Raw genomic sequence first — 134,946 nt, 5'->3', positions numbered from 1 at the left:
TAATGAAAAGGTGATTAAAATCTGTAATTCAATAGTTTTATTTTGTCTGAGACCAACAGTGTTCACTCTGGGATGTATGAGTTACTACCAAGTTGCAGAGCTTCCCTCACAACGACTCTAAAATAAAACTGTTCCTCTGGCACCATCTGCTGGACAGCAAATACCCAAGTAAAACCCACAAAAGGCAAGTAAAACACAGGAAATGTATTGAAAATATTTATGATAAAAGCAAGAAAGACCTATTTAATAAAAGTAATAATAATAATAATAATAAGAAGAAGAAGATGGCCCCGCCCCTCCCTGAGCCTGGTTCTGCTGGAGGTTTCTTCCTGTTAAAAGAGGTTTTTCCTTCCCACTGTCACCAAAGTGCTGCTCATAGGGGTCATATGATTGTTGGGTTTTTCTCTGTATGTATTATTGTGGGGTCAACCTTACAATATAAAGCGCCTTGAGACGACTGCTGTTGTGATTCAGTGCTGTATAAATAAAACTGAATGGATCTATTTGTCAGCAGAAGATGCTCCCCATAAAACGTGATTCACTACATTTGATTTAAGGCCAGCTCCATAAAATGAATATGAGATGCGACAATGCTGCACAGCTTGAATCTTACCTGAGCAGAGAAAAAACGCTGTACGAGTTCCTGACTGAACTCTGGTCAACCTGAAGCAGGCTGTTTTTCTTACGCTCCGACTGATCCTGAAACAGCCACATGTCTGAGTTTCAGCGCAGAAGCCAAACAACGTCGAAACAATGCTAACAAGATTTGAACTTGGTATTCTATTGTCATGCAAAAAGCTTTAGAAAACAGGCGAAAGGACATACCTTCTGATCAAAGTCAGCTGCATAATAGCCATCATTCAATCCAAATATGATCTCATTTGGATTTCTGGATCGAATCTGTGGACAAAGCAGGGCAGAAAAGGCTGATTGTACGGGGACAGAGTCTCAGAACAAAGGACGGCTGCATCTGGATGTGCATGAGACTGTGCTGTTTACCAACCTCCAATGCAGTCTGGATTTGAATAAATTGGAATAACATTGAGTTCTTCATCAGCATTTGAACTGCATTTACTATTTTGATGAAGGCTTTGAATGGGCCAAACTTTTCACGCAAAGAGCCAAACAGACAGCTAGATTCTGAAGCTCTAAATCACATTTTCACATGCAGACATTTCATATTACTACTGAATCAATGCAGCATGTGGCGCATTACACTAATGAGCAGCCTGCTACATAATCACTGGTTGTTTCCCTACCACTGACATATATGTGGCATGCACGGGAAAAGAGAATTGTATTGAAGACGATGAGGAAGAGAATTGCAATTTTCTTTGATTACTGTCAAAATATAAAGCACTAAGCATTTGTTACACTGATGGAAGTTATTTACAATCATGTAATGTAACGTATATACGCTCGGTGCATTTTTAGATGATTTAACTCTGAGTGAAAGAACATTTGGTGTAACCGAATAAAAGAGTGAACTGACGCAACGACAGACAGTCACAATAATCATTTTACCTAATGTTAGCAACTAGATGACATTACAGTAAAATAGGCACCAATAAATTTATTCTATATGACTGAAAGTAATTTAGAAAGTTTAATGTTTGGGGACTTGTATTTCTAACCACAGTTTGTTTCTACTGCGATTATTCACATTTAATAATGTGCATGCAGTACTTAAACTTATTAGACCACATAGAGAAAAATATTGAACATATTTTAGAAAGTTTAAACTAAAAGCATGTTGTTATTTATTAAGCAAATAAACTGAATTCATTTACTGTTACACCCAATCACACTGGACTTCTTTGATGATTTTTTAAAAATGGAAATAAATCACTGTAACTCAGCATCTTAATAAAAAATAAATAAATGTTTCTTTTCTTAAACAGTAAATTTGAAAATTATTTTATAACAATAGTAACTATATTTTAGCATTAGAAATATCATTTTGATTAAAGAGTTTGCTCATAAATGCCAATTTAAATGACAGAAACATTAAAAAAAATTATTTTGTAAATACTAAAACTGTTCATTCAGGCCAGCTGTGCCATAAATCTTACACCAACAATCAGTTTGTTAAGCACTGCATATAAGACCCCTTTAAATTGACAGAAAGATTTCCATTTAGTGAACTACTTAGTTTTCATGTTCAAATATTTAGAAATTAAAACTCAAACGCAGATCCAGAGTTAAATGTTCAACTCCAAATATGGCTCACCCCACATTCACTCGCTCACAGCAGTGAGCATCACCTCAGCCTTGCTACCTTTGAACTAGATTCATCCACTTGTATAAATTCCAAGTAGATGAAAAATATTTCATACACAGAACTGTGCAGCCGAGTCCAAGTGATCATTTTACACATAAACTTGCTAAGAGCACAGCAACAGCCCTGCTCATAACTACTGATATGTCATGAAGTAACGTAAACCACATGGACAGAACGGAAATGCATGCATCGCGCTCTTAGAAGGATTTAATTACACATTCAGCTATTCAACATTTAACACATGTGTCAGATCATATCCAACAAATCCTTTGTAAAGATCAAAACTGTACTATTAGATTTTTGCAGTAACAATTCACTTTTTCAAAAGCCACACAGAAAGCCTCAGGAAAAATTATATATTGTGTTGCTACTTTGTTGCTCTTGGGTGTGTTTGCTGACCTGCTGCCCCGTGTATCTGAGGCCGTCCAAATTAACCTTCCATTCGATGAGGAGCTGGTACTGTTCCTTCTGCCCTCCCCAGATTCTCACCACAAAGCAAGACACTGAGGTGTCCAGAAGGTCTGGGAGCATGCCAAAGTCCAGGCTCCGCCAAGTTGGATTCTAACAAAGATCCATAAACACACACATTTCAAAAGGAACAGCAGTCACATCTTAAATCTTTTCTACTTTCTGACTTTTTGTTTTTAATGGGAGGATAGGTTCAAGAGTTTGAAATAAAAATCTGAGAGCAAAATTTATGTTACCTCTTAAATCCATACAGTGATCCTTAACCACTGCAGAGTAACTGAATCATTCTGTTCTGCATTAACCTTAAAGTCTGATCCCCATTTCTGTTTGTAGTCTGTCCCTGAACGTTCAGAACGACAGCATGACCGCTGGTTCAGCGGCACACAACTGGAGTCATTTCCGCTGTTGTACGGCACTACGTTGCCTGGCGGAAGGATCGGGGTTCAAGAGTGGTATGTTAGTCACATGTCCGTCCGCCAGGCAACGTAGTGCCGTACGAAGTAGCGTGAAAAACAAACTTCAAAGTAGCGCTACGCATTCAGCGGGAGGCGTGGATGACGAGCGGCGATAAACTTGCGAAAAGCAAGTTATGCCCAACTCCACCGGTGGATTCTGACAGCGTGGAAAAGTGCGAAAACATCCACGATCACCAACGGATTTTGAAGGGCTGGACTGCTGCATGATGGAGAGGAGGACACTGCCACGGCCCTTCAGAGGATGTTCGACTCTGACACTGACAATGAGGATTTCTTTGGTTTTGAAAGTGACAACGAAGGAGAGAAGCGGAGAGTGGATGACGAAGCCATCCTGAGCCTGTTCGTTTCCGACATTGGAGGAGAGGACTTTGGTGGTTTTAGAGCGCAGGAAGAAGAGAAAGATGGTGAATGACTGACTTTTCTAATTTAACTATGTACCATTTCCCTTCATCATACAGAAAAATCTCTTTTTCCCTGGGTAACTTTCATGGACAGGCAGGAGAGGAAGGCCAAAAGCAGAAGTACAATCCACAGGTGAAGATAAGAACTAGCATTAGAAGCAGAGGGGAATGAAAACAGGAAGAGCAACAGGAAACAGTTCCTTATATGAGCGATGACAGGAAGGAGATGGAATAGCCGAGAACGCCAGCACAGATGTTAAATAAAACAGGAGGAAGTTGTGCTGGGAGACGACAGGAGTCATGACTCCTGAAGTGCATTACACTGTCTGTCTGCTGAAGGTACTGACGAGTACGCCTGGAAAGCAGCTTAGGTCAGCTCATGGCTCGGCAGCAAGCCCAAACAGTAATTGTAATTGGTTACGTCTGTAGTTTTGTGCATAGCTGTGTCTGCATCACAAATAAAAGTGGAAATTAAAAAAAAACAAAAAAAACAAAACCACACACAACGACAAGGTAATACGACACAGCACGGTCATTTGCACAGCTTAATGATGCATGCAGGCCAAAAGAAAAAGCTGTTTAAGAGAAACACGGATCAAATTTTATTCATGCCGACACACGCCTGATATTTTATTCAGCAAATCATGTTAAACAAGAGCTGGCTACATGTGTGACTGGCAAGAAGGGATCAGATAAATGCCAAGCTTAGCATTCATAAAATACAGCACTGCTTCGCTGCTCGTAATGAGTACATTCTCCAACAGCAGGCTACAGGAAATGACAACATACTGGACCTATCCCAGGACGCGGAGAGGAAGCGTCTGAGGGTTAGTTTACTCACCAGTGAGTCTCGTATGACTTCACTCTTGTAAAAATCTAAGAAACATGAAAGAATGTTGATTAATGCACAATAAACAGGAGGAACTAAACCCTGAACATGTTTTGCTGAAGCTCAGCTGGACACCAGTTACACAAATCTATCACATACAAATTTTGCACTGACTGCATGTTCCAAAATCAGAGGAACGGTACAGTGTTAGTGCCACTTTCAAATGCATTTGCCTGAGATACTAAACTACAACTTGCTGCAAGTACAAAATAAATATAAATATGCGCACTGCCCATTTAACTTTATTTAAAAGCCTCTTGATAAAAAAAAAAAAAATTGTACAGGATAAACATGATCAGTAGTGTGTGAGAGGACGTTAACACCGACCTCTAGAAATGCGGTCTCCTATACAAAGGTGGAGGGTGAAGTACGTGTCCAGCAGTGGAGAGCCATTCCTGTTGACAATGTTTCTGGCTGCGATGCTCCGAAGATGACGCAACCGTCTCTGTTTGCCAGGAGGAAATAGAGAGGGAGAGAGACAATGAGAAATAGTGACGATTATTGATAACAGAGTTCTGTAACCAGCTTAATTTGGCTCATGTGATTGGTCAAATCTATCCCACATATAAAACAGCTTAAAATAGCCGTCCTTTCTCATGCACAGAGGCAGCATAAGTAATGGAGGCGTTACTCATCTTCATTGTAACATTATGTCAGTCATCAGTTACTTTTTAAATCAATCCAGCAACACTTTAAGACTGGATTGTTTGAAGTTTTTGAAGTCAAGGACTTTGTTAGTGAACAGTCTTTTCAATCTACTAAAAATCTCATGTCTTGATCTAAAAGATTCCTGGGAAATCTTTTAGATCAAGCGCTTTTCGAGACCCTCAAAGCACTTTACAATTCCACTATTCATCCACACACTGGTGGAGGCAGCTACAGTTGTAGCCACAGCTGTCCGGGGGCAGAATGACAGAAGCGAGGCTGCCATATCGCGCCATCGGCCCCTCTGGACGGCACATCCTACAGTCTAACCTTTCCCTTGAATGGCCGGCCCACCTCCTTCCTGCAGCCATAGCGAGGACAAATCTAAGTCATGGGATTTCCCAAAAGATTAACGACTTCAAAAACAAACAAATGATTGTTCTCCAGGGGACTTTTAACCCTCTCCTTATTAATTTTATAATGTACATTTCTCAACAGGAAACATGGACCACATGGAAAACAAAAATAAAACAGCAAAATTATTCAAAACAGTTCAAACATCAGAGTCCTCTCAGACTACGCTCGAACAGAAGAGCACTGCAAAGTTGACCGCATGTTATAAAACGACCATACAAGTCTGATGGTGACACGTGGCTTGTAATCTGGGTGACTAGGTGGTCACAAGCCTTCTGTTATTCATGAGCATGCAGACATTATTTTGGAGCAGGACACCGGCCCTCGAGACCTGGAGTCGCCAACCCCTGTTTTACAGAGTGGACTGACCAAACTAAAGCAGATACGACAGGTAGCCCTGATAAGAAAACACACTTGAATGCCAGTTTATTAAGTACAGACAGTTAAAACTGATGCCAACTTTATGCAAGAGGCTTCCAACAAATCCCCACTCTCATACATTTAAAAATAAACGTAAGCTTTTTTCATATATGAACTGCAGCACTGAAAACTAAACCCAGACACGTATAGGTGAGAATGCAAATGTTCGAATAAGTGGGACAGGACAAATGGTCCTAAAAGCTCTTCTGATTGCCCAAGAAGTTTATGTAATGTGACATTTATGCATGAGAGGGTAGGGCAAATAAGTGTCAAGTTATTTCACAGCAAGCAAATTGGTATCATGTGTACTGCATAAACCAAACTCAGTATTTCCAGTCATCTGAAGTGGATTATCTCCTCTTATTAACTACACGCAAGGGACCTTTTGGTCACACACATAAAAAAGTGTGACCGAAAAGTTCCTAGAATCTACGTGCCATATAAATCTAAAATGACTTAACTAAATGCAATTTTCCCTTCAAAGTTTTCATGTCATGCACTACTGGACCAGTTTCTGGACTGCTGCTAATTTAAACTCCCAAGTACCAGTTTTGCCCATGTGTACCGAGTGGGATGCAAATGCATGTAAGGTGGATTCATGGACCTCAAACTCCCCTGAATTTATGTCATGGATCATAGCTGCTGATGAGAGCTGAATCTCAGGTTATGGCCCAGAGATAAAGCGACAGTTTTCACTTAGTCCACAGTAGTCAACCCCGAAAACAGTGCATCAGGTCAAAGTGCATGCTTGTTGTTTGCTTTTCACAATTATAGTACACACACACACACACACACACACACACACACTTACTTTGTGGAGTACTCAAAGTATTCAAAACTGCTCAGTTAAAACATGTATTATCTAGCCTGAGATTAGCACTGATTATAACCTGTAAAGTGAGTCAGTGTTTACTCAGTAAACAAGTAAACCAGTAAGGTCACAGAGTTTCAAACTCCCTTCTAAACTGGAAAGATTGGTGCACATTTAAGAATTTAAATGATGTCCCATTACAATTTCGCATTAGCGTACCAATAAAGTAAGCTTCACTCATGCCACCAATAGGTCGACTGTCCCACCAGGAAATAGAAGATTCTGGTGCTATGGAACTGTCAAAGATGACGACACTGATTCCGCTTCTAGGGGCGTCTGATCGTAGTGTGGTTTATCCTGTCTATGAGAGGCTACTGAGACAGAAGAAAGACCCTACACTGACATGACAATGTGTGGCCGGGCTGCTTTGACTGCACTGTATGGGAGGTCTTTGAGAGTGCTGACATTAATGATCACACTACACATGTGACTGATTATATTCATTTCTGTGTGGACTCTGTGGTCCCAACCAAAAGGATTAAATGATGCGAATGACAACCCTTGGGTGTCAAACAAGTTCAAAGACCTTATAAGACAAAAATGCTTTCAGGAGCTACAATGATACAGCCGGAAGGGACCTTTAGTACAGTTAAAAGACAGAAGGCACTTTGTCATCAAGAAAGCCCAGAGATGCATTACTCTAACAACCAATGCCCCACATAAGGATAGGGGATAGGCTTCGCTTGACCTGCATGGTCGAATCTGAAGATTTTTAGATCATCTCAGTCTTGTGATACTAAATATTTAAATTTGGAAAGTATCCATAATTGTTCCTGTTCCTAAATCTCCTAGACCTTCAGGTCCCAAAGACTTTAGACCTGACCTTGCATCACTGGTCTTGTACATGGGATCATAAACTTGGCATCAAAGAGACCGCTGCAATTTGCCTACCAACCCTGTATGAGGGTGATTTATTGAACTATTTTACGTATTGCACACACTACTTGTATTTGTGGCCATTTCCCCGCCTTTTAACTACGAGTTGGGTTAAAAAATTGATCTTTAATTGATGAAAATTGGTCTTTAAGTCTGACGTCATTAGCCGTTTCCAAGTCCAGATCTTATAAATGGGCTAAACTTCAGTCAGGAGAACAACTGAGATAATCCATCCACAATACCAGGTTAGTCATTACTATACTGCTGCATGGGCTGGAGTTACATCGTAAGGGTTTAAAAACTGAGCTTTAAAAGTAACAGTGGTAATAAAAACCGAGAGAGGCCAACAGTGATCACTGACTGTTTTAGGGGCTTGTTCAGATTAAATAGAACAAGATACAAAGCATTAAAACATGTTTAAAACACAACAGACTTATTAAACACAGAGTAGTTTGGACCCAGAAGCAGGATTCATCACATCATCACTTAAAAACCGGATTGTGATAAATAGCATGGAGGTATTCTATTGATATAGAGACGCCAAATCTCCGTATTATTTAAATAAAATACTCTGGGAATACTACAAACAAGAGGGTTAATCTCATGCACCGTCATCCTTCAGGAAGGTTAGCTGAGCAAACATACATGAAATCAGTGCAACCAAGAAAACCATGCAACACTGGACACACTTAGCTTGACAGAGCATATCACAACATGTTTAAAAAAAGTAATAATCCCAATATATCGTATTGTGAGTCAAGTATTGTGATGATATTGTATTGTGGGGTGTCTGGTGATTCCCACCTCTACTTTTAACAGTTTTACTGAGTATTTTAACAGATAAAAGGGAAACAGAATTTTCACTTCTGTCTTGTTTAGCTTTCGAGATCAAGGATTTCCCTGGTAGTTAAACCAGAGTAGGAACTTTACTTTCAGACAAACTGACAACTTCCACAGGCTCCCCTCAGGACTGTGTTTTCTCTCTTGTGTTGTTTATTTGGTACACCAATTCCTGCACAAACACTACTACCACTTCAGTGAATCTCCTACATGATGGAAAGGAACAGCAGGGACCAGATCCGGACAATTTCATTAAATGCTGTGAGGTCAGGCCTTGTTCTCAACGCAGCAAAGATTTCAGGGGGCAACAATCATCCCAGCACACTATCACCAAACAGCTGATCCAGTCTGTGACTGAATATCAGTACCTAGGGGTTATTCTTGACCACATGTAAAGAACTTTTCAAGGAAACTTGTATCTTTCAAAGCGGGCTCTAAAATGCTCCACATGTTCTACTGTGCTTTTACTGAAAGTGTTCTGACTTTCTTAATCTTTTGTTGGTTTGGAAATCCCTCTGAGGAACACTAAAAATCTGTAAGAAAGACAGTAACAGCATGAAGTGAATTGCATTACAGAGTTAGGAACGCATTTATAGTTATGGTGTTAGATGTTAGGCAAATACTGTTGTGGGTGACGAGAGGCATCCATTTGCCTCTTCTTTTAAAGTGAAACCATCTGGGTGGCGCTATTACCCCCTGTGCTTACAAAACACAGGCCAAACTGTAATTTATTCCTCACGGCACTTAATAGAGCATTTGTAGCAACAGATGTAGAGGGTACCAATAACAAGGTTGTTGGATCAATCCGCAGTTCATATTTTGAAATATACTGAACCCCAAGTTGTTCCCAATGCATCCATCAGGGTGTGTGTGAATGTTAAGAGTGCATAAAGCGTTTAGGTATAGATAAAAACAGGGTTTGGATGCATTTGATTGGGTGAATGAGGCTTGTAGCAGAAAGTGCTTTGAGTGCTCAAAGTGAGTGGAAAGGCACTATACAAGTACCAGTCCATTTACCAGTTCAATTTTTAAACATGGGAAACACATACGTTTCCTAGCTAGTTTGGACAAATCATCCTGTAAGGTCCAATGAAAGGGTCTTGATGTATTGTATGCTTTTATGCTGATGTGTTTGTTCTTTGTTGGTGTATGGAAATGCCACGTGGTTTCTGCAATCCAATTTTCTCATCATGACAAAGGTATTTATCCATCTAGGTCTCATGTGGTTAAAATGAATGTGCATATAGCCTGCATTAAGAGGTCATCATCAGGTTTTTTAATGAGATCACAGATAAACAAGAGGACCCATGTTAATTAAACAAATACAAAGGAAAAGTGTTTTAAATGAAATCTCTGATACTTTTTAGCAATTTATGGCCCAAACACAAAGCCAGTTGGTTTCCACTGTAATGCAGTAACTGCACACGATTAAGAGATAGAAAAACCCAACTATTTGCATGGCCAGAGTTCACAGATAAGCGTAAACAACAAATTGGTATACTGATTCTTTAAAGAGCAAGTAATGTGTGTATTTAGCTGCAGTTTAAGTAAAAGATTTTACTTACACACCACCCTCAAAAAACTGCATATCAGAGACTTGTGGTTTCCCAAAGTAAAAACAAAAACACCCAGTATACAGGATAAGATTGGAATATGTCGATAGTACTAAAATGAGGACATAGTTTGAATCATTCCAAATTGCATTATCAAAGTGTCCATCTAATCGATCCAGCACCTATCTGGGGGAGAAAAGAGTTACACTTAGTGGTGTAAATACATTATACTGTCTGTCATTTCACTGAGAAAAGAAAATCTAATGGTGCATCAGTGACACCCACGTTATGAATCCCAAGAATTTGCAAATGTCAATACACATTTGCGAGGTTTAACTACCATTAAGTAATAGTAGTAGTAGAAGATTTAAGTTTGAGGATTCATTTTATGCTGTAGGTTAACTCCATATTTTGGTTCCTAATGTTCAGTTTAGTGGTCTGAAGCAGGATAACAGTTGAAACAAGTCCAAGAGGTTCCTGCAGCACACAGACCTCTGGCTCACTGAAGCGAGGAAGTGTCATTTATCTCAACCCTAATAAAGATATTTGAAAACAACATGTTTTCTACTACAAATAATACCCAGCCAGTAAACACTGACGGAGATCTGTCGGTAGGAGACTTAGTTCCGGTTTAAGGTACGTAATCACAACGAGAGAAGCCTACATGTCAAATGAATGAAAGCACGGAATTTAAAAGTCTTCCACTTAATCCCCGGGGTTGAACGGACCAATAACGCATTCAGTCTTGAAATGCTTCAAATCACATTAAAGCAGCCGTACGAGAGCGTTTAGTGTCAAAATAATGACACGCTGTATGCTGATTTTACTTAGCTGTCACCTGCGTGCTGACATGACGCCAAGTTAAGTTACCATTAGCAGAAGCAGCTTTGTACATAAATATGTAGAAAAATAATGCGATATGGCAGTACCATGAAAAGGCTAGGCTCCAAAAGCCAAACTGCGACCTAACTGGTTTCGGCGTGTCTGGCGAGTCAGACACACTTCCATTTATTTCCAACGGGCTAGCTAACTGCAAGCTAGCAACTGCTAGCTAGCTAGCCTGCCAGGCCTGCTGTGGACCTCCGGGCAGCAGTTACAAACTAGTACATAACACAATATGGGAGCCCGGTCCAAGTTTTCCCGAGTTCACCTGAATGAGTGTGATGACAACGAAAGCTCATGGGATTTGCATTTACCTGCTGGGATGTGAGCTCCACATGTAGGGCTCGAGAGGCTGAAGCTCCAGAGTTGGTGACAGAGGCGGCGGGGATAGCAAGAACCCGACCGGTGATGGAGTTCATCCTCCTGTCGGCATCTAGCAGCAGCCCCTCATTCAATAAAGCATCCCATCTCAGACATTCACGACACTTGGCTAAAAGTTGACGAAGTTCCGGAAAACTAACAAAGACATGCAGACACGAGTGTTTCTGTGAGGAAAGCGCTACAACAGCTGTCAGCTAACCAACAGGACGTAAACAAACTCTCGGCTATTTCGCTACGTTCGGAAATCCGTCTACGGAGAGGAGGCGCGGAACTTCAGTTGCTGATTGGCTCAAACCAATATCCGTCGCGTAAAGGCGGTGCCTGGTCGTGAAAATTCGCGTTTCTATTGGCGGTATCATCTGTTTGTCTCCCTGGAGGGGACGAGCATCCGTTGAATTCTGTCAAAGCTGCAAAATATGAGGAAGTTGTATGGTACAGCGTGACATGCAGGTGACAGTTTAAACGGTAGCACTGATCTCATAATCTCTACTGGTACAAAGACAGCCAGCGATCAAAGCATTTAAAATGTATATGCAAACTGATATGAACTTTTTTCGCTAACTTTCAAATCACAGACAGTATAATACGAATACACAAATAGACAGGAACTAACTGCAGAATACGCGGGTAGCTTAGGCAATGTAAAACTTAAACACACATATTTAACATATTAGCAAATTAGTCGATGTTATATTTGTTAGGCCTCTCTTAACGTTGCATGCCAATTTAGATTCTGGTCTTGTGTTTTGCGTGTAACTCAGTAGTGTAAAGTTGAAATTCATCTTTAAGTACGATGACTTGTAAATCCACCACCTACATGTGAGCAGCACAGTCAGTTATTTCAGCTTCATTCACACTGACTGCAGAACATTAAGCAACCACTAGGGGGCTGTATCAGCCACATTAAATAGTTGCGCTTCTAAAGGGCCAGGAGACTGAAGGCTGCAGTCAGATAACGACCAAAAGTAGCTCCTATCTATCCACGTTGTCACCTTGACAAAAAACGTTAAAATGTAAAAGAACTTAGGGAAAATAAAAATGGACGTTCTCGATGGACTAGTCATACACTTGATGTGTTCTTATTGGTTTTTTAATAATGTTGAAGATGTTTTAATAAAGTCATATAAAAGAGAACCAGTAGCAAATAATAATAATAATAATTAACAAGGTTGTAATTCAGATAAATAGGAATACAAGGCATATAAAGTGAAATAATTGCATTTTGCACTGAGATGTGTTGCTCCTGTCATATTTTTTTTCCAGCTGATAAAAGGAGCCAGAGTACTTCCTGTCTTTATTAAGGCTTTCTGAGACTAAAGTCAAATTAACTAATGACCGCACTAAAAAAGGCCATAAGAACAAGTATAACTAACAGAAACTGAATAATGGAAAACCTTAAATGAACTTTGCGCACAGGCTTTATTCCTCAAACATTTTCAGTTTCACTTCTGAAAACAAGGCAACGACTCCATAAGCAGTAGATACAATGTTTATCATTCCGTTGTAGGTTTAACAATTTCAAAACATGACATACACAAGAGTGTATATGGTTAGTGCATAAAATGGAAAACATACAATTAACATTTACACGGTCACTTTTCATGTTGATCGTTTTTAAATGGGGTGGAATAATCCTCAAAAATATTCAGTTCAGTTTTATTTGCATAGCACCAGCAGATGTGGAAGCTAAAGTTTAAAATGGTCCCAGTGGTAATTAGCAGCAGTAGGAGCTGTAACCCTGAAATTGGAAGAGTGGCTCCAGAAAACTCCAGGTATAACATCAGAGGTGTCGGTCCAGAGGAACAGACAAAGTACGGCACAGAGCCCTAAACTCCCAGGTCTCTGGTAGAGAACGCGAGCTTGAGGATCACATCTATATCACCTGCAGGGAGGGATGAAAGGGAGGTTTTTTCCTCCCATAGAGGTAAATTGTGGTTTCAGAGGTATACTGTATGGCCCAGCTGGACTTTGAAAGTTTTTGCTGATAAGAGAATTGTGGATAATATTAAATACTCTCCAGCCAAATACTGTTCAAAACAAAGCATATATTTGGTGGGCGTGCTCCCTACACAGCACATACATAAGACTCAGATTTAGTAAAACATTGACATAAATGTGGGAAAGACTTCAAAGACACACCACACTTTTTTTCTGAAAACTTACAAAAGTTTAATTTAAACATCAGCAGAAAGATTATGCAACTCATCACACAGACAAGTCTCGCTGCTTATTGCTTGCAAATCCATTGCACAGGTATCACACTGCTCCATAGTAGTCATCACAATGCTCAAACCAGTGAAAATTGCATCTGTAAATTCAGCCAATTCTGTTACACTTTATTCCCATCGACATGACGCACGCTTGCTTATTTTAAATGATTCCCTGAAAGATTTTTTATAAAACTCACTGTAAACTGGAATCATCAAACATCAGGATTCCATCCATCCATCTTCACCCGCAAACATCAGGATTTTCACCCACAAAACCATTTTATCCTTTTCAACTACAGCTCAAAACCTTCCAAGACACTTAAGTTACAAGAAATCACGTAGTTTACACTGCATACATTAAATGTATCCACCCAGATAGAAACCCTGTCACCAGTATGAACATAAAAAAGAAAAAGAAATAAGCCAAGCAGAGCAGTGCCTGTCTTGGGGGGGGGGGAATCTTTGAGACTAAAACCTCAGAGGGTGATGTAAAACATCAAAAGTGCACCAGAAATATTTGTTGAGACAAATGCACTAAAATAGGCATTTCCTTGCTACAGAATTCAATTAACACTGTAAGGCTTTTCTACAGTCTTATGCGTTTGTGCATTCACCATACCTGGTAGAATTCCTTCACTTTCGGCCTTTAACCAGCAGGAATCACCACATGTCTGTGGACATCATATGTCTTTGGCTCGATTAATCTTTGGGCACTACCCAGTGATAAAGTGGTACCTTTCATTTGCATTGTTTGTGCGTTCAGCGTGTAGAGTTGTAAAGGAGCTCAGGAAGAAGTCCTGCAAGTTACCTTCTGGCTCCATCTAGTGGAGCTTAGCGACCACTGCCTGAAAGAAGCAGTTAAAACGTGACGCCCAAGTTTTAAAAGAAAACTGGGAGGGGAAAAAAAGGCACTGATGAGGCACTGTGGGCAACCAGACAAGAGCAGCTGGGAAAGGCCACCATTCATTAAACCTGCCATTGCCTGAGAAAGCACTATGCGTGTGTGTGAGATGGCGCAGTGAGCAAAGGTTTCTTCAGTAAACATGCAAAATGTGTCATCTGCAGTCCAGAGATAATCTAGGCACCCAGGTGCGATGACGAAGGTGACGAAACGAAGACGAGGCGAGGGGTTTGGAGATGCACAGTTCGGGCCATTAGCAGCGACCCGTCATCTTCCTAGTGGATGTGCAGGATGTCACTCTCTTTCAGACCAAAGCGGGTCTTGTACTTGTCAAAAAGGCACTGGAGGGACTTGATGTACATTGCATGGTAGAGATCCACCGCTTCCTCTGATGCATCCTCAATTTTTGGCACAGTGATTGGCTCCCCAACTATTAAAAAAGAAAAAGAACACAGGAGACAAACAGTTAAAACAAACAGTTGAGCAAATATTGACTGTGTCCTATGAACTGTTTGGTTGGTCACTGTCCTACAAAAACTTTAGTAACACAGCCATGTCGAGGTCAGAGAAAACTAATCTGTACCGTACAGTCAAAGCAAACACGAGACAAACTTGCCTATGGTAGTGATGGGCTTGGAAAAAGGCACAATGCCCCAGGAGCTTCCAAAGAAAAGGCACGGGGCAAAGCCCAACATCTTCTGTAACTTCTTTTGCAGAGACCTCCAGACGGTCCCCTCGTTGAAGATCACCTGCTTGTAGGCGTCGTTCTCGCCGAAGGAATAGACTGGAACCAGATCAGCCCTGAGGGAACAAAGCAAGTGACTCAACACACCTGCCCGACCGTGAAAAAGAACAACACATCTATGCGAAACATCTAGAACACATAAAAGGTCATTGAGACTTATTTGAGAAAAATGTCAGTTAATAAACAAATATTTGTTCACTGTCCTCTTGCTGAAGCTTTGCAGTTGTTGTTCACATGACCAGAAATGTGGTTTTATGGTTATATTATAATCCTATCTGTGAATCTCCTGGTTTTAAAAGCAGCAATAAGAACAGAGTTTGAAGCGTTGCACACGTGTGATAACCACCACGTTCCTTACATGTCTCTACTTTCCTGAACGGCCAGCTTCAGTTTACCAAATATTCAAAAATAGCCAACAGGTTTGGATTTATGGTGCAATGTGCACCATCAGGAATCGGTGCAAGGAACACGGACAGTTTGTAAAAAGCATTCAATGTCCCTGTGGGGAGGAGCAGCCACGTTTTTGTATAACAACTGTGGAAGGTGTTATGTGATCGGGAAATTTCTTAAATCCACCCTGATCTGTAACTAAGCTAGAGTCTGAAGGTTTGCAGGGGCCGTTTTTAGACCACAGAATCAGTCGTTTTTAGAGAGAGATTTTTTCCAGCTGTTTGTGAAAGATTCAATCTGGTTTTCCATCCAGTATTTTAGAAGAAACAATCAGAGCATCAATCCCTTTGACCAAAAATAAACAATAAATATATTTGTTAAAGCGGACACTTGTTTTGTGACGACACAACACATCATTCAGCTGGTTGCAACATCGTCTCTATTTCATAAGCACTGAAACAAAGCCTTAGAAGTTCCACAAAATCAATCCAAAGTGACCCAAATTCACATTTGAGGCTTACATCAGCTGCTGTGCTAGCCTAATTGTAACGAATAAAGGTCTGCATAACTGCGTGTCTTTTCCAGCGCGTTCTAAGCTTCTTTGGATAGGGTGCACCCACTGATATGATAATCCTCGGCTGTATTTGTGAAGGAATGGGCTTGTTTGGGCTGGTGAGACAAACCGAGGGCCCTTCACGCTGCAGTCTGTCTCATTAACGCATAGCCAAGGGGGGAGCTCAAACTGCCCAGCCCCTGAAAGTGAACTATATGTCACGAGGAGCTGAGCAGGGACAAGACTGCACATTCATAGAATGATTTAGCAGCTCTCTCTTTGCAAGCATGTGGCCTTTCTGGGTATAATAATCTAGGATTTTGTTATTCCCGTGAGGTGCCGCAGCTCAGGGAATGACATTTTCCCATTCAACAACATATTGTGCGGGTCAGTGAAAACCACACGTGCTCGTGTCTGAAAATGCGCAGCCGACTCACCCTTTCCGCAGCGCTAGCCTAACGAAGCCTTTACGATTCTTCAGGGTGACAGAATTCAAGCCGGGTGTGCACTGCAGAGACTCGGCTGCCCCTCCGACAACGATAATCACAGCATTTCCCGTCCCATTCTGTGACAACAGGTAGTCGATGGAGTTCCTGTTCACAGGGCAGATACCTGTGGGGGGGCAAAATGTAGGTAAACTGCTCATTACAACTCAGATTCACTGAGTTTTAAGTCTCTGTACGAGTTACACACCAGCCTTTTGTATGCTTTCTATACCATATTGTGCATTAGGCAAAATCCACCAATATGCAGAAGAAATGTTAAACATTCAAAAAAGAAAACAAGAACTTATTCCACATGTAAGGGGCAAAAATGAAGCCTGAAGAGCAAACAGGCCCTCCAAACAGATGAAGCTCAGAATCAGTCGATCGATGTCAACTGAAGCCGCAGCAGGACAAAGGTCAGCTCTCCCAGCGCTAGTTATCACTTATTTTGACATTTTAAGAATTCAAACAAGAATTTCTGGCTTCTTCAGTCAAATCTCACCTCCAGACATCAGATAGTCTCGCAGGATGGGAAAACGAAAGTTTCCTGCTAGGGTTGCAAGGGAAGGCTTGATGCCAGGGAATTTCTTAGAGAAGCCTGTGGCCTCCGTCCCAAAGTTGCAGAAACCACCAAAACAAAAGATGCCGTGGGGATGGTAGCCAAAGATGTAGTTCCGGCTGGGCAGCAGGTCGTGAGTTTTAATTAGCTGCAGGACAAAAAGGACAAAGAGTGGATAAACAGTGTGAGACCGATTCTCAGACGAGGACAAAAGTTTGATGAACATGGATTTATTTTTCTGCTTTTATCATGCATCAAACGGATAAGGTGCAAAAACTGAAACAGACTTTAGACGAAAACTAAAGCCACTGCATGATAAATGTGATTAAAGGTGGAACCCCCTCCCCTCAAAAAAATAAATAAATAAATACTGAAATGAGACCGATGTTCAGCGCCGTAATAGCAAGAATGCTAGCCTGAAATGGTGTGTTCAAGAATTTGTGATGTCTAATAGCTTACAAGGGTCAGATTCACCCTGGGCACCTTTATTCTAGACCACTGCGATGTGAACTAAATGGCATTTGGCTCGAGGTGCTCGAAGCTCAAAAAGAAAAATTAAAATTGAAGCATTCACCAGCAGCGCATGTTTCCAAAGATCACGGCCTGATTACTCAACAGTTTAGGAACTAGCTTCTCTTTTATCAAACTTTAATCACCAACCATATTTCTGTTCAGCAGAAGCATCCTGTAAAAAGAAGCTTATGACATCATCTGAACTGTAATATTTACTAGCTTTTTGTTTGTGAATGAAGGAAAAAAAACAAAACAAAAACAAAGATGGTTCAATTATACACAAAGCAATTCATGAATGAGAATCCAAGACAGTAAAGCAAAGTCCTGAAATATGAAGAACATAAATGGGTTCCAGTAACAATGTTAACAATATACGATCATAGCTGTATACTTTAGTGATTTTCAATATGGTAAATGGCCTGTATTTGTATAGTGCTTTACTCATCCAGTCATCCACCCATTCACACACTGCTGATGGCAGCTACATTGTAGCCACAGCCACCCTCGGGCGCACTGACAGGCGATAGTAAACATTATTGTAGGTATATTTTTTAACACTACATGTGAACATGGATGTGTAGACAGCCATTATTCATTGCACACACACACAGTATGATGTATACTGCTTTAGTAAAACTAGGACACTCTTATCAGCCAGACAGCACATACAATCATAAAATTAGGATCCAGTGTGCACCTGTTCAGGCTGACAGCAGTGATGTGTCAGCATTATCATCAAACCCATCATTGCACAATAAAGCTGTAAAGGTGAACATGGCCCATAAGAAAAGTGTGCTCTGATGTGCAGTGCAGACTTGGATCCATCACAATGTGTAAACAAAGCTCCATTAGTAGCTAGTCCAAAATAACAGTTGTGTAATCACATTAGCACAGGAGAACCCATTCAAGCTCTCCATGGCAGCGCAGGAGACCACCTGGCATATGTGGAGGATTACAGTGGGACTAGGGCAGCAAACACAGCACTTAACCCCTCGTACAGATCCAAGCAGAAGAAAAGAGAAGGAGGAAGAAGAGAGTCACTCGTTTCAAGAAGGAGCAGCAGTAATATAAAAGAGTACCTGATTCTAGTATTGAAGCAGACTTGCACATCTATCCGTGCAACACATTTCATAACAAGTCTCACTTCGGACTTCCTTCGGTCCTCACCTCAACTTCAGTGTTGGCTCGGACTTTGACCGGTTGTTTCCAACTCATAAATCATCAATACTCGCCCTGTGACTAACTCATGTGTTTGTAGATAATTTCAGGATATTTTGAAGTACAAAAAACAGTAAATCCCTCACTTTGACTGTGAATGTAACAGCTTCACATGAGCGAATAACTAATACAGTGGCTTCATCTGTGTTAAACATGAGGTGGTGACATCAATGAGAAAGGCCCAACTACAGTGAAGCATCTAGATGACAAAGAATGAATGCTTGGTTCATCACCCTGGATTTAGCGCTCTTTGTTCTCAAGATCTGACCGACTTCAACATATTTGTTTAATAAATAAATTAAATAAGTAAATATATATTGCTCCTGGATGTTAGAGAGTGGAATGTTGGCCCTGTATTTTTATGACTACTGTGTAATGTGTAAGAAGACAGCTATCCTCCCTTTAAGCATGCTTTAACCGTGACTTTTGACTTCTTGTGTGACAGTATAGTGAGGAACAGCTACTAAACATCTGTACCATCCAACACAAAGCCCTTTAGCCTGACCAAGGATTTTATTGTCCCCTACACTGCGGAGTACCTGATGAGAGAAAAGCTTAGCACTGCTTCTTAGACCTTCAACTGGGGCAAAGTCTGAAGCCAACATCATACCCTCATCTTAATCAACACAGGACAAGTAAGAGTACAGAGCAGATGGCTCAATGCAGCCCCGATAAGCCTATCTGTAATGTTAAACGTGCACAACTAAACACATTTCACACAGGAGCAGCTTCATCTGACATAAGGGAGATGTTTAGGACCCATTTCCTGGAGTCCTGGCACCACCGTCGCTCTGCAAAGCTCCAGATTTCCCTATATTACAGATGAGTGCGTCAGCAAGGGAGCATCACAAAGATGACACATTCACCCACCCTGACTGGAAAGTAGTCTCGGAAATACGTCCACACTGTCCAGTTCCTCACCCAGGAGGACCTCCTGCCACCTGAGGAGAAAGTTACACATGAGTCACTCAGAGCATGCGCACAAAAATAGAACTAACCGTAATTTTTCGTAACAATTCAACCTTAGTTTTTTTATTATACAGTTTATTAATCTGTCATTTAATTAGTTTTGCCCGGAAGTGCAGAGTGACGTCTTCAAATATTACCCAGTCAAAATAATCCGAACAACTGTCCTCTCATTAAGATGCTGAGAAATGAACCGAATATGCCTGAATAATAAGTTTCCGCACTACCCAAAATTCCCTTGAGCTCTACGTTTACATGTGCTGCCATGCTAGGGGTACAGTAAGGCTGTACACGGCAGAGCACTGTGTTGAGCTAAACCAGCATGCTAACATAAGCTAAGCCAGTAGTCTAACATGCTAATGTATAGCATTTTAGCATGCTAACATATAGCATGCTAACATAAGCTAAGCCAGTAGTCTAACATGCTGATGTATAGCATTTTAGCATGCTAACATATAGCATGCTAACATAAGCTAAGCTAGTAGTCTAACATGCTAATGTATAGCATTTTAGCATGCTATACTTTAGCTAACATGCCAATCTATAGCATGTTAGCTAAAGTACAAATTTTTAAAATGATGAAAAAGAAAAAGAAACTCTTTAGCCGGATTAAACTGTCATTTCAAAGAATTTGGCACCAACAGGTGGGCAATTCTTTGTCTAAGACTCAAGGTTATTATAGTTAACAAAAACTAAAAATTAAAACTAGATGTGGAAAAATGTAGTTAACCAAAATGAAAATAAAAACTAAACTTTTGAAAAAAAAAATTAACTAATGAAAACAATTTGTGAACTTGTAAAGCTTATTAAAGTAAAATAAAAGGCAGAGGAAATAGCATTAGTCTAAAGCTTTTCTATCACCGGATGCAGAAATCCTCATCAAACGTGCCTAAAATCTCAACATTGTCATTTCACAAATCTCATTTTGGTTACTTCAAATAAATGAAATCATAAAAATAAAATCAAGAATTATAAGCAATTATTTTAGTTAAACCGCCACACTAGTTCACAGTGCCAGAAAGTCTCTCATTAAGACCTATAGTCCGGTGCAGCCAAAACTCAAACCATTAGGTAACAGTTTTGTTTTGTTTTTAAATTGACATCTTTCGTGGCTTGCCTTGTTTTGGGGTGTTCCAGTCAAAAATAAGCCAGGCTATATAAATGGCAGCAATCAGCCAGCAGTCAGTGCAGAAGATGTAGATCAGTAATGCAGTGCAGGCAGCACCTGGGGGGAGACGGGGAAATAGTCACTAAAGTTAAACCTGAATTCATCACAAAGGGTTAAGGTAATCCATCATCAGGGTGTAATCACACGAAAGAAGGCCAACAAGCCATCAACGAGTGTGTGTTCACTTTAAAGACTGATCTGACCTCCTTTACTTGTGACACTAATAAGTCAACTCTCTCACTCACCCAAGGCTAAGAAGGAGATGACCCACTGCATCACAGAGATCACCTGCAGATGCTTCTCCATCTTGGATGTGCAGGGCCATAACCCTGAGGGGAGGTCCTGCAGAGCGGAGAGGATGCTGGAGCCAGTGCCTTGAGACAAAAACAAATCAATGGATCAGGTATAAAAACAGAAGGAAGAGATAAAGATCACGCAAAAAAAAAAAATCTAGTCAACATTTCCCAGAAGAAATTCTTGCCTAGAGTTGATTTGAGTTAAACAAAGCCAAAGGTGGACATCAATCAAAACAAAGAGTTAATGATTTACTCCAGAACGGATTGCACCGACCTGTCCTACATCAATAATACAGTACATTTCCAGCGAGTCCAAAACTACACAGCCTCAGCTACTCACCAGGCTGAAAGAGTGAACCCACGCAGCTACGTGTGAGAAAGAAGCGCAAAGCAACATTAAGAAGCAACTAACGTGAGTCGAGGCCGTGTCACAGCGAGCCAATAAGAAGCTCTCGCACTCCAGGAAAACGCTGTCCTCTAATCCCATCTGTCCTCACTGAAAATAACCTGGTACCGGGGCTCGGCTGGTAATGCCTGCAAACTATGATGCTATGAGTCCTTGAGACTATCACAGCTTAAATGTGTGGCAGAGAAGTTGGCTGGAATTCAGCAGTGATGGTTAAACCAGCCTGCTTAGAGCTAGATCAAACTGGTGGGTAAAAGCTGAAACCAAACAAACAGTGTGATCTCCTGGAGAACAGGGGGCACAACAGGGGGCCCACGTGCTTGGCTTTCAAGAGCCATCCTAGACCTAAACAGCTAGAATTATTGGACATGCAAGTAGTCGCCTCTAAATGCAAACAGCACAACGTTTTGTAATTAACACAATAACAGGCCCACATAGACACATCAGCTTGTGTTTGTATAGTTTCTAGTGTTCGTATAGTTTCTAGTGTTCATTTAAGCCAGGGGTGCCCAATCCCGGTCCTCGAGAGCTACCGTCCTGCAGCTTTTAGATGCATCCCTACTCCAACACAGCTGAATCAAATGGTTTGATCTCTACAGCATGCCATCATGTTTGGCAAAGGCCTGATAACAAGCCATTCATTTGATTCAGGTGTGTGGGAACAAGGATGCATCTAAAAGCTGCAGGACGGTAGCTCTCGAGGACCGGGATTGGGCACCCCTGATTTAAGCTATGAATCATATTTGATACACAGAAACCAAATGGCATGTTTGGATACAGTAACACAACAGGGAACCCCCCACTACCACTCCTCCACCCCCATTCCCACAATAACCCCACGAATTATAAGCAAGATGCATGCAGAAAGCATGCGATTATGAGAGGTATGGTCACTTACATCCGTGTGTCATTATTCCATCAACTTTGAGCTAACTTGCAGCTGTCACTGTGTGGTTTAGGTTAAAAGCCCGAGTTTAGTTCCTCTCAACCAAAGACCATTCAGAGTGGAAGCGTGTTATAAGTATTCACAGAACACAAATCAAACACAGTGATTAGCAAAATACATAATAGCAAAATTCTTAGACAGTATTTTGAGCTTCTCCCACTGTGTCCAGATGAACAGAATCAACCTTTGGAGATTGATTTACCAGGATGATTGAGCATAGCAATATCCTATTAATTTCATTTCTGTTATCATAGTAAGTATTAAACTCCCGTTTTGTTTTGCATGCATTAAAACAAAACTCCAGGCTTGTTTGCGTTCCTATTCGTTTCGCTCCTTCACGCCCTTGGGACACTTTTGAAGACCCCAAATAACCATCTTACCTTTGATGAATCCCGAGTATGCAGCAAGTATGGTTTTCATAGCTCAGTCTTCTTGTTGGCTGATCAAAGTGCCCGAAAAACCTTTGAAATTATTTTTTAAACAATAATAAAATAAGTTAAAACATCAGGAGCTCCGAGCTTACAGCTCCGCTGTCATGACTGCGTTTAACAGCAGCTGACTGAAGAGTCCAGCGGGCATTTAATCAGCGCGGGGAGGAGCAAGAAGCCAGGAGGTTCTGCGGAGGCAAGACTGCAGGTAACGTGGAGGAGCAGTGCTGCCGCTGAGCTGCTCTCTCTGTATTTATGAGGCCAGTCACGTGGGTCAGCGACCCGTTCAAAACATGTATTGACCATTCGTGCCACAGCTCTTCAGCATGCCTCATGGGACAGAGGAGCTGTGTACAAACATGTGTCCAGCTGTTTTATGGCCAGAAGCCAAGTAATAAACGGTCCCTTTCTCCTTATTTTAAAAAAAGTGTTTTGTTTTGGGGGTTTTTTTGTTGTTGTTTTTTTAGAAAGGAAGTCTGTTTTTAATCGAATTAAACTTTTATTCTTTATTATTATTATTTTTGTCTAAAATTATTTGTTCATAGCTATAAACCTTAAAATCATTAGTTTTACTATATTTAAGCTGCTTTTTAATTTTTAGTTATTTTAATAAAGCTGCTTACTTTATATCAGGGTCGTAGGTATTGACTGATGCCAAAAGCAACTCTTGCAAAAGAAGTTGCACCGGCCTTACATCATTCGAGAGATGTTGCACCCTCCGCATACAGAGTTCAATGTTCTGTCTCCAAATTGCCAAAGCTAAGTTACTCGCTTGTTTAAACGCAGTCGGCAACTATTTATAGCTGCGAATCATTTTCCTAAGATCTAAGATTTAACACATATGTAATCTATGTACAGTATTGTGCAAAAGTCTTGCGCTATATTCCTTTATATTTTGCTGGGAAAATGGGAAATATGTGCAACGATTTATTGACACGTGCAAACATACATTGAAATAAAATAGACAAGAAAACGTTCTAATAATTATATTGAACTTGAAAGTCAGTATTTGTTATGACTGAGTTCTTCAGCACAGCCTGAAGCTTATAGTTTCCTGTCGGAGACTCAAAGCTCTTCCGTCTCCGTTTCTTTGTCAAGATGATCCCACACTTGTTCAGTAATGAAGTCCAGGCCAATCCATGACTGACTTATCTAAGTTGTTCACCATGTGTAGACACAACACTGGTTCATCCCTTGAGTTAGATTCCTTTTTCTTGCTTGAACGATGCATAGGTCCGTGTTAAGGAGCTTAACAAAGGGAAAAAAACAGTGCGTGACTGAAAATGGATGAAAAGGCGGCTGATGTCCGAAAACATCAGCTTATATCTTGCTTTCAGAATCCTTGGAAGCAAGATTTAAAGACTTATATCACTTTTGACTTTTCCACAAATTTGTATTTATTCTTTTATTCTCGTGAACTGGAATGTGCTCTGTATCAATGCTGCAACCAAATCACCAACATCAGACCTTTAAAAAATAAACTGAACTGAACCTGCTGCACTGAAAAGTGCTCAATATGTCATGACATGACTCCAAACACGGGCAGCTGTGGGTTGCATTGTGTAACAGGTTACAGAGGCAGCCATCTGTCCAAGAAAGCGCTCAGGTAAATCCTCTGCACTTGGCACTGCAGAGATACTCACCAAGCCAGACCCAGCAGGACACATGACTAAAGTAAAGCTGCTGGCAAACAGCTGAAAATGTGAGCCCACCCGTGGAGAAGGTAAACCACCAAAATCACAGTGTAAAAATATCTACTGTTTACTATGTAATGGCATTTAGATGAAATAGCACAAGATACTTGAAGTTTAAATAGTAATATCGATGGGGGCATATTACCATATAGGACGCTGGATGTGTTGTTTTAGATCTTTAGCTTTGATTGTGCAGCAATTGAGCCTGAAGATTTCAATGAAGTCATGTCTGAGCTCATGATCCTGCTGAAGTCATGCTTTTTAATGTTTGCTCTTTGGCTTTACCTCTTTTGACTTCAACAAATTAAATATAATTTCCTGTCTGTTCCAGTAAAAAAGAAAAAAAATCTCTTGCACTTTGTATCTAATGTGCTTCATCCAAAAACTGATATCGCATATCTACAGGGACCCAGCCAAGAAATATAACAGCTTCTGGATTAATCAATTATATAGTCCTTGACATCAGGTCAGTGTTGAGAAATAATTCAGGGCAACAGCATCAGCAGCAGCAGGGCTGGAATAATCTGCTTTTAAAGTACAGTCTTTAGTATTGTTTATTCTTTCTTCAGTGCTGCCTCTGGCTGGCTTTTGATTGTGGTGTGAGGAGTTCGAGTGTTCAGCTCCAGTTTTTTCTGCTGTGGTGACAGTTAATTCTGAAATTATGCACCACCTGCAATAATCCATCCTGCTTACCCCGACTGTTGCAGAATTTCTTGTTCTCATATAATAATAATAATCTGTAGAACAGATATCCCGTTATCTACAGATATGACTTCCTCCCCTAATATAATAAGGTCTCATGTAAGCTCTCTGCTCTAAAGCAACTTTTCATTTCTTAAAATGCTGTAATTCATTTGGGACGATAGAGCCAATATTACGTTATATTTTAATGAGTATTTAGATCGTGACGCTTAAAAGCCACAAAGATAAGATGTGCCCTGTAGGATTCTGTACTTTGACCACTGTCTTCAAAAATAAGTCAATAATGTTGTTATCCTGACCTCACTCACACCCCACACCCACCTAACGGCAGCTTGAGACCAAACAAACATTGAAAGCATTGTCTACTGTACTGTATGAGTACAATCTACAACACACTAACAACATACTTAGCAGGCAAGGACTGTTTCCAAAGCACAAAACATGCCCCATTAAATTTTCATCACTTTACACTGATAAGACTAATAACAGGATCATCACGCCTGGTGGATTACTGGTGAATTCTGCTGTTTCGGCTTTTGTGAAACGTGAAACACTTTGTAAGATTTTTTTTTAAAAAATCCCACTGCAGAGATTTGCAACTGATGAATAATTATTTAAACCTCTTGTTTATTTGATGGGAGAGAGGAAATATGAGCTCATTTTGAGTTTATTGGCAGCAACATTTTCCCACAGACATGTTTGCCACTACGCTGCATCACATCTTCATTCAACACTAAACTTAAACTGCTCAGCAGTTCGAGGCCTTCCATGGGATACTGTTCGTTTAATACTATGCTTTGTGTTTTCAATAGTGGGCTGTTTGGAACCTAAAATAAGCCAGTTTAGCAACTACACTGCTTTAATATAGAGCCATTATGTTGTTATAAGTGTAAACGTGGTTTAGCATCATTACTGTCTTGATCCCTCATTTCTTTATTCATTGACGGAGAAATGCAGCATATAAGGCAAAAACAGTGTCTTTCGAATTCTTGCAAGCTTGAAAGTCAATATTTGATATGACTGCTTTTATTCTTCAGCACAGCCTGAACTCTCAGTGTTTATTGTCATTCTTTAAGCAGTCTTTGAGAATAGTTCTGCAGGGTTCTTGACAGACATCCCAAAACTTTTCTTCAGCTGTTGGCTGCCTTTTGTTCTGTTCTCTGTCAAGATGATCTTACACTACATCACAGTACAGGTACAGGATGTGGGGAGGCCAGTCGGTGACTATAGTGTTCTGTCCAGACAAGACAGAAATGAAAAACACTGATAGATCTCAGAAAGCCTGGAGAACTATTGCTCAAGAGCACTTTAGAAATTACAACAAGGTTGGATCCTTGCAAGCATAAAATAAAGAAACGAGGCATTACTCAAGACTTTTGCACAGTGCTGACAGCAGAGGTCTTGCTGACAGTATCAATGTCTGATGTGCGTTAATGCCTCCTGATAACAGATACAGGATTTTTAAATGGTACGCTGACATTAGTCTATAGACAAGCTCATAATTTCCAGCGAGAAATCTAAATTCTGATTCATGTTGTACTTTGTAGAGTTGGACACAAGACAAGGTTAAAAGGGACTCGCTATATTACGTGCAGACTGCTTTATTTAAAGATGATCTCTTTCTTATTCTCTACCCACATCTGCTCGTCCTTTAGTCAGCATTTTTGTCAGCTCATCACACACGTACACACATACAGTATATCTTGCCTGCTCTGTGTTGAAAGGAGCAGGGCATTGTCCAGTCTGTCAGTTATTTCATTTGGAAATATCAGAATTGTGCCATGTGATATAAAAGTCACCTGCCAAAGTTCACAGACACTCTTATCATTTGGGACTCAGATTAAAAAACCAGACACCCTTTAACCTGTGATTTCTAATAATACAATAAATCACACACACACACTCATATTTATTCTCACGTCTCACTTGGTAATAAAAATATAGATAAGAATTTTAAAACGATCATTAAGACTGTTCTCAATAGTACTGACGGCCTGAAAGGCAGACACTGAAGGAAGACGCTTGGATGATTCCTTGCCAACAATTAAAAGCAGCTCCAGGAGATGGTTGGGTTTTGAAAACCACAGCTCAGCCAGCCAAAGGCACCACATGTACAGCTCCTGTACCTAACAGTATAAGTAAAAACAACCATGATGGGTGAAATGCTTGGATTCAAAATCATAATCCTAAAAGTAACCAGTAACGGTGCGAGACTTACTTAACACTACTTTTACATCTCTGAAGACAAAAGAAGGAAATTCCCGCTGATTTTGTGCTGCCTGTATGGAGTGTACTGTTTAAAAAATGAAATGAATCCTGCAGTTTTTGCTTCCGTTCTTTTACAGTGTTGCCAGTATAATGTTGTAATCTGACTTCAACCTATGACTCTATTTGAGAAAGTTTCGGGCCTTGCACAAATCCCAACACCTCATATGCAACAACTGCAATGTTCACATGTAGCCCCAGAGGAAGGGCAACAGTCTAAATCCAAGGTTCCCAGAGCGAGGCCCGTGTGCCAGCTGTGGGCCCACGTTCATGTTTCGCTCCACAGTCATGCACCAGGTGAAAAAAGAACCAAGGGAGCAACTTTTCCTTTCTGGCAGTCATTGCAGAATAAATCATTTACAATTACAGGTGAGGTCAAGATGTCTTGGCTGTGTGGCCTCGGTTGGCTTCTTTGATAATCATGACTAAATAAACACAGAAAACTTTCCCTTTTTTCAGACTACATTAGACTTCACCGTGTAAGCATGAGTCAGCCTAACTGTCGTTTCAAAGAGAGATTGTTCTCAGACACTGAAGCTGAAAGAGCTACACATGAAATCTTTAATACATGAATATGTGAGATTACACAACTGCTTCTGAACTCTAAATATCCAAATGAACCGAACACATTATTAGAGTTTCATGATGAATTTTAATGCACTCGTAGAACATCTTTCATTTGATCTGAGATTTTAAAGACAGCCTTTCCAGCTTACATGTTTGGGCTTTATTGAGACAGGACATGTTTAAACACAGACCTCTGCAATAGCCTTGAGTCACATGGAGCTCCTGCTCAGCCCGGTGCGAGCGTACAAACAATCACTTTGTCTTTAGTTAAAGGATGAGCTGTGAGCAGGTGTACAGAATCTGCAGCACCAGAGCTTTACAAAGAGGCGTCCAATTCCACCCAGGCCTTGTTGCACTTTAGACAAAGTTCAGGTGTGTGTCTTTGTCTACTCCATAGTTGCCTTTGTGCTCCTCAAACAGATTGCTGAGTTCATCCATGTACAGCTGGTGGAGGGCATCAAGTTCCTCGGCAGTTGGCTTTGCTTTCTTCTCCACTTTGATTGGCCGCCCAACTGCAGAGATGTGACAAAGTGCTTTATGTACTTTGTTTAGTTACAGTATGTTTAAGATGTTTACTGAGCGTGCGGACTGCGTGCCAGCCAGTTACAAAGGACGGTGTGTTTGTTCTCACAGCGAATCTCCCTCTATATCTGATCGCCATTACTCACATGCACCGAAACTGAACTCAGTGACGTCAGTTACTTCTCACAAAGTTGAAAACTTATTGGGAAGTGCAAGGATGCTTTACTATATGTTTTTACCTGAGGGAAGATATCTATTAGGCCTTTAGAGTGTTAATATACACTGCTGCCCAAGTATCCATCCAGCTGCACGTAGTGATGGTGGAGTAAAGCTGCTTACTCACCTACTGTGTTGATAGGTTTTCTGTAGGGCATAAGGCCGAAGGAGTACTGGAAAATGCCTCGTGCATGGAAGAGAGGAAGAGAGACACCCATGATCTTTTGCAGGTTTTCCTGCAACCATCGAAGCCAGGTTCCCCTCGGGTTTTCCACCTGGTCATACACTTCATTCTCCCCAAAAGAGAAGACTGGTACCAGATGAGCTCTGGGAAAAAATGGTTGAGCTCTATTGGTTTCTTATTTCTAACTGATCTCATAGTAGAATATGCGCTTTCCCAGGAAATTCCATGCAAGTCACTTGAATAAGTTTCAGGAGTCAAGCTACAAAAAACCCCTAAAATGAATAGATTGACAATCTTTTTAATAAGCAAAACCATTTCAGAGGCGTAGATGGAGCAGAATTTTCCACATTGCCTCAGGGGTGGCTGATCTTACCCATACTCCATGGCCATTTTGATGAAGCCTTTTTTATGGGCCAAGAGTACATTGAAAGTGCCTGGGTGGGCATCAAGGGCCTCTGGTGCCCCTCCAACAGCTATCACAATAGCATTTCCACCTTTCTTTTTGCAGAGTGGATAAGTGGCACTCTCTTTGTCTGAAGGAATCAGGCCTGCAATGTTGTAACAGAAGGAAAAAATATTTAAAGTGTTCAAATACAATATGTTTATTTTAACATACATAAAAAAGAAGAATGGGAAATATGATTGAAATGTCAATAGCTCAAACCTCCACACATGATGTAGTCTCTGAAGAATGGAGCTCTGAACCAAAGAGGCAACATGAGCAGGTAGCTGGTGATGCCTGGAAACAGCTGTCTGAAGCCTGTCGAGTAGGTGCAGAAGTTGGTAAAGGCTCCTGCCACCAGCACACCATGGGGATGGAAGCCAAGGATGTAGTTATGCCTGGGATCTAAGTCAGCCGTCTTCACCAACTGAAGGGAGGGGAAAGATGATATTTGTAGATGTATACATAGTCAAGAGTGCATGCAGACATACTCGGGATGATAATGGCCACCAGAATCATGGTAAATCGTTTAATCCTCATCAGCCTAAGAGCTGTTTTGGACTTTGCGTTGCAGTTGCTTGGCTCTGGCTGCAGTCCAAACATGTGCCTCAATATCTCAGTTTCAACACAATGTCTTTGACCCTCTGAACCTTCCCTCATCTCCCCTGCCTGAGGCTTCAGGACTCGATTGGGTATGACTTTAACAGCCACACTGGCAGGATGAAGTACTGTATGTGAAACCTTTGAAATTGCCCGTATTTCTGCACAAAAAGCATCATAAATATATAAATATTATACAGTATATACTACAAGTAAATGGTATATTGCAAGTGTGGTTTCATAGATCTGGCCATATTTGACATGAATAGCAAGAAGGGGGACCTAAACTGCAAAAACCCCAAAACCCAACAACAGGAAAACGACAAACTTTCACTTAGGTTGAAAGCAAGACACAGGTACAGATAATCCAGACAACGAGGCGGGGCGAAGTAAGACTGAACACACAAAAAAACAGGAAATCAGTCATAGCTAAACTGGGAAATGCAGACACATACATTAACTTAACTTATGGGGTTGACACAAGGAGATATAACAGAAAACACTGAGCGAACACTATGTTTTAAAAAATATTCCAGACCATCCAAATCATTGAATTAAGTTTTCCGATAACTTCCATGGCTACAGGTGTGTAAAATCAATCATCTAGGCATGCAGACTGCTTCTACAAACATTCGTGAAAGAATAGGTCATGTGATGGGGTGGGCCAGGGTCACGCAGTGGTTTCCCCGAGTCAGAATTTTTAACTGGTATCTCCCTCGACTCAGAAAGTCACTGCAGGCTCTACCAGCTCCAGCTTTGTTGCCTCCCAAAGTTAACAATCCAGGATGGCAGCAGTGAGCATAAAAAGTAATAAAATTGTTGTTGTTTTGTTTTTGTTTGTTTTTTAAATTATTTATTTATGTATTTATCCTTAAGTTCTGTTATTGAAGTTTAAAATGAAATGGCCCACACATTTTTTCACACGTAGGCTGATGTGATGATCCACATGATCAATAGCAGATCAACGCGCCTCAGGGGACGAGCACCACTCAGGGTTTAATAACTTGGACTCACCACCATTTTTATAACCTAAGAAGCCTCTTGGATGAACCATCAAATCAAATCAAATCAAAATGTATTTATATAGCACATATAACCATGAATATCTTCCTGGAGGCGTCCAGCTGTTTTCTTTTTTCAAGCTATTTTTCATGTTTTGTTATCAGCTGTACCAACGACGCATTTCTTCTCTAAACTCTACATATAGGACATTTCCTTCCTTTACAAAGTGTGCAGGCTAGGCCCAGAAGCCCGTTCAACCAGAGTTCAACCAGAGACTAAAAATGACCAGAGGCTCCACTTGTATAATTCCTCCTCGTTCTGTTGAAGTTTAGCAACTGTTTCACAGCAATTTCATTGCTGGGTATTGCAAAAGATTTTCTGACTGCGATTGTTTTATTACATGTCTTCACATTCAAGCTTCCAGTAGACATTTTCTGCCCACTATTGCCTCCGTCGTCCAGATTTTATGCAATGCAGAGTTCAAGTTTCCACATCACAACTGTGTCTAATGCCAACTGGATCCCAGAGATACACACATGTTTTATCATGTTGCACAGGTGTTTTATTATCTATTAATCCTCATTTTTATGCCTTTTTTAGTCTGTTCACATCTACTGATGCTGTTTTGTTTTAAAAAAAAATAGTAATATTTTGGAATGCTAGAGGGCTTATGTAGCTTTATTAACTCCAGCCAAGAGTCCTAAAGAAAGTAAGTAAAAATACTGAAGGTGTCACTGGACCTACTTTACCTGAGAGCTGAGCTGGGACATGCTCTGGTCATGAAAAGGAGAGCTGATGCTGTTACATGACACTTTTGGCTGGTTGTCTGTTTATTTCAGATATTTTATATTGGGGTTAAAATGACCCTGATTGGTGTCATCATGTAAATAAAACACAAATAACATAACTGACATTACAAGATGTTTCAAATTCAGCTTGATGCAAGCAAACAACAGTTCCTTATCTTTTAAGTAGGGCCTAAAGTTAAAGCATGAATACATGCACCTCTAATTTCAGCGCAGCACTTGATGAAAGGAATCAGGGGATATCCTGCATGTACCAAATTTCATTACACAAAAATGAAGGAGAAATGGTAAAAACAGTGAAGAACAATTAATCATTGACTTGTCTGAGAGGTTCTGCAATATGCTCATGTGCCAGAAAATAACCAGGACCGTTTGAATAAAAAATACTGCACTTGCAGTGTTTTTCAGATATTAGGAGCACCTTCCCTTCATTTAGCTTTTAGCATTCTAGGCTCCCAGCACACTGTTAAAAAGGTCAAAATACAGTTGGCACTGCCCACAGCGCTACTCTACTGCCAACCAGGAGGTCAGAGATTCAGGTGTGATGTGTTAATAGTTACATGGAGAAAGTAGCCTCAAACAGAGATAAGGAGCACGTTGCAGAGGTTTGGCAGGTTCAAGTTTTCTAACCCTTCATGCACATAGAAGGTTTTACAGCATGAAAACAAAATATCTTCCTGAAACCTTTTAAACATAAATGTTACCTGTTTTTTCTTTTTAATGCTGGCTAACATAGATGTCTCCCGAACATAACTCTAGAATAAATATGGAAATATTCTGAGTTTCAAAAGTGATTTCAGAAGCGTGCCTAATGATTGCAGTGGATGTCTGCTGAGTCACTGAAAGACTTTTGCAATGCTTCAAATTTCCACTTCACAGCTGTGTTCTGCCAACTGGACCAGGGCTGTCTTCCAAAGTGTTTGTGGCTCACATCTTAAAGTACAGAAGATTTCAGCTGGGTTTTGAGGAGCTACCCTTTATTCACGTGAAAAAAGCACTTAATAAAATATAATACTAAAAGGTGAGCACAATGGGGGCCCATCGTGTTTCCAAAGGCGATAAGTGTCCAGGGTTGCTCACTTCAAGTTTATATAAAAGTTGAAATGAACATCTTGTACTTCCATATATTTGTCACTTGGCAGGAAGGTTAAAGAGATGTGCCAGTGTTTACACATGACAAAGGTCATCTTGCTATTTGCAAGGTAAAAGACTTCTGGTGTCACAGAAACACTGGATATTAGCAATATTTAATAAAAAACACTCTCTGATTATCAACAATAAAATCTCGAGGAAGATAAGCAGCTCTGTCTCAAACCTTTTTCTTGGGATTCTCCTTTAATGCTGGAGATGTTCTTTTTGTTGGAATTGGTGAATATAGACGGATGCTGAGTCTCTGAATTCATTCCCCAGCTCTTCTCCATTGGTTGGAGCTTCATTGAGCTGCTTATGCAGCTTATTTTGCTCTTTGGCAAGTAAATTATGAGCCACTGTGTTTGTGATCAATCCTCGCAAACTTAGTGATATTTCTCTGTAATGTTTGAAGCGACACAAGTGAAAAGCTCCATGATGTCGTTTGTTTAGTCCGCTAAAAATAAGCACTCCCTTCACTGATCTGTGCGTGAGATTCATACTCAACACTTTTCTTTTATCAGGCAATCATCTCAGAACCAGTTTCAGTCATTTGATACAGTTTTTCCAGTAATGTTTTCTCTTTATTATTTCTTAATGAATAAGGGTGCATTCACACAGATTTTAAAGCTTTCTCAGATTGTAATAGATCACATGAAGGTTGTGAGTAAACCTTATATAAGCAAGTCATGTTACTGGACCTTCGTGGAGCTGATTGTTGGTGTCCGTGCTGTGGAGACCTGCTGCAGGTGGCTCCCAAAGTTAAACATTAGCTCCAGTTCCACTGATGAGGCACTAAGTAAGCGAAGTGTCTATCGTAGTGTCACCAAGACCTGCTGTCGAGCCTTCATCGTTACATAATCTGTGTTTCTATCATTCCTGCCAAGATAGTTTTCAAAAGGATAAATATCTACTTTTCCCAAATTCCCAGGTGGACCTAGCTCCACACTGCATCTTCCGCTGCATTAGTGGAAAGGTATTCATAGATGTACCCTGGGGAAGTTTTGTGGGAAGACAATCATGGCAGATAAAGTCTGTGGGCTACACAGGAGTATCACCCCAAATCACTTGTGAGAAAGTGCTTTTCCATAACCACTGACAACTTCAGGACTTGGTAACTTGGTGGTGGCGTCAGGATTAAATGTGGTTTATCGTCATAAAGATGCAAAAATATGTTTTGTAGCCTGAAAATGACGCCATGTGTGCCTCTGTAATTGCCTTCAGATACATTTGAATTTGCGTCACTATCTCGTCTACATGCATTTTTGTCCTTTTAGAAACCAAGACACTCACATCAGCTGGTGAGCTTTCAGCCTGAGCTGGTGACGGTGTATTAGAAACGGTGGGCAAAGACACGCTAATGAAAGGAATTAGGAAACTTTAAATAACACATCTTCTCTCTACCCTCACACGGACTCCTTGTTTCGGGCCCAATGTGGCAGTCAGATGATGCTGGGCAGAATTCAGTTTGAACTAGATGGCACAAAACATTCTTGGTTTTTTTTCTTAGAAATTTTTTTCTAAGAAATTATTTAATATATGAAATTCAAAATATTCACACGAGGCCTCTAATGATATATATATATATATATATATATATATATATATATATATATATATATATATATATATATATATATATATATATATGATATGGTTCACATCTACTGGCTAAAGAAGCTGACTGCACTCCACGAGCACCTGGCAGCACAAATGAACCAGTTGCTAGTTAACGAGAGACACCCAGAATGGCTAACCGAAGGCCGGACAGTCCTGATCCTCAAGGACCCCAAGAAGGGACCGGTCCCCTCCAACTACCGACCAATAACCTGCCTCAGTACCACGTGGAAGCTCCTGTCAGGCATCATAGCGGCTAAGATGAACAGGCACATGGGTCAATACATGAGCGGGACACAGAAAGGAATTGGCAAGAATACCAGAGGCGCAAAACACCAGCTACTGATAGACAGAACAGTCAGCCGAGACTGCAAGACCAGACTGACCAACCTGTGCACTGCCTGGATTGATTACAAGAAGGCCTATGACTCAATGCCCCACAGCTGGATACTGGAATGCCTAGAATTGTACAAGATCAATGGGACCCTAAGAGCCTTCATCAGGAACTCAATGGGGATGTGGCGTACAACACTAGAGGCCAACTCCAAGCCCATAGCACAAGTCACCATCAAGTGCGGGATCTACCAAGGAGATGCTCTGTCCCCACTGCTGTTCTGCATAGGCCTGAACCCCCTCAGTGAGATCATTAACAAGACTGGCTACGGATACCGACTACAGAACGGAGCAGTTGTCAGCCACCTCCTGTACATGGACGACATCAAGCTGTATGCCAAGAGTGAACGAGACATCGATTCACTGATCCACACTACCAGGCTATACAGCAATGACATTGGGATGTCGTTTGGGCTGGAGAAGTGTAGTCGGATGGTAACAAAGAGAGGGAAGGTAGTCAGAACTGAGGGGATTGAACTACCAGACGGCAACATTGCAGACATAGAGGACAGTCACAAGTACCTGGGGATCCCGCAGGCGAATGGGAACCATGAAGAGGCCGCTAGAAAAGCTGCAACCACCAAGTACCTGCAGAGGGTCAGGCAAGTCCTGAGGAGTCAGCTGAATGGTAAGAACAAGATCCGGGCCATCAACACGTACGCCCTGCCCGTGATCAGGTACCCTGCTGGGGTAATAAGCTGGCCAAAGGAGGAGATAGAAGCCACTGACATAAAGACAAGAAAGCTCCTTACCATGCATGGAGGGTTTCACCCCAAGTCCAGCACCCTGAGGCTGTACGCTAAGTGGAAGGAAGGGGGCCGGGGACTGGTGAGTGTCAGCACCACAGTCCAGGATGAGACAACGAACATCCAAGAATACATTGGGAAGATGGCCCCAACTGACCGAGTGCTCAGTGAATACCTCAGGCAGCAGAAACCCAAGAAAGAGGAGGGAGACGAGGAACCATCATGGAAGGACAGGCCCCTGCACGGTATGTACCACCGGCAGATAGAGGAGGTGGCTGATATCCAGAAATCCTACCAGTGGCTGGACAAAGCTGGACTGAAAGACAGCACAGAGGCACTAATCATGGCAGCACAAGAACAAGCTCTGAGCACAAGATCCATAGAGGCTGGGGTCTATCACACCAGGCAAGACCCCAGGTGCAGGCTGTGTAAAGATGCCCCAGAGACAATCCAGCACATAACAGCAGGGTGCAAGATGCTAGCAAGGCAAGGCATACATGGAACGCCATAACCAAGTGGCCGGCATAGTGTACAGGAACATCTGTGCCGAGTATAACCTGGAAGTCCCGAGGTCAAAATGGGAGATGCCCCCAAGGGTGGTGGAGAATGACCGAGCTAAGATCCTGTGGGACTTCCAGATACAGACGGACAAAATGGTGGTGGCTAACCAACCGGACATAGTGGTGGTAGACAAACAGAAGAAGACGGCCGTAGTGATCGATGTAGCGGTTCCGAATGACAGCAATATCAGGAAGAAGGAACACGAGAAGCTGGAGAAATACCAAGGGCTCAGAGAAGAGCTCGAGAGGATGTGGAGGGTGAAGGTAACGGTGGTCCCCGTGGTAATCGGAGCACTAGGTGCGGTGACTCCCAAGCTAGGCGAGTGGCTCCAGCAGATCCCGGGAACAACATCGGAGATCTCTGTCCAGAAGAGCGCAGTCCTGGGAACAGCTAAGATACTGCGCAGGACCCTCAAGCTCCCAGGCCTCTGGTAGAGGACCCGAGCTTGAAGGATAAACCGCCGCAGGGGCGTGCTGGGTGTTTTATATATACATATGTGTGTGTGTGTGTGTGTGTGTGTGTGTGTGTGTGTGTGTGTGTGTGTGTGTGTGTGTGTGTGTGTGTGTGTGTGTGTGTATTACTTGTTATTATTATTATTGATGTGCAGACAAAGTTTTAGTGATTTTGTGTCCGATACTATTTGTTGTATTTATTATTAATATTCATGTCACTGTATTTAAAATTATTTTCAGTATTGTATTTTTTTGTTAAATGTATCACGATCATGTTTCTAATCCAAGGAGCCCCAAGTGTGACATATTTTATGGCCGACTGCACGTTGACATAGCTGACCTATAGATAAAGGACAAGCTTTCATATTGCTCGTCTATTGGACAATAATAGCCAATGACTTGAGCAAATATACTGGTCAGTTTCTATTGTGTTTTCATGCATAGCTTCGAGGGCTTCTTCACGTAAAGACAGATATGACCCACTTACAGCACTACAGATAGTTTCAAAATGAAACATCTACAATCACTTTCTGTTAAGATGTAAAGCTTTCTAGGAGGAAAATAAGTTGATCTTTATGATTATTTTTAGTAATCATAAGTTTTAGATTTCAGTGAAACATTTATTTAAAGTAATTTTAAGGAATCCACCCATAGAATAAAAACCCAAACAAATAAACTTCAGTATAAATGTTTTTTAGCAAGTCTTTATGAACACTTATACGGGGTTTGTGCTAAAACAACAACAGCTTCATTGTTGTTTCACGTTGTCTTATCAGCTCGGTCCAAAGTATCAGTCACATCCAGGGGCGAGCAGTCGATCCATGTAATGAAGCAGATGTTGTTAATAGAGTTTTTGTTCTCTGTGAATTTCACAGAAAAGGTCTTCTGCCGTTATTTGTCATGGTTAAAAAAATAAGCCAGGAGTCACTTCATAGTCGTGTAGACAAAATACTACTCATCCATGCTGTCACAAGAGGGCGTGATGTAACACAAGAGGGGAGCCTGTAACGCACAATCAGGGCTTGGCAACGCAGCGTTTATTTACAGCAGCTTCTCTCATGGATCGTGGGTTTTTCACCCACGTTTCAGTTTCATATTATTTTTTGATTCCTGCGTTTATTGAGTTTTAAGTTCTTTTGCATTTTACATTCTTTCCTAATAGCTCCTGTTTTCTGGTTGGCTTCATTACACTTATATTCTCAGGCCTTCTCAGTTTATTTTTTATTTTTTTACCTTTGACAATTTAGTTTTTGCTTGTGGTTCATATTTCATTCTTTGAGTTTCACTTCATACTTCTGTGTGCTCCTGTAGTTTGTCACGTCTCCATCTCTGTGTTAACCTTATATCAGATTACATCCTGTTTTATTTTGGTAGTCTTTTGTCCCTCATGTCTTGTCTCTTCTTTTTTTCCCTTTTTCTCCTTATCAAGTAAGTTTCACCGAGCTGTTCTTTCGTCCCCTAATTAGCCCCTTGTGTGTATATAGTCCTGTCTTTATTTTGTTATGTACGACTGTTCCCCCGCTTTGTGCTCTGGTGTTGGTCCCTGGGCTTTTGGTTTTATTTTTATGCTTTCAGTTTGTTTATCTTCTTTCAAAACAAACAAATATTTGAAATATTTTTATTGAGATGTGGATTTTTATTAGACTTTTTAGTATTGAATGAATACACTACCGGTCAAAAGTTTTGGAACACAATTTTTCCAATTTTTGTAATTGAAAGTTGTGCAGTTTAATGTCTCATTTAACTTGAAATGAAAGCCAAGTACAAATAAGCAACTGGAGTTAAAAAACAGAAATGACTTCTGACTCAAAGTAGCCTCCTTTAGCAGATATAACAGCTGAACACACCCGTGACATTCTTTCTACGACAGAAATCAAATATTCTTCAGAAAGTTTTTCCCATATTTGTTGCAGAAGTTCCCATAAATGTTGACCTTGTAAGTTGCTTTGCTTTCTCTCTTCTGTCCAGTTAATCCCAAACCAGCTCGATGGGGTTTGAGTCTGGAGACTGTGCTGCTGTTTTCAAGCTCACCATCTTGTTCTTTTTTCCTGAGGTAGTTCTGGCACAGCTTGGACTTGGAACCATCCTTTCATCTACTCGCCTGCAAAGATCCTGCTTGATGAACCAAAGATTTCAAATTTTGATTCATCCATCCATAATACCTTCCTCCAGTCTTCAGTAGTCCAGTGGCCGTGTTTCATGGCCCAGACAAGCCTCCTTGTCTTATTCTGATGTTTTAGCATTGTTCTGTCAAACCTGCAGCTTGAAGTCTTCTCTTCACAGTTGAAACTGAGACTTGCTTACTACGACTACTGTTGTCCCGTGAGCCCCTTATCACCCAAGCTGTTAACTCAGTCCTCTGATTCAGTTGTGTCTTTGGGTCTGCAGACCTCTACCTGTCAGATTTTGCTCCAGTTTCTTCTGATGTTTAGGGAAACTGTAGTCACCGACACCTGACTTTCATTGCAGTTTCTCTGTAGGACAGACCTATTTTTAAGTGTTATAAAGGTCTGTGTCTCTTCCATTGTTAGTCACCTTTTTCTCACCATTTTTGTAGCAACACACTACTTTCAGCAGTACAATACTGTTCAACTGATGCTCACGAGGGCCTGGTACCACAGTGTGTTCCAGCACGGCTTTCATGCAGACAGAAGAGGCTGTAAGTAATCCAGAAAAGTTGGAAACCTGTAGGAATTAGTAGCACCAGCTTTCGAGACTTGATCAACCTTCATTGCTGCAGAACAGCTTTAAATTATTAACACATGTTGTTCCTGAAAAAGGTATTTTTGTAGAATTCTGAAATGGACATGATTGTTCAGTTTTGGGTAACCTTACCTTTTTTTTTTATTTCTGGCTGTTCACCTCTTACCTTTTCATTGGACTTGAACGACTGGAATTGCAAAAAGGTTGAGGTGTTCTAAAACTTTTGACCAGTAGTGTATGCACATTTTTTAACTCATATATTTAGCTATGAGTGTCACTTATCACTGTATAACACTGTCACAGTACCTAATTACAACAGGAAACAGAGGAGTGTCCTCCATCTGTGGATCATTTGTTGCCAAGGACATAGATAAGAAGCATTCCTCATTGCAGGCTGGAGATTAGATCAGATGACCTGGCAGATGTTCTGATGTCCTACTCTCTTGCACAAGCGAATCCCTTGCACAAGCGAATCCTCCACATATTGATTTTCTGTCTCCTTATGGAAGCAATGTGCCTGCACAAAAAATAGATGACGCAAAAACAAGAAGTCTAAAGCTTTCTCTTACCTTGATGGGAAAGTAATCACGCATGTATTCCCAAACTTTGAGGCTGCACAGGAAGGGCGACCTGTTGCCTCCACGTGCAGGAGTGTCATAATCAAAGTACCACCAGACAGCATACAGCACGCTGATCAGCCAGTAGCGAGTGAACATCAGGTAAAAGAACAGGAAGATGCAGGTGGGTGCTGAGACGAGAAGGACATTCACTAACACAACAGACACTAAATGATTGGTAACTATATCAGAGTTAGCCATGATAGCGTATGCATAAATTGGACTCTGTTCAGGGGGGAGACCATCTCAGAGTCTTGAAGTCCTTTACAGATTTACAGATATGTATTAGAAGTGCCAATCTTGGTTTTATAACTGTATATTTGCTATCACTCTCATTTTTATTGCTTTCAGGACGCTTCGAATCAATATTTTTAATCTCTCTTGGCGAAAAAAGACAAATAGCATGAAGGCAAATAATCAAAGCTCGTGTTTAGCATGGACACTGAAATACTAGTTATCACAAACCTAGCTATGAATGACTTGTATCACCTGCTGCACCAGGGAGCTCATAAACTAGTTACAGAGATGGTGAAGTGGCTAAGAATACAAATGTAAACTTGAACAGAGCCATTGGGATAAAGTGTGGCAGCAAATATTAACAGGGTTCTGTGGCTGTGTCAAAAAATAAAAAAGCTTGGAAACCTGAATTAAGGAGCTCTGTTCTCCAGAACTACAAAAACAACAGGCGGATGAAATGACTTGGATGGATGCTCTTCTGTCTGGCTCCCTCTTCTGGCCATGCAGAACTACAGCTCACGTAAAACAAAGGTTCTCTCTGTTTTGCACTAATTGTGACTTTATCAAAAGCAGCTAAACAAGCATGTTTATGTTTCACAACAATAATATTAATGTGAAAATCTTCATTTATCCTTTTACTTCTTTAGCAGAGTCATTCTTGCATCCTTCCATCATCTACAGGTTTCCCAATTTAACTCACACAGAAAAGTCAACACTCACCCAGACCAAGGAAGGTGAAGACCCACTGCAGCACCATGGCAGTCTGCAGTCTCCTGTGGAGGGGTATAGCCATGGGGGCAAAATTAATTTTCATGATTTCCACAAGAGAAGAAATCCAAACTACGGCGCTGCAGTGGAGGCAAAGAGGAAGAGCGAGAGAAGGAGGTCCAAAGTCTGCTCCTGTCACCTCTCCACCAGCATTTCCTATTGACCGGCTTATCTCAAAAGCTTAGCAAAGACTTTGATTTGCCAGTCCATATCTATGCAATCTGACTTTTGAACAAGCAAGTAATGCACTACACAGAGATCCCCAGCAAAGAACAACAAGCCACAAAGCTGTGGACTTCCTGCAGAGCATTGAAGGCAATCACTGGCTAGCATGGCCATGCTGTATGCATATAAGTGTTTATATTTGTAAAGGCTCCATCTTTTTGTTAGAAAAAATTATACATTTCTTGTCACATGGGGTCTATGGGGTCAGCGCTGCATAAAAGCTTAAAAACTATTTCCAAAAGGTAAGGTAAATAGACATAGTCTGGACAACAGTAGCTAAGCTAAGTGAGCTAAACACACACTGAAATTAACAAAGGGATCATCAAAGGTGTGGATGGAGCATATAGATGATTCAGATTATGCATTGTGTCACAAAGCAACGCACTGATAGGACTGTAATCTATGCACATTATCTTTTTTCTAATGAGTTAGGCTGACATTTGCTGGATCAGTGGGTTTTATTGGCTTTCTTCTTTCTTCTATTTGATTACATCCTCATAAATTATTTATTATCTACCCTAATTACCTCATTAACACTTTGATCTCTCTTACTCAATCAGTTTTCACTTGCACCCACTAACAAACAATAATAGCAAATACAATAGGAATTAAAAATCAATGGTCATGTCTGTAAAGCTTAACAGCTGAACTGTATAAGGCTTCCGTTCAAACAATGTGTTTTTCTGATGTCTTAAACTAAAGTCCGGTTTGAGACAGGCCCTCGGGGCATGTAAGGAGTCGGCATTATTCATGTATTCTGCTGTTGTTGGCACAATCTGCAAATGACGATATGCTCTGTCACAGAGGAGACTTTGCATGAATCACTGGCCTATTTAATGAGTGCTGTGATGGCTTTATTTTAAAGAATATGAGAAAGAATCAATAAAAACCTTCCTTTATTTAAAATTCCCTTCAATACTGTCTGTTTTTTTATACTTTTATAATCATGCATAGAACTGCAGCATTACCTGACTTAATATTTACTGACATTCATGTAAATAATATTGAAAATATGCAATGAACCAAAGCATTTATTTGAAAATGAAATGATATCTAAAATAATAAAAATAAAAAGATGGATGACCCTCCTGTAGGTCAGGTGCGTAAAAACAAACCGTTCGTCAAGCTCAGCATGTTTATCAGCCCGGCACTAACAGGAAACTCACAATAGTCTCAATGGGAGCCGGTGTTTCAGTGTTTGTAGCTCCCCTCAGATATTCTGTTTATTAATAGGAGCCTGTCGACACACAAGGTAAATCCCTCTAATATGTTTATTTTTCTTTGAGGTGTATTGCAATTTGCGCTGCTTCGAAACGGTGGAAGAGCTTTTACAATGCAGGTTACACCGGAAGTCCTCTTTAGATTGTCTCTAACGTGACGTCTAAGTGCATCCTCGGCTAGTGTCTCTGGGATGCTGAGCGGGCAGGCGGGGCCGTGTTTGCTTGCAGAGCCCTGCCGTGGAGTGATGTAGCAGGACGCACGGACACAGAGGACACAGAGACGCGGAGAGGACGTCTGTTAGAAAAAGAAAAACCTCAAAACAAAGTCGTTCAGTTCTGCAGCTGTGTTCCCTGAAAGCGCGATGTGTTTCCACACGAAGCAAATTTAACGCCAAAGACAGCATCGCATCCCTCCGTGAAGCTCGGACATCTTGGTTCACTGACAGCACAGAGTGGACTAACGTCTCCCCCCTGTCCGAGCCGCGGGATACCGTGCTGTAGCGGAGCTGTGAGCTCGGCTCACCATGGCGTGGCCCTGCATCAGCAGGGCGTGCTGCATGGCCCGCTTCTGGAACCAGCTGGACAAGGCTGACATTGCGGTGCCTTTGGTCTTCTCCAAATACACGGACGTCTCCGAGATGCAGCACATCCAGCTGCAGCCGCAGCTACATCCTCCCCAGGCCCGAGTTGCTATAGAAACGCAGCCGTCTCGCGCAGAAAGCCGCGCCGTTCCGACTGCACGCGCGCCGCGAAGGTGCGTCTCCGAGGAGCGCGTGTGCAGCTCTGTGATGCGCGAGGACTTTAAGCACTGGAAAGTGCGTCCCGAACCGAGCTGTAAGCCCAAGAACCAGTACCACGAACCGGAAACACCGTTCAACAGTGAGACCCAGTACCAGAAGGACTTCAAGCCCTGGCCCATCCCGAAGAGGTACGATCACCCCTGGATACCCAAACCGCCTCCGAGCGCCTCCGCGGGAGAAGATCGCACACCGGCTAGGTCCAAGTACCCAAAAAAGCACGTGGTGGTGGCGGAGGCGGACAGCGGCGTTGAAAAAAGCGCTATAGCCGACAAGGTCCAGGAGAAGGACCTGCTCCAGGGCCAGGAGAGGAAAAAGCGCGTCAGCAAGAAGGAGGGGGAGAAGAAAGTGGTCCTGAAGGGGGATGGAGAGGGCAGAGGGAGGGCGGCGGACGCCGTGAACAAACAGATCAAAGAGGAGATTTCAGGCGGCAGCTCCTACAAGTAAGTTAATACAGTGCCTGTCACTGTGTGTGTGTGTGTGTGTGTGTGTGTGAGTGAGAGAGAGAGAGAGAGAGAGAGAGAGGGTGCTGAAGGCCTCAGAGCCCTGTGAAGGGTCAAAGGGGTCAAAGCTGACATTAAAGAAATATCATTGTCATAAAGTCAATTCAGAAAGACAGTTGTGATCACACTGCTAACTGCAAGAATATCTGTTAAGGAAGGGGTTCAGATGTTGTTATGGGTATAATAATGTTCACAAAGTGAAATTAGTTACAATTTAAAAGCTGATCTAATTGTGCATCCTTACTAATCATTATTTTTTAGCCAAGAGTTGTCCCATTTTCCTCAAGCATTCATATTTTTGTCTTTTAAAATGCAGACTTGCAAAAAAAAATTTAACTGAGCCTCAATATTTACCCAGTTCTGGGTCAAAGGTGAGGGAACCTTTCCATCCTTTACACCACCACAAACAAAACAAACAAAGAGAATAAAGAATCTAATGTATTATTTTTATATAGTCCATTATTAGCTGCACAGCTGGATACAAACCTGAAATCAAAGGGAAATGAGCAGGAGGCCTTTCCACAGAGGAAACCCTCCTGAATGGGTCTCTATGAGAAGCTTTGTTGAGGTTGCATTGCAGGTGTGATAATCATCAGAACACAGAGCTTAATTGGGGGTGACTAACAGAGAAGTTGTTTCACAGTGTAATTCAGTCAAAGCATGCAAATGCATTACACAGCGGTCAACTTGTATTTTCTCCACTGAAGGTAATTAAGCTGAGTGGAAAGGTCAAGGTGCAATTGTTGTCGAGCGCTGTTGTGTTTAGTTCTATGAGTCTAATCTCTGTACTGCTATGCAATGTTCCTGAGGGATGGTGATGATGGCGACTGGTGGGTAGATGAACATCAAGTCATGCACGTCTAAGCCACTGTACACATGCCTCAGCTGATACTCTATATATGTTATACTCAAGTCCTATGGAGGATACTGCTGTGCTATACGCCGATTTTGTAGAATATTCAACATTCTGTTCTTCGTGTTATCTTAAACACCTCTCACAGTATACTCCTAAATCGGGAGTCTTGGCTCAGAGCTGTCACGGGATGCAGGTTTGGGCTTTTAGAGGGAGCCTGGCTGAAGTGAGACTCTGCTGGCAGAGGTGAGTGGTGCTGTGTGTGATCACTGAGGGAGCCTTACAGCTGTTTGGTGCCTTGCTGGCGTGCCTGTGTTGTTAAGCATCAGCAGGGTACAGACCAGGGCTTTTCCCCCGCACGGCATGAAATGGCTGCACTGTGACAAGCAGAAGCCCAGTCGGCTCGCTGTCTTCCTCTGCCAGTAGAGACTCAAAGCAGGTCAGCTGTGGGTTAATGCCACAGATTGTATGCACACACACACACACACACACACACACACACACACACACACACACACACACACACACACACACACACACACACACACACACAGTGTTTGCACAAAAACACTGAAAGAAATTTGCTTCAAATTATGTTTTCAAGTTCTTGATATGTTTTTAAGCAGGCCTTTAACACATGGCAATGTGGCTGAACAAATACAATCCTTTATAACTGCTTTATAACTACAGTTTTCCTGAATGTAAAACTGAATTTTAACCTTCAAAATTCACTATGGACATCTCTGTTCTTATATGATGTCAGACAGATATGTAGCTACACTTGGAATTGTCCTTTGCATTTACTTGACAGAGTAACAGACTGTTTAACTTTCAAAATTTAATGCCATGGTGGGTATCCAGTTCATAAAAACTCCTAAAATGCATAGTGAAGAGCTCCATCTTCTTTTATGTTATTTAAAAAAAATTGCTTGGCTGAATACATCACAAAGCTGTTTCCTGTCTCTTGCAAAAATACTTCCTCCAGAGTTAAATATGTGACTTTAAATCAAGAACTGAATTACTGAGTTGTGCTCGTATTACATGTGTGAGAACAACATGGTATCCATTACATCTTTCAAGCTTTCCCAAATGATTTTGTTAACTTGCTGATATCCCAGAGGATGAATCCTCAGGCTTCTTCCTCCTCTCACCCCTGACCACTTGAGCCTCGTTCTTCTGTTAAGTCTTCCTGTCATTATTATGGAAATTTATTTATTTTTTTACAGTGGGTCCAAAACAAAGGACGTTTTCTGTGAATTAGCAAAAACTTCCTGTTTTATAATGACTTGTCAGAACTTCTCCTGTAATTTTACATATTTATTCATTTTCACAGTTTAAGCCCAGGGAGTCGTAGTAACAGATTTCTTTCATTTACTAGAATAGCATTTCTGTGTTGTGCAGAAAAACTGAGACATACTGCTGGAATTGTACTTCGTTTTCTAATGCTAAGATATCTCAGGGAAAACATGTGTACTGTATTTTTCGGACCATAAGGCGCACCAGATTATAAGCATTAGCGTTCATCCTCCAGCTTCACTGTGTTTATGCTAACATAGCTGTGTAGCTAGCAATCATGTTGCACATCATTATATACCAGCTAGCCCAACTTCAGTAACCCTACAAAAGTCACTGCTGTTTAGTTTCCTGTCTTCATTTATGTTGGAAGTGATAGCAGAGCTGTACGTTTGAATTTGTTCAGAAATCTCTCATTCAGAACATGCTATATCATGTTTAGGTGGAAGCTAGCGAGCTAACTTCCTGCTAACTTCTAACTCTGTTAAATGTAATAAATCCTGTTTTCATGGATGCCTGGATGTTAAACTTAATTGTTACACCTGCTAAAGCAGCAACGCTGATCATTTTATTAAAGATGAAAGAATTTAGACATTTTTTAACTCTCAGTGATGCTGCAGTGTTCGTTTGACTTTGGGACCTGAAACAGACGGAGTTTAGGACCCAGATTCCTCCGAGAGGCTCCTGACTACAGCAGCCGTAATGCTCCAACAATCCATCAAGCGGCGCGGCTTCCTAGCTTACCAAAGTCGGAATAAAACATTTTTGACAGATTTTTGAGCGCCGTGTAGCACATAAAATCGGTTCGAGGTCAGTAAACACAACCAGAATTCATACATAAGGCGCACTGATGATTTTTGAGAAAATTAAAGGATTTTAAGTGCGCCTTATAGTGCAGAAAATACGGTAGTTAAACTTCTTTACACTAATAGAAAAGGAGTTTCACACAAAGCAGACGGTATGTGGCTCATAAGGTTAAAGGAGTTTGACATCCCTCTTATAGTTGTCATGGTGATGTTGTACTCACCATCCCAATCAGACCCTGGTGGACAGATATGAAAGGTAAAATCAAGCACTAATACCTGAATTATGTTTCTGTGGTGACTCCATGTGGAGTCTTCATTGGAGCCTACACAAGTGGCTGATGTCAGCATTTATAACTGTGCTGGTTGTGTTACATTTATGGGGAGGTGCATGTCAGATTACAGCGTAGGGTTTCAGAAGGATTTGGAGTTACGCGTACCTACAGCGTGGATTTAACACAGAAGTATAAATCCACTGTAATGCTGGATCTGCGTTAGTGTTTATTTCAATCAGCTGACTTCATCGCTAATGTCACCTTACACTCTTCATTTCAGTAGTAGAAATTCAGAGAAGTGAGCCTTAGCAAAAAAACAGCATCAGTAGGATGAAATGTTTTAGCTGCTTTCCATAATTATTTGCTCTCAAGTCTGACCAAACAGACAATTAAGCCATCAAAACATGCTGGTGTTGTTTTGTACTAAACCTCAATTGGACAAGTCAATACAACAGAGTTAGAGAATATAAAGTTAGCACGAGCCTTAGATACAGGATAAGCAATACAAAGAATCATCTGTTACTCTTTTAGTATTCTTGTTTTATTAGAAGACACTAACATCAGTTAACATCTGCAATCGTCACTTTGGCTAATCATGTGTAAAGTCAGCCCTCCCTATCACCGCGGGCCAGTGAAACACGAAGCCCTCAGCTCTTTTCTGATGTGGGCACTTGCCATTTCTTTGAACCTTTATTTTTACCAGACAGCGTGCCGAACACAAAGACGCTCTTTCTGCAGTGCACCTGGGAAAATGCTCAAGGCTTCTGCAGTTCTTTTCATTGGAAACAGTTTTTCCTTTTCTTGCCCCGACTTGGTGCAGCATTTTCAACCAAAGCCCATCCCACCGTCATTTCAACGCCAACTCGTCGCATTATGTGTAAAATGTCATTTTATGCATGAAAATAAGTCTCGGGCAGTGGCTGCTGTCAGACTCTTTGTTATTGTGTGGTTAGTGTTTGCAAAAACTGTAAAAGACAAAGCCTGCTCTTCATGCTGACAGCATTGTTTGTTGCATTGTGCAACTGTGTCGACTAACAAAAGACATCCAAAGAGCAGATCAGGCAGAGCTGTCGAGAAGATGAACGCCGATGCGGTTTCATCGCTGAGAGTGAGGCAGGTAGAGCAGGTTCATCGAGTTCAGAAAAGATGAGAAGACGACTGAGGAAGTACATTTTTAATTTGAATTTACGCCACGTTACTGTCATTCAACGCATTTATTAACGCAGTGCCCTTCTTTTGCATGTCCTCTCTCCTGTTTCTCACCTGGGCAAATAAAAACCTTGTTTTCTAAGACAGTAATGTTCAGACTTAAAGACAGTTTATCTCTCATGTCACGTCCACAGAACAACCAAAATGCAACTGATTTTCTTCTGAACTGCTGCATTCTTTAGCGGTGACAGATTTCCAAGTATTGTTGCCCAAATGTAATCCTAAACTGTCAGTTCAGAGTGCTGCCCACTAAAGCTGGGTGTCTTATATAACCACTCTAATCTGATTTTTTCATATCTGATTACAGCGAATGTACAAGGAAATATCCCCAGATTTGATTCTGAGTATGAATGAATTATGTAAGTTAGCATTGCAGTTAGCCCTAACCCTGAACCAAACACTGATTACATTAAAAACTGAAACCAGCCTTTAGCCAAAAACTTGCAACATTAGTTTAGTGCATCACTTTGTGAAGATTTAAAACTGCGCCTGTGTGATTGATGATTGCGATGTACAGTTTCAACTGGACCCCTGAGAAGCTACGGCTGTAAGATTGAGAGGGAGCCAACTGGTCCCAGAGGACGTAGGATGCGTTAACTTACAGCCGCCGTTGCACTCACTGACACACCAAGAAACACGGTGAGGAAGTGGAGCTGTGGTGCGTGGGAAGGTCAATTTCCCTGGATTACTCTGGCAGAAAGCAGCCAGGTCTTGATGTATGGCCAGTGCTGCTGTAAAATCAGGAGTCAGGATGTCCATCAGTGACAACTGCACATAAATTAGGCTTAGCAGTCTCAGTGGGCAAATGTACTTACAGCTTACAGAACAAGGTGGAGCAAAGGTCCACAACATGCTGCATCAATACAGGGAAGTTTTCCTTACGTATGCTATTAACATGTACAGCACTTTGTGAAACTCTGGTTTTATGTTAAAGTGCTTTAGAAATAAAGTTGGTATGGTATGGTATGGTAAGTTAAAGGTTAACACATGGGTTGCTGGAGATTTATTTTCTACTAATTTAGTAATTAATTACTCAACTGTAATAACCTCTGGGCATGTTAGGATTCATTGTGATTTGAGTGGACAGATGCATAGAGCAGTTCTTCTCCCATTTTCAGAGGAAGCAGTGAAACAGCATCCTCAGGATTTCAGATTTCAATAGAAGATCCAAACCCTCATCTTCCCCCTGCTCACCTCATTCTACTCCTCCATCCAAACCTTCAGTCTTTGTACATATAAACCATTATTCTTGGCCTTGGCCTGTGTCCTGTTCTCTCTGGCCTGCCAGTAACACCTCATCATGCTTTTTTAATATAGCTGAGCACTGTTTGATTCCACGGTGCAGAAATTTGCAGCCGTTTGTTTGAAAGCATTTTCTGATGACTCTCCCGCTGGGAGAGGTCGGAATTGTGCTCTCCACATACGGGCAGATTTGCATGAAGCTCAGCAGTACTGTACCCTGGCGCGGTTCCACCACGGTCGGTGCCAGCGTTTGGCCGTTGTGACGAGGGCTTTCTCCGCACATCCTCTCAGTCACGGCGGGTCAGCAGAGTGAGCCCTCCAGAGCAGCTTTACTTCTGTTGTCTCTGTATGCTTGGATATTTGTCTACAGAGAGGCAACCTGTGCATGCATGCTTCCATGCATTCCTCCAACACCCTCACAGCGTGTAGCTTGGCTGTGTGCACTTGAAAAGCTGATTGCTTGACAAGTTGGCCATAACAAGTAGAGGAGTGACCCTTCTTCCGTTCTGGAGTTCACCAGGAACAGAAAAAGCATGAAGAAACATCGTGAATCAGAAATACAGCATGAAAAGCACAGACAGTGACTGTGGTGGACACTTGTTGTTGTTTTTAACTCTCCGTTTCACTTCAGCTCTTCTCCAGGGCTGCTGACGCACCAACAACAGCACAAGCAACAGTAACCACAGACGTACCACAAACTTGCCTCCACCAGGATACAGGAACTCTCTGTAGGTGCATGGGCCGTCTGCAGTCGGTGTGGTAATGAACTACCAACCAAGAGCTGTGTTCAGCCACAAAGAACCACAAAAAGCCCTTTAATAAATTATACCTGTATTTATTATTTAAACCACTTTCCGAGCAGAAGCTGCAGGTTCTCCTGTGGTTCCAGCTGCCTTTTTTTGATTTTGAAAGTGTTGTTTGGATATCAAAAACCACTTGAAGGCATCATGTCGGCCTTGCAGGAGTTTCCTCACCACGTTTCCCCTTCTTCTCACAGGAGTCTCGCCATGAACATCACAAAATAAATGCACAGCTCTTCTTTTCTTCGTGTACTTGTGATTCTAGGCGGTCCAGCCTACGTACAGCAGTGCACAACCTTTAGTCACCAATAACTGAACTCACTTTCACCAGAAGGGGGTGTTTAAATTTGGATCTTTTATCGTCAGGTGCAGACTAGCTTTGACGTTAGTTAATAAAATCACAATTTCTATGAGATACGAGTTGACTTTTTAATCCACTGATGTCTGAAGATGAGAATCGAGTGGCTACATTTTTTTCCTCACGATTTCACCTGTAAATTTAAGTTATCTGTTGGAGTAAGGGGTTAGTGCTAAAAACTATTTTGCAAAGATTATTTTATTACAGTCACATGAATGCCCTAATGGCTTTTTTTAAATAGGAAAAACAAGCGTAACATGTTGACGATGTGTCACCTAACGTAAAATATTACACCTCGGGAGTGTTGGTATTATTGTAGGGTCTACCTCAGCGGTCTCCAACCTTTTTTGCGCCACGGACCGGTTTATGCCCGACAATATTTTCACGGACCGGCCTTTAAGGTGTCGCGGATAAATACAACAAAATAAAACTAGTACCGGTACCGAAAAAAAGAAGATTTATTCATAACACACGTGAAAAGACCCAGGAAAACCGAGTTATTGATAAAAACGATAACAAAATAACGCTGAAAACCGATAAAAACCCTGAAAACCAGACATTTCACACCTGAGCCTCAACTCTCACGGCCCGGTACCAAACGACTCACGGACCGGTACCGGACCGAGGCCCGGGGGTTGGGGACCGCTGGTCTACCTTACAATATAAAGCGCCTTGAGGCGACTGTTGTTGTGATTTGGTGCTATATAAATAAAATTGAACTGAATCTGCTGAGTCGCCCTCACTTAGATCCATTCAGTAAAGCTCACATAGAGCATTGTATATAAGCTGCTTTAGCCTCGCCACATGTGCTGCACACCTGCTTCACCTCAACTTCCCCCTGATTTAATCAGAGTCATATTTACTGTCATTAACACCTGCTCTGTACATAGATATGCTCTCCACTATTAAAAGATTTATATGAGGGGTGCTAAAACAGAGCCATTCTGCCATATATCAGGTATTGTTGCTCAGTAAAATGCAGACCAATAACTATGTCCAGAGGCGCTGAGCGCATATGAACATCACATTGCTATGTTTTCATGTTTTTTGTAAAAATATTTTTGTTTTGGTTTGTTTATAAATACAGAGTTTAGCTTCATGATATGACAGGAAAGTGTTTTGAACATTGTCTGTTTTTTTGTACCAAGTACACATCGACCTTGGAGACACAGGCTTTATTGTTACCCAGTCATATGCTGACTAGTAGCAGCGATGCTACAGTGCAGGCCGGTGTTTCACACTGTGAACCCTGTCTGCACTCACAATCTGTCTCTTTCTCCATCTTTCTGTCACATAAGCGCACGGCCTGTGAGGTCATGCGGGTGCTTTATATCCTTGGCCTTGGACATTGTTGTATAACCTGTCTTTGCATCGTGGCTCCTTGGGCCCCGTCGAGCACTGAGTGGACGTTGGTGGTTATGTAATGGCTCTGTGTGTGGCTTCCACCTCCTCTCTGCACCATGTGAAGAAAGGATATTTGTATTCAGCAGCCATGTCACTGTCACCAGCCTTTGTACAGTATAGCTTACTTTCATATTTCACAGTGTGACATTTCACTTTGGTTTTGTTTAATAGACTACATGTTAGTGTCTGACAGCTAGTTTAAGCTTAGATTAACAGGAGATTATGATAAACTCATGGAGAAGAGAAGTTGAAAATTAGTTTTAATTAAAAATATGTTAAATAATTTGTAGACTGTCACTTGTCTTTAATGATATTCTGCCAAGTGTCACAGTGTAACGGGACAGTTTTACAGTGTTTAACAGAAACACTGTTTCTGTCTGGAGTATAATTTATTTATCTGTGAAACTAATTTGCAGGTGATGTTTCTTATTTGTGCTTTAAGTAATTTTGGTTGTGACGTGGAGGACGTGCCTGGGGCTCGGTCTGTGACCCAGCACGTTCATTTGGTTTTTGATCTCTTTTGTTGTATTTTGAAGATGGTGTTAAGTTCTCGGCTCATTGTTTAGTTGCCTCAAGTTTAATCTAGTTATGTTTCACTTACGTCTCATGTGTTTCTTGTCTGTGATTTCAGGTTGTGAAGTTCATGTTGTCATGTCTGTGTCTCTTTATGTTTCCTGTTTTACTTTGAAGGTCCGTGTCTCGTGTCAGTGTTTCTGGTTTTGCTTCCCTTGTCTCGTCCTGCCTAATTACTCCCAGCTGTGCTCTCCTTCTGTGTCTCATTCCCCTCGTTATCCCTCAGTGTATTTAAGCCCTGTGTTTCTCTTTTCCAGTGTTGTGGTCTCCCTCATACCTGTCTTTGTGGGTAGCCTCTCTAGTTTATGTTTGTGGCCGCAAGTTTAGTTAAGTTCTCCTAGTGTCCAGCAATAAAGCTGCTGTTTTGAGTTTAAGTTTTACCTCTGCTTTTGGGTCCTTTCCTTCCTGCCTGCACACAGACCATGACAGGACGACTAATGATGGTTTCATTTTGCTGCTCTAAAAACAAGAGCTTTGTAATTAGTAGGGGTGCAACGATACACAAAATTCACGGTTCGGTTCGGTTCGATACTTTGGTGTCACGGTTCGATATTTTTTCGATACAAAAAAATGTTCATGCCTTTTTAATTTGTCATTTATTAAAATTATAAATATATATTTTAACTCAAAAGTACAGTTTTTAAATTTAATGTTGCTGAAACAAAAGTAATTTAAAAAATATATATATATCTCAGGGCTCTCAAAATTTCAAAATCCCTGGTAGCCCTTCGGGCAGGGACTCTTCAGTTTTTGGTAGCCCAAAATAAATGTAAGTAGCCCGAATAAAAAAAGAGAGCAATTTTTTGATTAATGTTTTGTTTCCTGTTTTGTTTCCTTTACAATATTATACATTAAAGTATAATATTGTAAAGGAAACAAAACATTAATCAAAAAATTGTTGAAAAACAAATTACAACATTGTATAAAAATTACAATCATCAACTCAAATACTTGGTTCTAATTGAACAGAAATTTCTATGAACTTGTAAGAACTGTGTAGGACATGAATCAGTCTGTGTCAGATCCTGAATTTGAAATTTCCACTGAAGTCACGGGTAAGAGGCAAGTGGAACCAAGATCGAGGCCCTTTGCTTTTTGAAGTTTGCAAAGACTGCTACATTGTGCCAGTGGTAGTTCACTCTTTGCAACATAGTAGCTGTTCTAAACAGATTTTTCAGGTTTATTTTTAGTATGTTATTTGCAATTGGTGTTTGTTCTGGGAAAGATATTGCAGACTGAGCAATAATGTGTTTCTTGCATTTCTCATGGGTTCTAATGGGGGCCTTTCTTAAAATGACTGGTCCCAGTAACAAAGGCGCTTGTCGACTCAGAAATCGAGAGAAAACCAACAACACACCCGGCAGAACATTATGTTATTTACACGGGTGCACATAAGTGGTCCGCATGTGCGCATTCGCTGTCAAAATAAAAGACGCGCACCAGATAAGAAGTTGCAGCGCGCGTTTGCGTCCATATAAAAAGCAGTTTTTGTCCACTAGAGTGGGATTTTCACGGCACATTCCGCACCACATCTCTGTGCGTTCATCATTTGTTTGAAGCCAGCTCACCTCCTGCAACCACTTTTCCGAGAATACGCGCTTCTTTTGTGGTTCGGACTCCTGACATTTGTTTGGAGGTGGAGGAACACCAAAGTAATTGCTTAAAGGAACTTCTTCGACATCTTTAAGAGTTTTAAACAAATGTCTGTCCTCCTCCAGAAAATCTTATGTATGCAAACACGCGTTGCAACTTCATATCTTGTGCGCGTTTTTTGGGGTTTTTTTGACAGCGAATGCGCACCTGCGGACCACTTATGTGCAGCCCTGGTTATTTAGCTCGTCATATTGCAGCCACAGAAATTATTTTGTCCATGAAACCATAAAGCTGCACTTTCTTTTTGCCTTATAGTCTGATTTGTCATAACTTTTCCGTTTTGTGGTAAGCTTTTCTTTGGCTGTCACTTCTTCACCCCGACCTGTCTTATTTGGCTCAGCAGAACTAAAATATATATCCTGCTGCTTTTACACACGGACTCACATAAGCTCAGCGATTCTCTGCGCGATCAACCTCTCACATGTTTAAGCTTGCTGCGGGAGATTTCACTTGTCATGTTTGCATAGTAAGCTAACGATTAATAAGACGATGTCAGAGGAATTGGTGCGCAAATTATCATCACTCACAGATCAGTGCTGTCGCTCTCTATACACAGTTCGCGCGATTGCAAAGTGAAAGCAAAAAACAAGCGCAAATTCAAACGCGATTTCAATATGTCACATATTGACAGTGGCTCACCGATGCCAATGACATAATTACCCAGCTACATTTCTGAAAGAATGCAAAAGCATTGACATATATTTTTCCTTCCTACAATAGCCCGACAGGCAGGGCAGAGATAGATTTTGGTAGCCCGACTGGAAAAATCGCTACCCCCGGGACGTCGGGCTAGCGATATTGCGAGCCCTGTATCTGATTGAGGAATCACTCATCTTTGGAAAAGAGAGTTTATTACAGAGAAATGTCTCTTTCCAAAATAAAAGCTATACTATCCGCTTCTTCTGGGCTATATTCTCAGCAGCATATTGTAGCGGGTCAGGGCTGTTCGGGGTTCTGTTTGTACAGTTATGTTTTGTTTATGTTGCCATAGTGACGGGTGACGCCCTCTCGCTGCGACGGTGTGTCCTTCCGGGGTCAGAGGGCGCCCTGTGTGTTGTTGTTGTTGTTGCTGTGCGGTTGCCGCGCTGAGCAGTTAGCTAGTGGCAGTGTTCTTCTGCAGATGTCAATAAACGGCTGTGCTCCCTGGCTAGCTCACGGGAAGCAAGACCAAACGACACCTCCGTCTCCTCCTTGTCTGAGCTCGCCACAATATTAAACATATCAGGTCCCCATAAGGAGAATCATGTGCTAACGGCTGTCTAAATGACTCGGGTAAAGTTTGTAGCATGCGTGCTTGTTGTTTTTGTCTGCTTCCACTTGTCTTTGCACTAGGATGATGTCGGCGTAAATGTGCAGTCACATTCATCGTGTTCCCACTAGTGCTGTCAGCGTTAATCTCGTTGAAATGACGTTAACGCCACAACACGGCAAATCTCCATTAACGAGCTACCCCTGCGTGGGGCTAGACAGCCAACACGTTAACGAGCTAACTGCGCTAACACACTAGTTCCCACCCATGTAATTGAGCATTGCGTGGCACATCCAACATACTGTTTTACCTTAGTCCATACCTTCAGGGTCATACGTCACATGAAAACCAAAATAATTCCAAACGCCAGATCTGAATGAGGGTGGGGGAGGTTCAATTTGCCATGTTGCAAGGAGAGCTTAACTTCTGTCTTGCTAGCTTGCCCTGCGCTCTTCCTTCTGACGATGCTGTCTGTGTTTAACGCTCAGTGGATCTGCGCTCGACAGTGCAGCCTAGGCGGAGTAGTCGAACGCAGATTCACTGAGCGCTCAACACAGACAGCATCGTCAGAAGGAAAGTTGATAAAATAAATTACAAATTTTGTATTGTTCGATACATATGCGTACCGAACCGAAAGCACTGTATCGAACGGTTCAATATCGATACGAGTATCGTTGCACCCCTAGTAATTAGCTACCTGATTTCAGCATTTTGCTGCAAAACACCACGTGACGAGCTTGAATCTTAAGAACATAAGCCAAAAAATAGTGAAATCCAAGTTTCATATGTTTTCATCCAGATTACTAAAACTTTTAAAATCATATTTGTTTAGAAATCTTTTTCAAAATACTTTTAAAAAATGTTTAAGTAGCTGAAGAGCAAACCTGTGTTCAAACAATAGACACTATGTGGACGAGAATACTGGGCTGCCTACAGATTGCGCCTACAGGAGCTGCTCAGCCATGGAAACCAAATGGCACGAGGCTCCTGGTGCACAGTTTTTATGCTGAGGTTATTTCCAGAGCAGGTTCGGCGCTGTCTGTGACGTTTCTGCATTATGTACCTCAGCACTCTGCGACCTCATGCTGTAACCTCACATGGTCTGAGTTGCTGTGGTTCCTAAACACTTCACTTTGCAGTAATATTGAGTATACAGCTGATGGTGGACTGTGGACCCTAAATCCAACGAGCTCTTTAGAATGACTCAGTCTTTCACTAACGTTTGTAAAAGCAAGCTTGGTGCATGCATGCATGGACTACTAATGTTAAAAGAACACAACGCGCTGCAGAGAAAAATACAGTGTGATTAAAACAGGAGCGATGGAGCTGTGCAAGGTGATGTAAAATAAATGCCTTTAATACACAGCTCATATCCAGACACTGTGTGGATCATGCTAGCCATACATTTTAAATGTCAGTGATACAGAGCACATGCTGCAGGCCAGCCTGCACTGAAGGAATGCCATACTGCTGACCTTCTTCAGAAATGCTGTGTGAGGAGGACTACAGGATATCACACCATCAAATTGTGGTGCAGACCTCCTCCCACCTGCACTACCCCTGACATTCTCTGCTCTTCAGTAGTAATGCACCACTCGTTACAGTTTTTCTCTACACAAGCATTGCTAAAGTTAGTAACAGCAAAACTATGCAGATTCTAATAGTGATGATCGTTAAACAACCACCACAATGGCACAAAGGTCCACACAAATGGGACTTTTCTTTCAGCTTTAGTTAAACACAGCTGCTCGGACTCATCATGAAATGATTTTGGTGAGATCATGTGTAAGGTCAGGATTACTCTGATCTCACACATTTTTTGCCATCCTGTGACAACATATCTCAGGACCTTCAGTTCATTTCTTTAAATTTGGCACAAATGCTCACTTTGACTCAAGGCTGAACCTTTCGATGGCCATTGTATTATAAAGATGCACAATAAGCACATAGAATAGAATACAAGAGAATCCGGTCTTTAGTGATGACGTGATGAATCCTGCTTCTGGGCCCAAACTACTCTGCGTTTAGTAAGGCTGTTGTGTTTTTGACATGTATTAATGTTTTGTATCTTGTTCTATTTAATCTCAACAAGCCCCTAAAATGTAATGTAATGTGATGTAACTCCAGCCCAGCCCCTGCAGCAGTATATTAATGACTAACCTGGTATTGTAGATGGATTATCTCAGTTGTTCTCCTGACTGAAGTTTGGTCCGTTTACAGCATCCTGCCATGTGATTGCATTTGTCTCTAACCATCGGGAACCCTCACGTTAACTTTTATCCAGTGGAAAATTGTTAGCGTTCATCCTCCAGCTTCACTGTGTTTATGTTATGCTAGGATAGCTGTGTAGCTAGCGCTCACGTAGCACATCATTATATAGCAGCTAGCCCAACTTCAGTAACCCTACAAACGTCACTGCTGTTTAGTTTTCTGTCTTCATTTATGTTGAAAGTGATAGCAGAGCTGTACGTTTGAATTTGTTTCAGAAATCCCTCAGTCAGATATATTTAGATGGAAGCTAGCGAGCTAACTTCCTGCTAACTTCCTGCTAACTTCTAACTCCATTAAATTTAATAAATCCTGTTTTCATGGATGCCTGGATGTTAAACTTAATTGTGACCCCTGGTAAAGCAGCAACACTGATGATTTTATTAAAGATGAAAGGATTTAGAGAGTTTTTCGACTCTCATAATGCTGCAGTGATCATTTGACTTTGGGACTTGGTTTGGAAGTCTTTGATCCTCGAGCAGGTGGCAAGGGGTGTGAGCTATAGTCCACCAAGAACATCATCACTCAGCTCTTCCTGTTCTCCAGATGGCTCAGCGCTCTGTGAAGGTTGACGGTAACGGCATCCTCTGTCGACCGATTTACCCTGTAAGCAAACGGGTGGGGGCTCTGGCCTTTGTAGTTGGTGAGGGCTTGGATGTCTCTCCACACCTTGCGGGGGCTGTTATCAGTGAGGAAGCCCTCTATCCTCGTCTTGGCCGCTTTGATGCCCTTCGTCAGGTTGGCTCTGGCCGAACTGTCTCTCAGCCTGAAGGCTAAGTTACGAGTTCTGATCAGAGCCTGTACTTCACTCATCATCCTGGGTTTTAGGTTGGTTTTAGTCGTTGACACACTCTCTACAGAGCGCTTAATGAAACAGTCCTGTAGCTGGAGGAGACCATCATCTTTAATGACCCGGGTGCTTGAAGGGTTTGTTTCCTGAGGGGGGGGTGTAGGCAGAGATGAGGAGCAGGGAGAGGTGGTCAGATTGTCCCAGGTAGGGGAAGGCGTATTTATAGGCATGCTTGATGTTACTGTACACATGGTCCAGTGTCCTGTCCTCCCTGGTTGGACACGTTAGCATGTTGGGGAAATTTGGGGAGTAGAGATCTCAAACATACCTTATTAATGTCCCCAACAACAGTTTGGACGTCCAGCAGGTGCTGTCTCTGCTATTTACTGATAATAAGTTGGAGGTGGTCGAGTGCTTTGATTCATTTGGTTAACAGTGTGCTCATACTCCGCATGTGGGCTTTGACCTTGTCCTCTAAAAGCACATTTGAACTCCACAGCTTAGATGCACAGGTCAATATTTATCATCCAACTTCCAATACTGAACAGTGCCATCTTACACTGTAGATCTTGCAGGATTAGTAAAAATGAGCACCAGCTTATTTTCTGTTTTTCTCCACAGAACTGAATTCAAAGCGTACAGAGACGTGAAGCCAGTAAAGATGATACGGGCCAAGTCCCAGTACCTGCCACCGGATGAAAAGACGAGCTTGGAAACCAGCTACAGCGCGACCTTCAAGGCCCAGTTCCCGCTGCAGCCTGCTGACAACAAGGCCGTGGAGAGGAGGAGGATACGCAGTTTGTACAGTGAGCCTTACATAGACCCCGGCAAACAGGTGAGAGCACACCTGCCAAACTTTAGTTCAAATAAATCTCGTGATAGAAATGAGACCTGTGATGTTGATGTGCAATCCTTACCATGATCATCTCATTGCACACCACTGAGGCATGTCAGCTCAGGATTCTCTTTTCCACTATCCACCATCCTTAGGTTGACAGGTATAGTCTCCCTCGCTCTAAATCCAAAAAGTCTGGAGCCACAGCAGCAGGCCAGAGCAAGCCAGCGAAGAAACCCAAAGATAAGCAGAGCACTGTGCTGAGGGGCTCCAAGAAGGCGACCTCAGAGAACCAGCCCGAGAACCGGCCTTCGGTGGGGGACAAGGAGAAAAGTAAAGAGATGAACAACAAACTGGCTGAGGCAAAAGAGTAAAAATCATTTAGCACTACTTCTCCTTTTCTTTCTTATTTTCGGGGAGAAACGAACACAGAGGCTGCAAAATTGATTCTCACATCGGTTCTCATCTGTCTCTCCTTCCTCCCCAAGCCTCTTTCTCATCCTCTTCCTCAGTGCTCTGTCACTACCTCCTGGCCACACTGTTACAGTAACATTAGAATAAGATGCTGCGCTGTGATCATGCCACGCCATTGCTCCTCCTGTATCACGCTATGCCTCATTGCTTCAGAGTGGGCGTGAGCATCCTCTCCCCTCTCTCAGCCTATTCACCCCCCCCACTCTGCTTGCCTCCATCTCCAGGTTGCCATGGCTACTGGCTGCCTGGCTAGCCAATCGCTGAATGCACAGGCCCAGCGACAAGCAATTCTGGCGGATGGCTTTGATCAGCCGAGCAGATTGCATTGTTGAATTTATCAAGGATTTGTTTCTTCCCTCCTTTGTGGGTTTTTTTTTGAGAAAAAATGAATCAGATTGGCACTTTGGACATGCACAAAAATGAGCAGCAACTCTGAAATCTTTGATAAATGTCCCGCTTGGTTTATCATGATGAGCATCTGATACCTGCTCTGTTATCTTTGCTGCTGTTCTCTGTTCACGTGCTCAGAGTCTGTGTTGAGCAATATCAGCTTTGCCAAATGTGATTCGTAATCAGTGTCTCTTTCTGAACTAAATTCTGTTGTACGGCTTTTTATAATTCATCTAAAGAAAAACACTTGAGCATTTTTCTCCGCTCGCGTGAGGCTCATTTCATTTCGTAACGCACCGTTCGTAGCCAACAAACCATCTAGGTCACACTAAACTGATCGTGCATTAAACACCAGTCAGTCTGCAGAGCACTCGAGTATTCCCCCTGAACTAGATAACATTGTCATGCAGGCATAAAGACATAAAGACGGGGAGTAGTGACGTCGGTTCTCAGAATCAGAGAGAGATGAGTTCAGTGAAACTGGGAGATGTTGTGCTTCTCATCGTTCTCGCCAAGTGCCGAGAGCTGTCAGTCTCACTGACCATAGTTCAGTGTAATCACCCCAACACTGTCTTTACTAACAGGTCTGGTCCCTGTGCTGTCTGATTTAGACTTCTTTGTAGAGCCTCTGATGTAACCTACATAAGTGGCCGACTTCATTTATGCTTGTGCTGCTGCGTTGTGTGTTAACCATGTGCCACGTGGTCGTGTCCTGGTGTTTTACATGCGGTGGCAGAAAGCAGAAGCAAAATAAAAGGCTGCTCTTTGTTCTCATTTGTTATTTTTGGGGCCAAACATATTTGTCCCCCGAGTTTTTCCACTTCTTTTCAAATTACCTCACCCCCAGTAGGTAGCCTGTAGTTTCTGTAATCTCCCCCCATGTGTCTGCTGACATTTGTGAGTCCTTATACTGATGCTATATGAGACTGTGATTGTTTATCTCTCACTGATAAATGTAAAAAAATTGCAGCGAAAAACATGTAGTTCCATTACTATGGAGGTCCACGTCAGTTACGCCGTAGGTTATGGTGTAGATTTCCTGCTGGAGCATAAATCCCCAGTGTGAAGGTGCATGTTGTGCATCTGCTTTTCTGCAGACTATAAACTGCAGCTGGCTGACAGCAGACATCTCATGCTGCACCTTAAAGGAGCGTTCTGTACGGCTGAGGCACAGATCTGAAAGAAAAAACAACCGTCTCACTGCATTTTTTTAAAGTTCCCGTAATCTGATTTTCTTTGTGCTTATAAATACTTTTTTCCTGATATTAGAGGCACAGCGATGTGTCTGCTGGATCCCATCGTTCATCGCTCTCTGTTTCTGAATCCCGCGTTTTACTTCAATCACTGAGTTTATTTATTAAAATGTTGATTCTCTTTGTCTTCAAAGTGAACATGGTAGTGCAGAGAAAATCGGATACCTTCAGCAAGATGCTGAACAAAAGAGAACACGAGGAAAGTTTCACACTGTTTGTCTGTGAAAAGTTGTGTGTATATAACTTATATTTACTACTAGTTTATAGCAGGGATACATGCTGGCTGAGTCCAATTCTGCACTTACTGTAAAGTATCAGCTGCTTCATCCTAGTGTACATAGAGACACATTGTTTTGCATTAGAAGACAGTCTTGTTATCTTTGTGCTCCACCCTACACACACCTCTGTTTTCATGCATCTTTCTCTCCATTCTGAACGATGGACAGTCCCTTCTCTGTTTGCTGTGGTGTCTGAGACAGCAGCAACTCTTACCATCACCGCTGCATCACATCTACACAAGCTGAGCACTCGCTCCATCAGGGATAAAGGCCTGACTCATTTAACATTTTGCAGCCTTTGGTTGGGGGTTTGTCATGTAACACGGGTGGGGGTGGGGGGGTGGAGTGGGGGGGGGGGGGGGGGGGGGGGGCTTGTAGGGGCAGTAAAATGTAAACAGTGCTTAGCACACCACACACCCGGTGCTATCTTTATGATTTTTAGGCAAATAAGGATAGAAAGTATGGTAAAGAAAGTGATGTCTTGGACAAAAAAAAGAAAAAAAAGTTGTGATGTGCTTGTGTTTCTATCTGCTTGCTCATATTTAATGAAACATTACAAATAAATGCAAACAAAAACCAAAAAAGCAGAAAAAGCAGTGTCTTCTTTGCTTCTTTTTGTTAAGAAGAACCATGAAAAATTACCGGTTGCAGGTATCTGTCAGTGTTTCTTCCTGTCCAAGTCTTTGTCTTTGTGACAAACAACATTTCTGAAAAAATATATCGAGATTTTTTTTAAATCCACATGGAAGAGAATTTTCTCTCACAACTTTCTTTCTATGCTTATCAAAGATTGCGCTGTGTTCTGGCACGAGCTCTGACATCGTTCCCCGCTCCTGCATGTTGCCGTCACGTGAGAACCGAAGAATATATTATTTTTGCATCGTGTCTCAATATATTCTTAGAACTCGTGCGATTTATGGAGCAACAAGCATGAGGGAGGATGTCCAGACACTTATTCCAGAACAAGATGTCATGTGCTTCGTAGTTTTTAGTGAATTTGCCAAAAAAATAAATAAAATTCCACAGACGTGTGCGCGATGTTGCATTTCACATTGTTCTCTCTCATACTTTAGCCCGGTGGCACGGGCATGCTATTTGAGGATGTCACATTTTGGATGATGCTGTGTCCAATATGTCCTGTGCTAACCAGTGACATTCTGGTTCATTTGAAGGGTTGTGCTAAAACAGTACCACTACATACAACTCTGCCAGCCAATCCGAGATATTGGCTGGGTGCAGACTCTAAAGCAACACCTGTGGGGCTGTGCACTTCCCAATCCCAGGTAATCAAGAGCAACAAGAAGACATAGACACAGAATTGCCACTCATTGTCATTCATACTTGCTCATGGAGTTGTCATTTACTTTTGTTTTCTATTACAGTGGCACACTTTTGTTTTTTTTCTGGTGAACCACCACATTATCTCTGGTCTACTCCCCTCTGTATTTCTCTTCCATATGGACACTAGAGTAAGGGGGGAGGTGGGTTAGAGGGGGACGTTTGCCTGCCTGCTGTCACATCCTACATTTAAGGTTCCTTAAGGTGGCTTTTCTTAAGGAGGCCTTGGGTTTTAGTCCAGTCGTGAGCGACTAGTCCCGATCGAGCTGCCGGAATGCACCCACTCCCCACGGTTAAATTGCATGACTGACTAGTTGAGTTAGCGGCTCAGGTATGACCCCAGTTATGTGCGAGGCAGGTCACTCATGCACTGTAGTCACATGCAAAACTGAAACAAATCCATCTCATGTGGACTTTTCTTTCTTTAAAGCATGCTGCCACTGTTTTCTGTTGGACCTGCAATCTGAGTTTGTGTTCAGTAATTTGGCCCAGGCTTTGCACTAGACTGTGACGAGCGTTAGCATGGGTGTGAGATGAGCGGTAAGTATGGATGGAATGAGGGAAGCGACACTGCTTTGATCAGTTATGACAGGAGCTCTAGGTGCATGCTTATGATCTAATTTGTGATTTGGATTTTTTCCATCGTCTACTGCATTTTGTAGCCTTTCTTTCAAAGAACACCCCGAGACCCTCATTGTACTCTTGGCATCCTGGAAATCGTGATAGCGCTGCGACTAAGCGAATGGGTCAAAGTGCAGGGTGGGCCATTTATATGGATACGGCGTAATAACATGGGAATGGTTGGTGATATTAAAGTCCTGTTTGTGGCACATTAGTATATGTGAGGGGGCAAACTCCTCAAGATGGGTGGTGACCATGGTGGCCATTTAGAAGTCGGCCATCTTGGATGCAACTTTTGTTTTTTCAATAGGAAGAGGGTCATGTGACACATCAGACTTATTGGTAATGTCACAAGAAAAACAATGGTGTGCTTGGTCATAACTTTATTCTTTCATGAGTTATTTACAAGTTTCTGACCACTTATAAAATGTGTCCCATGTGCTGCCCATTGTGTCGGATTGTCAGTGCAACCCTCTTCTCCCACTCTTCACACACTGATAGCAACACCGCAGGAGAAATGCCAGCACAGGCATCCAGTATCCGTAGTTTCAGGTGCTGCACATCTCGTATCTTCACACCATAGACAATTGCCTTCAGATGACCCCAAAGACAAAAGTCAATGGGCAGCACATTGAACACATTTTATAAGTGGTCAGAAACTTGTAAATAACTCATGAAAGAATAAAGTTACGTTGAAATCAAGCACACCATTGTTTTTCTTGTGACATTACCAATAAGTGTGATGTGTCACATGGCCCTCTTCCTATTGAAAAAACAAAAGTTGCATCCAAGATGGCCGACTTCTAAATGGTCACCATGGTCACCACCCATCTTGAGGAGTTTGCCCCCTCACATATACTAATGTGCCACAAACAGGACTTTAATATCACCAACCATTCCCATGTTATTACGCCGTATCCATATAAATGGCCCACCCTGTACTGATTGTAAAAAGTAACCTGTATTGATGCAAAGCAGCTTTCCCAACTTTTATTTATCCTTTGGTTTTTTATGTAATAAATTGTGGGAAGCAAAGAAAGAAGAAAGGAAGCCTGCGGTGTTGCTAAATCTTTCCCAGATATTCTCTGAAATGAGCGGTCACAGGGTGCTCAGCTCAGCCCATTACCTTCTTGTGCTTGGCCCTAGAGAAATGCTTCATCACGTGTCTCTTTCTGTCTCCTTCTCTGCCATCTTAACCATGTGCTGCCTCCTAGAGATGCTAAAGACGAGGTTCTCCGACCCAGTAATCATCATTCCCAGGATGCTGCTGGAGGAGAACCACAACCACCGCTGGATAGACCCGGACCTCGGAGAGGTGGCGGCGTCGTACGCTTTGCCCTAGATATGAACCAGACTGAGTAATTCTGCCAGGACTGAGGCAGATACATCTTTATGCAGAGACTGCTGCTCTGTACTGTAAATATCTAGTATTTAAGTTGGACTAGAAAGAAAGAGGTGAATCTCACCAAACAACAAAAAAATCTATTAATACAAATAAAAATACATTGCTATCCAGGAGGATTTCCACGTAATTGAGACACGCATGTTTGAAACAGCTTCAGAGGTTCCAGCTGTTTGACCCACGGCATTATTGCAAAGGTGCTACATTATTATTATTATTATCAATATTTTGGTTTGATGCATTTTGTTTTAGGTCAGTCTATTAGTATCAATACCACACCATAAAGTGCTCAACAGCTACAAAATACTGTACTGTATATTGATGGGTTTTAGTGTAAATAAATCAGCAGAACTTGCAGATGGGCTTTATTGCATTAGAAGGTCTGAAGTAAAGAAGTATGCAGCATGTAAGCAAGGACACTTGAATCTGAAATGAGGCCCTGGGACCACGAGGCTGCAGCAGATAATAAAGGCACAAAGTTGAATTAATAAATGAATTTCAAAGTGAAAAAACAAACATATTTGTGTCTGTGAAGGTTCTCAGTCATCCAGGTCATCATAGTCAAAGGAGCTTGCAAAGAAAAGCGTCTGGACTTCTTTAAGTTGCTTGAAGACGTTTCACCTCTCATCCGAGAAGCTTCTTCAGGAAAAAAGAAGGAACACACACATGTAAAGGAAGCACTCAAAACGTGCAGCTATCCTAAATGGGCGTTCTTAAAGTCAGCAAAGAGGCACAGAAAAGAAGACCAGACACCAGCGAGGGAGGATAAGAAGGACAGACGCAACAACGTTGTCATCCCCTATGTAGCCGGTGTATCAGAGAAACTCAGGAGAGTTTTCTCCAAGCATGACATCCCGGTGCATTTCAGACCCAGCAACACACTCAGACAGAAACTGGTTCACCCGAAAGACAAAACGCCAAAACACAAACTTAACAATGTGGTGCAGCGAGGAATGCCCAGACCTCTACATTGGAGAGACCAAACAGCCACTTCACAAGCGCATGGCACAACACAGAAGAGCCACCTCCACAGGACAAGACTCAGCATCCATCTGCATCTAAAGGTCAAAGGTCACTCTTTCGAGGTTGCCAATGTTCACATTTTGGACAGAGAGGACAGATGGTTTGAAAGAGGAGTGAAAGAAGCATCTATGTCCACTGTGAGCGACCATCTTTGAACAGAGGCGGGGTTTACGACACCAACTCTCTGCCATCTATAATCCAGTTTTGAGATCCCTTCCCAGACGCCTTAATGCCCACTCACACCCTGGGCCATCTGACCTCAGGAATTCGCATGATAAGGTGGGGCCAGGTTTCACAATGAGCTCACCTGAAACTCTGGCTGATTGGGACCCACACCCAGTTTCACACCTTGGCTCAGGCGATTAGAGGATCATCAGGGGGTCCTTTTGTCCCTCTGTGGGGGGAAACTCCCACTAGGTTTATATCTGGGACTCTCCACCATTTGACCTTAGAACTGAAGAAGCTTCTCGGATGAGAGGTGAAACGTCTTCAAGCAACTTAAAGAAGTCCAGACGCTTTTCTTTGCAAGCTCCTTTGACAAACATATTTGTGCAGATTTCAAAATCATAGTTTTTTGTTTTAATTCAACCTTTTTTTAAAACAGCAACATTTTATTATACAGCGCACACTTTACATTTTAATCTATACGTCAGTTAACAATAAACTTGGTTTTCTACTGATACTGAACTTGAGTGCAATGTGCAAGAAGCACACTTTAGACCCACTACTGCTGTTGTCTCTCCTAATTACACAGCTACATTTATAAAGACGCAGATTCATAAATCAGATGGAGGTGCAGGTGGTCTGATGGCACAGCTGTAAAGGCTGCTTCCTCTTATTTTTATCTGAAGTACGATATGAGACACACATATAGTTTATTTCCCTTTTCTCCTTAAAAGGCCAGCTGCTACCCATTTGTTCCTCTTAGCTTGATTTTGTTCACAGTTTGAGTCTTCCAACTGTTTTCTTACGTTGATGGATTTCTGTTGTGTTAAAGAGGAATATGATCATCAGGGTGTGATGATTAGAGTCTCTTAGGTTTGGTACCAGACTTCTGCTGAGGTTAGAAGATCAAGAAGACAACTGGCAGAACACACCTGAAAATCCCATGTGAGTGCTTGATGATACACTCTATCAAGAACTCAAAGATGTCTAAAACAGCCTCTTTTGTAAAGAGCCTTGAAGGTATTTGCTGTGTGTGGAAAATCAAAAGGTTTGCTGTGTTACCTCCACGGATTTTTCTTTTCTTCCTTTTTACTTGCTTTGAACGATATATTGTGCCTAAGTGCTGTACAAAGATACCTACACTGATGGTGTGCATAAGAAGATGTGCAAGAGGACAAAGTGGTCTAAAATTCCAATTACATTCAATTAAACCCGGAACTATCTGATCAAAGAATTAGATTAGACTGAACTAGATCTGACCGGGCATTAAATGCCAGCTTTTAGATCCTGTTTCAGTTTTTGTCTCTGTGCCACAGACAAACCTTGATACTCAGCGCTCCAGCGAACAACAGTTAAACAAACCGGGACTAGTTGTTCTCACACAGGTTGGTGTGTATCATTCCTGGGTGAAAATTTAGACCCTCACTAGACTTGACTCTTTTACTACACTGGTAAGTCTGCAAACACTAGATATCATTGCATCAACAAAGTGACACGTTCTGCACAAAAAAGCAGAACATGTCACTAACTCATATTTCATATGTGGTTTATTGTCTGTTACATAAGCAAGAGCGAGATAAGAAACAGATCAGGGAGGGAGGAGGACATTAAGCAGCTGGGTTGAGTTTTGGTAAACAGAAGCTGCTTCCTTGTTACAATTTATGTAGCTCCTCATTAGATTACCCTTCCCTCATTACTGCTCTTTGCTTTAAAGGAAATGGCTGCACGTATCAATACGCCTCTCCTCACAGGCACACAGATAAAGACAGAAAGTTGTCACACAGTAAAGCTGAGCTCCCCTTTCAGAGACTTGCACTGGTGCTGAGGTTCACCGGGATTTGTGTAATGTGTGCATTGATAGGCTGTTGTCTTAAGCAACCACTGGGGGAGGGGACGTAATGCTGTCAGTCTTAATCAGCAAGCCAGACATCCTGGTGACAGAAAGTGTGCTACGGCAGAGGCAGTCTCTCAATTTGTTTTCCAACTCAGAAAGGGTCATGCAAACGGGAATCAAACGCTGAAGATGATGACTGAACAAAGAGAAGGACAAAGATAAAATGAAGATGAGATTAATTAACAATGGGAAACAGATGAGGAAGAAGACACAGGTGAATATAATCAAGACAACCAAGCTCACAGGAAGTATTAACATGACACCAAAGAAAGCAGAGTTTCAAAGTAAAACAGGAAACATCCCAATAGACGTACTAAGCACAGAGAAGATTCTCACTAAACATGATAAAGAAGGAAAAACTAAAATATGAAATAGAATCAGAACAAAAAACATCCATTTTGTACCACTTATCAGGATCCAGACTGCAGGGGCAGCTGTCTACGCAGAGATGCCAAGACCTCCCTCTCCCCTCCCGCATCCTCAAGCTCTTCTAGTGAGACACAAATGGTCCAGTTGAGAGACTAAGGCTACGTTCACACTGCAGGCGAAAGCGCATCAAATCCGATTTTTTTGACCCTTTGCGACCCATCTATCCGATCATGGTCTGACAGTGTAAACGGCACAAATCCGATATTTTCACATCCAATCTGGGTCACTTTCGTATGTGGTCCTGAATCCGATACATATCCGATGTTTTAGAAAGCGACTGCTGTGTGAACGGTCATGTCGCATTAAATCCATCTTTTACGTCACCGACACAAGACAGATGTCAATTATCAGCGCCCGAGAAGACATCGTGAACGCTTCCTGGCCCTCCAGTGTAGATGTCAGTGAAACTGTTAGTAAGACAATGTGAACATTTTCTTTGTTCTGTATAATCTGCAGATTCTGACAGAAATCTGCAGCTATCCTTTGAAGCACCGCTCCTCTAAAACAGCAATAAGGATCATTATTAGGTTATCTACATTATTATGTAAATTTTATTTGTAGTGTGAACGAGCAGACAAAAAAATCGGATTTGATCAAAAAATCGGAATTGAGCATCAAGACCTGCAGTGTGAACGTAGCCATAATCTCTCCAGATTATAATCCAGCCCAGGTTCTCCTCCCAGCTGAGCATGCTCGGTGTACCTCAGCTAGGAGACCCAGACTTTTTTGAATGTGGATGAGGAGCAGCTCTTTTTGAATTTTCAAAAAAAGAAAACTCTGCTGAACTCATCTGCTCCCAATTAGAAGAAAAACACAATGTTCAACTGGTCATTGAAATTCCAGATTACTGAGTGTAAATGCATCATGCCTAGCAAGTAACTATAGGATATCCTTTGGTAACAGTTTCACTGTTGATTAACATAGTCTATAACTTTGCATTAAATTCTTTGACTAGAAACTGCAATTATGAAATACATGAAAAACATACTGGAGTAAATGTTTTTCACAACTGAAACAAACTGATGGAACTGACTGAGAATTAGATGTTGTATATCAAGTGAGAGGTATTTTCTAATAGTTCGCGGACAGCATAATTATATCTCTCACCTCTGAAGATTACAAAGCCATTACACTGGTCAGATGCCTGAGGGACGGTGTTAATGTGCTCTATGAAAATACAATCGGGATCAGGATGTTTAATTAGTAATGACCCGTGTGAGAGAAAGCACATTTACAGCCATAGATCATAAAGCAGAACCAATCACTGTTTCAGAGCCGCTGTTACGGGATGAACAGTGAGGCAGAGAGACTGGTGTAGGATGCAGGAGGAGGAAAACTGGAAGGACTGTGGAGACGTGGATCATGTTACAGCCATTACTGCCTCCCAGAATACAGACGCACAAAGTTGGAAAAGTAATTCACGGCACTGTCACACTCCTGACTGGTAAATTTAGAAAGCACTCAACAGACACAAGTTATTTGTGTTTAAAAACTGGGATAATTGACACTGTGTGTGTGTGTGTGTGTGTGTGTGTGTGTGTGTGTGTGTGTGTGTGTGTGTGTGCGTGTGTGTGTTGCTTCTAAATTATTAAACACCTGCACATTTGAAATATAGTGCTGTCCAGAGACTAACTGGAAACCATTACCGAAACACTCAGCAGAAGAGATGAAGCCCAGGAATGTGCTGTGTGTGATATAACTTCATCACGTGGTTTGTCTGAAAGGAAGAAATAGAAGCTCCTGAGCTGCAGCCATTCCTCTGCTTTGATCACTGCTGCTCTCGCTCCTTCTTGCTGCATCCGTCATTCCCCTCCATCCCTGCACAGAGCTGTTGCCATAGCGATGGGTTGCCAGGTTTCAGACTGTGAGGCTGAATGGGTTAATGAGAAGGCGGAGCATTTGCTGCACTCCAGATGGTAGTAAGCCCTCCTTCACCACAGGTCTCCAGGGACCTCCCATGAAAGAGAAAGCCGCTCCTCTTTTTAGTATTCACCCCCATCACTGCTGCATTTCTGACCCCGTGACAATGTCGGATTATGCAAAGTGTGAAAGAAAAGCTGGGCTCTCATCTTTGGCTCTTCTCTGCTGAGAAAGGCTCATATGAGATGTTTTCATTAACCACTGATCTGGGTGAAGGAGAAACTGACAGCACAACCTCCAGCCAACTGAATAAAAGCGGGACTGTAAATTTTTTGTTTTTTCTGAATCCACCACCTCACATCGTCCCCTGTAAACGCTCGTGTTTACTCTGAGTGCAGGAAGCCATCTTGGACTGTTTTTTTAATGAAGAACTGTGTTAACAGCACCCCCAAGTGTCTGAGTTTATACAGGATGTGTTTATTGTCTCACCACTTAGAGCACAAATTATGTGTCAGTAAACACAATAGATAACAGACAGCAAAAAATAGCATAAATAACATGATTTAAAGAGGCAGCTATGAACACGTTTGACTATAAGAATAGGATACAGAGACCAACACTTGCATAGTTACTTGGTATCTGATTCTCTGCAGTCATTAAATATGTCATGCATGAAATATTGATAGTTTCTACATTTGACATCCCTGTATACAACCACTCTATCGTTTGAATATCTTAATTATACAAAGAAGGTGCAGGTAGAATTTAAATTCAAACTGTACATAATAGTTTCATGTACACGATAAAGGGTGAATGGTGCAACAGTGACACATGGTGGCAGGTGTGGTGTAAAAGCAGCGACAGCACGTCTAATCTCTTCTAATTGTGTGCCTGTGGGTGCAGGGGCTGTCATTAGGTGTTATAGGCAAGGTAGGTGAACTTCTCCTCTTTGGGTTTGACGTTAAAATTGTAGTGTCCGATGCGGTTCCTCTGGCAGTAGAAGAGGCAGGCGAGGGAACAGATGAAGAAGAGCGACAAGCAAATTCCCAGAATGGAAAACCCAACTACATTTAGAGTGCTCAGCTCCTTATCCAAGGGCTCTGCAGGAATATATGAACCAAGGCTGAAGAAGTACAAACATGCAGACAAGCAGTATATGATGACAGAAATACCAAAACTTTACTCACTGGCTCTTAAAACAAACGTTTCCAGCTCCCTTACATAAAAATAATGTTTAAAAAAATGTTCCCCTCATGAGTGTGTCATGATAAAAGCAGCCAACCCTTTCCTAGCGATGGCTAGTTAAGAACATGGATAGATGGATAAATGTTTTCCATCAAGTTAGTTGAACTTTCCTCTCCACCACACTGATAATAGCGACAGCTGCACTACTGCCTTAATTCAACAGCTATAGACGGCCCATTTAAATGCTGAGATGAAGTGAGAGCCAGATTTATAATGGCCACTGAAGATTTAAATAGCTTTTCTACTTTTAAAACGGTCCGTGTTGAGTGGAAGCTGAAGTGTCATTACACTTCCAACTGAAGCACAAAAGAAGCATCCAGGTGAAATCAGCCGTGCTCCAACACTCTGGAGTGGAGTGTTTTCAAAGCAGATACTGTGTAAAAATACACACCTTCATCTGAATTCATCAGAGGCCCAGCTGAACCGAACCTTGTTCCAAGTGCATTTACAGATCGAGCTGTTCTCTGGTGACAGTCCTGCAACAAAACATGAGCCGAGTTTATGTTGCATCAACTGCTTTTAGTCTAAGCAGGGTCAAAGCTGCAGGGTTGCATGAAATGTATTGTGGAGTAGAAAGCACTCACTGGCACGCAGCTATTCGACTCAGTCTGCAGGCAGAGCTGAACCTTGCAGTGCACATAGATCACCTTCAGGTTGACAAAGGAGAAGATCTGCACGGACAGACGGGACGTGCTGGAGTTCCCGTTCATCATCACTTTGGTGAATGCATTCAGGGAACAGCTGTGGAGACACAGACAGTGGGGCTGACTGATGAACTTAACTGCACCTGATCAAAAACTATTATTAGAAAGCATCGTGCTAAATATATAGACAGCTGAATAATCTGCTGGTTCTCTTATTATCGCTTTGCAGAAGGCTTTAACACAGATTTAGCTACCGCACTGACTCATTGTCACTTTTGATGGCACTTTTTTTTTTCTTACATCCTGCTCAAAGATGAATTTCATTTGAATGGAGGGACCTTTAGCTGTGAATCAGAAAATGCCTTCTCGTCAACACTGCTGCATGTGGGAGATTTTGGGGGGGGAGGGTTCAGTAGATGATATCGTGACCACCACATTTTCCATGTCCCTGCCATACATCTAAGTACCAGGTGTTTGAAACTGATCACTAGAAAACAAATATTGTAAATATGAAGCTGGAGATTCTAAGTTTGCTCGTAGAAATGGAAAAAAAGGTGATGCGAACAGACACAGTAACAAAACTGGCCCACTGGCAACTATGCAGCTCATTAATTCATATAATTTAGTTCATTTGTTTCACAAATGCCTCCGCTGACACGTGTTTTGCAGTGAGACAATGGGAGTCAGATTTTCTTGTATCTGAATGGGGCTAGGCTAGCTAGCTTTACCCTTATATGTGCATCAGATTTACGTGGTAACTTACAACATAACCGCAACTTCATCTTAACTGTATGCCTATTTAACCCGACGTGCACCTCCCATAGAACGTAACTACACAATGGCTCAATGCATACTTGAATGTTGTGTTGCAGGGATTAAAAGAAGTTTCCAGACTTCCAGCAGAAGCAGAAGCTAAGCTAACCTCCTGCTGACTGTAGCTTTAGACAGTAACTAACAAAATGAGCAACACAATATGAATCCTTGTCTTGTTCTGTCTTTGTAATGATAAAAGAATGGAAGGGCCTGGTTTCAGGCCTTGTGAAAGACTTCCTTTTAGGGAGGGGAAGAAGTGTTTTTATGTGTCACCCCACAGAAGCTGGTCACATTTGCATCTTGTTTTAAAAAGTGTGAAGCCCCAAGTTAATCATATGCTGACTAATGAAGCTACCTACCTATCATTTCTATCATCCAGAACAAGTTTTCCTATCAACTTAAAACCACAGATGTTTATTCGTTGAGACAGAAACTGTCAGGAACTTAATTTGTAGAGTTTTGGCTTTTTAAATGACACATTTTTATATAACGTGTGTTACCAATGCACATGTTGGCCAAGTCAACCCCATCTGAGATCTTAACTCCAGATTAAAGTTGTCTGAGTTAACAATAATCATAGTGGTAACAGTATGAGTAAGCTAAAGAAAGCTGTAGCTGGGAAACAGACCTTTTCTCCAGGAAGACATGGCTGTAGGCGTCTACGGGGTTTGGGGTGGGAGTGCACCAGCACTTGCTGATGACTACTTTAATGTGATCTGAAGAGGTGTTGAGTCTGACCTCCACTACCACGGGCTGCTCACGGGACAGGCTGTAGTTGTAGGGCAGAGGCACTGCACTGTCCAACAGATGCACGCTCATCTGCAATGACCCCGATCCTGTGATTTTAATTATGTCATACCTGGATATGGATGGGAATGAATTGTAGGTATAATGAATACAATATAAACTATACAAAATATTAAAAATGAAATATTTATCAGTTTATGCTACTAATGCACAACATAACTGCATTCAGTGAAAGTGGGACATGAGAGTTTAAGTGAAGTAAATAAGCTAAACACCTATCAGACTTATGCTCAATAGGATTTTAGGAATGGCTATAGCCTGCGGTGGCAACACTGATGAGTGCTGAGCGGCTTTCAGCCTCAGTTAAGTCCATTTATATAACTAAATGGGAGCTCTACAGTATCAGCCTCTATCTTGGGATTCATTCTTGTTTAAACCTTCATACCAATGACAGCTGTTCATGAAACGCAGTTCAGGGTCCTGAATATACTAACAAAGAATTTATCCCAGTCTGTTGTTGCTTGTTACTGTCAGCTAATAAAGGCTGCTCGTGAAACTGCTGTGTAAATGCAGCAGCAGCAATCAAATCCCCGCTGTGCTGATATTCTGAACAGCAACACTGCCTCTCTGTGATATTGCTCAAGTAGGTACTTTTTGAATGTGTCAATATTCTGTTCTGGAGAAGTAGTTCTTTATCTCTCGATGCTGTTTCCTCTTGAGGCATTTGTCAGCTGTGTCAGTTATCAAGGGGTTACTGATTTGAAAAATAATAAAATATAATGAGTATTCGTGACAGTACTCATGGCACTTACCCCATGGGGCTAAGGTCTGCAGAAATAAGCATGCTCTTCATGTAGGTACACATGATTGGGACTTCCAGCTGTTTTCTGGGCACCTCTGTTGCTCCCGTTGGTGAAGTGTATGGATCCATAGTGTTAAGCAGGTTTACAGAGGCTATGTAGTGGGTTTCATTCTGAAATACCGACACGGCAGAAAGAGCAGAGTGTTGGTTTTCATACTTTTTTATACTTCGTACTTAGCTGAAGAAGATAATGGCAAGCTAGTATACAAAAAACAAGAGCACAGGGGATTCAGGAGGTTTCCCAAATGCAGAGGAGAAAAACTCACTTGCACAAGTTTAGTGTCGCACTCATTCCAGGCCACGGTCAGCTCCACGTGCGTGTCATTGCCGCCATTGATGCCACAGCCCACCGTGCCCAAGTAAAGTGCACTCTCCTGGATCATGGAGCTCAGAAGAAAATTCTTAGTGACAGTCACAGTGATGGCCGCAAGTCTGCAATGGACTGAGAGGGCTTCTTGGATAGAGTCGTCGGTGGCAGATCCCAGAGCAGTGGTACTTTTTGTTGAGCTGGTAGCAGTTGTTGTGGCAATTGTAGAGGCGGGGATGGCTGTTAGGGAAGTACTGGTTGTCGGGGTAGTGGTGGTGGAAGCTTGAGCAACAGTTGAGATTGTTGTGAAAACCATGTGACTTGTTGATATACTGTCTGTGGTTATTTCTGGAGTAGTAGTTGAAGTGGTTACAGCTGTCGTCAGGGGCGGTGCCGCTGTTTCTAAGGTTGTAGGTGCTGCACGAGACAATGCTCGCTGGTTACAAAGATATTCTGTTTTACATGTAATGTGTATAAATGAGTTTTTACAGCTACCTTGGCAGACCCGTCCAGGTCTCTCTGGGTCGTTGTCAGTAAACCCGAACAGGCAAACACATGTATAGGAGCCCCAGGTGTTGTTACATGTGGCCGACTGGGAACAATCATTTTCCCCCGAAGCACATTCATTAAAATCTACAGACACAGAAATAAAAAAATAGAGTCAGGTATTATGTTATTGGCTGATTATTTAGATGTTACTTTAATTACTTTGAATTTCCAAAATGTTGCTTTTGAGACACAAAAAGGTTTTGTTAATACTTTTAGTGCACTTAGGTCTTTTGAATGGTATGTACTAAAAAACATTGTGCAGTTAGAGCATTATGACTTTGTGCATCATTTGTGTTGTATTTCCATACAGCTGAGAAAATTAACATGAGGCAACAGCGACCAAGAAATATTGCCTTTTAAGTCAAAGCGTCAGTCGACATCCAGAATTTCTGGATTCCACAACGCAGCTTCATAGTTATTCTAACATATTGTGCCAAGAGAGAAAGTATGTGGAGCGCACGTGTCTGAAGCAAGACTGCAGAGAATCGGCAAACGTACAATAAAAACACAACACGTTCTGAAACGCTGACTCGGCCGTCCCGTTCAGTAAACACGTGAACAGGATGTTTCTGCTATAGTTCGGTGAGTTTTTTTTCAGGTCCATGAAATAATTTCAGTCATTTAATTATTTATTTATTTTCAAAAATCTAGATTTTAGTTTAGTTAAATGATTTCTTCATGTTGAGTTTCAGTTTTCAGTTAGTTTTAGTTAAGTTTGGTTCACATTAACAGACATGAAAATTGCAGCTGCCTTTCACTCGTTAATGGACATCCCAGAACAATAAAACTGCTGGCTATATTTTAATCAAAAGCTACCAAGAAAACTGTTTGGTACAAAGACTGTGAATGACTGCTGCAGGATGATTAAGGCCCCATTTCTACTTCTCACCTTAGCCTATACTGCAACTTCTCATGCACGTCTCCAGAGATGTAATCTCCTATAGTCTGCAACACAAACATTAACTGCTGTGATTTGTAGTAGGCTGGCCCCCTGACTCTCACTAGTCAAATGCACAAACACAATATATCTATTTTATGAAGATTTATGAAAGTTTTAATATGTTGCTTCTACCATCATGGCCCCATTTATATATTGGGCCACCTCCAGTGCCTTCTTTCTTTTCTGTGCTGTGATTTCAGTAAAAATAAAACATTTGCTAACACCGCGAGTAAGTCTTTAACGCTAATTTGCTATAATGTCAAACTCAGCACTCCCTCTTTGAAGCATTTTCCCAGCAGTGTACCACTAACAGCCCACAGCATTAGAATAAGCAATATAAAGACACATACCATTTAGACTTGTGCTGTTTTGATCTACTGTGTATGTCGAGCTGTTCGTCAGGGACTGCAGAACTGCTGTGGACACATTGCTTATGTCCAGGCTTTGACTTGGGATAAACACTATGGTGAAGTTGACCATCACGCTCCCCGGGGAAAAGTTTCTGATCTCGATCCTGACCTGGCCTGAATCCACCATGGCTTTCACCTCTGGAGACACAGACTGGTAGATCTGGTTGGTGACACAGGAAACAGGCTCAAGTTTGTGTTTTCATTTGCACATCACATTCAGTCACTGGATACTTGCCTCTTCTGTTATACTCTCACTGAGGGTTTTGTAGGCCTGACTGCTGGTGTTCTGGAGGTCAGCTGTGAACTTTATGTTGGTAAGTCGTGTTGTGGCATCGAGAGTCTGAGCGTCTACAAAGAAAACCTTTATTATGCACAATAACCACATTTACCACATAAATGTCGACCGTCCTACTGACCCCAGGCCTTTTGATAAAACACTGATTCTTTTCTTCATCACGCATTAGTCATTAAAGACAATTAAACTGCTGTACTCCTCACTCCCTCAGGGTGGTAACTGTGGCTATGTTCTTATTTTCAGAAATCTGGGTCAGTCACTTTCTTCACTTGTGGCTCAGACAAAAAAACACTTCCAGTATTCTTGTTGTTCTTTTTCTGAAAATACTTCCACAGAGGAGAAATAAAGATTTGACCTACATTTTGACTTCTGAGGGGAAAGTAATGCATCTCTGTGTGTCTAGATTCTCAGTCATGCAGGTAACAGGAGTCTTAAAAGCTCGGAAAAAAGGCAACTGAGCTTCTTTAAGCTGTGACACCGTTTGGCTTCACATCCAAGAGGCTTCCTACCTGTTGTTGTTAGAACTGAAGAAGCGTCTTGGATGTGACGCCAAACAGCTTCACCAACTTAAACAACTCCAGTTTCCTTCTGTTTTCACTTTTCTCTTATGACAGTAACACATTTTATGATTTCTTCTTCTAATAATAACCATGCAGATATCCAAAAAACAGTGTTAAGTGTTATAATAATGTTATAGGTTACATATTGTCACAATGCTATTTGGCAATATAACATTTCTATAATATCGCTGGGAGCAAAGAACAACAAGTGGAGGTGGAAATGAAAGCCTCTGGTGGAAAATATCACTGTTTCCTGAGAAGTGTGTGTCTCCATGCAGAGACACACACAGAAAGAAAAATGACAAAAAGTGTTTTTCAGCATTTTTAGTCAATTAGTCAGTTTCGTTCTTCTGGTTCAGGCAAAATCTACTGCAAAAATATAATAAATAAATACAAATGAATAAAAAACAAGGGAACACTTGAACAATTAGATTTTTTTAAGTCATTTTGAATCCAGCACTCAAAGGGTTGATGATTTGTTTTCAACTCTTTTTTTTCTACATCAATTTGTTCTCAACAAAATAAAAAGTTCAGCCTGAATATTTCGTACATCAAGATCCAAGGTGACATGTAAGTGTTTCCTTACTTTTTTAAAAGCACCATCACAATCAGCCATAACAACAATATGACTGCATAACAGTTATAAACAAAGGTAAAGCTGTACTGAAAGTTACTGGAGCTGTCACATAGATTGGCAGCTCTCGAGTACTTTGACGTTCATATTTTGATATATATGTTCAATGTACTTACAGGTTTTTACTGAGATGTGAAGAGGGGCTCCTTGATTTCGGCAGGCACGAGGTGTGACGGTAACATTGTAGAGCAGTCCAGGCTTCAGTCCGCTCACCTCTATCGTGGTATCACTGATTTTCTGAGTCTGAATGACCTCTGACCCTTTCCTTAGAACAACCAGGTAAGTCTGTTTTGTCTCGGCATGATTGGACCAGCAGACAGAGAAGGACGTTCCAGTAACATTAGTGGACCATAAGCTGCCGATGCTGGGGGGAGCTGAGGGAGGGGACAGACAGGGGAATCGCTTGTCATTAATCTGAATCTGCTTTCTTGCTGGTTGTTGCGTGGAAATATGCCACTCCCACATCTGTGCGGTTTGTCTTAGGGAATAGCATCCAGCCTTGTTTTGCACAGTGACTGGAAACAAACACCACAGCTAGTCTAAGCCTGTCAAGAGTAACAAAAAAGAACAGCTTAAAAATGCATTATTTTACTTTTTACATCCTGTCAGTTTAATCCTACACCATTTTAGGCCAGTCTTATTCAGTCTGTGCAAGTCAGATCCAGAAACTTTCACACAAAGGAATATTAAAATATTATCTCATTTTGAATTTGATGGCAGCAAAATATCTCTAAAATGCTGTTACATCTGCAGCAAAGGATTCCAAGAATCCAAAGAAATGATGAAATCTCTGTGCGCAAAGGACAAATATTGGATGTCACCAGGCAGCACTACATTAAAACCAGGAATAATCTGGCAAGGAAGTCGCTGCATGGGCTCAGGAACACTTCCAGAAATCACAGTTTGCTGTGCGATCCACAAATGGAGGTTAAACATCAAATATACCAGGAAGATGCGAACGTCATGTGAACATGATAAAAATGCACAGAAGAAATGTAAAAAGTAGTCTGAAAAATAAATACTCGAGTAAAAATAGCTGAATTTTTTTTACAGGTGTGAGAATAACAATTTAAGACTCCTCCAAAGAGGATGAGCTTCAGTGTAAATGATGTCAAATTATAAATAAATGCTTGTTAAACCCAAATATCCCTCTCTTTCTGGCTTGGACACCCTTCCAATCAAGAGATGGAGATTTCATGTAAACTTTAGATGAAAACAGAATATTTCTCACAGCATGTTGTTGCTGGATGAGCTGACTCCACAGCTGTATTCATTTGGCTGTGAGATGCAGAACTCGTCCACAGCGAAGCTTGTGATGAATTCCAAGAGACAGAGGTCGTATTACTCGGAGCCGCAGTCACGCTGATCTCAGTGGATGTGAAGAAATCTGTTGTGTTGTATCCAGGAGGGCCTTGTGTGCGACTGGAAGCAGGGGGATAGGTTGTGTTCATCAATGCAGGGCTGGTCAGGGCGGTGGGCCACACTCCAGTGTCAGCTGGGAGCAAAGAACAACAAGTGGACGACTGGACTCTAAGTTTCTGGTGTAAATACCACTGTGTGACTCACATCACAGACGTGTAGTAATTAGAAACAACATATAGTGTTTCCACTTTAAAAGAGCAAAAAAAATAAGTAGGTAAGTAGAGTCATGGATCAAAAATACACTTTTACTCTAAACTGTCTTTACATTGATTGGTGACTTGGGTTAATAAACACCATCTTTGTAAGAACCATTCTCAAGCTTTCCAGTATGACGACTGAAGACCTGACTCCGCCCTCCTCCACTCATCAGTGGTGAACAGACAATTTACATGTTGTTAGTCACACAGCCAACAGAGGTCACTTTAGAAACTGTGTCTTTACAAAGCAGTAATAGCAGAACATTGTGGATCATTTATGAGGAAGGACCATCTTCACAAAATATGACAAATGTGGCAACTTTGTTGTGAGCTAGCTAAGCCTTTAAAACTAACCACAATTTCCTTGTTCGAGTAGGTTTGTCTGACTTGAAGAACAACTCTGACACATATTATTGTGCAGCCGTTTCAGATTAAGGAGGCAGTCTGTTAACCACAGCTTTGTTCCAAAACAAGGCCTCCATAGCCTCTGTGTTCCTTAATGTTTTCACACAGCTGTCAGTAGGTGATTGGTAATTGACCTTTTTCTGCTTTTAACAAGAAAACTATCTTTTGAGACTTGTTTTCTTTTTTCTTGTTTGATATTTTACCCAAAAAAGGCCGATGGTGGGCGGACTATTAAAATCTGAGTAAAACTGAGAGAAATCTTCATTTGTTCTCACTCAGCTTCCACCTCTAGTTCTACAGGTCAGTTATTCTAATAGTCTGTGTGTGTGTGTGTGTGTGTGTGTGTGTGTGTGTGTGTGTGTGTGTGTGTGTGTGTGTGTGTGATGGGATGTTGTAAATTTACTCCACCTAGCAAACATCAATACATTAGCATTAGAATAACTTGTGCATAAACTTTAACCCCCCAAAAGCTCTTTGATCAGTCTAACTGTAATCTTATCAGTTTTTATTCGGGGCTTTCTGATGGGGAAATCCCTCTCGTCACTTCTAAAGTGACTGAATCTAAACTATAGTACTTGTCTGAGATGCTGCACTTGCGAGTACAAAAGTAAGGGCTCAGGGGATTTTGAGGATAGGGTAACTGGAAGCACTTGAGAAAAAGAACACTTTCAAACGAGGTTCAGATGTTATATTTAGCAATATGATTGCTTTCTCTGTGTACATACATTGTGCACGTGTAAGTTAAGTGTGAGCTAGTTTCTGAAAAACCTAAATAAATTGCACAAATTGGTGCGCATAGCAAAAATGGAACAAAGTCATGTGCAAATAAACATTTTAATTATCTGGCAATTATCTCACAGTCCAGACTTTAAAGGGTTACGTCTGCACTGCAAACACACACACAAGTGTGCGGTCAAACCTGAACAGTGGGCTCCAGGGTTGCTCGGGTCAACATCAATGTAACCTTGGTGGCAGACGCACTCATAAGAACCCACTGTGTTGTTGCAGTCGGCCCAAAGCGAACACTGCCGAAGAGCAGAATGTGCACACTCGTCTACATCTGCAATGAAAATGCAGACATATGGAGGAGTTAAGCAGCAATTATAATTACACATACATAAAAGCTGTTCAATTACAGTTGTGTTTGCATGAGTTGTAACAAATGTGTTTCTGAAAATAAATCAATAGTTTATAGTGGAAGCTGTTTAGAAAATCTCCACATCTGTTCGGGACCCTGGAAAAATCACTGGAACTTGAAACACATTATGCAAGTCAAGACTGGATTCACTTATCTTGCTCACGTCTTTCATTTAAAGGCTTGAAAATTCAGATGTGTCTAAAAATAAATGGCTTTCAGCACAAAAAAAGGGAAGTTAATTATCTCTGAGAAAAAGCCAGCTTGACGTGCACGCGAGCCATGTTTTGTGGGAATGTAGCAAGCATGACTGATTTATGATAAATATCTGAGTGTGGGTGTGTGTTTCGTGTGTTCATGCACGTGTGTTTGTCTCTGTGTGTGCGTGTGCGATCGCTCTGGTGTTATTTTCCGCTGTTGCAGGAAACATCCCACAGATGACTGTCACTCAAACAGAAGTAGTGGGAGAAGGAAACTGTGGTGCGACTGAGTCATTTTTTCCTGAACGCCGTGTTCTTTGCACATGAATCATTCTCAAAACTCTACAAGAATGTCATTTCTCAAAAGAAAAAAAGCCGAGTAGCTTCGCAGAGAGGTCAAAACTGCCATACAGTGCCTCCTCACCTTGCACTGTTATTGAAGACACTTCCTCTATTCGTTCGAGAAGGCGATGCAGCTTCGATGTGACGTTGTACAACGAGAGAGTGAAGTTACACTCAATCAGCAGAGAGGTGGCAGTTCTGTAGGGATGCACAGGCCATGTGCTGAGATAATAGACAGAAACATCAGACTGCAGAGCTCCAGTCACCTGATGATGACACAGACGAACATATTTTCATAAAAAAGCGACCACCAAGGAAAGTGCTTATGTTGGAAGTCTAGTCTCATTATAAATGTCTGGAGGAAGTTTGACCATAGAAGCTGTTGTGTTACCATTGCTTGCAGCAGCCTTGTGTGATTCAGAAGCCCTTCATTCTTGGACATCAGTTGCTGGTAGTCTGTCTTCACTGTCACTGTTGCATTCAAACGGTTTCCTCCATTCTCAGAGTAATTTGCTGAGATTAACATGATACAATATAAAGATCAGTGTCGACAGATTTCTCCCTGCTTCAGAGAAAGACCTACAGGCTCACTTAAGAGCTTGGTTAAAAAAAAGAAAATCAGCTGATTTATTTATTTAATTGCTAAATGAAATATGAACAGGCTGAAGCGGTCTATATACGACTCAGCAGTTATTCCTTTCATATTTTCTTCAGCAGGAAGGGATCCAGTGAAAATGGCACACACACTGTGGGGTCTGTGGATTACCCCAAGTCACTAAGATTAGTTTGTAAAAGAATTTGGTGGCACTGTAATTTTACAAGAACACACGTACGAACACCAGAAGCAATGAAACACACAACATTGCTTGTCAGACAACATGTCAAGACAACATGTTCTTTTTATTTTTTTGTGTGTCTGTTTTTTGCTGCACTCTTAGCGTGTGCGCGGTGTGCATCGGCTGAACGTGACACAGAACATATGAGCGTGTTTTTGTTAACACTTTCAGTTTCTGTAACTTTTTACTGTTGCTGTAAGAAAACCGATGCATTTTTTTCCTTTACTTCATTTGACGGTGGCACGGTGGTTAGCACTGTTGCCTCACAGCGAGAAAGTCCTGAGTTCGATTCCACCAACAGTGAGGAGTTTGCCTGTTTTCCCCGTGTTTGCATGCATTTAGTGTAGCCCTCGCCCTTCGGGGGGATCTGCCCTCTCTGAGTGCTCATTTTTGAAATTTTACGAAATACCAAGGAAAATGACACATCAACAGAGCGGCCACATCAGCACCAAGATGGCAGCAGTAAAGCTGCACTAACAGATAAAAACAGTTTGTCATGTTTAGCTGATATACCGTAGACGCTGGGCAAATTTCAGTTTAATGCCTCAGTGAGTTGAGTCGCTCATTACGTTTTAGCACTATTCTAAAACTGTCATTTGCTTAAACAAAGCACAGTAAGATGCATGGTGAACATTCACTTTAAATGCAATGTGGATGCAAAATCACATATATACTAACTTGCTGGATCACTGCAGGAAGAGTGGTGAGATCTCTGGCAGCATTTTTGCCAGCCTGGACAGTCTATATCCAAGTCACACTCCTCAGAACTGGGATGCAATCCATCTGCAGTTGGACAGGATCCTAGCTTGGAACTAAACTCACCACTCCTGTTTACAGCTTCATTCAAAGGAAATAACATGTTGCAGGCCATATATTAGCAGTGAGATATTTGTAGCATTGCAGTTTCAGCGCTTCCATCTGGTGTCTTGCACACAGCACCACACACTGAAAGGTCACGCTGACTGCCTGGCCAGAGACAGTGTGTGTGTGTGTGTGTGTGTGTGGTACATAATCAGATTTTGCAGACAGAAAAAGTGTCTTCTACAGTCTAAGAACAAAACAATGTGTGCTTTTCTTTAATCCTGATCAGTGCAGTATACTCACGCAGGGCACAGTAACGACCAACTTGCACATAGCCAGAGCAGCATCCCATCACCTGCTCCGTCACCAGCTTGTACTCAGTCTGATGGATCATCCTGTACATTGTGACATTACAAGTCTTCCAGCGGAGCCAACCGCCACAAGGCTTTGACACTGAATAGGGAACCTTGTGCACCACCAGGAAACTCACAATCTTTGTTTCGTTATGAGTGCACAGGTGGTAGCCAGACAGACACAGGCTATTTCCTGAAAATAAAATATATCTTTTGGATATCAGATGTTTCCATTGGTATCTTGTACACTGCTGCAAAATAACATTTTGAGTCACTCTAATAAACTGCTCCTATATGTTAATGTGCTCGGAAAGTTTTGAATGAAATGTGAAGGCTTTAATCGAAATAAATGTCACATTCTGTTTTGTTAAAACATCTGTTTAGAGTAAATCTGTCGTCGGCATCGTGGCCTACCTTCATTCACAGTGTCCTGTCCCCTACAGAGAGCCAGCAGGGCCACAGCCACCCCAAACGAGAGCATCCAACTCATTTTCACATCAGAATCTCACCCATGTATTTAAGCACCACATTTTACCTCCATATTTCACTTTGAAATGATACCAGCGCACTGTTCAGGGTGTAGTCAAAGACCAAGTCCTCTGTGGCTATCTTTCCCCTCCCCTTAATGACCCAACGGTCCCAAATGTACCACAAAATTACAGCATCCAACAGGTAAGTATTATATGAATTTAGATATTTGCAGTTACCATTTTATTAATTTACTAAAAGTATATTAATTTTGTTTTTTTAAGCGGGTTTTAAATTGCTGTCAGCGAAACAACCTGGATAATCAGCATAAACACGACAAACAAAGTCTTTGCTTTTCATGCAACCTGTGAGAGGAAGTGCATGCTTTTATTTTTGTCAAATAAATGCATTATGGATTTGCCTATTCTTTGGCTGTGTCATTGTAAGTAAACATGTTTATGAGGCCAAGGAGAATTATGGGCTGGGAGGAGTCAGAGTCCCTAATGGCTTGGTTTCCACTCAGGTAACCATGGCAGTGCTTGCTATGATGCTGGCATTAACAACCAACCATCTTAGCTATTAAAATCAAGTAAGGAGGAGTGAGAACTTCCCTGCCATTTTCCCACATGTCTTCATTCTGCTAATATCAAAAAGCAACAGGATGCTTTGGCTGTCAAAGACATATTCTAAAAAAAAAGGCTCTGAATGTGTCCGGATGTGAAAATCCTGCTAAAACTCTACAAGCCTTTTGGCATGCCTTTAATTCTTCGCAGAAGTACCCGTTCAAATAATGGTGTTCCATTAATGGTAATGAGGTGTGAAAATGAACCTGATTAAACGTAATTCAGTGATTAAGCAGTAATGAGTGGGCTCATGCTAGCAGGCTTGTGGGTGTGAATGCAAGGCAGTGAAGGGTTTTCAGATGGGTTATCAGAGGTCACCAAACATAAATATATGCTTTGCATACGCATGCTTTCATGTTTTGTTGAACCTAAAGATAACTGGGAGTGGTGCTGTCTTTTCACCATCAGCGCTGTCCTTGATTAAGTGAGATGAGACTGTTGCCAGGTAGGCTACTGTAGCAGATGAGGCTTTCCAGGAAAAGGCCTTTAAGCAAAATAGGCATGGTGACAAATCCCCACTGGATAGAAGTGATGACACAAATACACTGCTGTGCTGCAGTGACTTCTTTTGTAGTCATGGATATAATTAGTTTCACTGGGGCTAGATGGGCATCAAAGTAGTGTCTTCTGTAGCATTGATAACGTTTAAGTCATGGCATTGTAAAGTAAAAAAGTACTCTTTAAAATAATCAGACCAAAACTATAATAATTAAGAAAGAAACAAAAATAAGGAGAGCACTTACTTCCTACTTGGTGTTAAAAGTTTCCACACTTGGTCAGGTTTACTGTAACACATGTGACTTCACACAAGCAGAACAACCCCAGCAGCAAACTCAGTGTACCTCAAAGTGTGCGACTAAAGTGTGCAGTGAATTACAATGTGCAGGAAAGTGCTAGTTAGCCTTTACCGACTTTCACTAAATCTTGTTTTAAAAAAAGATCAAACGAAAAATATGACATATCCCTTTAAATTAGCCTCAGTTTCGAGTCTTCCGTTTGCACCGCCCCTTGCTCTTTGACCAGCCTATCAGTGCACGGTGCACGTGACGAGCGCTCTCTGCGATGACCTCATCCCTGGTGTGGGATGACGTCAAATTCAAGATGGATGGAATCACGACCAGCGCGGAGAAATCTACACAACACTGAACAAAGTCCCGGCTACGTGGAGGAAAGACCGTATTCACGACGGGCAGGGTAAGTGTAGCCAGCCTAACGAAGTTACCGTTCAGTAACACGAGCAGGGAGGCGCAGACACAGTTGGTGAGAGCTGTTAAGGAGAAGCTTTTTCCTCCCTGACGTAACTCGGAGGGGGGATTGTGTCGCTGTAAAAACCTGACCAGCTACAACCTGTTTTGCAGCCAGCAGCAGCTCCAGTGTCAGGCCGGTGTGGAGCCGTTTTTGCTTTTTTGGTGGGAAAAAAAAAATAAAAGAACTAAACATAACAAAACCAAAAGCCCATGACTTCCACCGGGGATAGCGTTTACAACTGACTCCTTACACGCCAAAACGGCGTCTCTGCCCGCGCAGACTTTCATTTCTGGATTAGCGCGGTGCAGTCCATTGAAACGCGCTCAACTTTCCCCCTCTTTATTCGGTGTTAGCTGCTCGAGACCAGGCGTTGCACCCTCGGGTTTGTCTGAAGCTAAACAAAAAAGAAATGTACGAATGCGTTGTGAAGTGAAAGCAGCATATCAGTCGGAGAAGTTCTTTTAGAGCCACGTCTCATGGATGATCTAATGCCCGAAGCTTCACTCGGCTTCCTCTGGGAAAACATGACACGACCCAACATTCCCGTGTTTTTCCTAACACGGAGCACACATTTTCACCCAAAGTCCACGAGGCAATCTTTAGTTTTTTGATGAATGAATGGGGGTTCTGCCCATAAATATATTTAGCAAGTGTCAAAGTAGCCGACGTAAGTAACGCGACTTCCGGTTACAATTTCCAAAATAAACGCCGTGACGTCCAGGCAGCACCTTTTTCAGGAAAATGAAATGCATGCATATAATGCTTTGCAGTCCCTGTTTTTGACTATGTTAATCACACAACTATTGCTGTGCGTCAGATGGGGTTTGTTCTTGTAACAGTATAGTGCTGTTCAGTAGTAGTATCGATATTACGCAGTTTCTTACATGAATTCTACAAAATAAATTAGATTTATAATAAAAATGATGAAAAACACATCATAGAGCCCAAATTTAGTGCAAGAAAACTTTGTTCAAGTCAATACTTTATAACTTGGTGTGCTTTCTAAACTGTTTTAGTTTCGATTACAGCACCAGTAGACTTGATCATCACACAAAGGGTGACATGGAAGTAGTCAGCACAATGGTGTTTAAGCTCAGCTGTAAAGCATACAAATGCTAATGGATCCTGTGCCATGTTTGATGAATCTTTTAGCTGACAGTATAAACAGCAGGCTAGATTCATCAAATAAACCTGCCTCCTGAAATACCAAGAGTGCTTTTCTCTGATAGTTACATTTTACAACCATAGAAATAAATGTAGATGTTTAATGGTTTAGGTGAAGGTGGATCAAGGCAGACAATGCATTTCAACTTGTAGTTGAAACCTTTTAAACTTCCTGCAGTGCCCTGTGTGGTTGAGGGCAACTTGACAGAACTCCATTTTTCCTACCTTCAGACTGATAACATGATGTAATTCCCATAAATTCTGTGGAGAGTTCCTTTACACCATTTTATATTTTAAAAGGCTCAACTTTGACCTCTAGTGACCATCACAAACAACAGCAAGACAAAAAATGCACATGTAGTTGTAAACCCCGTTCTGTTAAACACGATGCCTAGTTTAACCAGTTGTTTCTTTACTTTTACAGCAGTCTGTAAGGCATCAATATTTATAGCTCATAATAAAACTGATAGGTTGTTTGGATAAATAAAATGTAAGCAAAATAAATCTTGTTACTGTATTTTAGACAACATAATCCTGTCTTGTGTTTTTATCAGATGAGCATCTGAAAAGTGAGAGCTATGCTGTTTTCAGTAATACAGAAAACAGATGAGCGTCAAATCTTCACACATGATAAACTGGAGCTTTGCTATGTTTGGCATGTTTGCAGTTATTGGATTGCCAATTTGCTTAATAATGAATAATGGCTGCAGCTGTAGTTCTCAGCAATTATTGTATTGTGTTACTACTTCCTTTGAACGGTTATGGTTTCAACGTAACATGAACGATCACCAAAGGCTGCACTAAAACTTGGATTATTCGTAATGTTTTTGTTGCAACATGCTGATGTCAGCGTTGTTAATATGGAGATCTGGTGTAGTATATTAATCTTTTGTCTCACTGTGAAGTCATGTTGTATATGAGCTCCTGAATAATATTCTAACGAGCTCAAACAAACAAGTGCTTATTGCTTATGTCCCCCCCCCCCCCCCCAAGGACTAATGCTTTAGAGTTTGAATCCGATCCGATGGAAACCAACGCTTTTTCCTAATTCGTGTGACCCTGACCTTTGACTTATGACCTTGAAGCCCTACATACTAAAATAGTGTACTTTATTATCTTTACCCATACGATTGGAGCAGAACCAGCTGAAATCTTGAGCTTTTTTAAGCTGTAAAAACTTGAGATTTTAATATATATTCATGCAGTGTGTGATAGGGTGTTGTATTGGAAAAAAAAGTGTGTTGTACAGCTTTCCCGATGCCCTTTCATGTGATATATTATGCTTGAAAGATTTCTTGAAGGTCAAAGTCAAATGTTTACCCAAACTAGCTGCTCATGTCGCCCAAGGTCTAGTATATTGTTGTGAAGTTTGAATACGATCCATATAAATCTCTGATTAATAAACAGATTTTACTGGTTTTCATATTTGGTGTGAATTTCACCTGATTTTCACCTAAATTAAATCAGCCGGAGCTTTTATGGGTGTCTACCATCAGACGAAATTTGCATAGGATATCTTGAAAACAGTGGATGCTAGACTGCTAATAGACAAACAAACAGAACTGATTACATAGTCGCTCGCTTTTGTGGGAGAACAGACAAAAGGCTTCAAGAATACTGCCGTGTGTGTGTGTGTGTGTGTGTGTGTGTGTGTGTGTGTGTGTGTGTGTGTGTGTGTGTGTGTGTGTGTGTGTGTGTGTGTGTGTGTGTGTGTGTGTGTGCAGAAAATCCAGTGTCAACTTTGAAGTAGATTCGATGACGGAAGAATGTGAAGAACACATACTGAGATTCCTTTATTCATTAGTGAAACAATGTATTTTTACTAATCAGAGCAGGGATGGGGGAACTCCAGGCCTCAGGGGCCGGTGTCCTGCAGGTTTTTGTCCTTGGTCCAAAACAGCTCATTTAAACGGCTAAACGACCTCCTCAACATGTCTTGAAGTTCTCCAGAGGCCTGCTAATGAACTAATCATTTAATTCAGGTGTGTTGACCCAGGGTGATGTCTAAAACCTGCAGGACTCTGGAGTTTCCCACCCCTGACATAGAGACTATGAATTTTTACTTGGTGTCATATTAAACTGATCACAGAGAACTGACAAGAACACCACACACAATTATACATATAGTGCACAAAAGCCCATCAGCTTTTATTTAGTAGATGCTTATTCCTGTAGATGCATCCATGTCCAAAGAATTCTGAAACATCTAAAGTATACAAATTTATCTAGATCAAGAGTATATGCATATATATGTTTATATGTCTACATTGTTTCAATAAAATGTAATCTTTTTATAATATAATCTTTTTTTCTTGTCTTTCAGCCATGGAGAGCCTAGTGCATTACAGTAACCCCTCCCACGCCCTGTCATTGCTGGGGGCTCTGAATGAGCAGCGACTGCGGGGACAAGCGTGTGATGTGGTCCTGGTTGTGGGAGACCAAAGGTACCAGGCCCATAAGAGTGTTCTGGCTGCCAGCAGTGAGTATTTCCAGTCCCTTTTCTCGCGGATGGACGCAGACTCGCTGACAGTTGTAAACCTGGACTTCTGTGAGCCGGACGCCTTTGAGATCGTTTTGAATTACATTTACTCCTCCTCACTCTTTGTGGACAAAGGCAGCCTGGCAGCCATTCAAGAGCTGGGATACAGCCTCGGAATCCCTTTCCTCACCAACATTGTGTCAACAAGGCCACATGCATCCTACTGTGTGTCTAGAAAAAGGCTTTCGTTCTCAGAGGGGGATGAGAATGATGTCCACACAAGGAGCGTCATTGTGCGTCGGGTCCGGAATGACACGGCCCATCCCTCTCGCTCGAGTTATCCGAGAAAAACATCTGAGAGATCGACATCTCCCCACTCTGCTCATGGGTCCACTCGGCCTCCCTCGGAACACAACTCGTACGAATCAGTCAGAAACTCTGAGCCCAGCAGGAAGTCCCCTGACCGGGGTGAAGCTTTGGAGAGGACGTATGCCTCCATATTGAAAGGGAATTCATCACACTTCACACCCGTGAGACCCCAGCTGACATCATCAGTGTCTTTCAGTGATGCTGAAGTGCAGCACATCAGGCTGCTGTCTGGCCCTGACCAGGACAATAAAGAGGAGAATGAGGAGCAGGAGTCCCGCTACAATACCAAAGTGCCCTTTCAGGGTCAGGCTAGTGAGCCAAGCCAGACCATTGACAGGAGTGGGCCACTTATAAAAAGCCTACTCAGGAGGTCATTATCCATGGACAGCCCCGTTCCAGTCTTCTCCCCCACGCTGGAGCTCAAGGAGCTGCAAAATCGAGACCAGTCAGTTGTACAGATGGCACTGAAGACGTCTGTGCCAGAAACCTCTGCCCACAACGGCGACTCAAAAAGAACGTCTCCTCTGGTTCTCAGGTCAAAGTATACCGGCAGGTATGATGGAGAAACTCAGGTAGAAGGAGAGGTGAGTGTGAAAGCTGAGCCCAGCAGTCCACTTGCTGACCCCATGGACATCGTACGCATCACAGTTGGTGACTCTTTGCCAGTCAGTCTCAAAGACTTTCAAACTAATTATGATCAAGGTCCCAGGGAAGTCTTAAATCCTGTGGGGAAAAGAAGGGACAGGCCAGACAACAGACGGTACCCATTAAAGAAGAGCAAACTATTTAAAGAGCATGCTCTCTCAGTTAACTTGAATATGTCAAAAGCAGTACCTCAGCATGCCAGCGGCGACCCTAACGAGGACGGCGAGGAGTCACCTCAGAACAAGATTTTCAAATGCTGGAATTGTTTAAAGGTTTTCCGGTCAGGTGCTGGGCTTCATCGTCATGTAAATATGTATCACAATCCGGAAAAGCCGTATGCTTGCGACATCTGCCACAAGCGCTTTCATACCAACTTCAAAGTGTGGACGCACTGCCAAACGCAGCATGGTGTAGTACAAAACCCAGCGTCGTCCGCCAGCTCCTCTGTTCTTGATGAGAAATTTCAAAAGAAGCTAATAGATATTGTGAGAGAGAGAGAAATAAAGAAAGCTTTGCTTTGGAAGTTAAAGAGGAATAAGCAGGGTTTGCAGTCTCCTGCAATTACAAAAAAGAGGTCGAGGCCCAGCTACATATGCCCATACTGTGGCAAGACATTTGTGTTCCAGTCTCAGTACAGACAGCATTTAAGGACACATCCTGCTGAAAAAGCTGACCAGGACACAGCGAGGGAGAGCATCCTCTACCAGGAACAGGATGAGATCATTCAACAGAAGAACCCTGACACCGGTGTTTACTCCTGTAGACTTTGCAATATGAAGCTGTCATCGCTCCTGGAACAGGGTGACCACGAGAGAGGCTGTCGCCATGCAACCGTGTGCCCCTATTGTGGCCTCAGATTCTCAAGTCCAGTTGTCAAGAAAGACCACGAGGCACATTGTAAGTACAAGAAACTGACATGCCTGGAATGCATGCGCACCTTCAAATCCTCCTTCAGCATTTGGCGCCATCAGGTGGAGGTGCACAACCACAATATGATGACTGTTAAAGACCACATTCTCCTGAAGCAACAAGAGAACAATGAAGAGGAGTCTGAAATGCTCAAGGAGGAGCATTACAGTGATGAGCCTCTAACAAGCGAGAGCACAAGAGAGAACATCAGTTACAGTGATTCCTCAGGTCCACCTATGTATGACTCTGAAGACTCTTCCTCCTATGTGCCTGAAGACCTGAGCATGGGCCACCATGGCAAGCTGGTAGTGAAGGAAGAGCCGTTGGAGGAGGCTGTGAGTGAGCGGGACAACCCCGATGCTGCCAAAAGTGGCTCCGAAGAACCCGGTGTGTGGCCGTGCGAGAAATGCGGAAATCTTTTCAGCTCTCGCAAAGACTTAGAACGACACCAGGAGCTGCTATGCCACATCAAACCATTCATCTGTCACATCTGCAACAAAGCCTTCAGGACCAACTTCCGCCTTTGGAGCCACTTCCAGTCTCACATGTCGACTGCTAACGAACCCGGAGCCAAAGAGATCGACAGAAACCCCTCACCTCTGAGCCCTTCCCCTCCACTTACCCCTTCAGAACGTCCCTCCCCACAGGCCTCTGTGCTCATATCTACTCAGGCGGCACCGGTCCCTGCTGCTACTGCTGCTGCAACCGCAGGGACCGACGAGTCCAGCAGCCCAGATCCCTGCAGCTCATTGGTAAGCAAGACCAAGAGGCCCGAACTGGAACGGCAAACCAGCAGCCAAAGCCCCCTGTCAAGGTCAAACAGCATGGAGAATCCAGGCGGCCCTCAGGAATCGGACACACTCTTTTACCACGCACCGTCTCTCTCTGCCCTGACATTTAAGAGGCAGTACATGTGCAAACTCTGCCACAGGACCTTCAAGACGGCCTTCAGTCTGTGGAGCCACGAGCAGAGTCACAGTCACATGTAAGATTCAGATGGCCGATAGCAGTGAGTTTTTTTTTCTCGGGAGACAATACTTACTATAAGAATAAACACACCTCAGCCTACAAACAAAAGACTTTGAATGTATAGCTTATTCGCTTGCCTCCAATGTCATATATTGAAGTGGCCATGTTTATTTAGACGTGTAAACGTGAATGTGCAATCAAGTGCTAGATTCCTCTGCGAGAAGAGATGACTATAATTTTTTTTCTTGCAAAATGATCTATATGAATTTATCTGTTTCAGACCTCTTTTGGTTGTCTAGTTGTATTTACCTATCTAGTCGTTTTAAGAGTTGCACCCCTCAATGTTTTCGACTGAAGGTAGAGAAAAAGGCGGGACAAGTGTTTACGTTGTTCTCTCCGAGTGTGGTGGAAAAAGTGCTTTAAAATTTTGGAGGCTGCGGTTCATTTAAAGACGAGAGCTTTTGCTTTTTGTACAAACATGTGATTGACATCCCTTAAGATATTATTGGTGGCCTCAACAATGTATTCAATATGCACTTTTTTGATCCTGGTAGGAAGATATAATCCTCAGCGATTACTCTGGATCAGTATGTTTCCCTGACCGAGTTTTTAGGCTGCAGGAGTAAAAAAAAGCATCTAACTTTTTTTTTTTTAGCACTCATTTGTTCTTACGTTTGAGGCTCATATTGAATTCACATCAACTCATTTCATGGAAAAATTCAATGAGACAGTCTGTATAAGAAAGCTATACCACATACAGTCTTCATTCAGTACCAACAAACACAGTATCTTCCTAATGATTAGCCTGCTGTGAAACAATGCAATCAATTGGAAGATTACAGAAAAAATATTTATTTTCTGAAGTTAAATGACTAAAACGTCGCTAAATTATGTGGGAAAAGGTGCTCAGACCAGTGCACTAGTAGCCATGCAGGCTGTCGCTGAAAAACAGTGAGCTGGGTTGATCTCAAAGTCCTAAATACGAGACATCCTTGCAGTATTTGGCTTATAATAATATTAAATATTTCCTGTGAGTAAGCTTTCAGAAGCTTTCACATCAAACGTTGTCACAGTGTCTCAATCGCTGAGTGTGGCACCAGTGTTGTGTAAATGCACTGATAGAATTTTTTGCAATTGAACACATTGGACTATTAAGTGAGCTTTACAGCGCTTCGATGGCCTTATGCAACTTTACAAAACTATTTTGTTATTTTACGTGAAAGCACAACAGCTTCAGACCACTTATGACTCAGGCATTTCAAGGTGGCGACGTTAACGGGAGGGAAAGCAACGAGACGGCAAATCTTTATTCTACGAACGGTCACAGAGTGTTCCTGCTTCCTGAAGATTTCTTGGAAAAGTAATGATTGTGTTTTGATTGTATTCCGGTTGTTTTACAAATGTATTCTTGTACAAGTATATACTTCTGCTTCGGCTTGATAGTTTAGAACTTTGTCATAAATTATTATTGCTGTTTGGGAGCCTGACAGACAGAACTCCACATGGACTAATGGACTTTGTTTTCCACTAAATGATTAATGCAAGCTGCATTGTGATGTTCAATTCTTTGCGGAAATTCTGTATTGATAATAGTGCTCTTAATTTCTTGTGAGAAAGACTTTCTGAAAGTTTCACAGGAATGCTTATAGACTTGTGTACATGGAGGTGTTTGTATTCTTGATTTTTGTACTGATTTTGTTAGTAAACAAGAGTTTGATCTTTTTAGTATTCCTGTGCTCTCACTGCAATAATGAATATTTGTATCAACATTGGTTGCATCGCTGTTGCTTTTTGAGACTTGCAGCTGTTTTGTGTTTAGGTTTTTCTACAGTTTTGTGCTTCACTTCTGTAATAAAGAGTAACAATGGAGTATATATATATTATATACATATATAAATGATCATTTGTGGTGTTGGATTTATGAACTTAACAACTTTGAGTGTTTCACGGTGGATCAAAAGATTTTGGGTTACATTGTCATTCGTGTTAGTCTAATTGGCCTTCATAAATTGGCTACATATTGCTGCTAGGTAGATTAAGTAATTAAATGGATAGAATGTGTAAAAAGGTGGATTCCAAATACTTATGTACAAGCATTTGGACAACGGCACAATTTTTTATCTTTGTACACCTCCCCAGTGAATATCAGATCAAATGGCTGCAATGTGACTAATGCAGACTTTAATTTAAAGGTTTTAACAAAAGTAGAGTATTAACTGATTTTGAATTCTATGTAGCACCGCTTTTAAATAGTTTTCAAAATAATTAGACTGTTGACAAGCAGTTGATGACCAGCTAAGGCCTGTTCCCTCTTTATTCCATGGCTAAGCTGATCTGTGATGACCTTGCATTTAGTAGTTGTTAAGTGGAACTCTCACTGTTAGAACCAAGTGAAAGCATTAGGCTGACAAAACAATCAAACAAAAAGAAAACTTTCAGAAAGAGCAAAACTTTAGAGAAGGAATGCACTGTTCAGCTCAGCAACACCAAAAGGCCAGGAAGACTACTGAAGGGGTGATCACAGAGGTTTTGTTTTTCTCACTTTGGAAAAACTTCTTCACATCTAACCAAGTCTGGAAAACTCTTGAGAAGGTGTGCGTATCTTTGTCAAAGTACACTCAAGACCAGGAAGGCCGGATTAACTTTGTCAGAAAACATGCGAACGTTCTTGCAGACTTCTAAAAAAACCAAAATAAAAAAAAATTCTTTGGACTCATGAGATTATCGTGGAGCAAAATGATGGGAATAGAAATATAATGGGAAGATGAGAAACAGCTCTTGATCTGAAACATACCACATAACCTGTCAAACATATGGCTGCCAGTAGAACCACATCACTAGCTTTTATTGTGACTGCTGACAGACGTGTAGAGGGCTATATTCTCTGCTCAGATTCAGTCAAATGCTACAAAACTAGAGCACAGGTCGTTGTTTGGCCATTTGACAAGCCAGGAGTGGAAATGTTTGAGAAAACTCATAGGTATTGCAAATTACTTGTCTGCCAACTGGCTGACTGATTGATCCGCTCATCACTGCAGTACTTTCAGCATTACCAACGCAATGAAGTTGGGAATTCTGATATTTATTTACTGCACAAAACCTCAACTTAAAAGCAAGTAGGTGGCCCTTTCCTGATTTTAGTTTCTAACATATGTCACATTTACAAGATTTTGAGATCATCAAACAATTTTGAATATTAGACAAAGACAGTCTGAGTAAATACAAAATGTATTTAAGTGATATTTGTAATGCTTTAAAAAAAAAAGCTATCCAAACCTACCTGTCACTGTGTGAAAAAAATAATTGCTTCCTAAACTAATAACTGGTTGTGCCACCCTTGGTGGCAGGAACTGCAACCAAATGTTTGCCGTGACTTTTGATGAGTTTTTCACATCACTATGGAGGAATTTTTGACACTTCTTTGCAGCATTGTTTTGTTTCAGCCACACTGGATTGGTTATGAGCATGAACAGCAAGATTTTTTATTTTTTTCAGACTTGTTGACGTTTTTTGGATCTTTTTCCAGCTTGATAACCCACTTGTGCTTAAGCTTGCAGAACACAAATTCATGGCAAGGTATCCAAGTCCTGAAGCACTAATGCAACCTCAGACCATCACACTACCACCATGTTTGACTGTTGGTGTGATGTTCTTTTTATGAAATACTGTGTTTGTTTTATGGAAGACGTAACGGATGCAAATCTTCCAGTGATTTCTAGATTGAACAGACCCGGGTGTGGACACTGAAGTTGAACTCACTTTTCCCCAAAATGTGGCTAATTACAGTTAATTGATTCAATATGAGGCAAGAAGGAGCAATTACTCTTTCACATGGGACCAGGTATGTTGATTTTTTCCCCTTAATAAATGAAATCATCATTTAAAAACTGAGGCCAAATACTTTCACAGTACTGTACAGGGATTCAGTGATTAATGCTTTTGAATATGTTCTACACCTTGTCCCCTCAAACTAGAGAGCAGATAATTATACCCAATGTACATGTTGACCTAATGTATTCACACACATGTTGTTTTCCTCTTGGCAAGCAGACTATCCTGAAAACAGAGGGATGTTTTTCAAAGTGCAGGCCATGGTGGCAGTTTCTGGCTGGAAACAAGGGAGTGAACTTAGGAAGTGTTTGCTTTAATTTGGAAAAGTGGCAAACTGGAAATCCTGTCCTTCCCCATGTGGAAGGTCATACTCTCCATGAAACTGTGCAGAGAGGAAGTTTTCACACAGATGAGGAAATCTGTTCCCAAACTCTGCCAGATCTTTTGCATAAAACGTTTTACACTGATCCAGCGTGATAATATGGAAGCAATGTTTTGCGTCAAGAGCTGTGGCTGTAATTAACGTAAACATTTATTGTTATTCAAAATTTACAGTAATGCACTGATGACATTATCAAGAAGAGAACATTTTAAGGAACCAAACTGATAAACACGGTTATTTGCTAGTGTGTATGAGAGAAAAGGGAAAGCTTGCACAAGCAAGAGATTGTTAAAATGAAGATTACATAATTCAGTCTCTTAAGGTACAAATGATACCAGAATCACAACAAAGACATTAGAACACCATTATACTGACACTGCCTCGTTGTTCCGCTGTATAGCTGACAAAACAGAGAAAAGAAATGACAGCAGGACCATAAACATATGAAAGATCCACACCATAAATATTTTCTCTCACAATGCTAGTGTATCCTTAATCAGCCTTCTCATAGTGGTGCTAACAGAAGTGCCCAGCGAGTCAGTGATCTGGTATGTGATTTTGTAAAGGTATGGCTGAACATCTTTAAGAGTGGTGTCAAACACATTGTCCACTTCTGACTGGGTGGGCATCTTTGGCAGGTATTCGTGGCGATTTATGACCTCAACGACGTTGATCACCTTCTCACCCAGCTTCTCACCCACTTTCTCCCTGCAGATCTGTCTCTCCTGCTCATTGGCCAGGTTGACCACATTCACCTTGATACTCCACACTTCCCAAGGAATGCACTCGTCAGAAAAAGGCCAGCGAGACTTCTTTTTCTGGTAGAACTCCAGGGAGATCTGTCCCATGCCGTCGCTGCCCGAGTTGCTCAAAGCATCCTGCAACAAAAGCACAGTTGAAAGTACAGGCCTCACAACACGAGAGTCAGAAATCACGCGTTAAAACAGACAATCACCTTGAATTCAGACACCGCTTTCCTGATCATCCTGTCCAGCTCCTCTGAGGACACCCTGACAAAGGTGAAATCTATGAAGTCACAGTCGATGTCCTGTGTGCCCACAGTGCCGATGGAGTAGGTGCCTTCCTTTTTGTAGTGAAATTTCCCGGTGCTCCGGTGCAGCAAAATTGTGTGCAGCAAAGCTAACATAGCTTCTTCAACCTGTCTCGCCTCCACAGTTACTTCAAGAACTTCCGAGCGACAATTCATCGCGAATGTCTAGTTACGTCTGTTAACGAAGAGCAGGAGTCGAGTTCAGCGACGATAGCTACTGTATAGCAGCTAGACCACGGTAGATGACGAAGGTATACTGTTTACATTCACAAATCGGCGTGAAATATCTAATCCAGTGTGTTATTGTATATTAAAATACAAAACAGGGTTTTAATCGATAATACGCAACCTCCACATAACAGTCGTGCTCACTGAGCGTTGATACATTGTATCAAACGCAAGCTAGCTAATTGTTTACTACTACAAACAGATTAAGAACAAGACAGGAAGTGGTGGACAACAGGACGAGCTACGGGAAGTCGTGTAGTTCAAAATACCAGCTCGGATTTGTTTTCCGTTGATTTCGACTTAAACATGGACTAATCTAATCGTGTAATAGCTTAATGCTAATAAAAACAATATCCTAAAAGCCCAATTGCATCTTCAGCATGGAAAAAAGCTTTAGTTCCCTCGAGGTCTCGACAACAACAAACGTCTCACAAATGTCGCTGTGCATTCTGGGAGTTACAGTTTGTGCCACATATCCGTCTGGAAGCGATAACTTTGTACAGTCACACTGAAAGTAGTCCACCGGGTCAGGCTGCACTCTTCTCCTGCAGGATGTTTTCCCGGGAATGTTACTCTTTATCTGGATATCGTCTGTTGGAGTATGAGCACGAAGCTCGGGCATAAGTCCGTTTTGGGAAACTTTTACGGCTTAGTAGCTAACGAAGAATAGCTAGTTAACGAGCCGTAGCGAAAATTAGCTTACTAAGCTAACAATCGTATTCAATGAGAGGAGGAGTGGGCTATTCTGCAGGTTTATTTGTACGCAGGCTACCTTTAGTTTTTTGACAATGGTTTAGCTTTCCACAACCAGCTTGCGTAGTTTGGAAGCCCTGTATGGCAGCACTGAAGCATGGATAACGATAAGCAGAATTTGTATTGGAGGTGGATATTTGTCTTCTTATCATTTTTGGGCGATTGAATTTATTGATTCCACCGTTCCTTAATTAAATACATAACATGAGGTTGGCAGGAAAATTCCCAGAGGAACCGGTGTGTTAAACTCAGATCATCGATCATTTTCCCGAAGAATGTCCGACCCAGAAAGTTCCAGTTCATATTTTGGGTTGGAGGATCCGCAGTGGCTATGTATGGTCACGTTGTTTATCGCCTCCCTGGTTACTCTTATACTGTATTTCGTACAGTATTTCCAACATAGACTTATAGGAAATAAGCAGGGAGCAGCAGAAGGGGACAATGCTGCGACAGAGGAGGAGGAAGCCGCCGCTCTGCTGGGATGGGCGCTGTCACTGAAAAGCTGGAAGAGTCAGTGGAGAAGAGCTTGGTGCATAGCTTTGAATGACGAAGCAAGGAAGCGAAAGGTGAGTCTCATGACCACCAAGCCAATGCTGTACTGTGGGGCAGGTGACTTCAATAAAAGTGTAGCATATAATGCGACAAGGTTATAAAATCTCCTCTTGTGTGCTGTAAAGAAATTCCCCCCCCCCTTTTTTTTTTAAATCATAACCCTCAGTTTGATATTAGAGACACTGTAGTGTAAACTCTCCACCTTCCTACTTATGGATTGACGCTGCCAATGTCGTGCAAGCCCACATAATTTTGATTCCTTGGCAACATTTCGCCGAGTCTGCAAGACTTTGAGTAGGTGTTTGTTGTTTTAAAGTTTCTGCCCTGTCTCGTGTCAGGGTGCTGTTCTGCTGGCATTTGAAGAGGATGGTCTCGAGGCTTCAGATCTCACGCTTAGCAGGGTCTCCAGCTTTCAGAAGTCTGCCGGCAACAAGGTACTCACTCCATATTCTCACATTGGAAAACACCTTTGCAATGTTTTTGGCAGACAAGCACTGACTTGTCGACTTTCCAACGTTACTACAGGCTTTTCTCAGTAAATTTAAATGTTGACAAACTAATCTACTTAATATTTTATCAGCAGCAAATATGGTTGTTAATTACCGTAAACTATACTTGAATAAACCATGATGCACTTATTAGTCAGAGTGTTTGCCCATTTTTGCCAACCTGTGTTAGAAAGTATAACTAGAAACTGTAACTTGGGAGGTCAGACAGGGACACACTGCTCACTACTTTTGTGGCTTTGCAGAGATTAAATGCAAACTCACTCCTTTCTTTGTGATCGTTGAGATATGGACCAAAATACCAGGTACTCTATGGAGTCTAGGGAGTTTAATGAGCAGAGGTTTATTTTTACCACACACTGTGTGTGTGTTGTGTGTGTGTAAGAAGCTTATAAAGCTGTCACGCTCAGCACTAAGGAGGAGCAGGCAGCCAGAAATACACCAGCACCTATGGTTATGTTTAGCTTTCCTCTAATACTGTTCTTATGTCAAAGACATGCAGTCTTTGCTGAAATCAGTGTTAATTTGCTGAGTAAATATGTTTCTAAAGCTTAAACTACCTCTGATACTCAGTTCAGGTTGCATGTCATTCATTCGACTAGAGATCACAGATAATTATACTGCTTGATGCCTTTGGGATCTATCAGAGTTGTTCTTCTTTTCCTTCCTTTCAGAGTTCAAAGTGAAGTTGTCCTGAAGCAAATGCCAGTTTTGGGTCAGTTTTATGCAAAGTCAGTATGTTAGCACATTGCTCTGGTTTAACTGGGACTTCTGCCCATCACTGGCAACTGCTGCTGAGATTATACTTTTGGTTTGTCTCGTCTTACCTTTATCCTCTAACGTCGACTTAACAATTGACTAATTTGATTTTGATAGTTAAAGATCATGTCACAAAGCACACAGAAGCTTTTCTGTGTAGCATTTGCATGTATTTGATCGGATTGGATATGCTGACGTGTCCAGGGTGTACCCTGCTTGTCACCCAAAGTCAGATGGAATATGCTATGGCCAAATCTCAAACATGGATTGAATGAGCTCTTAGGAAGATGGATGGATGTAAAGAGATATTTTATGATGTTTTGCAGAAGCACTTTGGGGTCCTATTTGAACCTCATAGCTCAGGAGCAGAAGGCGAGGTCATACTTGGTGAGATATTGATGTGGAGAATTACACAGATTTGGACAGATATGTAAACTTCAGCTTGGTTGATGCAAACTGCAAGGCAATAATTCTGGTTTAAAGTAAACCACATGAATGCATTATCAATGAAGCATCACACATGCATTCACATACAGCACCTTTTAGTTCAGTGAAAATTCTGGGCTTACTTTCTATTTGAATTGCATTAAAATGGTATAACCACATGAGTAGCATGCAAATGCTGTCACTGCCTTAACTCCAGGATTCTCTGGAGTTTTACTTTAAACTAATGCCTCACCTTGTCCTCCTAACAGGCCGCTTCCTGCTGTGTGGTTGGGGAGAAGCTTCAGTTCTCTCTGAGCACTGCATCGACAGCCATGGCTACAGCAGATCCTTGTAAATATACTGTGTGTATAGCTCCATTGGAGCTGCAGGTAAATACTCTTAAATTTGTGAAGTCTTAGACTGCAAGGAAAATAACACTGTTGATTTCCTTTTGTAGAATATGTCTGTAACAGTTAGACTGTAGAGTTAAATCCGTTGGAAGTCGTAGTGATTTAGTTTAATGGGAGCTTTTACTGAACATGATGTGCTGCCCAGCATTGGCTCACTGCAGGCAGCAGTATTAGATTAAATGGTTGGGGTATCTTTCCTTCCTTGGCAGATGTCCCAAACAGCTCATTAACATCCCTTTGAGGCCTGTTTCCATATAGAACTGATGAAGTTATGATCCAAATAAGACTCCCTTGTTTGTACCTGGAAATTGCAGTGATTTGCTTGATTTGTCATTATCAAAACTGTCTGCGTTGATCTCTTAAATGGAGTCCTGCAGCTCACCTTCAGCCTTTCCTAACGCTCCTCTAGCATTTTGAAATAAATTGGAGCCAAAGTTGATATGTTGGCATGTGTAATGGGTCGTGTCCGGAGGCTTTCTCCTGCTTTTAGGTTCATATTTACATGTTCAGAAATGCAAAAACTGCTTGTGTCTATGTAAGCTAATACAACTGTATTAAGGCTATTTCTAACCTAATTAACGTGCTCTTCCATTGAAGTAATTGTGCTATAAATACAACCTGAGTGTGAGAGGTTTGGAAGCTAAAGTCAGGTGTTGAGGAGGTTTTGTTTTGGTCGTGGGTTAGTCGTTGTTTCAGGGACATAAAGGAAGCCTTTTGTCTGTCTTTTTCACTCCCACTGTTTCAGCTTAGTCTGGAAAAATCAGAGAGCTTATTCAAATGTTCCCATCCGTCCACTGGAGCGTTTTTTAGCTTTTGACTCAGATCCAAGCTAGAATACTCGTGGCTCATGATAGGAGTGCATGGGCATGTGGGACAGAGGCATTTAATGGACATAATAACACGGTCACTACATTAAGGTGTGCTGCTGAGTGTACTTTGTCTTTAAATGCACTACTGTATCACGTGACCTGATGAGGGACACGGCAGTATGACACGCCTCATAATGAAAAACTCACCAGTGATGATCTGTAGTAGATGGAGTGTGATGTCACACCTTTGTACCTTTGCCTATATGGAGCTGGCATGGCTTCATTTCAAAAGCAGAGATTATTCCTTCACTTCAGATTTGCATTTGTGTAGTTAGTGTTATACAACCAGCAAAAAGCATCACATTCTAATTACAGCGTGCTCTGGGAAATCATTCCTTACTCCTGATTTCACATCACACTGGCCATATGAATCCCATTAGAAATGTAATCGCATCCAAAGACTTCAGTTTGGAAAAGGTTAACAGAATGATGTATTCAAGATGTGGAAAAGAGTCCCTAGTTTTCTTAAGCAAGTAGCATTTCTCTTTTGTTAGTCAATAAATGAACAAAAACTTGGTCTAATGTTGTCATTAGTGGTGTCAGCGTAACACACTGATTGTATGTTATTTACGTTCAGGTAAGGGACTAAAATCCTACAAGCAGTGTTTCCCATTATCATCTCTGCCTGCTACAGTTTCATAATAAACCAAAAATATTTTTATGCTTTTCATGGTAATCTCACCCTGTAAAGTCTGCCGGTCATAAGAGAGCCAGCTGCAGACTGCAGTGAGACAGAGAAGGCAGCTAAATATGTGTTTCAGTTATTCATTTGTCACAATGCACTTAACAATTGAACTGTTCTGTACTTTGTGCCGCTGGTATAAGGTAGCAGGTTGTTTATATTCAAGAGTACTGCTGCAGGCCACACCCCTTTCCAGAAGAGGTCTGATGAGTGATGGAAAGCAGCCAGTAAGAACAGTGCATTCAGTTGATCACTCAGCAGATAAAACACCTCTTCCTTAAAAAGCTTTTCTTGGAACATGTTTTGAAGTAAAACGTATAAAGGAGAATTCACAAAGAGTTATGCATTTATAACAGGCTGCTTAACTTTGTTATGTAGGCTGTATGAACAAGGACAAATAGGTGAAAAGCACCACTTTGATCTGAGGCTGAAATTGAAATAAAGAAATATAGATTAGCAGATTGGCGAGTGGTGATTAGTATTTAACGCATCAATAACATTTCAAAAGATAAAAGGTACGAGATGTGTTCCTTGTCAGTCGTGTTGTTTGTTTTTGTGAATCGAATGATGGCGCTTTGGGAACAGCATTTTCTCCTTCCCTTTTTTCCACTAACAGATAAGAAAGGAAGCACTGAGGGACTTTTTCTTTTTCTCAGAATTGTGAACATTTGACTGTCTCTTATTATGTACGTAGTTCATGTCATTTCACCATGTTAGGAACAGGAAAGACTATTTGATCACATGCTGTGGCTTTTTTTCCTGTGAGCACCTGTTTTGCACATTAAAAATCCCAGAACAGCTGTTCTTTTTAACTTCCGAGTATGGTCATGTAGTTGCATGGCAACATAAGTATGTACAGACCGCTTTGAAATGGCTTAAAAGTGATACTTTCATCCTAATAGGGCGAGTTTGTCTCACAGCTTCATTGTTGTTCGAGTTGTACTATTTGTGATAAGACAAACAGAAAAATAGAAGCTTTATTGGGGACTTGGTTGCATTCAGATATATTTGAATTATTACCGAGGGTTGGAGAGGAGCATTGAGGTTGCTTATCATAACCCGCTGCAAATCTGATGGGCTCATTGAGGGAGACGCTGCGATCCAAGGAGAAAGGGAAAACTGTAAACGGAGCATCCTTGATGCCTCTTTAGTCTGGAGAACTGCAAATTATGTTTAAAAAATGCAAAAGTGGATTTTGCATAATATGACCCCTTTCACAAAGCGTAGGTATGCACACCACCCACTCACCACCGGCTGAAACACAAATAGAATTGTGCGGGAAACACTGCGCTGATTTCGTTCCTCCACGCCCACCTCACATACTGAGCTGCTCCTTGTTTGGTGTATCGCTTCATCTCCAGAGAATCAGTTTTAGTTCATCTTTCTGTGAATTTGATGAGTACTGGATGAGTCATAGGGCAGCTCTTTATTTTCTCTTCCCCAGCTTCATCTACACATGCAGGAATCTGAAGATAAGGTCAAGGTAAGCTGGGAAGTGTCTCATCTAGAGGTGGAGGAGCTTCAGGTGATGCCCGGTTTCACTCAGGTAATCTTAAAGCAGCAGAATCGCAGATGTATAAACCTAACCAAAGGATGCGCCACACACTAACATGGGAAGAAATGTTTCGCTGTACCAAAATATAAAGAAATTGTGTGACAGACAGCCTTCATAGAAATCACTTTGAGAGAGGAAGATTCATTAGTTTCATTATCAAACAGTAGTCGAACCATTTAGAAACCAATAAAAATGGAATTAAAAGAATTGACATTTGTTTTATCACCAAATAGAACTTTACATTTCTAGTTTTACTCGATTAATATGAGGTATAATCTCTTTCTGTCAGGACAATGCAGCCATAAAGGAGCAGCTGAAGCAGCTTTTGTGTGTGTCGCATCCCTCTGTGCTGCTGAGCTGCAGGCCTGCTCAGGCCTCAGAGGTCAAGGTGAGCGAACGAGTCACGTCTGATGTAAGGCTGCCAGACTCATAATTACTTCCACCAGAGAGGGGTGTTTGTGTCATTTTGTCTGTAAACGTGACAGCCGGGGTGTAGAGGGGGTCGTGCGAACGCTCCAGACTCACACAAAACAATTTTATGATTTGTTAGTGGAGAATTCATCTTAGAAATTACGATTCCTACAAGTGTGGTGTTTGAACTCTGACCTCTCCTTTAGGGTCAAAGTGACAATTATGCTACTTAAAACTATGTTTCTTAAAGCAGTTGTTATATTCAGAACATATAGGCATGTATGAGCGTTCTAAATATGACCTGTGACCTTTTCAAACTGTCGTAAAATGTCTTTTACCTTTAGAAACTACTGCTTGTGTTTGTATCAGTAAGTTTAGAAAATGATACCAGTATATTGAGATTTGAAATATCACATTATAGTTTGCATCTCAGTGTCACGTCTCACCTCTGATCTCATGTTTACATTCCACGCCTGCCTTTCTTTCAAGCTGAACCAAGGTGTGTTAAAGACAGAAGTGTCAAGAGAACGAGCTGCCTGGTTAGGTTGAAATATGCTGTAGTATAATGTTTTATATTTATGTCCAGTTATTTGCAAATCAGTAGTTATTCATAACCTACTCATACATAATGTTTGTATGATCAATAAACGTCATGCACGTTGCCATTATCTGAATTTTACTGCACTAAAAGCTCTATAAAAGTTTAAAAAATAAATAACAAAGAAGTATGAAGATACACAAAATACATTATGATTCCTTTAAAAGTAATGCTGCCCAGAGGGCCAGTTCCTTGGCTGTGGTTTGCGCTCTTACTGCTTCTTGTTGCAACCTTAAATACTGCTCATCTAAAGCAGCATTGATTCACTGAAGGTTATTATTCACAACCCACCATCACATGATGCTGTTTCACGTGTTTCTGATTAGATCTTACTTGATACAGGATGACAAGTTTTCTTTTTTGGTCCAAATATAGTTGTGAGTTACATGAGAGGCAGTGGGATTAACTCTTATTTTGATCAGAGGAATTTCCTTTCCTCTGATCAAAAAAGTCGATATTATTGACATTTATATATCTGGTCATCGGACCCCAAAGTTTCCAGATGATTTGAATTTTGTGGTTTATGAAATTAAATAGTCGCTTTGTGGCGTAACATTTAAAATGTTCAAGATCAATTAGCCGGCAGTTTTAGCCGTAATGTAAAACAACCATATAGATTTGCATGCTGGTTAAAATAAGTCTAGTGCTTTGAAGCTATTTAAGCATTAAGCTCATCAGATACGCTGCTATTTAAATGACCAAAACAAATCACTTTTGTCTGTAGATGATGCCTGTTTGTAATGCAAATTCATCAGCGGTGCTTCTGATGCAAATTCTCCCTGATCATAGAAAGGCCAATGCAAATGATCAACATGTGAAAGTGGAAACGGGGTCGTGTTGCAGAGAGTCCTTGTTCAAACATGAAGACGCTTCTCGTTTAAAGACACGAGCATACTTAGGCCTCTGCTCGTTTACGTGCTTCCAGTACTGCTCGTAATGCTGCGCTCACTAAATCTGTGCTGTAGGTTTATGTATGTACTCACTGCATGCTCTCTCCAATAGGAAAGCCAGAATAAAGTGGTATCGCCCCCAAAGCCCCCACGCGCCCATGAGTGGAAGCTGCTGGTGAAAAACATCCGAGTCACACTCAACCAGGAGGAAGATGCTGCAGGTCGGTCGTGCGTCTGCTTATAAATTAATGTTAATTCTGAATTTTTCAAGCTGATGATGTTTCCTATGCTAACGGCTACATTTAGGTCCAAGTACAGCGTGTCTAAAACTAAAGAGGTTCTGTTATGTTAAAAGCATTAGCGTCATCAGCAGGAGTGTCAGCAAAGTAGTAATAAGAAAATAATACCTGCGCTGGTTATCTGTGCACCAGCTATGTAAACTCATTCAGAAGCGCTCTATTAACAGATAATATTTACCTTGGGTCCTGCACACTAAGCTGCGGAGAAACATGAGCTTCAATATATGTCACAAACAAAGAATCCTACACCCGCCGTGTTGACTTTGTATTTTTACCAAAAGGACTTTTTTTAAAGACATCTATTGTAAAGTTGAATTAGCTCCTTTCATCAGACTGCACGCACTGTTTGCAGTGTTTAACTGCCCGCTCTTTATTTGCATTACCACGACGATGTAATGAGAAGGTTGTTTAGAGGGTAGCTGACTTTGGTAATGAATCAGCAGCAGTGGGACTGTGCTTGCAGCATGGCTGATATTTACTTTGCCAACGCTGCATGACAAGGCCCCCCCCACTCCCACCCCTCCATTTTAGGTAATCCACTGGTCAAAGCTAAACAATGATGGCAGTATATTAATAATACACCCACAACAGTAAGACAACGCCCAGCGTGGTGGTACAGACCTGCACATAAACAAAGTGCCAGGGTGTGGTCATGTATGAGGCCAGAGAGCATTTGATAGATTGTGCTGATGATAGGCTGTTAACACGATTGTCCAGTAATGAAGTCTTAGACCACCCACAACAACTTTGTTTGGGTAGTTCCTGTGATGAGTCATTCTCTGAGTGTGAGTCAGCAGTTGTCGGGGCTGCAGACGTCCCCGAAAGCGTTCGGTCTGACTCCATATTGCACAGCAGAGACATGACACAGCACTTGACACTTCACTATATACATCTTCCTTCCTTTTATTGAAAATCAGTCACTGTCTGCCGGGTGTTTACGGTCGTGCAGGCTTTTATGTCGTTTTATTCATTTGTATTGTTTTAAGTGTTGTTTAATAATTTGTATTGTAAAGCACTGAATCTTATCTGTGAGGCTTCTGATTCACAGCTTGTGGCCACTAAAATTCATATAAGTGCTTAAGAAAATGTGTGCTCATTTAGCCTCCTCTAATCTCTGCATAATTCATCATATATACTCTGTGAAGTGATCCCGTGTTTATCCATTAGAGTGAGGGAGTGGAAGTGGCTGACCACAAAAAAGAAAGAAAGAAAGCTTTAAAGTCAGCTCTTGGATGACACTTTGTGTTCGCAGGCAGCATGAACCCTCTGTGTGTGCTGCAGTTAGATGATCCTCCTCAGAGGTTCAACACTTCTGTTTCGAAGAACACGACGAGTCCTGCCTGGGACCAGCCGTTTATTTTGTAAGTGTGAACGCTGACTCCACCGCAGGTGGTTCTGATGAACAACACCGTTCACATACATGTAAAATATTCTTCTCTCACCAGTGAACTGAATGGACGATCGAAGGAGCTCAATATTCTGTTGACGAACGATGGACATCCTCCAGAGAGTAAGAAAAACTCTGCCGTGGCCACTTACCTGTCGATGCTTGTGTTGCATTTACTGTAATGAAGAGTCATGTAGTTTAGTGATCCAAGTATCGACTGTATCGATACCAAGTCGGCATCAGTATCGGATCGATACCAGCCTGGTGAGATCGATTCTTTACTTTAAGTTCCGCTCTTGTTTGCGATGCTGTGGTTTCGACAAAGAGGAAACAGCCAGGTCGCCGCACTCGCCGCTCCCGTGTCAGCGCAGAGCAGGCCCGCTTTGCTCGCCCTCCCCCCTCTTGTGTTTCGATGTTGCGCTGTCACGTGACGTGACTTTGGGGGTTGTTAAGTTGTTTACAAACATGTATGTTTTTACCGGTTGTTGAGGATTTTAATTGTAATTTTTGTATTATAGTTTCTCAACAGTACTTGTTTGTTTTACTTTGTTTAGCGGTTTGCGAGCACTTTTTATTTCAGATTTTTCTTTAAAAAAATCAATAATAAAGCATTTTCTATTTAATTATAAACTTTGTCGTAATTATGTCCTGAGTTTTAACTGTTTAATAATAAAAAAGGAAACGTCACAAAAAACACTGAAGGTCATGAGAATGAATTGAGATGTATCAGCGATACTGGCCCGTATTGACTTGGTATCGGATCGATACCAACACATGCAGTATCACACACCACTAACGTAGTTCACACGTTGTGCCTCTCGTAGCGCGTGTTTCTGTGTAGCAGGCTAAATCAGCTGTTTTCTGTCTCAGATTCCTTACTTGGTCAGGTGTTGGTGCCTTTTGATCTTGTGAAGAAGCACCCCAAAGGACAGCGTACATTTGAACTCGTGACCAAAGATGTAGTGACCGGATCACTGACTACTGACGTAAGACCTAAAAAGCTCATTTTCTATCGCATGTTTTCCTTTAATATCACCAGATTTCGATGAATTCCTTCCATGTGTCTCTTGTTTTCATTTACACGTAGTTTGGGTAGTAACTTGAATCGTGTGTTTCAGTTTACCTACCTGGAGCCGAGTGAGGTGAGGTCTTGGCAACCTCCTACCCCAGCCTCTAATAAGAGGGTGGAGATGGACCGCACGGTCATGCCCTGTGGCACAGTGGTTACCACGATCACAGCGGTGAAGAGCAAGCCGGGTCGACCACTCCCACTCAATATAGGTAAAGCCCTGGAAACCGTGAGGCCGCTGCACATTCCTTACACAGCTGTATTGTATAATAAATGATCCTGTTAGAGTTGCTTCAGGAGTTTTTGTTTGTTTTTTGAATAGAGGGAAGTTAGAGTAGCACAGTTCCCCAGTCAGCTTTTTAGATGCTGGTTAGTTGGCAACTCAACTCGGTCATTTTCATAATTTGACAAAAATGAATGTTCTGAAAGTCCTTTACATGAATGAAACTACAGTGAGACGTTCTTGCTTCCTCAGATCCTGCCCAGAAGGCCGTGGTCAACAAGCCCAAGCTGGGGGAGCGTCGCGTCTCCGAGCAGGTGTCTATGTTAGGGGGCACTGTGAGTAAGGCCCTGTCCTCCTCCGACACTGAGCTGTTGATGCTCAATGGGACAGACCCTGTGGCCGAAGCCGCCATAAGACAACTCCACCAGTCTGCTAAACAGAAGCTCAAGTCCCCGGTGAAGAAGAGTACCATCATCATCTCGGGCATCGCCAAAGTAATTATGAGCTCCTTGTACTTGTACTTTTTCCACTTAATGTAATTCAGCTTAAATAGCACAAAAGCACAGCTGGAGCCAATCTTGCATGTTTGATACTCTGGAACTCAGATTCCTCGAGTGCTTTTTAAGCTAATCTGTTCCATAACCTGTGGTTCATAACGTCAGAGGAGAGAAGTGGATTTTAAATGGAAGCCCGTGCCTTGTCTGCAGCAGCGAGGGCCTTCTCATGTTGTTAGCACCCTTCATTGTGCCTGGGCTTTCCACACTAGCTCCACAACAAATATGGCTTTAATGGGAATGTGATTTATTTCCCAGACGCCTCTGTCTCAGGATGATGAGCTGGCTATGATGGCAGGTTACGCTGCAGCAATGGACGCATCAATGTCAGAGAGCAGCTCTACTCAGGATGTGACCACAGCGATCGCATCGGGGACTAGTACCCCTCCGGAGATGTCGGAGCCCACGGAAGGTCCCAGAGTTGAAGGGCGGCCTCCGGAGGACTGGGAGAGCCAAACTGGCGAGGAACAAGACAATGCTTCACTGTCCATGTGTGTGTCTGAGGCGAGCTGCAAGAAGAGCAGAGGTGAGAAACCTCTCGATGCATTTTTAATCTTCACAGGAGTATTATTAAACCTTACAATCCTGAAAAGAAAAATAATGCCTTTACAAGCAGAACTTGATCTGTTTTGGCTGTTTGGGGTTTGTTAGCCACTCCTTCGTTATGCACTCTCTCTTTGTGTTCTCCTTTCTGCTTCCCCTCTACTCTTTGAACCTTTCCTTTCCGAACTGTCGTCACTGCCACCTTAGAGGAAAGCAGTGCTAAGCACACATTGTATGAGTAAGTTACTTCATGAGTTACTTGTAGTATTCTTGGTATTCTAATCGCTGTAGTTTCTGTTAGCAGTAGAATAGATAACAGTGTTTTTCTACAAGGTGAGATTCACTTTTGTAGTTCCTCTAAAATCAGTTTGCAAAAAAAAAGCTCACAAAATTAAAGGAATACTTTGAAAAAACATCAGCTCTGATTGGAGAAAAAATCATGCTGATATCTTTAGTGACACTGGGTAATGTGTTAGGGATGAAAGGGTGCCGCATCGTTTGATGAAACTGAAAATGATCAACCAATTCAAAGACGGCCCAAAAATCGAAGACTGGAACGACTCAAAATGGTCCTCAGTCATTTGTATGGCGCCCCCTTGTGTTTGTAGGCATGACTGACAACTTCAGGGCTCCTAATGAGGTGATGGATGGTGTCCCGGGGATCTCCTCCCAGATCTGGACCCATCACTGGTAGAAATGGGGGCTGTCTCATTGTTGCCCGGCTTGTGCTCTGTTAACTTCATTTCCTGACCAGATCAATATCCCAGAAGTTAAGCTGAATTATTTAACTTATTCTGGTTAAAAAGTGTTCCTTTAATTTTTTCTGAGCAGCGACTGTCTTTTATTTGTGGCTGTACAACACAGATGAAGTGCCGTGAATGTTTCGGTATTTATTTCACTTGCAATATGAAATATTAGTCACTTGGCAGGTGCTTTCGGACCACAGGAACTTGATCATAACTCTTTAAGCCATGTAGGAGTTCTCCAGTATTTCGTGTCTTTAAACCATAAAAGCTCTTAGAAACCTTTTTGTATCGCCTTCACTTCACTCTGTCACAAGAGGAAACTTTGAGTAAAAAACGTCAGCTGTATAAGTAACACATAGCTATAACATGCTAACTGCTGCTTCAGTAAAAAAAATGGACAAACTGAAGTTTAGAGGAAACGCAAGAAGATGTTTACTCGCTGAAGAGCAAGTTTGCCCGTATTTCCTCTGAAACTGCTGCCTGGGGCATCCACACACGATGGAGCAATGTGCAGCGGAAATGTAGAAGCTGACAAGAAAATACAACACCTGACAGACTGTGTGTCAGAGCAGCACACACACAGCTCCACCGTTTGGCTGTGACGCTGCAGAATCATAGCAGGTGAAGAGCGCCACTGCGAGCCCCTCCTCCTCCTCAGGCTGGTTGTAACCGTTGAGCTTATCAGTTTTAGCGCCTGACACGCTACCACTGAAACCCGGCAAACACACATCTCTGATTACAACGCCCTCAGTCATTTGTAGCTTTTGTTGTGCGACGTGTCACACATTTTTAGAGGTCCTATTGCACACAGAACGAAGGCTCTGAGGGTCGCTCCCTCCAGTGGGCGGTTCCCCTCGTGTTTGGTCCAAAAGCATCTAGAGAAGATCTGATGCTGTTCTGCGTTCTTCTTTAGGAGTGTGCTACAAATTGAGGACACGAATGCCTCCTTTTTTCTTTGTCATTTATTTGTTTTGATACTATTTAGAGTTTCTATTGTTTTGTACTGACTAAACTAATCCACTGATACTGAGGATAACACAGGAGCTCCTTAAGTGTGGAAGCAGAGGAATGGTGCTTGTAGCCAGGCTGGACTATGAGGCTGCTCTCTGTTGGTACAGATTAGTATGTGTTAGCTGGTGATTAAACACAATATTACAGCTCTGCTGCTATTTAAGCCACATTTTTCATCCAATCCACAGCAAGTGTTTCACAGTAACAGTTTCCAACTAACACCGATTCTGTACCACTGCTGCTTTAGCTTTTGATTTGTTTATTTTAAATGAGTTTTTCCATTACTGCTTAGGCCAATACTACTCGTGCCTGTTTTTTATCTGTAGTAATGACGTCTCCTTGAGTGGTGTCACTTTGACACTATCCACGTCTCAGGCTGCTTCCTTTCCTCTTCTTTGCCACAGGCAGCTTCCTGCAGAAGAGCGCCAAGCTCTTCTTCCGACGTCGTCACCAGCGCAAAGACCCGGGGATGAGCCAGTCACACAATGACCTGGTTTACCTGGAGTCTCCGGCCGCAGTGGAGCGAGCGAGCCGAACAGCCACGCTCAGCCGCATGCTCAACCGCAAGAGTAAGAGTAAGAGTAAAGCCAACGGCTCTACCTCTGTGGGGGAGCCACATGCGTGACCCCCCCACTGTCCCTCGCTCACCTTGACCTCAGTCCCTACCACTTCAACTACCATCATCACCTCCACCTCAAATTGCACTGGCAAACATCTTGGCTAACCTACTCCCCTCTAATGGCTGACCTGCATACTGGGGCTGCTGCACTGTGGATGGGCAACAAAAAAAAGTGATATTTTAAGGCTTCAAATAAGAAGCCACCAACAGCAAGCGTGTGCATGTGTGGATGATCCTGGCCTGGATTGATTTCAGAGATTAGTCCTTTTTATTTGATTTTATGCAACATTTCAAAATCTTTAAGTGCTTTTACGGCTGTGTTATGGACAGAAGGGACCGCCGCGCGCCATCACTCTTTACCTCACTGAAAGCTGAGGGCGGATTCAAAACTCTCCCTGCTGTAAACCGTAAGTTGCCTACGGTGACTCAACAGGACCAAAGACGAAGAGCCGAGTGGTGTTTGTATGATTTGCACAGTTTTTAGTACCTTTTAAATTAAAGTGCAATGACAGGAGCAACTCTTGTGCAAGAGACTGTAGTTCATTCACAAAGGGAGACGATCGTTTCACTGCAAGACTGCTGTACGTGGGAGCAGCATGACTACTTGTTGACACTAATATGAAATCATTTGTTTATTACTCGATGATATTCCCAAATAAAGCTAGATCCAGTGTGTTCATGACATGTGTAAGACTAAAAATTTCTGCCTTGGTTGTCAATTTCAAAAAAGAAGCAGGGTGTTTTCGAATCATATGCAACTGTCTCCTGTTGTACACTACCGTTCTCAGCAGAGTTGTTGTTGTGTCGAAAGGGAACTGAAGCTTTATCCAGGGACCGCAGCGAGACACGCGGCCATACTTGTGCTAATAAAACGGATCCTTCCTTACATTTCAATAGCATGAACTGCTCTGTCATTTTACGTGTTTCTAAAAGATGTGCACATGAACAAAAGAAAAGTGTGAACACCTATGACAGCAACCAGGTCTTGTGGCTGCTGATTTTTTTTTTTTTTTTTTAAATCCAGCTAATGATTGTATTTTTTGTCCTCCTGTGAGCAGCTTGTTTCTGTACATCATGTTAACTACTGTTTGTTATTCTGCTCAGAGAGCTGAATGGTTGCCTTACAGTTATTCTGTGAATGATGTCCCAGCTGCTCGAGTCTTGTTCCTCAGCTTGACATGACTTTGGCTGCAGCCGCTATCAGACAAGTGGGCCTGAGTGTCTGTGGTGACCTGTTGGATTGGCTCTGATCAGGCAAGCATACCACTGTGTTTCTGCATCATCAGCAGTTTCTATAATCGATAAGCCTATGCACTTAACATATCTGTTGACTGGGTTGTTTACAATATTCGACTACCTGAGATATTAAAACACTCTTGCTCTTCACAATAATTCTCTTCTGCGGATCCTGCGTGGGTGTCTTTGTATTCATAATTACACGATCTGCTTTAATCCACCGTCACTGACTGTTGTCTGTTTAAAAACAAATAAAAGAGAAAATCATAGAAAGAAAAGGCCGAGAAAATAATCATTCAGACAGAAGCACCTTCCAACTCTGAGGAGAGGAATAGAGGGAAACTGATTGTTTTAAATCGAGCTCAGCTTCTTACAGCCTGCAAGCGTTAACTGCTGTCGTGCAGTAAGCAGTGGGGCTGTAGGAGATTAATGAATTGCTTCCTGATGTTTTTTGTCTTTCTGCTCTGTGTGCGCAGAAAGTGGCTGATTAACTGTTGCTGCAAAGCGTCAGTCACTTCCTTGCAGGGACTGTAACTACTATACATACTGAGTTAAGCAATAAATATTGATTGAATAACTAAGACTGTGGTGATGTCGATGTTCTGGCTATCACGTGACCCGTTCATCTGATTTGCTGTTTAACTTTTATGCTACTTTAAACATCTGCATCAGAAATGCGCTCACTGGACACTTTATTAGGAACTCTTTGCCAATACTGCTGGACCGGCTTTGGCCTTCAGAACTCCATTAATTCTTCACACCAGTGAAGTGTTGGAAACATTTCTCAGAGATTTTATAACTCCTCTCACAGTTACTGCACATGTTCCACCACAGCACCACGGGGCTCTAATGGATTGACTGTGAAGGCTGAGTGCAGTGAACTCATTGTCAAGAAATCAGTTAGACATGACATGAGCTTTGTAGCACGGTGAATTATCAACATGGATACACTGTGGTGATAAAGGCTGGGCAGCAACAATGCCCAGATGGGTTCGGGCATTTAAACGATGCCAAAGTGTTAACAAACTATCCCACACAACGTTACATCCCCACCAGCTGCCTGAACCATACAAGACGGAGTGGATTCATGCTGCCGTGTTATTTATACTAACTTCCACATCCACACGTGGTTGCAGAAATTGAGACTAGGCTATGTTTTTGTGAGCCTGCGCAAATTGTACCCTTGGTTTCCTGTTCTTTGCTGACAGCACGGCACCCCGTGTGGTCTTCTGCTGCTGTGGCCAACCTGCCTCAGGGTTTTGCATTCAGAGATGCTCTTCTGGTTGAAACAAGTGGTTATTTGATTTACAGTTTTCCAGTCTGGCCATTCAGCTTTAACCTAGAATAAACATCACTGGATATTTTCTCTTTTTCTGACTTTTTCTCTGTAAACTGTAGAGATGGTCGTGTGGGATCAGCAGTTTGTGAAGTACTCGGACCAGCCTGTCTGTCACCAACAACAAAGCCACAATTGTGGAGATCCCTTTAATCACCTTTCTTCCTCCTTCTGATGTTTGGTTTGAATTTCAACAGACCGTCTTAGCCATCTGTACATGCCTCAACACACTGAGTTGCTGCCATGTTATTGGCTGACTGGATCTTTGCATTAATAAATGAATGAAGCAGTTGGATGTAGCAAAGTGGCTGGTGAGTATATTGTGCCTTTTATGTCTATATTTTTCTAATCCCCTAGAACAACTAGTAAATGTCTGTTGTTGTCAGACCTCAAACAATTAAGGCAACTCATTGCCTCAATGGTCCAACCTTCACTATCTGTCCTCTGCACATGTCCAGACTATCACAACTTCATGCAACAACTATGACAGGCCACACAGGCGATCTGTCAGCTGTTAGTACAGTCCTTCAGACATGCCCACTCTGAGTGCTAACATAAGGAGACAACGTTACAGTTTTATTATATAGTTTATTATATTAGAATTTAGTAACTGTGAAGTTATAACAAATATAATAAGTGGGCTTACTTAATCTCAAAAAAAGAGTCCATATTAATCAAAGAAACTCCAAATATGTAACTAGTACAGTTTAGTAACTCGCACTGCTCCACGTGTTTCATCACTTTGCTTATAGAAAGACATTTTGGTATAAAGACAACATTGTAAAAAGCTTCTTGACACTGAAATATAATTTTCATTAAATGTGTTGTTAGGACTGAAACAGAAAGCGAAACGTTGTCGGAAGTTTGATAAAGTAGTTATAAGCAGCAGCTTACGCTAACATGCTGCCTTTTAGTATTTTGTGCACATTTTTGTTAACTTCTGCAGTTTCTATAAGACTAAAAACTGTTACACGTATGAGGTAGTAGGTCCTAGGTTAGCGCCATTGTGTTGCGCCTACATTTCCCATAATGCAGTCGGGGCTGCTCGTTTCCGGTCCTGCGCCGTTTCTGGAGCGGATTGGAACCCGGAGTCAGGATTTGGTAAATGAAGGGGTTTTGCAGAAAAGGTAACGTGTTTCCCAACCAATACACGCCGCCTTTCTACCAAATGGAGACGCAGTTTGGTAGTAAAGGTGCAGCTGATCCGTCCGGTTCGGTCCGAGTTTACCCGAAACGCCTCCACCACACACTGGCGGCCGTTGAATAGCATTGACTCCGGTTTGGGGGTTTGCGTCTCCGGTCCATCCGCCATGCCGACTGTTCTTTGTTACATTTTAGCAAAGAGCAGCCGCTCAGATCGGAGTTAAAACCCGGCTAGAGTTTGGGAACGACTCAAATCCTGGATCCCGTCTATTCCCCGGGCTGCATATGTTCAAATACACGCGTCAACTGTTTCGCGTAGAACAAAAACCAGCTAACGTTTCCATAAGGCACTAGTGTACAGCCGGTAGGGCTGATGCATTCACGTACACCTGAAGGGTCCCACATTAAACGATGAGCAGGCTCAGAAGTTCAGTTACATCCTGAAACACTCGTTAAAGTACTTCCTTCGTGTAAATGTGCAGTAAAACTGAGTGCGACCAGGCTGCTGCTCTCTGGTAAACATGCAAACACTTTCCCTCTCTGTAGGTTGGCATAATGGCTGAACAGACGCCAGATGAGTTCATCTGTGAGTATGACTCCAGCCCTTACTGTCCCGTGTGTGTGTGTGAGAAAGCACTATGAAGACAGATGTGATGTGTATCTGACAGGGTGCGAGGACTGTGGCCAGTACCATGACTCTGAGTGTCCTGAACTTGGGCCGGTGGTGACTGTCCAGGACTCCTTCGTCCTCAGCCGAGCTCGGTGAGTGACAGCTGGAGGTGTCAGGTGGGGGTTTGGGCCATTCTTTGAACTCAAGTTTCTTTCTAAAGATTCAATCAGAGCAAAACCAAAGAAGGAGAAACATCGATCCCTGCTAGCGCTGACGTCCAGTCATCCTGACCTGTGAAATTACAAACCCCATTCATGTGTCACCTTATTGCTGTTCTAGACCTTGCAAAGAGATTGTCCAAGTATCCCACTGTGGGTGGTTGCGTTTCTGCCACTTGCAGCTTCATCCTAAATGTGGAACTTTTTAACTTTAAACATAATAGATTTCTCACTCGATGCTTTCTTCTCACAAGCATACAGCTGCCTTCCTCGAGCCTCAGCCTGCAGTTTCTTTTTTTGTTTGTGTTTTCTCTCTTTCTCATTCTCTGATATTTTGCATCATTGGGGCTTCTGTCTATAATATTGCACAAAATTGCTCAAAAGGGGAGGACACACCATTTTTCAGCATTTTAGCAAAGTAAGCATACTGAATCAAGTGATGCTGAAACTAAGGGATCACAAGAAGGCAGGAGGCTGGCCTTGTTATTGTAAAGACCCTACAATAACCAGATCATCCTCTGTGATCAAGCACTTAGCAACAGCGGCAGTAAGAGTCCCTGTTTTAACAGGAAGAAACTTCTGGGAGGAGTCTGCAGTAACAGGTTGGGGGTCGTGATTGGTGATGATGCAGAGTTGAGATTAAAGAGTGAGGGTTGTCGCTTTCAGCTTTTATCATGCTTTTAGCTTACATACTGAACAGACAGTAATCAGGAGTTTATGCCATGTTGCTCTTTCCTTGGATCAGGTCGTCTCTTCCGGACAGCCTGGAGATCAGAGAGATGGGAAATGGAGAGGAGGGGGTGTTTGTCCTGCACCGGCTGGTCAAGAGGACTCGGTTTGGGCCCTTTGAAGCAAAGAGGGTTCCCCACCTGGAGAAGGAAGGAGCGTTCCCCCTGAAGGTGCACTTAAACCCTCTGCTTTAAACTGTACGTGTGCATGTGGTTTTTAACTTTAACTTCCTTCTTGATCCTCTCTCTGTTGTTGGGCAGATCTTCAAGAAGGACGGTGTAGTGGTGTGTTTTGACTCCAGCAGTGAGGAGGACTGCAACTGGATGATGCTGGTGCGACCTGCCAGCGACCACAAGCACCAGAATCTGACGGCTTACCAGCAGGATGACGAAGTGTACTTCAACACCTCCCAGGTATCTTCCTCCACCTGAAACCTGCGCGGCTCCTTCACCTCTGTAAGCAGACTGATTTGTTGATCCACGTGCATACCTGCCGCTGTTGTGTTTCCCAGGATGTGCTGCCAGGAACAGAGCTGAGAGTCTGGTATGGAGCGTTCTATGCCAAGAAGATGGAGAAGCCCATGCTGAAACCCCCACTTCAGCCACCGCTGCCTCCACCAGGTAGCTTTGGTTACAGCACAGATGCTGTGTTGGGGTACCATGGAAACTGTGAGAGTTACATCTTCTCGCTTTTCTCTTTTTCAATCAGATGTGACAGCTCCATCCGCTAAATCTGAGATCTCAGAGAAAAGTGGAGCCCACATGCCTCCAGCGGCTGAAGACAGCAGCACAGGTAGGATCATTAAAAACACCCACCACCTCCAGTTCACACGTCTTTGAAATGTTTTCCCATATTTTAGCTAAGTTTGTGATTATAATCCTTTTTTTTTCTTTTAACTGCATCAATTTTTCAGCAGCTTTTTGTTTTGGCAGCAAGTCCAGCATGAGTGAACGCCACATGTTCACCCGTTCAAAAGATTCTAAGCTGAACAAAACGCTGCGTCATGATCGCACACGCTGACTCATCTACCCCTTTTCTGTGGATCACAGGCGACATGCTGAGCCACCTCAACGAGGTAAAGACGGTAACGGTGCTTCCAGCAGAGCAACTCCTGCCCCAGGGGGAATGCCTGGTTGGTCCTGATGAGGAGGAGGGCATCTCCCCTGCAGCGCAGCCCAGCCCCAAGAGAGGGCACAGCCGAGGGAGGAGGGCTAAAGGACGCAGGCCCAGTGCTGCAGCTGCAGCAAGCAAAAACAGAGGTGAGAAGAAAGTGAGAGTCAGGCTTGGGCAAAAAAAACTTTGTGAAACATATTCTGGCTTGCAGCGGTTAAATGAAGATGATCGCATGATATTTAGAATGCATGCTGCACCAGTTAAAACACAAAGCAAAAGTAGATCGAGTGCTCCCTCGGTCAGCGCCTGTTTCCTGCACAACACAGCTCAAAGTTTCTGGATATAGTCACTACGTTAAGACGGATCAAATTCAAATGTGTAGCACAGCAGGAGGTGAAGAGCTTGTTCTTTGAAGCGGATCATCGTCCGCTGTTTGGAAATACAGCAGATAACAAGTAAGGTTGACCAAGAACAAAGCAACAAGTGTCGTAGAGTCGCGTCTGCACCACAGAACACAGAAAAGACACAAAGACAGTTAATGCATGAAGATCCTGCAGTGCTGAGGTGAATCGCCCAGTGTCAACTCAGACGAGGCTCCTTGTATCCATCCAGCTCACAAAGTCACCAACCAATCACATTCCATCTGAACAAAGATGTGTGCCCACTAAACACGTCGAGCCAGGAATGTTTCGGGTCTCTGGTTTACTTAATGGAAAAAACATATGTTGTCCCCTCATGCAATTATTTTTCCAAAGTGGCAAAACCTGCGCTGTATGCAAATCACCACCAGGGGAAAAGAGAGGGATCTCACGTGTGTCAAGTACTTTTCTACTTTTTCGAGAAGCCAGACAGAAACTCCTCAGTAAGAGTCACATGACAGCCCACCTATAGTTTTCCAAAAAGCACCCCAAGGACGCTCAGACCATGAGAAACTAAGTTCTCTGGTCTGATGAAACAAAGATTACACTCTTTGGCTTGAATGCCAAGTGACAACCAAGCACGGCTCATCACATGGATGATCTCATCCCTACAGTGAAGCATGGTGGCAGCAGCATCACGCTGGGGGGATGTTGTTCAGAAGCGAACTGGGAGACTAGTCAGGGTGGAGGTAAAGGTCAATGCAGCGATGCACAGAGCCATGATGTTGATGTTAACCTGCTAGAGCGCTCTGGACCTCAGACTAGGGTGAAGGTTCATCTTCTAACACAGGGGTGGGGATATCTAAAACCTGCAGGTCAACACACCGGAATCAAATCATTAGTTCATTACCAGGCGTCTGGTGAACTTCATGACATGTTGAGGAGGTCATTTAGCCATTTAAATCAGCTGTGTTGGATCAAAGACACATCTAAAACCTGCAGGACACCGGCCCTCGACGCCTGCAGTTCCTCCACCTCTGTTCTAACAGGACAATGACCCTAAACACACAGCCAAGATAACAGAGGAGTGGCTTTAGAAATTTCCCTCAATGGCCCAGTCACACCCCAGAGTTGAACCTGGCTGAACGTCTCTGGAAAGATCTGAAAATGGCTGTGCACCAACACTCCCAATCCAAACTGCTGGAGCTTGAGAGATTCTGCAAAGAAGAGTGGGAAACCCCAAAAATAGGTGTGCTAGCTTGTAGCATCATACTCAAAAAGACTTGAGGCTGTAATTGCTGCCAAAGGTGCTTCCAAGCTACCAAGGTATCGAGCAAAGGCTGTGAATATTTATGTACATGTTATATTTCAAACAAACTTCATCACTTTGTCATTACAGAGCATCGCATGTAGAGTTCTGAGGTGAAAAATGACTATGATTAATTTTGCAATAAGGGCGTAAAACGATCAAGTGTGGAACACGAGCTCATCTACGGTCGCTCCGTCGACTTTGACGTTGGGTTCCTGATGTGTGCAGATGTGAAGCCCCCACTGGTGAGCTCGGAGCCTGTAGCGTCAGAGGGGGGAACGAGAGCGGCAGAGAACAGCAGCCCACTGAGCACTCCAGACAGCGGGCCTGTCCTGAAGAGGCACAGAGCGAGAGAGCACAAGAAGGTCTACGCTTGCCCCCGCTGCAACAAGGTCTTCCAGAACAGCAGCAACCTCAACAGACACATTCGATCTCATGGTACAGTTGTGGCTGTGATGGCGTCATCTCCAGATAGAGTTCAATTCAGGAGGAGTGAGTATGTTTACTAAAAGGTCCCTTCATGTGTGGTCGGCAGGTGATAAGCTGTTCAAGTGCGATGAATGTGACAAGTTGTTCAGCCGTAAGGAGAGCCTGAAGCAGCACATCTCATACAAGCACAGCAAGAACGTGGTAAGTGCGTTTCGAACGGCCGGATCGAGGGTTTCAGCCGCTCCAGCGGTTAATGACGTCGTGTGTTTATCCCCCCAACAGCCTGACCAAGAGTACAAGTACAAATGCAACACCTGTGAGAAATCTTTTCGCCTGGAAAATGCCTTAAAGTTCCACAACTGCCGGACAGGTAGGTTTGCCTCTTTTCTTTTCCCTCTCGTTTCTGATCACATTTCTAACCATCCTCTTTTCATTCCTTCTCTCCAGACGACAAGACGTTCCAGTGTGATATCTGCTCGCGGTTCTTCTCCACCAACAGCAACCTCTCCAAGCACAAGAAGAAGCATGGCGAGAAGCTCTACTCCTGTGAAATCTGCAACAAGATGTTCTACCGCAAAGACGTGATGCAGGAGCACCACAGGAGGCACGGTTTGGGTGAGTGCATGAGAACACAGAGCAGCGTTTGATTATTAATGCTATTTTTTCACAGTACTAGAATGATGAGAGCAAAATGCTTCTCGTGCTTTTTATGGTTGATGAAAAGCATTACGGGAATAAATAAATCAGAGTATGGATAGTTAAACTCCCTCCCAGGCAGTCGTGCCGCTGGTCTTATCAGTCACTGTGATTATGCAAGACAAAGAGAATTTCCAGGAAACGTCTCGCAGTCAAGTCTGCAACTGGAGACTCTGTAGGCCTGAACCTTTTAAGGTTTTTAGAACAGAGAGATTTTCTGCAAAACACTCCAAAGTTCATGTGTCCATATTGCTCAATCATAGCTTCTTAAATAATCAGGCCCCATCTTATCTTATAGACTTCATAGTACCATATCGCCCCAGTAGAGCACTTTACTCTCACACCGTTGATTATTTAAAAGTAGAATGGGAGGCAGAGCCTTCAGCTTTCAGGCCCCTCTTCTGTGGAACCAGCTCCCAGTTTGGACACCAGACACCCTCTCTGCTCTAAAGATTAGGCTTAAAACTTTCCCGTTTGATAAAGCTTATAGTCATGTGACCCTGAGCTATTCCTTAGCTATGGCACAATAAGCCTAGGCTTCCTTCACCTCATTTCACTGTGTGTGTGCTTACACAACACTCGGCATTAATCATTAGTCGTTTTTAATCTCCGGCTCTTCCACAGTGTCTCTTTTGTCCCGTCTCCCTCCCCTGAGCCGTGTTCTGCTGGAGTTTTTCCTGCTTGCTCATAGGGGGTCGTTTGATTGTTGGGGTTTTCTCTGTATTATTGTTGGGTCCTCGCAAATAGGAAGAGTCTCGAGGCAACTGTGACTTGGTGCTGTGTAAGCAAAACTATTGGTCAGATCTCTGCAGGTTGTTTTCAGAGACCTCTGTGTGTTCGACTCCAGCTGGTTTGATCGGTTGCTGAGAAACATCCCCCATAGCCCGATGCAGCCACCGCCATGCTTTACTGTAGGGGTTAGGTAGGCAATGAGCGGAGGAGCTCTACAAATGTTTGAGTTCAGAGAATACTTTTAACCATAGCATGAGAGCTATTTAATCACTGTGTAGCAAATATTAAGTGATTTGTTGTTTTGTGAGTTTAGCCAGGCAGCAACAAATGATATAAAAGTTATTTGAAGCCGTTCATATGATTGCATTACTCTGGCATTGTTAGTGGTAATCATATTGAATCTCACTGTGTAAACGATTTCATAAAACTGAGAAGGATTCGACTTTCACGTCTCCCACACAAACACACAGATAACCAAGTCAGAGCTGAGCAGCCTGGTGCATTTTTGCACCGTTTAGATCAGGCCTGCCCAATCCCGGTCCTCGAGAGCTACTATCCTGCAGCTTTTAGATGCATCCCTACTCCAACACAGCTGAATCAAATGGTTTGATCTCTTCAGCATGCCATCATGTTTGGCAAAGGCCTGATAACAAGCCATTCATTTGATTCAGGTGTGTGGGAACAAGGATGCATCTAAAAGCTGCAGGACGGTAGCTCTCGAGGACCGGGATTGGGCAGGCCTGGTTTAGATGGATTTCTTCTGTTGGCCCTGACGCTCTTCGCTAAACTAAACCTAAAATCCATACGCACAGGACCAAAGCACATGAAGAGAGAGGAGCTGGAGGCCAATGGAGAAGAAGGGACCAAGTACAGGAAGGAGCCGTCACCCTGTCCCATTTGCAGCAAGGTAAGCCGTCTGCACGCGTCGGCTCATGGCATCACTTCATCGTTCACCTGCTTCACTGCAGTGTGTTTCTGTGTGTGCGCACAGGTGTTCTCCTGCAGGAGTAACATGAACAAGCATCTGTTGACTCACGGCGATAAAAAGTACACCTGTGAGATCTGCGGTCGCAAGTTCTTCCGTGTAGACGTCCTCCGAGACCACATTCACGTGCACTTCAAGGTGAAACCTGCAACATTATCAGACCTTTTGAAGGGTTCGTTCACAGAGAAGCTGCTGTTTCATCACAAGATCAAAGAGTTTGTGTATATTACAAAAATGCAGGATTTATGGATGAAATGAATTTCTAGGATGAAAGCTGCACCACTGCTTATTCCACAGGACCAATGACGCATGTAGAGTCTGTTCCACTTGTTTAACAGCGCCGCTGCACAAATTCAGAACGCTTTTTTGGCTTTGGGCCTTTGAGTACTTGGTTTCCACTTTAATCACACACACAAGGATTTACAAGGATGCCACTTTGACTCAGATCAGGTATCAAAATGTGGTCCATCTCTGATTCAGTATTATAGACACCTGACAGAATATTCTATACATTTACATGTCCTCAGTCAGAATCTCACCATTTCTCTAAATTATAGAGAAGGGGACATATTTTTAAAAAAAATCAGAAGCACTGCTACTCAGATAAGAAAAGATGAACTCAGAAATGCTCAGGTGCTCTCCAGATACCTGGCGTTCATCAGGTTGAATGACATCCTTTTATTTCAGGACATAGCCTTAATGGACGAGCAGGAAAGGGAAGGCTTCATCAAGAAGATCGGCATCTCAGCGGACGACAGTGACGAAACAGACGAGGATGAAGATGAAGATGACCCAGAGCACCATAAATATAACTGCAAAAAATGCCAAGTAAGCAATCGTCTGTCACGGAGAAACTCTGCAGTCACATGGAGCTCCACGTATCCCTGTGTCCCACACAAATAACACACGTCCTGCTTCTTGTCTCCAGCTGTCATTTGCAAAAGGAAAAGAGTACCTGAAGCACATCATGGAGCAGCACAAGGAGAAAGCCTACGGCTGCGGGATCTGTAACCGACGCTTTGCACTCAAAGCCACTTACAACGCTCACCTGGTCATCCACCGAGAGCAGCTGCCCGACCCTTCGGTGCAGAAGTAAGACAGTAGGAAGCAAGCAAGTACAAATGCTAGTCACAGTCTTGTGAGCCAGCAGAGAAATGTATAATTGTATAAAGAAGTACTTTTGAAATCTGGCGAGGAGAAGAATACATCTGATTCCTTTAAATATGTTCACGGGAGGAAAGATAGTAACATTTGCGTGCAGCAGCCATTGAGTGCTAGTTACTAATCATCCATGCATGTGAGAGCTGAAATTGCTGACTTGCACCTAAAAGGAAATGATGTCATTTTTAGTGCAAACTGTGTATTTTTCAAAATAAAGGTACTAAATAACTATGAAGTCAGAAAAATGTACAGAAATCATTTTCAAATAGTTTCGCTCTTTCCTAAAGGTACATCCATCCATGTGAGATTTGTGGGCGAATATTCAATAGCATTGGAAATCTGGAAAGGCACAAGATCATCCACACAGGTGAAGTGTTTATTCTGTGGTCAGTGCTTAACAAATTTATTCGCCTACCACCCAGTGTAAGGTTTTTAAATGAACACTACTGGTAATCAGCAAAATGTTTCATCCAAACGCTAATCCCACAAGATTTTAATTGAAGTCACATTTTTAATGCTAAAATGTGTGTTTTTATAAAATAATGGCATAAAAATGTTCCTCTGTTCAGCAAAGCAGCTGAAAGTTGTAATCAAGGGCAGCACGTCAGTAAATGTACTTCCTACGCTGGCTCATACTCTCACAGGGTGAGTCTGTGCAAAGGTAACGTCACAATTAAAAAAAGATGTTTGTTCACTCATCCAGGGGTGAAGAGCCACGGCTGTGACAAATGCGGCAAATCGTTTGCAAGAAAGGACATGCTGAAGGAGCATCTCAGGGTGCACGACGACAACCGAGAGTACCTGTGCGCCGAGTGCGGGAAAGGTCATCGCACGCCTCATTGCTCTTTTCCCACCGTGTAAACTGAACGAGTAGACTTGAACTGGTGGTGGTTGAATTATTCTGAGACTGTGTCAACGTTTGCCTGCCCAGGTATGAAGACCAAACATGCTCTGCGGCACCACATGAAGCTCCACAAGGGCATCAAAGAGTACGAGTGTAAGGAGTGTAAGCGCAAGTTCGCCCAAAAGGTCAACATGCTGAAACACTACAAGAGACACACAGGTGAGTGAGAAGGCGTGCGTGTGCACGTAGAGCTCATTTTAATGCATTACCTTAGTCTAACACACACAGACACACACATACATATAGCATAAGCATGATGGGTTGGTTACTCTGTTTTTCCATGTACACGTTCAAACACACACCTGCACTAATGCTCAGTCACACACCCACAGCCGCTGTAATTCTTTTTGTCTGTGCAGCCCCCCCACACTGTCTTTACCCTAATTGTCTTGATTGTTCTCACTTGTCTCTATTGCAGTAAGAAAAAGTGTTTGTGTGTCACAGACATGAAGGATGTATACTGCAAAAAAAGCACTAAAAACCAAGCACACCTAACAGAGAATCACGTCATTGTCCCTCAGTGCTTGTTTTGTGTCACCGTGCTTGCAGGTATAAAGGACTTCATGTGCGAGTTGTGTGGAAAGACTTTCAGTGAGAGGACCACACTAGAGACTCACAAGCTCATCCACACAGGTATTTCATGTCACTGTGGCGTCATAAAACCAGACTGCTGTGCATTACTCGGTTATTACAAGCTGAACATGAAACTCTTTCATCTGAATCTACTTTCCTGCTACATTTAAATCAGAACATTGTAAACAGGACTGGACCAAAGCAAGTGAGAGGCTGATAAAGTCACACAGAAAGCAACTTATTACTTACAATCTTCAAATGTAATGCCATATGTAGTAATGTAATATCTTCTTTTAGTCATAATTTAAAGTGATTTTACCAAAAATAATTTTAGCTGTTAATGTTAACTGTTGTGGTATGAAAATGTAAGTTAGCTCTTATTAGTTGTTGATGAATAGAGGAAAGAGGAACTTTTGTTTGATCCCAAAAATAAGAAGGTTGACTTAAGTTAGCATAAAGGCTAAAATCAGTTTGGTCCAAAGGTAAACTTGCCAAAAAGCCCGTGACATGCAGCTGCTGCCAGGACCTTGTGATTTAAGAAGCATGTTGTATCCTTTCATGTAAACGCCTGCTATTTTTGGACTGGAACAAATACTAGCATAATGTTAGCTACATGGTGCTAACTAAACAGTAGTTTCAAGTTTTGTACGGAGAAACAGTGTAGCCACATTTACCCATAATGAAGTTCTTTGGCTCGTGCTCCTCAGCCTTACATGAACATGTAGAAAGTGTGCAGTTATATTAAGAAGAAAATAACAGAAAATAGCAGTAATAATAATAATACTGATGATGATGATAAAAGAGAAAAAGAGAGAAAAAAATTCTCTAAATATTTAATAGTTAAGACAAGTTGGTATTTGCATGTTGTGCAAAACTTGTGCAACGAGCATTTAAGTGGCATTTGTTGAAGTGACAGTGTGTAGAGTCCTGTAGTTGTAGTGAGTGTGTAATGGTGTGTGCAGAACGGCAGCAGCTCGAAAGCCTGATGGCTTGTGGGTAGAAACTGTCTCTGCGTCTGCTAGCGCGGGTCTGGATGCTCCTGAACCGCCTGCCGGACGGCAGGACTGAGAAAAGTCTGTGGCTGGGATCGGAGAGGAGCCGCTGCATCTTCCTCACGCAGCGCTGTCTGTAGAGATCCTGCATGGCTGCCAGTTCAGTCCTGGTGATGCGCTGTGCTGTCCTCACCAGCCTCTGCAGAGCTTTGTGGTCCAGAGCATTACAGCTGCCGTACCAGGTGGTGATGCAGCCAGTCAGAGTAGTAGCTACACCTATGAAGCAAAGTTACAAACAATTTTTAGGAAAATGTGTTTTCTTTCTTAAACAAAAGTTTAATAAGACGGGGAAGGACTTGGAGATTTAGCAACTGAGATTGATACATTATTGAGCAAAATTATAATGGAGTAAATAATTTGTTACACGACTCGTTACATTACTTTTGCTCCATAAATTGACCTGAAACACGTTCACATAATTTCCAGTTCTGCTGTTCTACACACCAACATATGTCCCTATCAAAGTCAGAACACACATGTGATCTTTCATATGTATGAACACAAATCCAACAACACAAAGCAAAGATGCTTTGGAGTGCATTACACACAACATTGAATATGATAGGGTTTAATTTGGGGCTTCATACTAGCTGATGCTGTCGAGCTGACCTCTCCTTCTCTGCTGCTGCAGTGGGTAAGACGTGGACATGTCCCACATGCGATAAGAAATATCTGACCGAGTACATGCTGCAGAAGCACGTCCACCTGACCCACGAAAAGGTAGAGGCCCAGTCGTGTCACCTCTGCGGGACAAAGGTGTCCACTCGCGCTTCTATGAACCGACACCTGCGACGCAAACATCCCGAGGTGAGTGGGGTCAGACCGGAGAGGAAACGACCCATATTACAGCACTCGAAAGGCAGACTCGGCCTGAAATGCTGTCCTTCTCCTATATGCCTACAGGTGGTGTCTGTGAGAATCGACGAGTTTGATGATCTTCAGGAAAATTTGTCAATGAATGAGTCATCGATCAGCATTGTGCAGGTTAGAATAAAATTCCGGATTTCTGACACCACAGACCAAAATCCAATTCATTGTATTTTGGTCTCGACCAGGCCTCCACCCATCGTCTTCAGATGGTCCAAAATGCAGCTGCTCGCCTGCTAGCTGGTACCAAACGGAGAGAGCGTATAACCCCAGTTTTAGCTTCTTTACACTTCCTGTCTCCTACAGGATCCAATTTAAACTTTTAAGTCGCTTAACGCCCGAGCGCCTTCTTACCTGTCTGAGCTCCTCTCTGTTTATGCTCCAGGAAAAACCACGAGGTCTAGCTCAGAATAGATGCTGTCCATCCCACGGACTTGTCTCCAATCTCGTGGTCATAGATCCGTCTCTGTGACAGATCCCAGACTTTGGAAAAGTCTCCCCCTAAATATTAGATCTGTACAAACACTTGAGCAATTTAAATCACTACTAAAGACACATTTTAATGCCCTGGCTTTTAACACACTCTGACCCAGGCATTCTGCTCTTATTTTAAATAGTTTTAGTTATTGTTTTAATTCTTTTATTGTCCTATTATTGTTTTATATTGTTATTATTGTATTACATTGTTGCTTTTTAATGCCATTTTTATATTGTTAAGCACTTTGTGCAGCATCGGCTGTTTGAAATGTGCTATATAAATAAATTTGACCTTGACCTTTGACCTTATTGGCAAACGAGGTGGTTTTAGGGAGGCGTAGCTATGGAAACACTGACAAACAACAAGAAACCATATTGTCTAAGTATGTCTGTGGTGTCAGCTGCCTTAAAATCTGCATTTTTCTGTACACTAAAGATGTTTCACTTCCTTCTGCAGCCCTCTCTGACCATGGAAAAAGACGGGATGTCTCAGGAGCGGCCCAGTCGACCTTCCCGACACCCCAAGAAGAAGCAGAGAAGCTCAGCTGAGCCGGAGCTCTCCGAGTCCGATGAATACGTTGACTTTGCTGAGCCAAGGCACGAAGCCATGTCAGAATTCAACGCCGTCATTGTCGGTGATGAGACTGAGACGAGCTCTGCTGTACAGAGCATCCAGCAGGTACGTGTGCACATTTCCCCCAGAAGATTCTGCTTTGTTGCTACAATAACGTGTCCAATTTCTTTCCCCCCGAACACCACGATAAGTGGATAAAGGCAGGCGGCCTGATTAAAAAGGAAAACACAGACTGAAGTTTTTCTCCCTGAAGAGCCCTTAAGTCACCCACAGCGGCTGGCTCGACATTGCCGATGAAAGGCTGAATAAATCTGGATTTGCACTTGTTTTGTTGATTATTTGATATGAAGTCATCATTTAATAACTGTGGCATTTGTCTAAAAATGTGGCAGTTGTCTAATAAAGGTTTTTTTTGAATGGGCTATAATGTTACATAACCTAATAAATTGCCGACTTTGGTAATTGTTGACCTAGTAGTTATGACTTCATTGGGAATCGTAGGATAAAATGTGGATCTGTTGAGTAAAGCAGGTGTAAAATACACACAGTCAAACCACAAAATGATTACATTTATAATATACAATTGTTTTCCTGCTGTTAAGACAGTGTTATGAAATCACACAGATGCAGTGCAACGCTTGAAGCCACAATTGACAGCTAAGGCTTTGTGATTACAGATGTGCTCAAACACATTAGACCTTTAACAATTTTAATAATATAACTATACAAACTGGCATGATGCTTAAATAGTTTGATTTAAAAATATGCAATAAGACGTAGTTTCTAATTTTATTTATTTATTTTCCATTTTTCAGATGTGTTTACTACATTATTTCTGTCTGGGCCACTTGAGTCAATATCAGACTGTTATTCCAGCTGCAGTAATTTATATTTGGCCTCTGTTCTGGAACTTTCCTAACACGTGCAGTATGGAAAGCCAAGAGACCGGGAGAGCGGCAGCAGCAGCAACAACACATTTCTTCCTGTTAAAAGGGAGTTTTTCCTTCCCGCTGTCACCAAGTGCTTGATCACTGGGTGGTGTCTAATTGTTGGGGTTTTCTCTGCATTATTGTAAAGTCTGTACAATATAAATCACCTTGAAGTGACCGTTGTTGTCATTTGGTGCTATGTGAATGCAATAAAATTCAGTTCATTCAGCTCGCTGGCTGAGCTTGACTCACAGCCTCAGCCAGCTGCTGTTCCTCACAAACTTAGATTATAACAACAGTGTTGTGCTTTAGCGGCAGATGAGCTGCTTTCATCATCGAGTTGCAATTGATTCCATTGTTGCCGTTTCAGGTGGTGGTTCTGACCGACCCCAGTGCTCCATCAGCCTCCTCCCCCAACAGTTCAGTGGGACTGACCAACATCACAGTCACGCCCATCACCAGCCACGCCCCTGCCCAGTTTACCAGCCTGCAGCCTGTCGCCGTGGGCCACCTGACAGCCAGCGACCGGCCCCTCACACTGGACAACTCCATCCTCACGGTCACCTTTGACACAGTCAGTGGCTCCGCTATGCTGCACAACCGGTCTGCAGAACTCATCCCAGAGACTGTAGGTCCTGCTGGAAGCGGGACACCCCAGTCCGTCGCCCATTTCATCAACCTCGCCACTCTGGTCAACCCCATGGGCCACCAGCTAGAGGCCCCGACTCTGGCGTGGAGGCCTGTACCTGCAGCTGAGGGCAGCCAGGTCACTCCAGTGGTGGAGGGTGCACAGGGGGAGAGTCAGGAGGCCCAGAGCCAGGGCTCAGATCCAGGCCGGCCCAGCCAGAGCCAGCCAGCCACCCCTCAGCAGCAAAGCAGTTCTGCGCAACAGATGTTCAGCTACTGAGCAGACACTAGGGGTGCAGGTCACCTCACACAGATACTGTTACATAGTAGAGTAGATTTTTAACAAACTGTACAAAGTGATCACTGTCACCCAGATGCCTCTCCAGCCCAATGGAAGCAAATGGTATTGTCATATTTTTTAATAGTAAAACGGAAAACAAATTGTCAGTTAGTGAATCTGTTTTTGAGAAAATGAGGAAAAAATGTGCATTTAGCCACAATCACTGACGTCTGAAACCAAAGCAACTGTTGAATATTCTAACGCCTTATCAGCCTTGGGGGGGAAAATGCATGTTTTCGAGATAAACCTGCTGCTTGAACAATGAGATGTGGAAATGCACCAACATGAAAAGCAGATGAACTTTGTGACAAAGTGAAAATACGTTGACCACATTATAATAACACATGGTATTTGGTGTATTCCCTAAAGCAGCTGAGTGCTGAACATGATTTTCGAATGCTGTAAACTAATTATTGTCAACCTGTCTGAAATAAATATTGGCAGCCATTTTTAAAAATGATATTTTTAAAGAAAATTCATCAGGTCGTCCTTTTTGTATGTTGTCAGTTGTCAGTTGTGACTGCAGCTGCAGAGAGCGCCTGATGGCTGGGCCTTTGCCCATGTGGCCTGGCCAAGTGCAGCCTGAAAAAGCCATATGGGCTCACCCTCCTGTAGGCCCATTTATTGTGGGCAGTCTAAGGCACACCTGTGCAACAGTCATGCTGTCTAATCAGCACCTTAATATGCCACACTAGTGAGGTGGGATGCAAAGGAGAAGTGCTCACTGACAGAGATTTAGACAGATTTGAGAGTAATGGTTGTTTTGTGCATGTAGAAAATGTTTCAGCTCATGAAAAATGGGAGCAAAAGTGTTGCATTTATATTTTTGTTCAGTGTTTCTACACTTACACAACACATTTTGACACTCTGTTGAATGCTTTTATTTTCAAACTTGGCAATCCAGGAAGTATAGATTTTATTTGAACGAATGAGAAGGTTTTTCGCCCATGAAGCAGTTCAGCAAACATGTAAAGCACCAAAAATGCACTTTAGGTAGTAAAGTGTTTAAAATAACTAATTACTGATGAAAGACTCGCTCTAGTTTCCTTAATTTAATATAATATAATTCAGCCAGAGAGGAAACAGAAATCATGAGCCTGAGGAATACTTTATGCAAAACACTCGTGGAGGGTTGTGAACAGAAACCAAACAGCCACAGACGGTATCAACTACGTGAAAAATGGCGCCATCTCGTGGCCTCTTTCTGTCACTATAATAACTTCAAAACTTTGTAAAAAAAAATGCTTCACCTGTAAAAGTTTCAAAGTGACGTTTTTTCACCAGCAGAGCAGCTTCAGTCGATGACGTCACTGAGAGAGTCAGAACGCACAACTACAAAGTTAACCTGTGACGTTCATCACCATCATTATATTTGGATAGTTGGTGGAGACATATCAGTTAACAGTTGGCAGCGTTCCTCACAGCATTCAGTGGTGATTAGTCTACATTTACTCCGCGTTTTTAAAGAGCTAAAAGATTTCACAGCATTTTAAGGACTGTGTCATAACTCTGGATAAGTTGGAATCCGTAAAGTTTGAGAGCTATACTGCTTTAGTTTCCTCCAGACTGTGTATCATCCCAGGAGAATGGACAGAGGAGACAGACTACCGATTCAAAGTGAGTGCGTGATAGGTTGGAAGGCTACTATTATTCCCCATAGGCAGCAGAGATGGGCAGTAACGCGTTACTTGTAACACGTTACTGTAATCTGATTACTTTTTTCAGGTAACGAGTAAAGTAAGGGATTACTATTGCAAAAACGGTAATTAGATTACCGTTACTTTCCCGTAGGAACGCTGCGTTACCACGTTACTAAAACCGTGATTTTTTTGCGAGAATGTCTCACGACAGTGACCTGCACCAGGGTAAACCTCCGCCTGCCCCACTCCTGCTTTACAGGTGAAAATAGAGCAACAGGACCGCTGAGTCTTTGACTTTATTTATTTTCTGCTGTGTTTTACTTGCATCTATTTGAAAGAGTGAGTGTAAACACAAAAAATATTTTATTCCAGTCAGAGAATGTTGCATATAATTAAATATTTGCTTGATGCATAAAGTTAAAAGATTAAAACTAATAAAACAAGTTTTAAAAAGAGACTTTTCCATTTGATTACATTTTGTATGATGGATTATGCAGAAAAAGTAGAATTGGGCTGAAAGATCTATCGCTTTATCACCTATTCAGGTTGTAAATTGTGTTTTTAAAAAGTAACTAAGTAATTAATTACTTTTGAAAATAAGTAATCAGTAAAGTAACAGGATTACTTTTTTGGGGAAGTAATCGGTAATTAGTTACTGATTACTTTTTTCAAGTAACTTGACCAACACTGATAGGCAGTATCAAAAAGCTCCATACAGCTGTTATTCATGGGGTTCACAACAAAGCAAGGGTGTATACAGTTAATACTAATTCATATTAGGTGCCATAAGCATAGAAACGATGTCAATACGATAAGAAAATTGTTATTGTTTTTTTCATGTTGCATTAATGGTTGTCATTTTATTAGTCCATTACTAATCGCCTTTCTGGGATCAATTGTTAGTGACTCCATCCTCCACCAGGGGGCTTTCGCGCGCTCTCCTCTTTACCGGTACCGGTCCGTGAGTCGTTTGGTACCGGGCCGCGAGAGTTGAGGCTGTGAAATTTATGCTTTTCAGGGTTTTTATCGGTTTGTATGTTCCCCATGTAGTTATTTTGCATAAATTGGAATTTGTGGACAGTTTTAGCATCATATGAATGAT

At 42.1% G+C, this 134,946-nt stretch overlaps 9 protein-coding genes across 12 annotated transcripts in view; 4 read left to right on the top strand and 5 right to left on the bottom strand.

The window, feature by feature from the left end:
• The window catches only part of uvrag (UV radiation resistance associated gene), a 92,889-nt gene extending 81,217 nt beyond the window's left edge, over nucleotides 1-11,672 (bottom strand). The window contains exons 1-6 of the mRNA XM_026183038.1: nucleotides 11,331-11,672; nucleotides 4,843-4,960; nucleotides 4,468-4,502; nucleotides 2,681-2,842; nucleotides 826-900; nucleotides 614-699 (exon numbers count right to left, since the gene is read on the bottom strand). Coding sequence (XP_026038823.1) covers nucleotides 614-699; nucleotides 826-900; nucleotides 2,681-2,842; nucleotides 4,468-4,502; nucleotides 4,843-4,960; nucleotides 11,331-11,435 — 581 coding nt within the window. The 5' untranslated portion in view covers nucleotides 11,436-11,672. The remainder of the gene's footprint in view (nucleotides 1-613; nucleotides 700-825; nucleotides 901-2,680; nucleotides 2,843-4,467; nucleotides 4,503-4,842; nucleotides 4,961-11,330) is intronic.
• A 1,753-nt stretch (nucleotides 11,673-13,425) lies between these two features.
• On the bottom strand, nucleotides 13,426-23,415 carry dgat2 (diacylglycerol O-acyltransferase 2). Its single transcript, XM_026182233.1, has 8 exons — nucleotides 23,134-23,415; nucleotides 21,351-21,479; nucleotides 21,055-21,162; nucleotides 19,842-19,912; nucleotides 17,184-17,388; nucleotides 16,634-16,808; nucleotides 15,125-15,309; nucleotides 13,426-14,938 (listed from the first exon to the last, which is right to left on the bottom strand). The coding sequence occupies exons 1-8, from the start codon at nucleotides 23,171-23,173 to the stop codon at nucleotides 14,784-14,786; spliced, it is 1,068 nt and encodes a 355-aa protein (XP_026038018.1). The 5' UTR covers nucleotides 23,174-23,415; the 3' UTR covers nucleotides 13,426-14,783.
• A 5,059-nt stretch (nucleotides 23,416-28,474) lies between these two features.
• On the bottom strand, nucleotides 28,475-42,470 carry mogat2 (monoacylglycerol O-acyltransferase 2). The gene is made up of 6 exons (XM_026182020.1): nucleotides 41,356-42,470; nucleotides 40,351-40,529; nucleotides 29,996-30,200; nucleotides 29,705-29,879; nucleotides 29,275-29,474; nucleotides 28,475-28,921 (listed from the first exon to the last, which is right to left on the bottom strand). Exons 1-6 carry the CDS (start codon nucleotides 41,447-41,449, stop codon nucleotides 28,767-28,769), a joined length of 1,008 nt encoding a protein of 335 aa, XP_026037805.1. The 5' UTR covers nucleotides 41,450-42,470; the 3' UTR covers nucleotides 28,475-28,766.
• Nucleotides 42,471-42,689: 219 nt separating this feature from the next.
• On the top strand, nucleotides 42,690-66,025 carry map6a (microtubule-associated protein 6a). 2 transcript variants are annotated; one of them, XM_026182018.1, is made up of 5 exons: nucleotides 42,690-44,088; nucleotides 59,540-59,753; nucleotides 59,909-60,123; nucleotides 63,321-63,431; nucleotides 65,322-66,025. In XM_026182018.1, exons 1-5 carry the CDS (start codon nucleotides 43,373-43,375, stop codon nucleotides 65,467-65,469), a joined length of 1,404 nt encoding a protein of 467 aa, XP_026037803.1. In that variant the 5' UTR covers nucleotides 42,690-43,372; the 3' UTR covers nucleotides 65,470-66,025. The 2 variants fall into 2 exon arrangements, with proteins under 2 accessions (XP_026037803.1, XP_026037804.1); XM_026182019.1 differs by lacking the exon at nucleotides 63,321-63,431 and having other exon boundaries at nucleotides 42,692-44,088.
• Nucleotides 66,026-70,579: 4,554 nt separating this feature from the next.
• On the bottom strand, nucleotides 70,580-85,266 carry umodl1 (uromodulin-like 1). Its single transcript, XM_026182242.1, has 17 exons — nucleotides 84,992-85,266; nucleotides 84,528-84,770; nucleotides 84,102-84,260; nucleotides 82,979-83,100; nucleotides 82,670-82,853; nucleotides 81,830-81,970; nucleotides 80,118-80,381; nucleotides 79,003-79,260; nucleotides 77,633-77,745; nucleotides 77,338-77,557; nucleotides 75,994-76,131; nucleotides 75,458-75,915; nucleotides 75,142-75,302; nucleotides 74,211-74,441; nucleotides 72,710-72,866; nucleotides 72,517-72,601; nucleotides 70,580-71,980 (listed from the first exon to the last, which is right to left on the bottom strand). Exons 1-17 carry the CDS (start codon nucleotides 85,065-85,067, stop codon nucleotides 71,793-71,795), a joined length of 3,198 nt encoding a protein of 1,065 aa, XP_026038027.1. The 5' UTR covers nucleotides 85,068-85,266; the 3' UTR covers nucleotides 70,580-71,792.
• Nucleotides 85,267-86,671: 1,405 nt separating this feature from the next.
• zbtb21 (zinc finger and BTB domain containing 21) lies at nucleotides 86,672-95,352 on the top strand. Its single transcript, XM_026182241.1, has 2 exons — nucleotides 86,672-86,862; nucleotides 90,404-95,352. Exon 2 carries the CDS (start codon nucleotides 90,406-90,408, stop codon nucleotides 93,469-93,471), a length of 3,066 nt encoding a protein of 1,021 aa, XP_026038026.1. The 5' UTR covers nucleotides 86,672-86,862; nucleotides 90,404-90,405; the 3' UTR covers nucleotides 93,472-95,352.
• A 2,438-nt stretch (nucleotides 95,353-97,790) lies between these two features.
• atg101 (autophagy related 101) lies at nucleotides 97,791-99,177 on the bottom strand. The gene is made up of 2 exons (XM_026181857.1): nucleotides 98,620-99,177; nucleotides 97,791-98,542 (listed from the first exon to the last, which is right to left on the bottom strand). The coding sequence occupies exons 1-2, from the start codon at nucleotides 98,869-98,871 to the stop codon at nucleotides 98,138-98,140; spliced, it is 657 nt and encodes a 218-aa protein (XP_026037642.1). The 5' UTR covers nucleotides 98,872-99,177; the 3' UTR covers nucleotides 97,791-98,137.
• Nucleotides 98,909-115,622, top strand: c2cd2 (C2 calcium dependent domain containing 2). Of its 3 annotated transcripts, none has more exons than XM_026181856.1 (14): nucleotides 98,909-98,966; nucleotides 100,086-100,262; nucleotides 100,587-100,682; nucleotides 102,209-102,328; nucleotides 105,345-105,446; nucleotides 105,745-105,843; nucleotides 107,467-107,575; nucleotides 108,906-109,014; nucleotides 109,099-109,163; nucleotides 109,911-110,026; nucleotides 110,159-110,321; nucleotides 110,585-110,826; nucleotides 111,145-111,412; nucleotides 113,591-115,622. In XM_026181856.1, exons 1-14 carry the CDS (start codon nucleotides 98,958-98,960, stop codon nucleotides 113,809-113,811), a joined length of 1,896 nt encoding a protein of 631 aa, XP_026037641.1. In that variant the 5' UTR covers nucleotides 98,909-98,957; the 3' UTR covers nucleotides 113,812-115,622. The 3 variants fall into 3 exon arrangements, with proteins under 3 accessions (XP_026037641.1, XP_026037640.1, XP_026037639.1); XM_026181855.1 differs by lacking the exon at nucleotides 98,909-98,966 and adding an exon at nucleotides 111,637-111,667 and having other exon boundaries at nucleotides 99,300-100,262; nucleotides 113,591-113,736; XM_026181854.1 differs by lacking the exon at nucleotides 98,909-98,966 and having other exon boundaries at nucleotides 99,401-100,262.
• Nucleotides 115,623-117,189: 1,567 nt separating this feature from the next.
• Nucleotides 117,190-132,644, top strand: LOC113030784 (PR domain containing 15). The gene is given in 25 exon segments (XM_026182498.1): nucleotides 117,190-117,488; nucleotides 117,491-117,504; nucleotides 118,067-118,106; nucleotides 118,189-118,282; nucleotides 119,094-119,247; nucleotides 119,338-119,490; nucleotides 119,589-119,697; nucleotides 119,786-119,869; nucleotides 120,127-120,336; nucleotides 122,087-122,296; nucleotides 122,394-122,488; nucleotides 122,570-122,657; nucleotides 122,735-122,902; nucleotides 124,528-124,622; nucleotides 124,707-124,838; nucleotides 125,388-125,528; nucleotides 125,629-125,792; nucleotides 126,149-126,228; nucleotides 126,565-126,684; nucleotides 126,793-126,924; nucleotides 127,315-127,398; nucleotides 129,022-129,197; nucleotides 129,294-129,374; nucleotides 130,192-130,413; nucleotides 131,608-132,644. Coding segments are annotated over 25 exon segments (3,465 nt in total). The 5' UTR covers nucleotides 117,190-117,406; the 3' UTR covers nucleotides 132,145-132,644.
• Nucleotides 132,645-134,946: the final 2,302 nt, after the last annotated feature.

The sequence above is a fragment of the Astatotilapia calliptera genome, chromosome 10, assembly GCF_900246225.1.
Source record: "Astatotilapia calliptera chromosome 10, fAstCal1.2, whole genome shotgun sequence".
NCBI lineage: Eukaryota > Metazoa > Chordata > Actinopteri > Cichliformes > Cichlidae > Astatotilapia > Astatotilapia calliptera.
The sequence above is the reverse complement of the archived record's forward strand: the minus strand, read 5'-3'. Positions and strand labels throughout refer to the sequence as shown.

Excerpts from the sequence above, each read along its gene's own strand:
- dgat2 (XM_026182233.1), bottom strand. The coding sequence starts at position 23,173 with ATGAAAACCATACTTGCTGCATACTCGGGATTCATCAAAG. Across the intron at positions 21,480-23,133 it reads ATACTCGGGATTCATCAAAG|GCACTGGCTCCAGCATCCTC; the intron begins GTAAGATGGTTA and ends TTTTGTCTCAAG. Across the intron at positions 19,913-21,054 it reads CTGGAACACCCCAAAACAAG|GTGGCAGGAGGTCCTCCTGG; the intron begins GCAAGCCACGAA and ends CTTTCTCCTCAG.
- c2cd2 (XM_026181854.1), top strand. The coding sequence starts at position 99,972 with ATGTCCGACCCAGAAAGTTCCAGTTCATATTTTGGGTTGGAGGATCCG. Across the intron at positions 105,447-105,744 it reads TGATGCCCGGTTTCACTCAG|GACAATGCAGCCATAAAGGA; the intron begins GTAATCTTAAAG and ends TCTTTCTGTCAG. Across the intron at positions 109,015-109,098 it reads TGGGACCAGCCGTTTATTTT|TGAACTGAATGGACGATCGA; the intron begins GTAAGTGTGAAC and ends TTCTCTCACCAG.
- map6a (XM_026182018.1), top strand. The coding sequence starts at position 43,373 with ATGGCGTGGCCCTGCATCAGCAGGGCGTGCTGCATGGCCCGCTTCTGG. Across the intron at positions 44,089-59,539 it reads TCAGGCGGCAGCTCCTACAA|AACTGAATTCAAAGCGTACA; the intron begins GTAAGTTAATAC and ends TTTTCTCCACAG. Across the intron at positions 60,124-63,320 it reads AAACTGGCTGAGGCAAAAGA|GGTTGTGCTAAAACAGTACC; the intron begins GTAAAAATCATT and ends GTTCATTTGAAG.
- mogat2 (XM_026182020.1), bottom strand. The coding sequence starts at position 41,449 with ATGAAAATTAATTTTGCCCCCATGGCTATACCCCTCCACAGGAGACTG. Across the intron at positions 30,201-40,350 it reads GTGATTACTTTCCCATCAAG|TTGGTGAAGACGGCTGACTT; the intron begins GTAAGAGAAAGC and ends CCCTCCCTTCAG. Across the intron at positions 28,922-29,274 it reads AAAACCTATCAACACAGTAG|TTGGGCGGCCAATCAAAGTG; the intron begins GTGAGTAAGCAG and ends ACATCTCTGCAG.
- zbtb21 (XM_026182241.1), top strand. The coding sequence starts at position 90,406 with ATGGAGAGCCTAGTGCATTACAGTAACCCCTCCCACGCCCTGTCATTG.
- atg101 (XM_026181857.1), bottom strand. The coding sequence starts at position 98,871 with ATGAATTGTCGCTCGGAAGTTCTTGAAGTAACTGTGGAGGCGAGACAG. Across the intron at positions 98,543-98,619 it reads AAGCGGTGTCTGAATTCAAG|GATGCTTTGAGCAACTCGGG; the intron begins GTGATTGTCTGT and ends CTTTTGTTGCAG.
- umodl1 (XM_026182242.1), bottom strand. The coding sequence starts at position 85,067 with ATGAGTTGGATGCTCTCGTTTGGGGTGGCTGTGGCCCTGCTGGCTCTC. Across the intron at positions 81,971-82,669 it reads GTCTTCAATAACAGTGCAAG|ATGTAGACGAGTGTGCACAT; the intron begins GTGAGGAGGCAC and ends TTTTCATTGCAG. Across the intron at positions 76,132-77,337 it reads AAACAGCACAAGTCTAAATG|ATTTTAATGAATGTGCTTCG; the intron begins GTATGTGTCTTT and ends CTGTGTCTGTAG.